Here is a 114,925-nt window from a genome sequence, read left to right on the forward strand (position 1 = left end):
AAGTGTATTTTTTACACTCTTTTAAAAAATGTAAACATTAACATTTTGGTAATAATGTTTTATTCCTTAAATTTTAATCAGAATAGCGCATTATTTTAATAAGAATTTAAAAATAATGAGGCTTAGGATGCGACGAGTTATTATTACACAAAGGACAAAAATTGTTTGTCGACTTTTACACTAATACGGTAAATGTCAATAATTTTGGATTGTTTTACATGTTATAGCTATCCATTCTGCATTTATTATTATGACACTAGATGTCACGTCATACAAATACCTTGATTCACAACTTCTGTGTTGATCCTCTAACAACAGACCCAGAGCTGGAAGTATTCCTGACCTAAATAATATGATATAAATTAGTCTAATTACCTAAGTATTAATATAAACCATCACTTAAAAAGCTGATTATAATTTTCTTTGTTCTTTAACGAAAATCTATGTAACGGACTACCTCACTATCTATTGTGTTTTGCCCATCGTGGTTAACGAAACCCAATTTTCAAAATTAAAAGTCCGCGCTGGGTATAATAATTACCTAGTTGTTATAAATTTATTTTTCTAAGGCTATTCTAGTGAAAGAAAGCAAACAATCCTAAGAATATTATTCAATGACCTAACTATTACAAACATTCGGTCCGGGTTACCCTACTTATAAATCTAAACGTTACCAACTGTCTCCTAAAAGATACTGAAAGATCAAGCTTTCCAATAGCAATCGCACAATACTTAACTAAAAGTAAAAACAACTGACAATATATGTTTACTCAATTAAAACTTTTTGTTCGAATAATTTATATCGGTTGGAGCGCCGATTTGGGATGCCTAAACTTACAGTTTTCGTTATAAAGCTTTCTCATATTAAAAACATTCAAAAAATATTTAGTTGAGAAGCAAAATCCTCAAAACAGGATTTACTATAGTTCTCAGCGCTCACATCTTCCAGTAATAGTTCTTTTTTATAAGGTTTTCCCCAAATTTAACTGTTTTGATATGTGCAAGTACTTTAATATGATATATGTTGTACCGTCACTCACTGCCCTAGCATGAAAGGCTTTTATTTTCACAAAAATCCATATAAACACACATATCTGAAGCTTTTGTCATCCCTAGCTTCAAGTAACTTGTATCAAGTTTGTTTTTTGTTTTTCATTTTTAAATCCCTTCGTGTATGGTTATTGGTGCTCGTGAATCTATTTAAATAATAATAAAAACAGTCTAATCCTAATTCATTATGTAGCAGGAAAGTCAGTGCTGTGGAAAAAACATTCATAAAAACTGACGATTATAATTCATATAAAGTTTATCTAGAGTTAATACTTGTAAACAAAGGAACGATATACGCTATAATCTATGCCTAATGCAAGATGTGAAAAAACCAATTTATAAAATCTGAGAAGCCCGACATGGCCAGGTTGGTTAAGGCGTTCGACTCCTAATTTGAGAACCGCGAGTTCAAATCCCCGTCGCACCAAATATGCTTGCTTTTTCAGCCGTGGTAACATTATAATGTGACAGTCAATCCCACTATTCGTTGGTAAAAGAATAGTCCAAGAGTTGGCGGTAGGTGGTGATGACTAACTGCCTTCTCTCTAGTCTTACATTGCTAAATAAGAGATGGCTAGCGCAGATAGCCCTTGTGTAGCTTTGTGCGAAATTCAAAAAACAAAACTGAGGATAACAATATCTAAAAGCTCCATCTAGTGTTAATACCTGTAAACAAAGTAACGATATAAGCGCTCTATTATCCAACTGGGTGAGTATTTATCCTAATGCTTCTAGAATGGTTTGCTACTATAATTAGCTAGCGTCTTTTAAACACTATATTTATCGTTTGAAACATGAGTGACAAGCGTCTCCTATTTTCTTTTTATACAAACAGTAACACGAGCTGCAGTTCCTTTGTTTCCTAAACGTGTTTGTATACTACCGCCTTTATTTTGATTATATCTTTAGTTTATATATCAACATAATCTCTTTCTGAAATTAAAATATCTATTTTTTATGATTCGCTAAAAACCATCTGCATTTTTTCTACAAATATTTAAAGTTTGTTTGTTTTTTATCTAAAAGGTATGATTATAAATAAAACATTTTGGTTTTTTTATTTAATCGTATTAAAGTCAACATAATTTGCAGCTTTGTAATTGGTATTTATTAAAATAAAGTGTATTTTTTAAATAAAGAAATAAACGGATTAAGGAAATCAAACAACTGAAAATATCCTATAAACCTTCGTGACGTACTTAAAAACAGAATCTCATTGTCAGTTATTTATAACACTTGAAACACAAAACATTATTATATGAGTATTTGAAACAAGGTAACAAATGTATTGTGGTACAGATGGCAGCACAATAAAAGTTTTATCCATTAACAGACTAGACACAAAGGCTCTGAAAACGTCAAGAAGCTGTTATACTAGAGCCATCAATGATCTACATAAGGAATGTTATATCACTTTATCTTTTGTTTTACAGTCAGCTCTGATTGGCCACAAAAACTCTCTTCTGTTTTGATTCCCTTGCTTTCTATTTTTTTACTGTAAATTTTGTTATTATTCCACAAACTAAGTATGTTATTCACAATTATCAATGAGATGGTGTTAGCCCTCTGATGCTTTGTTTGTTTGTTTTTCTGAATTTATTAAATTTCGTGCTTTACATAAATTACTTGAAAATTATTAATAGAATAAAATCTAAGAAAACTTAAGAATGAACGTCTACTTATTTAATATGTATCACGTTATACTTTTATCTAAGGCTGGATTTCCTAATAGTTTCAATATTTTACCTTTTTTCTATCTTTTTTTGTTTGTCTTTTCCTACTCATTGTTAAGATGTTTATATATCCTGCACACCAGTTTAGCATTGTATTGTTGTTGTTGTTTGTACTGCTACAATAAAAAACATTAAAAGAAAAAAGCTTTTCAAACTGTTAGCTGTTTTAGTCTGATGTTTCTATTGGTCTATTGCTTCCTCTAACCTGTACCCTTAATTAACTTTATTTTGTTCTAATGTTGTTTCCAGTACTAGACGAAATTTTGTGGAGTATATTGTCTGCTACTTTGTATAACTATTTTATATAAATATAGTAATGCACTGCATTGCTTTTATTTTTAACGAACTAGACTAAATGGACACTTGCTTTGTTGCAATTCACGTTAAAATACAATGAATTATTTATTTCACACAAAATATGTCCTTTCTATGGTAATACTCCAGATTTAGTGTGTTATATTCATGCTAGATCTTTCATAGGAGACTACAGAACTGACTAGACCCTGTGTAGGGCTATAATAATATATATCTTGTAGGATGTATTGAATTTTGGGCAGCCTAAAACAATCACTGAATCTTAATAGCATGTTGTGTAAGATCATGTTGTCATTATACAGTATCCTTTAAAAAATCTTATTCAAAGTCTGAATCAGGAAAGAAACGCAACATGTAACATATAGAACATTACACAAAGTAGTAATACATATATCACAGTAAAAGTCACACACAACAAGGAATGACATTAGAACAAAGTACAATTAATTACACCAATGAGTCATGCTGCACTGTTTTTTACTGTCCTTCACTATACTTTACTGTACTATACAACATTACAATATACTATACGATATTGTACATTACAATATATTGTTACATAAACCTACATAATACGAGTATCAGTCAACTTTAAATACAAAACCAAAAACACCAGTGAAACAAATTCCTCAAAACTCTTACAAGTTATAATTCTTGTGCCAAAATTTTAAACTGTTGCCTTAGTATGGATCTACATATAACATTTCTACCAAATTAAATGACTTCGTACATATATCAAATGTTTATCATGTTCATAAAATTAAACTTTCAGAACGTAAACCAGAAAACGACACAGAGATATATCAACAACATTAAACTCATTAGATACAGTAAAGCGTAAAAAAATTTGTTACCTTAAATGTACTCTGCTTATTTGTAAAGTGATATTACAATGCCCGTGCCAATGTCTAAAATTCTAAAATACGGTAGTTTTTCTTAACAAACATTTTCTTTATATACGGTATATTGTATGGCCTACATTTTGTATGATTGGCAGGGTAAGAGTAGAATGGATAATATTAACTTAGTTTTTCTTTTGCCTTAAATCCTTTTACAATTAGAAAACGTGCATATCATATCCCTTGTAATGTTTTGTGTTCATAGTTCAAGCCTATCTAAGTTTTTGAAGTTTAATTCGGTCTAAACATTGTCTTTTTGTATACATACTGTCATATTGGTCAAAGTGGCGCCCTATTAACACACATCGGCCAATATAGTGTTTGTTTGTTTGTTTTGAATTTCGCGCAAAGCTACTCAAGGGCTATCTGCGCTAGCCGTCCCTAATTTAGCAGTGTAAGACTAGTCATTACCACCCACCGCCAACTCTTGGGCTACTCTTTTACTGATGAATAGTGGGACTGACCGTAACATTATAACGCCCCCATGACTGAAAGGACAAGCATGTTTGGTGCGATGGGGATTCGAACCCTTGACCCTTATAGTACGAGTCGAACGCCTTAACCCACCTGGCCGTGCCGGGCCGTCAATATAGTGAGATTGATACACAGTAAAAGCGTATGACAATGCAAGCTAAAAATGAAAAGTTAATTAGTGCAAGAGTACTAATGGCGTTCGATACATACATGTTATACACACTTACATGTGCATATAGAAACCAAATAGGCCTAACTGTATTTCTTTGGTTTGCGGACTCAAGTTGTGTTGATGACCCTTGAATAAGCAAAGCTGCAGTCTACAGAAATGTGGGTTGGACGATCAACAAATGCATTTATACATAATGCTAAAGTATTTCACACATCTAAGTTAATTTAGATTACTATATATGGCTTAGAAAGGACCCAAAAACCCATAAATATTTTATAGTATATATCTAAACCTTTTCTCACAACCTAACTCTGCGTCTATTTCTCTTGTTTTTATCTATTTTAACATTAAGAAACTATTGGAGCTTTGTTATTTGTTTATTAAGAACTTTATAACCATGACAGTCAATCCCGCTATGTGGTAAGCGAGTTCCAGGTAGGCTAAGCTTGATCCTCGTGTCTTTTATCTGGGCCCTTCAGTGGCACAACAGTATGTTCCCGGACTTACAACGCTAGAAACCTAGTTTCGATATCCGTGGTAGGCAGAACACAGATAGTCCATTATGCTTAACTTCAAATAAACAGGCTTTGGGCTTGACGTTTAGGGTTAAGCGTAAAAATAAATAACATGATATCTTCAAGAATAAAAGCACAAACCCAGTGATCTCAAATTCTGACTGTGATCTACATCAGTGATCGGTTCTTGTAAAACAGATGTTACTAATGCTGATGCTGAATGTTGTACTTCAATAGTCAGTTCTGTTGGTGCTTGTGGTTCTTACGATTCACATTAGTTTGACAGTACGACGAACCCTGAATTTTAGAGTTATAAGTCCTCAAGCTTACTGCTGAGCCTTTTTTTGTATTGTTTACACATTGTGATAAACAAACAAAATTACGTAGTTCAAAAATGACTTCTAATACAGCAGTAGAAAGATGCAGTAATTTAGTATCCCCATAATTTCAACTTCTACTTTATCTATCACACCTAATGTTCACCATACAACACATTCCTTCAACTTTGCCACTAACGCACTAGTCACTTAAATTGTTTGTTAATTTTCCAGTACTTCTGCACCCCCTTCAGAAAACAAACATTTGAATAACCCTCTTCATTTCATTTGTAATATTAGTAATCCTGCCTTTCTGAATTCTTACTACTAGATTTATCAAATTTTGGTCTTTTACTTTTATTGAATGTATAGTTCATATCAAAGTTTCGGACGTCTGTGGTAATATTTAGAAGTATCGTATTCTTGGAACTGAAAATTATACCTCATAACAGTTTCTGAGATCGATATGTCGTTAGCTGTGTCTCATGTTGTTGGAATACACATCTGTTCTGGTACTTTTCTTAGGTGTTACTCTCAGATAAAATGCTATTTTATTTCCCTTAAAAAGTTATCATTTGCTTATTTACTATACAGCGTGCTGTTTTCACATAGCTATTCCAACCACGGAAAAATACAGACAAGCGGGAAGGCTTTGGACTCATCATTAGTCGAATGATATGTATAATAGAAAACTTCGAGGTTAAATACGCTATCTTCACAACACATCAACTGAAACTACCACCTACTGTTCATAAACTCAACGTGAGTCACTTGAACTGATATATCAGTGACCAAATGGTAAGAAAAAGAACAGTTGGAGTTATTATCAATGACTACATGATAAGGAACAGAAGAACAGTTGGAGTTATTATCAATAATCACATGGTAAGGAACAGAAGAACAGTTGGAGTAATTATCAATGATCACATGGTAAGGAACAGAAGAACAGTTGGAGTAATTATCAATGATAACATGGTAAGGAATAGAAGAACAGTTGGAGTTATTTTCAATGACTACATGATAAGGAACAGAAGAACAGTTGGAGTAATTATCAATAATCACATGGAAGGAACAGAAGAACAGTTGGAGTGATTATCAATAATCACATGATAAGGAACAGAAGAACAGTTGGAGTAATTATCAATGATCACATGGTAAGGAACAGAAGAGCAGTTGGAGTGATTATCAATAACCACATGATAAGGAGCAGAAGAACAATTGGAGTTATTATCAATGACCACGTGGTTAATGCATCTGATTAAGTCGGGAATAGCTGCTCTACTCCAATTTCTGAAACCGAAAAAAAATTACTTTAACCTTTGTCAAATTCACCAGAATTTTCGGCAAGGTTGCTGGGTGTCTGCGTTCTTCCCAGATAGGACAGTAGTTAATGTCTCTAACGACAATTGCAGAGCCGCGTCTGAAAAAAGAAGAGATGAGTGATATATCCATCTGAACATTGTTAGGTATCACAGTTTCGATGAAGATTCAGTTATGGTGTGAAGAAGACACCATATTAATTGGAATGGTCTCACAGAACTCCCAAGGGAAGAATTCACTTCTCAACGATGTATATTGTTGAGGTTTACTAGACACAGTTGCACGACATTTCCCAGGTTTGTTGAGAAAATACTTTGTTTGTTTGCTTTTTTGTTTTTTGAATTTCGCACAAAGCTAGCCATCCCTAATTTAGCAGTGTAAGACTAGAGGGAAGGCAGCTAGTCATCACTACCCACCGCCAACTCTTGGGCTACTCTTTTACCAACGAATAGTGGGATTGACCGTCAAATTATAACACAAAGGGCGAGCATTGTTTGGTGCGACTGAGATTCGAACCCGCGACCCCCAGATTACGAGTCGCACGCCTTAACACGCTTGGCCATGCCGGGCCCAATACTTTGTCATAAGATGATATGGTGTTCGAAGCTATGTTACCAGTGCACTATTACTTTAACTAATAAACAATAGAGGTCATATATTGGATAACACGAAAGTCTCTTATAAATCCTATGTATCATATCTGAGACCCCTCTGGACGCTATTCGAGTCAATGTCTTAATCCGCCTACTGAATAATGGGATAGAAGCCCCATATAGTAATCCTCACAGAAAAAAAAAAAAAACAGTTTAGCTTTATTAGATGTCACACTCACTTCTTACTGGGTATGTAATGTTGATCCAAGACCATTCATTCCCATATTAAACACTTGATATTGAATCGCATTCCGGTAAGTTGTAAAATGAATATCTGTTATCAACGGTTCTATTTTTATTAACCGTATTAATTTAAAACATGGTGTTTCCTAGATATTCTATGATTTAAAATAAATTGTTCATTTAGTTAAAAAAAAAAATTTAAGAGTAAAAGTTTCTCCCTCTAATTTTGGGCTACTTTATATTTTTTTGGGTAAAAACATTCTACAGTAGAGTTTACATATTTAAACATGGAAAAAGCATTCCAATAGTTTACAGTGGTTACTGATGTACGATAGATGGTTTAAGTAGTAATTTCGTACCCTATCATTAAAATCATACATCTACTAATTACTGGTATTTGTTGGAGTGTGGTTGTTAGATGGTTTCACTGTGCACGTTGTGACTGGAATATATGATGGTAAATATCTACTTATCATTGAAGAATGTTTGATAAATGGTTTAACTATGTATATTGTGACTGTAAGTATGGCAAATGAAAATCAACGTTCCCTAATTTCTGGTGCTTGTCTGTTTAACGTTGGATATTCAGATTGCTTTAAATTCTGTTTTGTATCTTGTAGAAATATTTAATTGTTTTAAAGACATAGTGTTAATATTACAATAACAACGCCCTCTACTGATATGTTCAAGCAGGGAACGTACTTTAAAAAAACGAAAATACAAAAGATAATACAAATTATTCCTAATTCGTTCTCCTCGTCGTCTGTCTACAGTTCTTTATATTAGGATCCTAAGTCGATTGCTGAAAATTCCATATCTCGTGAATACTATTCACAGCTTTAACCCTGGCCACAACAGGACGCTCATCAACCGTTGCTAGGCAACTAGTAAACAAAGCGTGACGTCAGGAAGTCGTATTCGCCGAGTGTTGAGTGAACTGTATTGTGCAAGAAATGTCGCCTTTGTTTACGAACCAAAACGAGTTGAGGAAATGCTTCAACGCCCGAACAAATATTACTACGTTTAGGAGCAGTTCATCCGCGCTTTTAATTTTAATGACTATAAGAGAAAAATTGGAAGGAACTCGTGCTCTCGTGAACTTTCGCTGGCAATGTGGAAGCATTCACTGTAGATGTCGTCACAGCATTACATTTATTGTTGGTCACCTGATCCTGTTGTACGTATGAGGTTTTACAGAATCGGGACAGAGAGAAAACGTACAACTCGTTTCAGAAACTCATAATACAATAAATACATTATATGTATATGTAGGGTAAAATCGCACGGATATACGGTAGGTTCTATTCAAGCATCGTGAGAGGTGATGGTGATATACCAGAGAGATGAGTGCATACGTTCAGCGTGTTGTGGATACCAAGCTTCGTGGAGTATCTGCTTCGATGATTCTTGTATGTCTCCTTCACTGTGTAACATGTGAACTAGAAGGCAAGTTTATAGCGTCGATAGATAGCCGTAGTTTTGGATACATTCGTAGAATTAGATTAATTTCAAAATCAAATGAAATTATTATCAAAATTAACAAAAGTAGTTTTAGAGCTGAAGTGTAATACAGTATCAGATGTTTTATTGGGATAAATTAACATTTTTGATGAATGTTCAACATGTACATTATCCTTAATTTCCGAATGAAACAAACGCGTTTTATAGCCAATTACAGCTTTTTGTTGTTGTTGTTTTTTGTTGTTTTTTTTATCTCTAACAGGTAATTATCTTTTAGTACTTCTAATTTTGATCAAGATTATTAGAACACGGACTAAACGTTAGAACCAATGATTTAAAACGATGTTTGTTTTGGTTATTCGCTTAAAGATATACACTGGCTGTCTGACTAATCGCACTTAATGTCGGACCAACAGGCTAGATACCAACACCCACCGCCAACTCTTGCACAACTGTAATCGAATATTACGACTTGGCCGTCACTCTTATAACGCACACACCACTCCAAAATGAGGAGCGTAATTTTAGGACAACGGTATGCGAACCATGAATCAACAGGTTCTCATCCGGGACGTTAACCACTAAGCCAAACCCGGCCTTTAGAATTATATACACCCTTGATCTAATTGTATTTTCTAGCAGTATTTTAACACAGAAGGAAGCTACTCTGTGACAGTTCAGGTGTTTGTGACGTACCGATATTTGGAAGGTCAGAAACTACTAATCTGTATGAAGCTTACAGTTAGCACTATCACCATCATTGCTATACTTATTAGAAACTATTTGCAAGTTATATTTATTTCATGATGAAGGATTCATTCATTTCATATGTACATGTTTCTGTTAACTAAGGTATGAAATACTTGTATACGTAGAGAACTGTTTGGGTTCTTCGAATATCAAAGTAAATGGTTTTTTCCTAACATAGGTATGGACTTTTCACTTGAAGGTTAAGTAGTATCCCCTTATTTTGGCTCGTTGTACCTGCCACAAAAATTATATTTCATAAGGGTCTAACCCTGGAGAGAGAAGAAGAAACACTTTCACTGTTTTCAATAAAACATTTTCTCGTTTGGTTCGCTCACTAGTTCTTCCCCATACCCCACACGTTTTTAATAAAGTGAAGTGAGTCACTTTGTGAGGTGATAAAGTAAAACCTCCAAAGTTGAATACTTAATTAAAGAGAATACATTTCTCATAATGAATTTCACAATACGTGTAAAAGTTAAGGCCTGAGTGACATTACATAAGAAATATGACACCGTTCTTGTCAACTAAAAGATAAGCTTGCATTAAGAAGCTAACCCTAATCCAAGAAATGAGGAATTCGAGCTCTAACAAGCCTTGTCTCCCTCTGTTGCTTGATACAGCTATGTGCTGAAGATAGCTGGGTGAAATTCTTTGATATACATTGTGTAGATCTCAGATACACTGTGAATGTTTTAGATACATAATATGAATGCTTTAGACATACACTGTGAATGTCTTAGGCACATAATGTGAACCCAGGTTAGTTGTATTGTAAAATCACACATTCAACCCTAACACAAGTTAGTTGTAATATGAAACCACACATCGAACCCTTACCCAAATTAGTTGTAATGTGAAACTACATATCCAACCCTTGCCCAAGTTAGTTGTAATGTGAAACCATACGCCAAATCTTAACCAAAGTTAGTTGTAATATGAAACCATACATCAAACCAAGCTTGGTGTAATGTGAATGCCACCCGCTAGTACAGCGGCATGTCTCCGGATTTACAACGCTAAAATTAGAGGTTTGATTCCCCTCGGTGGGCTCAACAGATAGCCTGATGTGGCTTTGCTATAAGAAAAAACACAAAACCTTGTAATGTGAAACCACACATCCAACCCTAACCTATGTTAGTTATAATATGAAACCATACATCAATCCCTAAAACTAGTGAGCTGCAATATGAAACCATACATTAAACCCTAAGCCAGGAAGCCACATAGAAAGCCCTAAATAATGTGAGTTTTGATACGAAACCATGAAGAAACTCGAACAAAAATGATTTGTAATTTGAATATAAACACATGCAATAAGCCTTAAACTTCTGACCAGTTACACTATCAGTTCTCATTATTTCAATTAGGTTAATGGTACCGATTATCATAACAAGTGTTAGTTAAAAAGTATGTGTTAAAAGATGGCATCATACTTATATGATAAAGTTTTAATGCAAAATCTGTTCATTTAATAGAAACCTTTGTATTTTTCCGGCAGTTCATACTTTTGTTTTTAAAGTTTGGTCATGGGTAATTGCTAAATATCTATGACAACGTTAAAGATAACACTCCTATACACAATGACTTGACAAATAATATGTCAGACTTAAGTTTATTTGTAAATCCACTTATTTTTAATTGTGTTAAAGAACTTTTCGGCAAATCTTATGTTGTAAACGAAGCAGTCTGGGTTCAGTTATTTTACAGAAAAATTGAACCTCCGACCGTTTTTATGATTCAAAGAGTTATTTACCTCAGTACTTTATTTAGCCGTATCATTGTTCTGGAATTTAATATTCCTGTTGGAGGTTTAAATACACAAGTAAGTAGTAAGACAAGTACAGCAATGAATATGGTTCACAAAACATCCATTTAGACTGATTTTTTCAGACAATGGTCAAATTGAAATTATGAAGGAGGGAGCATTCCTACCTGTAACCCAGTTCGTACTGCAAACAGACTTGGACAGTTTTGTGTGTGTGTGTTGGATCTACATTTTCATTTCACTATATGACTACAGATCCAAGCGCTAGTGTTGCCAAGACTCGTGACAAAAACAAACAGCACTTTCCTTCAGAACAAGCAACACTGTCCTTCAAAACAAGTAACACTTCTCTTCAAAACAAGCAACACTGCCCTTCAAAACAAACAGCACTGGCCTTCAAAACAAACAACACTGGTTTTCAAAACAAACAGCACCGCCCTTCAAAATTGTCTTACAAAATGGCGATCTACACAACATAACTGAATAAGGGTGAAGATAAGATTACTTTAAAATTATAACTGTTAACTGATCCAATCAACCCCCGAAACCACACTTATAAACATTTTATTGTATATTGAAGTCAGCTATTACGATAACAATAAATAAGCCCAAAAATTCGCAATCCCCGAATCTCACAAAAAAAAACGACTTGTACAAAAAACAACAACACAGTTTCCCTTATTGGTCTGTGCCCGTATGTAGCATTAAGAAGTTGATTTGCTGTAAATCTACTGTTGTTCTTTGCTCTCAGATTACACTAGTACTTTTATCTTCCAATCGGAGGAGTATGACTGATAATGGCCTGAATCAATATCGCTGATGTCCTGGATCACGACCACAAATGTCTTGGATCATTACCACTGATGGTCTGGATCAATATCACTAAGGTCCTGGATAACGACTACAGATGTTTTGAATCATTACCACTGATGGTCTGGATCAATATCACTAAGGTCCTTGATTACGACTACAGATGTCTTGGATCATTACCACTGATGGTCTGGATCAATATCACTAAGGTCCTGGATCTCGACCACAGATGTTTTGGGTCATTACCACTAATAGTCTAGATCGATATCACTAATGTCCTGAATCACGACCATAGATGTCTTAGATCAATATCACTGATTGCCTAAATCACAACCACTATTTTAGTTACTGGTTTAATTTCAAGGATTTCTTGTGTAGGAGACATGTTACCCTTTAAATTAACATTAAATTCCGACAGAGACAAAACTAAATATAAAGCCAGCGATGAGGATAGCTAGTTAAGTACAGCTAATTAAGTATACTGCTCTTATACTTATAGGATTCTAACGATGCATTGTTTCATCACTTGAGTACCCTTGGTATCAGTGATGTTTTCGTATAGCTGCCAACTATTCTACTTCAATTACGAGTATAAGTAAACCATGTTGAGTGCCCAAACAATTAACATTAGATAATAACACACCTTTACAATGGATATCCGACTTCATTACTGTTAGCAGCAACAGTGGGTATTACACAACATTCAACGTATACTGCAGGGTCATATCGTATTCAACTGACGCACCTCTATTCATTAACTTATCATACACAACTAACACTTACTCGCTTTAGGTTGAACAAAACATAGTTTCACAGTGTCACTCATGCATTGACCTTTACTTATGCACTTATTAATGTGTAGTTATTAAAAAACAGTAAAAATAAAGTTCACGAAACTTTCGTATCCCAGTCATCATCGCACAAAATGCCAACAACTTTACAACTGATTGAGTTGTTAAACTAGAAGCTTTTGTAGCCAAACCATGTTACTCTGAATATTGTGCTTATATTTAATAAATATGGTAGTTCATGTATAAATGGCTGTGAAGAAGGCACGTGAAGTGTCCCGTTTTGTTGTTGCTGTTGTTATCATGCAGGATTTCCTCTGTAGTGGAGTCCAATTTTTGAACTTTCAGAACAGGACTCACCAAGGTAGTTTGTTCAAAGAATTATCTGAATATATAATAAAAGTTGTAGAAAGCTTGTGTGCATGTGTGTGTATGTGATTAAAAAGATTAATCTGAAACAGACTTTAAATTTTTAGACAGCCAGTAAGTACCGATTTTTATTACCCTTTATTATTTTTCTATTTTCACCTCCTGTATTTAATTACAATTAATTTGTTACAAAAACATGAAACTTTGCGAGGAATGACATTTAATTGAAAAAATATTGCACTTAGGCCTAAAAATGACGATTAAATGTATTATTTTACGGTGCTGACATATCGATGAAGTCAGACGTTAGGCTTAACGAATATTGGAATTATTTCTAACTACGTAATAATTTTCACTAGTGTTTCAATAATCTTTTACCTTCTTGGGCGCAAGTAACGTATCACACAATATAAAAGTAAAACTAATAACTCGACCACACGTAAAGAATGACCTAACAGTAATTTTCCGAAGTACATAGTCATGTAATTCTTGTTCCTTTTGTGGGTACAATTTAAATTACTAACTTGGCACGTGTCATGCCCTCACGCTTCCATTCTACGAAATATATTTATATGATGGATTAAATCGATATACATTTTATCAAATATTTAATAATTTATTAACGCCTTTATGACTTTGGTCTAACAAGCATGGAAAAAACAACATAATTTTATCCAATCAACATTTACGCGCAGTAAAACTTAAGTAAAATTTGTTATTTCATTTATAAATTCTTATAAAACTATATATTTGCGATACAACTTTGATTTTAGTCATTAATATTACCAACCTTAAGCGTAAGTAGATCGAACGGTAAGGTCAGACACTCATAGGGCTCAAATATACCGTCCCTAATTGTGAGCTATCAGCCAAAAAGAATGCAGCTAGATAGCAACACCCGCCGCCGTCCCCTGCTGCTACAGCGGTAAGTCTACGGATTTACAACGCTAAAATCAAGGGTTCAGTTTCCCTCGGTGTACACAGAAGATAACCCGATGTGGCTTTGCTAAAAAAATTACACACACACACACACACACCTGCCGCCATATATGTTGTGAGCCGAACGACAGTATTGCCTTTACTATTATAACGTACGTAAAACTGAAAATGAGGGAACTTTTGCTCGAATCCTGAGCTTCCTATCTCACATCTAACTTTTAAGTTTGGTTTGGCTTGTTTTGAATTTTGCACAAAGCTACACGAGGGCTATCTGCGCTAGCCGTCCCTAATTTAGCAGTGTAAGACTAGAGGGAAGGCAGCTAGTCATCACCACCCACCGTCAACTCTTGAGCTACTCTTTTACCAACGAGTAGTGGGATTGACCGTTACATTATAACTCCTTCACGACTGAAAAGGCGAGCCTGAGATAAGCAGAGAAAAAGAAGTATTATTTAATATTTATATTTAAGCAACCATTTCATTTTTAGAATGATACACACGGGTCTCATTAAATAAAAAATAATGTAACTTTTTTGTTGATTTTACTCAAACACGGCGCTCATCAGAGAGAAGTGTATAGATATTCAAAAATAAATAATTCTCATTAGTGTTTGTTTATTTGTTTAGAATTTCAGGCAAACCTACACGAAGCTATTTGCGCTAGCCATCCTTCATTTAGCAATGTAAGACTAGAGGGAAGGTAGTTAGACATCACCACCCACCGTCAACTCTTCGGCTACTCTTTTACCAACGAATAGTGGGATTGACCATCACATAATAATGCCTCCACGGCTGAAAGGGAGACCATGTTTGTTGCAACAGGGATTCGAACCCGCAACCCTCAGATTACGAGTCGAGTGTTTTAACCACCTGGCCATGCTAGGCCTCTCATTGGTGAACAAGTGACCTTAATTTGTGTTCAAAAACAATAGATCTGTGGATTCATAACGGAAAAACCAAAGTTTGATAATTGAGATGAAAATGGGGGATAAAACATAAAACGTTTTACTTGCAAAGTTTGAAAGTTTTGGAATAAGTTATTCCGTTTTCAGCGAAATCAGAAAATTGCGTTACAAAGATGATTACAAATATTGTAATAAAATAACATAATCATTGGTGTATTTAGTGATTAAGAAAAGCGGTAAATGGATGGACAAAACAATGTTTATAAATTGCTTAATAACAACGTGTGAAAGTTCAGAACAATTTAAGATCTAAAGAGGTTTACGAGTCGTTAAGGGTCGGTTCTTTGACTCTGAGTAGACTTTCTTTAGTGTAAAGTTCAAGGTTTAAAGATCCAGTGGTAATGATAAAGAAATCATTAAATGGATTATTGTGACCTGTGGATTTAGTATGTGCACGAATGGATGAGTGGCTAGGTTTAAGTAGTTAATGGTTGGTTCTGTTATGTACTCCTGAATGTTCACAGACTCTTAGTTTTTAATTGTAATTTTATTTTACCAAAATACGTGATAATCACTGCACGTGTATTTATTTATACAAGAGCCATATACGTAAAATTAGTTCAGTTACTTGATCTTTGTACTGATGTAGGTGTTTAATGTGGAGGCTAGACCTGTATATTATTCTAAATTGAATATAAGGGTAGAAGTTTTTATTAGAGAAAATGGTTGGTTTTTAATTGGTAGGGATTGCGAACTAATAAAAGAAAGGAAGATAATGAGGGGAAGTATGGGGACAATGTGTACATTGGCTGGTGGTTGGAATTTATTGTTAGAAAATTAGTCGAATAGTCATTACTTAGCATGCGGTTACGTAGAAGGGTAAATTATTCGTGTAAGATAAAATAATTAGAACAAAGATTAAAAGTTATATTTAACAATGATATAATCAAATTACGTTTCAAGAAGTTGGGGAAAAACGATTGAAATTAATGTATAAGCCAGTAAAAGTTACTTTATGTAAAACAACAACTATCTACCCTAATAAAACACTTACACCCTCAAATAATTTTACACGGTGTAGACTGTTATTGTATTATCATCAGGTTTTGTAAAACAAAAAAAAAATTACCAGTCTTTAGTGTTAGTATTATATTAAAACACTACTCAGTTCTAGAAAATCTAGTAGTGCATTTTGACACATGGAGCTTACTAGTTTCAATGTACGATCTTGTTCAGTGACAGGTACGTAATCAATGTCAACATAAGATAACCAGTACAGCAAGTTCCCGGTTGGTGTTTATTTAAACAAATATTTAGAATGATAGAGGCTATCCCTAACAGGATTACAACTGGTGTTTATTTAAACTATTATTTAGTATGATAGATGCAACCTTAACTAGAAACCGACTGGTATTTTAGTTCTTTTATTACAATTAACATGGCATTTCAGGTTAGTTAACGTTAAACTGTTTACTATTATTTAATAAAAATTTAGAAAACCTTTCATTTATAAGTGAAGTCTTCGTGTTATCTCAGTAATATACCATAACGGCTATGGCATAACGAGCGGAAAAACAATTAGTTAGTGAAATTACACCACCAAAATCCTGGATACCAATTCCTTGTGGCATACACGTACAAAATAACAACTTGAAGCAGTAAAAAATACGTTAGGTCTAATTTATTTTCCATAACCGTTGGGGACGTTTTCAAGATCATAATGAATATATATAAATATATATATATATCAAATATCAGATTAAAGTTGTGATAAAAAGTACAACTGTAAAGCAATGTCAAAAGTGAAATTTAATTTTAGCAGTTGGATTAATTAATCTAGTTTCATTTTGTTATCTCATGAGTTATACACGTGTTGTTTATCGTATCAAAATGGCATCTGAGTTAATATCGTTACAATTTTATTAATATGTGATAAAACTTATTCTAAAGGTATAACATTGTGTTCTTTGTCATATATTCTTGTCAATAAAAATTATTATTGATTGTTTATCCCAAACAAAGATTTGGAAAATTTTTGAGATGCTAAACTATTGGTAACCCGTGTCTCCCTCTTTTGTTTTTAAATGTTGAACTACCGACAGGTGGGTAAGGTACTCGACTCGTAATCCGAAGGTCGCGGGTTCGGATCCCCGCTACACCAAACATCCTCGCCCCTTCAGCCGTGGGGGTGTTATAATGTTACGGTCAATCTCACTATTCGTTGGTAAAAGAGAAGCCCAAAAGTTGGCGGTGGGTGGTGATGACTAGCTGCCTTCCCTCTAGCCTTACACTGCTAAACTAGGGACGGCCTGCGCAGATAACCTTTATGCAGCTTTGCTCGAAATTAAAAACAAATCAAAATTTTATCTAATAAAAACGAGTGTATGTTACTTTAAAAAAAATTAATGTTCGCTGCCTACTTTAACCTATGATTTGCTTTTAGGTGGTTCTATTGAGACCAGTGATTCCAGCCTTGCCGATCCAGGTGAGGATAATCAACGAGAAAAAATAGTCTTGGACCAACTTCGTCGTAACTGGATGGCAGAGGATGACAAACTTTTCACTGATGATGAATTCTCTGGCGATGGAAATATAGAACGAAAAATTTTCAGTTCCCTCATTCATACACTACCAACATCTCGAGTAGTTTCTCTGACAAACAGCGGTTACAAATCATATAGTCCAGTTTTTATACAACCCACACAAGTTTTCAGCTCAGACATTGTTAGCATCAGTACATCTGAAGACTTTACCATTTTCTCCGATATTGATGATGGCGCACAACATGAGAGCATCAAAACCAGTGGCTTGTATCGGTCTTCCATTCCATATCGTGGTCCATCATCTCTGCTCAATATCCTTATCTTCAAACCATCTCCAACGTACAAAGAATTACCCATGACTCCATCATGGACATTCACCCCCAGTGTAAGTCAAAAAATAAGTTCCAAAAAACACTTTTACCCTTCATTCCGTTACAGCACTACTTCTTCTTTTACAACTGGACCTACGTCATCATCTTTGTTAAACGTCAGACCCTCATTTGTAACCCCAACAGAAGCATTTCTTCTTCTTCGTTCTTCCACAAAAGCCTGTACACCACCACCAATTGAATCATCTTTCAAATGTAACTCAGACCTCGATATTGAGGAAGATATCGAGACCAGTTTGATCGAGACAAACACTAATACACAATTAACATCTGAACATACAGCATTTCCTATTGTTCGACAACTATCATATAATTTGGAGCGAAATGCAATGATTTCGACCGATTCAGGACACGGGATCGTTTCTGTCACAGTAGCGACCACAATACCAATATTCGAAGGGTACAATAAGAATTTTGTAAGAAATCCCACAAAAGAAGTAAATACTAGTTCAGTAAAAGTTTACACTTCGGCTCCTTTGAGTTCAGAGCCCTCACAACAAACAGCAGCAACAGAGAATCCAACAGAATCAGAGCAAGGTCAACATGATTCAGAAAATGAACTGAAAGATACAAATGATCTTATTTCCAGTATAAGTAACCTGCCAGAGTATACCCATAAAGCTTTGCCTCTCAGTTTGTATTCGAGCTTCAGTGAAACATCCAAAGTTTTAGAAAATCAATCTGTGTTTGAGATTTCACCGACAGTTTCCACCAGACAATCGCAACAATCATCTTTCAGCGTTTCAAAACCAAATATGAATTCGACCGTCGAAGAAGCTGAAACTAACAGTACATTACAAGCGTCTTCATATCATTCGAATATTTCTATAACAGAAGCGCCTTCTGCAGGCCAGTTCAATTTTCATTCTTGGCCAGAATATTCACTGCAGAGCTTGTCGCCAACTTCCAGTACACGTGCGCCGACAGTTTCACAAACTGTTACCAACAGAGAGCGTGACCAAACAATAGTGTCATCATCAGCTGTGGAATATCCCATTTTGCTCTCTCCTACATTTTTAGATTATGGAAGCTTTTACAACGCAAATAGAGAAATAAGCACTTTTCATAAAACCATAAATTCACAGTTGTTCATTCAACCACCAGTATCAGATGGGTCAGTAACCGAATTTAACATTCCCACTTCAAAATCCATACAAGTTCTTTCATATTTTGTGGACTCAACAAATGATCTCTCTTCCATTAACATATCTCCAACTAGTGCAAGAAATAAAGGAATTAATGAAGAAAGCATAGCTCGTTCTGCGCGTGACGGTTCCACAATGGATAATAATAATAAACCACAATTCAAGAGGCCTGGTTCTCCGGTCAGAAGTTCCAGCAACCAGCTTCTGTCTTCAGTAACTTTGAAATTACAGCGATTTAAGACGATTGAGCCCACAGCAACCTCAAAGCAGAGTAAAACAGAAACGTCCAGAAAACCGACAGAGAGATCCAACCGTGTAACTGGATTTCCGTTTGAACTACCTTTAAATACAAGAAAAGAACTGTTAGAATCAACGTCAAACAAATATGATTACACTGAAGAAGTTCCATTTATTTATACAACAGATAGGGTTAATAAAATATCCAGCCAGTCGAACGCGCTTAAACTAACATCTATATCCAGTAGCTCTAAAAGATCTCTTCTTTCATCGACAATGCCAGATCTATATACATCAACAATACCAGATCTATATACATCAACAATACCAGATCTATATACATCAACAATACCAGATCTATATACATCAACAATGCCAGATCTATATACATCAACAATACCAGATCTATGTACGTCGACAGTACCAGATCTTCTATATACATCTATGATAGCAACACCACAAAATATACCAGTGGATATAAGCAGTACGAAAACTACGGATATTTCACACATTATAACGATTACAACAAACAGTGGTTTCTCTTCCACAGAGGGTCCCTCATTTATGAATAAAACTAAAAAGTCCATACAAACCGTCCTAACTACATCAAATGTGATATGGACAACAACAGATAATTATTCAAATTCGGCTGGTATGCAGGAGATGATAACACCCACCACCACCATCTCATCACAAATCCACCCTAATACAAACAGACAGACAAGCACGCCCACAGAAGTCTCCACAACGAAGGTTGTGATGGGAAGTCAAGAAAACTCCAAGCAACCCGATAAAAAGTTCTGGATACGTACCGGTTAGTTACTGTATAGGTATCTAGATTGGTGTGTGTATGTGTGTGTCATATCACCACTAATTACTACACCAGTATGCTTCTAAATGTACAGTTATGAAAAGTAAAAACAGTCAGTATTTGTTATTACCACATATCTCTGTACTCTAAACACAGTCGTACTAGATTAGACGTAAGTGATTTTACGGTCTTCCTTTTACTCAGTAAGTGTGTATTTGTGTGTTTTCTTAGAGCAAAGCCACATGGAGCTATGTGCTGTGCTCACCGAGGGGAATCGAACCCCTAATTTTAGCGTTATAAATCCGAAGACTTACTGCTGTCCTAGCGGAGGACATTTACTCAGTAAAAATAATAATAACAAAAGGCATAGCATGAAATACTCTTTAATACTTTTTATATGTTTATAAAATGTTCACTGTTTGTTTGTATCCGTAACAAATGGATATATTTTTATATACACATATATTGTATCGTAGACACTTTCTTCAGTGGATCCTCTTCAGAAGGTAATTTCTTCATCTTTCACTTACTGATCACCTGATGTTAGCACGTGCACGCAATTTCAAATGTATTTTTCCCCCTATCATTTAAATATGATATTACAGAGAAACTACTTACAAGAACATCATGTAAACATCATTTTCCAACCTAAACTTTTCATGTAAACCCTAGAATTACTAAGGGGTTTATACAAGTCCCACTGAATCGATAAACACATTTTTTCTAAACTGTTAATGCACCAAATTGGTTATTGGTTATTACAAGGCCCCTAGTAACAGGAGTCACACAGGAGTCTAAATAACAATACTGTTAAGTTTGCACTTAATCGCACTCTAAAATTCCCCCTTACACCAAACATGCTCGCCCTTTCAACCATGGGGCGTGATGAGTAACAGTCAATCCCACTATTCGTTGGTAAAAGAGTAGCTCAAGAGTTGGCGGTGGGTGGTGATGACTTACCTTACCTCTAGTCTTACATTGTTAAATTAGGGACGGCTAGCACAGATAGCCCTCGTGTAGCTTTGCACGAAATTCAAAACAAACAAACACTCTAAAAACATGAAGAAAACGAATTATTTTGTGGTTAGTGTTGTAACAGACAAAACATAAAAATACTCAACATGAAGTAACAAAGAAAAACAAAAATACTCAATATGGTGTAACAAGTAAAAGTACCCGTTCCCAGTGACAGGAAATGTTCAAGTAAATATATTAATTTAAATTATTTCATGGACTTTAAAAAGGTTATTATGTTGCATTATTGGTTTCAGTCAGAGCCAAAATTCTGAGCTACTTAGAACGCCCACCCCAAAATTAATTGTTGAGTATTTCAGTCATGCTAAGAGCAACCCAACAATAATGTACAGTAAATTTAAATTACGTCGCGTTTTAAAATGTGAATGATAGTGATTCATTCCTAAGAATTTACAGTAGAATATCCTGTTTGTGAAATATAATTTAACACCAACATTATTCATGTATGTTCTCCAGTCATTTCAAAAGTGAATGTTGAGGTTTGTATGCGTGCACAGCTTTTTAAACTGGAGACAGACGAACGCTATGACAGACAATATACGTTTATATCAAACACGTTAACATCATCTGTAGTGAACAGTATGTAAACAAGTCGGTAATTTAAACATGTCGGTAATTTAATGGATAATCTAACATCTGATTTATACATGTATCTAACATCAGATTTACACATGTATCTAACATCTGATTTACACATGTATCTAACATCAGATTTACACATGTATCTAACATCTGATTTACACATGTATCTAACATCAGATTTACACATGTATCTAACATCTGATTTACACATGTATCTAACATCAGATTTACACATGTACCGACTCATGTTTAATTGCCTCTTTTTCTTGCGCTATAATTTGAAGGCTTACAACGGTAAAAACCGGATTTCGACACCCATGATGGACACAGTACATGTAACCGGTTGTTTGTGATAAACAAAGAAACTTACAGAAAAGAAGCCGATAACAGAAAACATTAAACAAAGTTTCTAATAGAAGAACTTAATTCTGTCTAGTAAAAACGTCTGCTGTTAACTCGTCTTAATGAAACGAAGCCAGCAGCAAAATATGTTTCTTTATTTAAGTAAAAAAATTAAACTGTTTAACCACAACCCGTTGGAAGTGAGCACACTTTAAAGTAAACTATTACATTCTATTAACACCACCAGCAGGTGTGTCAGTCTTTTAACACCATAAGAACAGAGTGTTTCCACGCCCACAGTTCCCCCATCCTTGTGAGTCCGTACTTTTATTGATACGAAGTATTTAATTTCTTCCACTGAATACACGTTAACTGTAATCAAATTGTTTTTTTTTTTCACCTTTGTTTGTATGCGTGTGTTTCCTACCCGTTAGCTTATAAACATATTCTTAAAATTTGTCTGAATTACCTTCTTAGGCCCGGCATGACCAGGTGGTTAACGCACTCGACTCATAATCTGAGGGTCGCGGGTTCGAATCCCCGTCACACTAAACATGTTCGCCATTTCAGCCGTAGGGGCGTTATAATGTGACGGTCAATCCCACTATTCATTGGTAAAAGAGTAGCCCAAGTGTTGGCGGTGAGTGGTGATGACTAGCTACTTTCCTAGAGTCTTACACTGCTAAATTAGTGACAGTTAGCAATATAGCCCTCGTGTAGCTTTGCGCGAAATTCAAAATCAAACAAAAACAATTAGTTGGCCTCTTTCGGAAAAATTATTGCTTTAATGGAAAATATTCAGATATTATCTTAACAAAAATATAACCAGTAAGTGGTTACATAGGCAACTCGAGTGTGTTTTTTTATGTAGACCAGTCCGCCAGTATCAAAAACACAAACAAAAAATCTTTCTTTAAAAAGTGTTTTATCCGAACACCAACTTAACCCTTTCGTCACACATTTCAAATACTCAGAATTATTTTTTAATAAGTGTCGCCCAGTTCTTTATGGTACAAATGATGCCTTAGTAAACTGTCAGTTTTACATTTCTAGTTATAGAGGCGGATCCCTTACGGCTACCATCCAACTTTTTGACAATCATGAAAGAAAGACTGAAGCTTTTATACGAGCAAGCGTTCGAAAAACGAGAAGATATCCATTTTGGTATTCACAAGAAGAAAAGGGAAGCAGTATGGAAAGGACGAATAAACATTCAAGTGAGTAAAACAAACTATTATTAACACCGAGTACAAAACATTTTTACACCACAGTTTCTAAGTTTCGCTTTCTTTCACTGGAACCCTGAATACACCCGATGCGTTAATATTTAGTTTCGTAATAACTTTCTATTGCTTTGATAAGAATGCTGAACAAACCTGATTAATTACTACTTATTCACAACATTGTTTTAACAATTGTTACTTGTACTAGGATGCTTAATACACATTACAAGTTACTACTCAGTTTCGTGATAATACTTGTTACTGGAATGGTCGATTACTAAACACCAGGTTCTTCGTTTCTGGTTGGCCCGGCATGGCCAGGTGGGTTAACGCATTCGACTCGTAATCTAAGGGCCGCGGGTTGCACTAATTATGCTCGCCCTTTCAGCCGTGGGGGCGTTATAATGTTATGGTTAATCCCACTATTCGTTGGTAAAAGAGTAGCCTAAGCGTTGGCGGTGGGTGGTGATGACTATCTGCCTTCCCTCTAGTCTTACACTGCTAAATTAGGGACGGCTAGCGCAGATAGTCCTCGTGTAGCTTTGCGTGAAATTCAAAAACAAACAAATATTTCGGGTCACTTTTTCAATAATATGTTTTCTCTCTAGTGTACGATATGGGGGCTAGTTTGATACGTCTACTGTGTTTTATTTCCTGTGCCCCTATGGGCGTATTTTGGTACTATGTTTTTAAACTAAATCCTGTGATACGTTTTGTTGTATCTTTCTTCAACAATATATATATATATATTTTTACATGTCTCCAAAGTTCCGTGGGAGTACAAAATGCGTGGTAACAGAAAAGCCTCTTTACTTTTACATTTATTAATTCTCCTAACACATATATTATTTTTAGTTTACCAAACGTTTAAAACGGTTTCATAAACAGTAGCTCAATCTATAGCAACATTTTCGTACATTCACTCGACTTAAACTCCACATGTTCTGTTACAAGTCCAGAGAGAAAACGGTAATTTGTAAGACTTCTTCTATTAGACATTTCAATCACGGAGGAAACGAAGAAAATTATATATTTCAGACACGATTTGATTTTAATAAAGTCAATTAATACACATAATTTGAGGGAAAGCAGCTAGTCAACGCTACTCACCGCCAACTTTTGGGTTTCTCTTTTACTAATGACTAGTGGGATTAACAGTGATATTATAACTCTCCCCACGGTTGAAAGGGTTAGGGTTTACTAATTCGCGACCTTCAAATTGAGAGCTAGTGTTCTAACAACTAGACCATTCCAGACTCCACATTTCATGAAGAAAGATTTAAAACTTCCGAAGATATATGCAATCTTTAATCGTCTCGTAGAGAACGAGTTTCAAAAATAACCTCCAGCCTTTTGTATGTACTTACAATAACATAACACCCTCACTCTCTTACACATCACGTGGTCTAAAGTGTGAGATCAAGAACTAAGGCTAGGCATGGCCAGCGCTCATGTGGTTACTATTAACCGCGAAGTAGCGCTGTCGTTTAAGTGTGAAGTCATACAGCTACTTACCTATACTCTGTTATGTGTTTAGAAACAAATTTGCCCGATTCTTTCTTATTTGTTATTTTCCTTTAGAATCCACTGTTTTTTCACCCATAAATTTTTGGTTGTCTTTAAATTTATAATAAGAAAAGTATATAATCTTGTCATTTTAATGCCCTTAGTAACATGATAATGTTGTGCTGACACGTTCACACAAAAAACTCGTTTCTTTTCTTTGTTTTTGTGTATTGAACCTATCAGTTAAGCTTTCGCTCTATTCAAGAAATCAATGGTGTAAAATGTGAATTCACAATTTACTCTCTTTCACCTCCTATTTCTCGTTATTAATTGTACGAGTTCTGAGGTATTCATATTTTGAATAGTACTAACTGACACTTTTAAACACGATATATTCAGTTTTTTTAGTACAAAATAAATACAAAACCTCAAAAGAAGTGAATAACCACGTGTTTTGTTTTCAGCTATGGAACTGCACTGTGGACAGTGATTTAAATCACGTGATGCTTGTATATACAGTGTCACGTGACGAAAAACCAATACTGGCCGAGATAGCAGTGACAGACGTGGAGCTTCTCAGAAGTGATGACGTCACACTGATCTTAGGCTACGTTGTTGTAACGAGAGCAGAAGGTAAATATTAATAACATTCGTTACCAACCATCTTTACCGCCTAACATGACCTTTCGTGTAATACACGTTAACGTGCGAAAACAGTCAAGTGTAAGAACAGGCATAACATTTGAAATATACTTCTTGGAAATATTTCGCTGCAAACAAACATTATTCTGAGTTTATTAACCTTTACAACCTATTTCTTAACATATCATGACTTTAACTAATGTAAAAACCTTAACTATTACACCCTGTTTAAAGTATCATGAAGTGTAATTCCTTAGTTTACTTCACGTCATATTACAGCTTATCTTGAACCTCCAGAGAAGCAATCAGATAAAACTCCAGAATGGGTGACATATGCTGTCCTCGGGGGATTAGCCGGGTTTGTGGTGTTCGTCATCACTTGTCTGATTATTTACTGTCAGTGTTGTCGGCCTAGAGGGCCTCCCCCGACTCAGGTTGAACAACCAGATATTCCTCATTCTTATGGTCAACAGAATCTGCAGCAGGTAAGTTAATCCTGAGTTTCTTCCATGTTACTGACAAATCTTTTAACTACCAACAGAAGCTAGCTCACTTTAAAGTAAAAGGAGAAACAGCTAATCTCATATTAAATTATTAAATTATTGTGTTGCAAATGTACAGTAAATACAGTTTTAACTGGTCAAAATATCGCTGATCGTTGTTAAGCTCTTAGACAAATGTAAGGTAAATACAGTTTTAATTAGTCAAAACATCATTGATCGTTGTTTAACGTTTAGACAAATGTACGATAAATACAGCTTTAATTGGTCATAATATAACTGATCGTTGTTAAACTCTTAGACAAATGTACAGTAAATACAGTTTTAATAGGTTAAAATATCGCTGATCGTTGTTAAGCTCTTAAACAAATGTACGGTACATACAGTTTTAATTTGTCAAAACATCATTGATCGTTGTTAAACTCTTAGCAAATGTACGGTAAATACAATTTTAATTGGTCATAATATCGCTGATTGTTGTTAAACTTTCGTTTCGCTTATTTTATATTTTAGTTTATATTGTTACAACAATGGATTAATTTCTTAGTGTTGCATGTTTAATTTTGATCATTTAACCCGACTAAAAATTAACAGGTATTTGAACAAGAGACAGTACGGTTGGATCTAAGAGGAGAAACCGAAGCTAAAGACGGGACAGAATCTAAAGTGAGAGACGAAAACATTCGTAAAGAATGTGAAAACTATCGACCTCTTCCAGTACCACCGGAAAAGCAACCAGACGAACCGATTAAATGTGGCGAAGGGCGTAGCAGTTCATACAAAAAGGCGTTAAAGACAAGATCCGATCAAAAGTGAGTGTTCCTTAATTTACTTGTTTATTCATTTGAGAAACTGTGCAACAGAGTGATGCTACCCAAAACCTGGTTCGGCATGACCAGGTGGTTAGGGCGCTCGACTAACCCGAGGGTCGCGGGCTCGAATCTCCGTCACACCAAACATGCTCGCCCTTTTAGCCGTGGGTCGTAATAAAATGACTATCAAAATTACTATTAGTTGGTAAAAGGGTAGTCCAAGAGTTGGCGGTGGGTGGTGATGACGAGCTGCCTTCCCTGTAGTCTTACACTGCTAAATTAGGGACGGCTAGCGCAGATAAGCCCTCGTGTAGCTTCACACGAAATTAAAAGAAACAAAAACCTATAAACTTCAGTTTCAATACCTGAGTTCGTTAACGTAAGGCAGCATGCATGTCGGTAAGAAAAGAAATAATAATAATATGACACTGCTACAAAATACCCAGACCGTATTGTCATGCTTTCGCCTGAAAATTCGTTTCGATTAGATGCTTCTACAAATACAGTTCGAGTATGTTTCCCTCAGAACATTGCCTCTATTCTCTGAAAACATCTAATTGCCACCACCCATTCCCAAACAGGCGCAAAGCAGCACCGTTTCCTTTCAACCCACTTTAAACACAATATTTGTGTTTATATGCTATTGCTAAAAAAGTTTATTGTTTAACATAGAAACTTTGATTTTATGTTACAAAACGTTCACCAAGGAATGATGTTACGTCACGAGTTTCACTTGGTAAATAACAATATAAATATGAAATATTCAAATATCCGAACTACACGAATATTAATTATAGTACAATAGTGGTCTACGTTAAGAAACTTTTCACTTATACACCGGAACAATGAACACAATGTTATTATCACTTATCAATTATGTTAACATTTGACTCTGTTAAGAACTATAACCACCTACTGGATCTTCTAACAAGATGAGTTTAACTTAAAAATTAATATAACATTGGCTTAATTAAGTACTATAAACATCCACCAAGTTTGCTAAAAAGGAAGGTTTAACTCAGTAATTAATATAACATTAACTCAGTTAATGACTCCTAACACCCACCGAGTCTGATAATAGTGTATATTATACTCAAGAAATTAGAATAAATAAATGCACTACACCAACAAGTAAATGCACTACACAAATACTGTTGTTTTGAGTTTTAGAATATGATAATTTAAATGTTAATGAAATTAATATTCAAGATGGAGACGGAATATAGTAAGACGTCAAATGTCATCAGACGGAATCAGTCCGGAATGCAGAGCAGTTTAATCACAGTTCGTCAATCTTTAGAGAGAAAGAAAAGAATGAAAATAGCAGATGTCTGATCGCAGATCTGGCAGATATTAAACATTTGTTACTTTTTTATCTTAGCAAGCTGGAGGAAGGAATTCGTGTATTTGTTTAGATGCTTTATGATTGTCTTGCTTGTGTATATATATCATAAGTTCGTACACAGGTCTCGTACACTTGTTAAAGAGAAGACAGAGACAGAAGGAATTGTTAACGTGGGTTTCGAAGAAGACAGAGACTCTCCAGTCGCAGTAGCTTCTACCTCAAGTACTAAGAACAGAAGTTCATCTGAGGAACAACTCCAAAACAGAGGCGTATTCCTCTCGCGAAATGAAGGTATGTCCAGAACCACGTCATATCTGTCATATTATCAGTCGAATTGTCGCAAAAATGCTGTGTTAGAGCTATAATATCAATGCTATATAAAAACGTACATATAAGCACACACACACACTCACACACATATATGCATATATTACTTATTATAAGCAAAGCGCTTTTCGATATAAGAATTCGTGAAACTTTAAACTTACAAGTCAGGAAACCGCTTGGTTATCCGGCATGTTCGCATCCGGAAAGCTGTAACCGAAAATTTAAATATCTACAAATACAGATGATTTTGCGGAATGTCTCGGAACAATGGCGGTAGTTCGCGACTGTAGGTAACCGACACTGCTGTGGTTTTCTTAACCTTTTTTTTTCCGCTGGCATCTTTCGTTACTTTGTCGTCAGTATACTGTATTACTATATTTAAAATATTGTACTTATGTTTTTATATACATTTTAAAGTTTTTAGGCGCTGTCTGGGGTGTTTTATGTTGTGTTGTGTTTTCTTATAGCAAAGCCACATCGGGCTATCTGCTGAGCCCACCGAGGAGAATCGAACCCCTGATTTTAGCGTTGTAAATCCGAAGACATACCGCTGCACTAGCGGGGGACGCCGGGGTGTTTTATAATCTCATTAAATTAACTCCACTGAAATGATCTTTGTTCTTAACTACACACTTATGATTTAGAACGACTAGTCTAGTGAGCTACCGAAGAAACGTGATTATTCCTTCTGTTTGAGCACTAAAATGAGTTTTGTGGACGCCCTGTCCAGAAATGTTAGAAAAAGAATGACATTGTACAGGCTGACGTGAATGTTTGGTAATTATGTGCGTTTTATTTTATTTCTGGTATAGTTGACTTGGGAGAAGACCAAACAGAATTATTCGACTATTTGCCTACTCCTACTGTCCCCTGTCCCAACAGAGAGTTAAAGAAAAACAGCGAGATCAACAGACCACTTTCTTCCACTTCATCATTAGCTGCCCAACATCCAATCAAACCAACATCACCCCTTGGGACAATGTATGTCTATTGTTTTTTCTTTAAAGTTTTTTGATGTTGTTATTTGGCGTCACCGACAGGAATTTAATTCTCCTGTCCCACAATAAGCAGTTTTATTTGAAGTTCCTTTCTTAGTTTGTATTTATTCATTGTGTATGGAAATGTTCATTTTGACCATGAAGTGAATACAAAGTCACATCAGAAGACAAGTAAGTACTCCGTGTTAGTCTTAGCAAATTAGGCTACTACCTCTGAGTCTGAGTCTTGAAGCGTTTAATCGGTTACTGTCAAGAGATTTCACACTAACACTTCTTTCAACGAGACACAAAATACGTCTTACTTAATCAATATAAACAGCATACGGTATTATTAATATATGTAGCCTATAGTCTACCTTGTGTAACAAGGCCTAACACTTTTTTCAACATGACACAAAATAATAATAATAACAAAATATGTCTTACTTGATAAAACAACGTACAAAATTATTCATTTCTTTATAATGTAACCTACGTTCTGTGACAAGGTCTAACGAAAGAAATATTATTTTGTCATTTTCAGTAAGGTTACTGTGGGTTCGCTGAGCAGTTTGAATATCTTACTGCGTTGTTCACTAGTTACATTGTTACATTACTCTATTCGCTGGTTACTCCACTACTTTGTTCACTTTCGGTATGTTCGTATAGGTTAAATGGATAACAGGTTATTTGGCAGTGATAAAATAACAAGATATTTTGTTATTCTCTTTTAAAACGTGTGGTGTTCATTTTGCCCCGATTATAACTATTTGTTAGCTTATTTTGTAAATAAATACGTCGAACATTGAGCCACTAGATAATTTATTGTACTGTTTTTTATCCCATTGGCCTAAGATTAGGTCAAGGTATTTCAAAGACTAAGAACCTCATTAGCTGTAACAGAAATATTAGAGATACATGGGTTACAATGTTTTGAGTATATTAACATAGTTTTGCTTTTTTAAGCACAGAACTATGCCGCTTCGGGGATTGATGCTATTATTCATCAAGTTCACTGTTAACCACTAGAGGGTGCCGTTAGAATGACACAATAATTACGATATCAAAGACTGATATTTAATAGAGATTTTTTAACAAAACGGAATATCTCGTGTTGTCCTTAAAATTGAAAACAAAACAAACTACACTAAAAGATAAGCACTTGGACGCTTCATGTTAGTCTTAGTGGGTTAGGTACTACGTACATTTGATTATAGTAGAAATTATGAAGTTTGTTTGTTTGTTGTTAAACACAAAACTACACCATGTATGCTGTGCACACCACCAGTGTCGAAACCATATTTACAGTTACGACAGAAAGTGTTCGTACCCCTGCGTCGCGAGTAGTTTTTCCTCATAACTTAAAAGTATCACGATTAGGATAATGAAAGTATAGTATATTATAAATATTATTCTAACACACATCTGCATAAGTTGTTATGTAAATTGAACAACAAATAAACGGTTTATAAACAAATAACCAAACATAGGAGGGGCAGAAAGTCTTCGTGCGTCTACTTTAATGGTCACTTGTATAGCCTTTCAGGTGAATTACTTGACGCAGTCTCTCCTCATAGCCCTCCATGATCGTTTGACAGTACTCGACTGGTATTTTCTGCCATTTTTCTTTACAGTAGGCCTCCAACTCTTGCAAGTTTTTCGGATGACGCTGATGAACCCTGGTCTTCAACTCTTGCCAAATGTTTTCAATTGGGTTGAGATCGGGTGACTGCGATGGCCACTCCAGAACGCTTATGTAGTTCCTCTGCAACCAGGATTACACATATTTCGATGTGTGCTTAGGGTCATTATCGTGCTGGAAGATCCAACGACACCCAAGCCACAAGTTCCGAGCATCATTCTTGATATAAGTGCCTGATATATCAACGTACTCTTCTTTTATCATGATTCCGTTGACGCGGTGAAGACTGCCTACACCAGAAGAGCTGAAGGAACCCCATAGCATGATCGAGCTACCTCCGTGTTTAACTGTAGGGACGGTGTTCTTTGGAAGATTTCGTTCCCCCCTTCTTACGGAAAATATAGCAAACATCATTGTGGCCGAAAAGCTCGATTTGAGTCTCATCTGACCAAAGAATACTCTTTCAATAGTTAAAGGGTTTATCTACATGATTTCTTGCATACCTCAATTGTGCTTCTAAATGAACAGGCTTTAAATATGGAGTTTTACAAGGATGGCATGTTTTGAACCCAGAATAGCGTAACATGTTCATAACTGTAAAGATGCTTACTTCAACCCCAATTTCCTTACAAGTTTCTGTATGTCATTACGTGTTAAACGAGGGTTTCTACTAACTTCTCTGAGAACCTTCCTCTTGGTTCTCTCTGGAATTTTGGTGGGGCGTCCGGAACGAGGGAGGTTAGCAGTTGATCCTGTAAGCTTAAACTTGGCAATTATGCTTTGAACAGTAGATTTCGGCACATTAAATTGTGTATCAATACTGGAAAGAGACATACGAGACTTGTATTTTACAATAATTCGGTTTTTTAAATCACAGGAGAGTTGTTTCCTGTTTGCTATGATGACCAAGCAGATAATGACTGAGATGGAGCTAAATTGCCGGAAGTACATTTTTTGCTGGCTAAATTCCAATAACTATCAACCAAGTGTCTAGTTCTGGAATGGTATAATGTAGTTTATTTGCCAAACTAAACACAAATTTTACGGGAATATCAGTTTTTTTACACGTTCTGAACTGTACGAACACTTTCTGCTCCTTCTATTTTTGGCTATTTGTTTATAAAGAGTTTATATGCCGTTTAATTTACATAAAAATTTACGTAGATGTGTGTTATTATAATATTTATAATATATTATACTTCTATTAGCCTAATCATGATACTTTTTAAGTTATGAGCAAAAAACCACTCGGGACGCATGGGTACGAAACTTTCTGTTGTAACTGTATATTGTGGATAGGCATGGTAGAGTGGTTGGATGTCGGGCTGTTAATCCCATTGTCCATTATGTACATCTTGTCTCCGCGTAAAAAGAAAAATATACATATAAATCGGGACTGCACTTTGGTACCGTTGTTGCGTTGTAAGAGTAACAGTCAAAGAGTTGGCTAACTGCCTTCTCTATAGTAAAAAAAAAAAGGCGATTTCTAACTGTCGTCCTGATCCATAAGGGTCACTCTAGATCAGAGATGGTTATTTAAACGGCCCTTGTGTAACTTTGGGAGAATTTTCGCAAAAAGCACTCAAAACTACTTTATCTTCATAATAATTTCAAATATTATAAGTTAACTACAAAAACGTTCTGTAAACTGTTTGTTGTTTTTTTCTCGTTAGCTGGTCAGTTTCTCCCAGGTCTGACCGTGATGATTCGGACATCGTGGAAAATCGCAAGGCAGCCCTCTTGGAGCAGCGAAGTATAGAGTACGAAGTAAGTTCATTATCTTACGAATTTTAGTAACTCGTGACTTGATTTGTACCAAAAATAAATAGATTAAAAACTTGTTTCGTAATGTCCAAGACACTTTGAGTTTGATATAATCTCAATTAGCCCAATCTTCTAAATTAAAATATACTAATTGTTTTGTTAAGACTAATCTGTCTTTGAGAGCACAAGTTTTAAATTCTTATCAATTGAACTGACCATGCGGGGTAAACAGCAAGGTCAGGAACCCCACGACTGAAGTATAGTTGTCTCTAATTTTAAACTACTGATCAGTAAGGAGACAACCAGCCAGATACCATGCGGACCGAATAACTGGACTGACTTCAATTTTTATAACGCGCTAACGGTTGAAAGTGTAGATTATATCCACAAGCCTCACATCTCGAACTCCAAACCCTTCGATCCACAGCTTGATACGATTAACACTTGTCGAACTGTTAATTATTTCAATCATGTCAACCAGTAATTTTGCCCCTCAATTACACTCCCATTCCTTACTCCTGTGAATGTGGCGCATATCAGAAATATGTAATTGTTGAGAAAATTATAATTTCTGTGGAGTTTACTAATCAGAGTTCCTCTGATCAAAATCGTTAGGGTTTATGACATATACATTAGCAGGCCAACACTTTTTCATGAGCCACAAATTTATCGGTGGTAAAATATCACTCAGACGCTGCGAAACGTGAAGGGAGTGATCAAGGAAAATGACTTGATTTATTGGAAAGAACCAACAAATGTTTTCGAACATAAAACCCACACATTCTATCTGACACTCTTTTCCAAAATATTTCAAAGCAAATGTTTTTGTTTTGGAATTTCGCGCAAAGCTACTCGAAGGCGATCTGCGCTAGCCGTGCCTAATTTAGCAGTGTAAGACTAGAAAGACTAGTCATTACCACTCACCGCCAACTCTTGGGCTACTCTTTTACCAACGAATAGTAGGATTGACCGTCGCATTATAACGCCCCCACGGCTGAAAAGGCGAGCATGTTTGGCGCGACGGGATGCGAACCCGCGACCCTCAGATTACAAGTCGCATGCTTTAACCCACCAGGCCATGCTGAGCCGTTCAAAGCAAATGATTTAGCGCTGAAACCTTGGAAAACAAGAGACTTCCATTTTTGCAGAACACAGTTTTGTGTACATGTGAATACAGTGAAGTGGAAGTCACTTAGGTCATCTAAGAGAACCGAAGGTATATCAGCTGTCACGTGCTTCTCGACGTTATTGAAAATTTGCAGGACCGGAGGGTCACTCGATATTCAGTGTGACACATACCTCCACCACGCAGCATTTGGCTCTCAAAAAAATACAGAAATTATCAACGTGGGAAAGCGGCTAGAGCAAATGTTTGAATGCATTACATATATAATATTTAAATTAAATACTTAAAAGTCTGTTGACATGAATGTTTCTCTTATTATTTTCGGGGTCTGGCATGGCTAGGTGGTCAGTGGACTCGACTCGCACTCTCAGTGTTGCGTGTTCTAATCTCCGTCCCGCCAACTATGCTCGTGGGAGTGAACAGTGAATAATGTGACGGTCAATCCCACTATTCGTCAGTAAAAGAGTAACTCAAGAGTTGGCGGTGGGTATTGACGACTAGCTGCATTCCCTTTACTCGTACACTGCTAAATTAGGGACGGTTAGCGTAGACAGCTCTTGTGTAGCTTTGCGCAAATAAAAAACAAACAAACATTATTTTAGGCTTAGCTTCACAGTGTCTAAGATCTTATTAAGAAATGAGATATCAGTATGTTTAGTATGCTAAATTAGTATGCGCGAGGATTGAGGGGGATTTATATTTGATTTGTTATTAGATCTTGAATTCTCCATTGCATAGTTACCATACCAAAACTGTACGACATTTATTTATAATATCAAAACAATTTAAGAGCAGAGATGTTATATTACTATACTATTAGTGAGTTGAATGTCACATACTATTAACACTTACCTTGTCTTCAAAATATTTATGAAGATCAGTCATTCTATTGCTGTGCACACTGTCCCAAACACAAACACTGCTAGCCAAAATCTTAAGGCCAATGAACATAAAAAAATATTCATTTTGCGTTGTTAAACTCAACCACTTATTTTAATAGAGCTTCGAAAGATGAAAATAAGAAAAGGGAAAATAAAAATAAAAAACTTTTTAGCATTTAATAGGGAAAATATGAACATTATGAAATTAGCCTAAATACTAGCTGGTCAAAAGTTTAACACCATACTGAAACGAAGCGTTAATCGGTAAACACGTAACGAAATTTAGTCATTTGTGTTCAAGAATTAGCGTTGCCAACATCTCCTGTGTTACATTGGGTAAAAACATGACAAAGGCCAAAAAATTGACACAGTTTGAATGTGGCAGAATTGTCGAGCTGCCAAAGCAAGGTCTCTCTCAACGTGCCATCGAGATTGGGCGTAGTAAAACTGCTGTTGCAAATTTCTTAAAAGACCCTGAGGGATACAGAACGAGAATTTCAAGTGGTCGGCTCAAGAAAATTTCGCCGGCGTTGAGCAGGAGGATTCGACGGGTTGTCCGGCAAGACACCAGCCGATTGTCGAACTAGATTAAGGCCCCTACGGACGCAGAATGCAGCTCAAGAATAATAAAATGGAATCTACGAGAGAAAGGCTTTAAAAACCGTAAGCGCTTTCAAAGGCCACGCCTCCTTCCACACCACGAAACAGCTCGGTTAAACTTTGCTGAGAAGCATCAAACATGGGACGTAGAAAAGTGGAAGAAGGTTTTGTTCTATGATTAGAAAAAAATTAACCTGGATGGTCCAGATGGCTTCCAACGTTACTGGCACGATAAGGATATCCCACCGGAGACATTTTTTACAGGACACAGTGGAGGAGGTTCCATCATGATCTGGGGTACTTTCTCCTTCCATGGAACAATGGAGCTTCAGGTTATACAGGAGCTTTAAACAGCAGCTGGCATGTTGGAGAGAGCATCCTTATTGACTGAAGGCCCTCGCTTGTGTGGAAATGACTGGATCTTTCAGCAGAACAACGCTGCAATCCACAATGCCCACAAAATAAAGGACTTTTTCATGACAAATAACGTGATTCTTTTGGACCATCCAGCGCGTTTGCCTGAACTGAACCCCATTGAAAATATTTGGGGATGGATGGCAAGGGAAGTCTGTAGAAATGGACGTCAATTACAAACAGTGCATGACCTTCATGAAGCCATCTTCACCACGTGGAATAACATTCCAGCCAGCCTTCTGCAAACGCTTATATCGACCATGCCAAAGCGAATGTTTGAACTTATTCGCAATGACGGCCGTGCAACTCACTACTGAAACCTCTTGTTGGGCATTTCCTACCCTGTTTAGGATTTCTTTTTGGTATGGTCTTAAACTTTTGACCAGCTAGTATTTAGGCTAATTTCACAGTGTTCGCATTTTCCCTATTAAATGCTAAAAAGGTTTTTTTTCCCCCTTTTCTTATTTTCATCTTTTGAAGCTCTACTCAAATAACTGGTTGAGTCTAACAACTTAAAATATATATATTTTTTCTTTATGTTCATTGGCCTTAAGATTTTGGCCAGCAGTGTATAACTAATGACGAAATTAAGGTGAAACATAAATAATTTCAATGAGCCACGAGTTTATTAGTCCGAACACATTATGAACTGCCACATGGTAAGTCTGTCTGACGCCTGATATTACCTTTCCTTAACACATTGTTATTTTACATTTATTAGTCTGACAATTGTAAACCTTCAGTTTATATTCTTCTCTCTTTTCAGAGGTAACTTTGCGATGTGTCAAGAAAACTTACGGTGTTTGTTAAAAATATTTATGCAAAAGAATAATTATTCAATTTGATGCCTACATATAATTCACAAGTTTCAGTATACATCATTTTGGAAATTTGTACTTCCAATGCGATAAAATATGTGGTTATAATCAGTGATGGATTAAGGCTTAGGAGGTTTAAGCAACCGTTAGGGGTCCATGGTCTAAGGGGAAGCCCATACATAAATGAAACAAAATTATGAATTAAATGAAATTCTCTCGGTACCGACCACGTGGTCATTTTCTACAAATGCATTGTTTTCATAGTATAACTTTTAGTAACGTATGTGTATGTTCACAAATTTTTGCAGAGGTTTGACCAAGATTACTAGTCGGTTGTACACAGATATCCAGTGTTTTTTAATAATGAAGTTATTTACTAAAGATTTGTCCATGAATATATATAGTATTTTTTTACTAATACGAATAAAACTTCATATTTTTTTTCTGTTGTTTCCTCTACCCTAGTTCTGTATCAGGCTGTTCAATTTAACTGACCTCATAACCATCACACACAAACATCAAAATGAGTTTAAATTACCCCTTTTTTCTTTCTAGAATGACTTCACATTATAACATTAAACTGCATTTGTTTATTCTAAATAGCTTTAATTTGTAACAGTATACATCTAGTTACACTTAAATTGTATTGTTTTATTACCCTTTGAAACGCGTCTAATCACTATTGGGGATATTATAGGTCACAAATCACAGGCGAACGTGTAGCTCATATTACGCGTTCGAATTACACTATGTATGAGCTACTTGCCGGCGCACCTCGTGAAATATTTCTATTGTATTATTATTATCTGTTTTACCTAATCTAACCTTAAATAATTTTAAACGTTTCTTATTTTAACATTTTAGTTTTTTTTTAATAATAAATGAAAAATACACACAAAAAACATAAATATCATGGACTGTCGACAGCAAAAATTACATAAACTATTCACCAGGGTCTTCTTTTTTAATTATACTTTTTTATACTAATGGTACTACTCCACTAAATAATTTTTATTTAATTAAATGAATGTTTGTTTTTGAATTTCGCACAAAGCTACTCGAGAACTATCTGTGCTAGTCGTCCCTAATTTAGCAGTGTATTGTGTTTGTGTTTATCTTTTAGCAAAGCCACAAAGGCTATCTGCTCAGCCCACCGAGGGGAATCGAACCCCTGATTTTAGCGTTGTAAATCCGGAGACATACCGCTGTACTAGCGGGGGGGCGTTAGCAGTGTAAGACAAGAGGAAAGGCAGCTACTCATCACCACCCACCGCCGACTCTTGGGCTACTCTTTTACCAACGAATAGTGGGATTAACCGTCACATTATAACGCCCCCACGGCTGGGAGGGTGAGCATGTTTGGTGCGATTGGGATACGAACCCGCGACCCTCAAATTACGAGTCGCACGCCTTAACACGCATGGCCATGCCGGGCTAATTAAGTGAAGTTCAAAAGAACAAAAATAATAACATGCAAAAAGCAGAGTGTATCCCATAACTATCACACATTTTTTGGCTTTCTAACTATGTGACAAGAATTGTTAGAAGTTCAGCTAAATTCGTCGATATACTTACCCTGGGAAAAAAAGTTGAGATTAAAGATTCTATATAGAGAAAATAATGTAATTTGATAAAGAAATCCCTTTGGTTTTTATTGGTTGTAAATAATGTGGTATTAAAACGTCAAAGAGAACTTTTAGCAAGTTCTGAAAGAGAGGATGTTACAGGATGTCGCAAGAGGAGTCTGATTTTCTATTTGATAGATCTGTAACCAAATAAGATTGAAGGCAATAAATATTTTGGTTTGTCTGAACAATTTTAATCAGTAATTTACGTTAAATTTTGTACTTCTTGGAGGGGTGGTAATAAAATTAAAGAAGGGACACCTATACAGAAAAATGTGACAGTTTTCAAACTAAGGGAAATTCAGGACTCTTTTAAAATGTTGCGTTATAAATTTAAGAACATAAAATTTATATACTGTTAAAGTGTGGATAAGTATACCATGATAAGAATGCAGTTTAATTAATTCTTCAATATTAAATCACTAAAACGTCGTGACATGCGCACAAAAGGAAGCTCATCCTGTTAAATGTCTAAGTTGTTATAAAAAAAAAAGTTCATATTGTTATTGCTTACCTGCCAGTGCTTTTAGATAGCCAATTCTAAAGTCGTTATAATTTTTTTATTGAATTATTTACACAAAATTAGGAGCCCAGAATTTTTTTTTTTAATTTCGCGTAAAGCTACACGCGGGGTAATTGCTCTAGTCGTCCCTAATTTAGCAGTATAAGACTAGAGGGAAGGCAGCTAGCCATCACTACCCACCGCCAACTCTTTTACCAACGAATAATGGGATTGACTATCACATTATAGTTCCTTGATGGCTGAAAGGGCAAGCATGTTTGGTGTGACGGGGATTCGAACCCATCACTCTCAGATTACGACTCGACTGCCTTAACCATATGGCCATATCGGGCCAATCAGCTGTTCAGCGACTGTCCTGAATACATATAAAGCTTACCTGCTTATCTTGCTTGTGCATAAGATAATTTAGCTTTATGTTCCCAATTCTAAAAATAACTTGAAAAGAAACACTGAGAGTGAAAGATCAAACGAAAAAAAAAAAGAAATATTTAAAGTGAAGGAAGAGAAGAACATTTTATGTTAGAAAATATTAGCGACCTCAAACACTTTCTCTACACAAAGTTGATAATACAGCGCCATCTCCCGAACATTCAAGACAAATTAGAAAAATCTAGTGTGAACTCTGATGATAATAATAGTGTTTCTAAATTTTTCTCGTTACGAACACAACCCCTCTCTGTCTGTTCCAATTTTACTTCTTAATAAATTGTATTTATATTAAATAATTTTTACTAAAGAATAAATGTTTTTTCGAAATCACAAACATGATCAATTTTTCTTTTTTGTATAAATTCTATCTTTTACTTCCACAAGTAACGACCTCTCGTTTCAGATTCTGAAAACTGATTTTTTGCTTCCCGCTGTCACCAATAACACAACATAAAGTTCGTTAATTCATTTTCTAGAGCGCTGCTTAAGATACGCGTTACATTTCTAAATATGCCCACTAATATACCCCTAACAAAATAAAAATACAACTCTAAACCTTTTGTGAATAAAGACAAGCAGAATTGAAAAATATTATATCATTATTTCTTAATCAGTTATTAATAGTATCTTGCAAAGTTTACTCACAAAATACTGAAATTTCTGAAGAAAAAAAATTATAGCTGCGTTTGAGAAATAATGTCTTTCAAGTGATTACAAAACTAGCCGTTACTTTCAATGCTTTTATTTTATAAGTTGTCTCGGTGTTTTTGTTCCTTCATAACTCTGCCACAATGTCTAGACGTGATATAAATATCTGATACGGTACATCCAGGATACATTTCACTACAGATATGTAGATTAGTGCTTTTAAATGTATACAAGATACAACAGTCTTGTGAATATATAAAGTTGCCAGAAGAAACATTTTTAAGCTTTTATTTTTAAATGTTGAAAGACGTGACTCAGTACTGTAAATGTTGAAAGTGTTGAAATATGAGTCAGTGTTGAAGTGTTGAACTGTGTGTCAGTACTGTAAATGTTGAAAGTGTTGAAATATGAGTCAGTGTTGAAGTGTTGAACTGTGTGTCAGTATTGTAAGTGTTGAAATATATGAGTCAGTACTGTAAGTGTTGAACGACATGACTCAGTACTGTAAGTGCTGAACAACATAACTTAGTACTTTAAGTATTGAACAACATGAATCAGTACTGCAAGTGTTGAACGACATGACTCAGTACTGTAAGTGCTGAACGACATGGCTCAGTACCGTAAGTGCTGAACGACATGAATTAGTGTTGTAAGTGTTGAACGACATGAATCAGTACTGTAAGTGTTGAACCACATGAATTAGTGTTGTAAGTGTTGAACCACATGAATTAGTGTTGTAAGTGTTGAACGACATGACTCAGTACCGTAAGTGTTGAACGACATGAATCAGTACTATAAGCGTTGATACACATGACTCAGTACTATAAGTGTTGAACGACATGAATCAGTACTGTAAGTGTTGAACAACATGAATCAGAACTGTAAATGTTGAACGACATGAATCAGTAATTTAAATGTCGAACAATAAAAATCAGTACTATAAGTGTTGAACGGCATAAGTACCATAATTGTTGATACACATGCCTCAGTACTGTAAGTGTTAAACGACATGAAACAGTATTGTAAGTGTTGAACAACATGAATCAGAACTGTAAATGTTGAACGACATGAATCAGTAATTTAAATGTCGAACAATAAAAATCAGTACTATAAGTGTTGAACGGCATGAAGTACCATAATTGTTGATACACATGCCTCAGTACTGTAAGTGTTAAACGACATGAAACAGTATTGTAAGTGTTGAAAGCCACGAGTCAGTATTGTATATGGTGTTAAGAACTTGGGGCTAAACATTTAAAAACAAGACAAATTTACACAAATTTAAATGAATACACGTTTTTGATCAAGATATCCATATATTCTAACAGTAATGTTATCTTCTACAGCAGACATGAGTAACCCAGGTTTAATATCAAAACAATGGAATCAACGTTTTCAGCTATTAAGATGATGGGTGATGGTTTACCATATTAGGACATTGATCATCTGGTCATCCATTCTTCTTCCCATATTTACACACCCTGATACGTTTGGCAAAAATAAAACATGCCTTAAAGTTTCTTACCCTCATTTGATTATAATGTACCACTTAGCTCTGGTTATATTTTACCGTTCAGTTATTAGTTGATATTTTATTTCATACGATCAGCCAGCAGACACCTTATCAGATACAGATGTGGATACAGTTAACAAAGAACTCCAATTGAACACCGTCAGGAGAAAAGTCTCTCAGTTACTGGATGACGCTTTCTTTCTCGCTGCCCCCAAACGTCTGTACAGCAGGTAAGTTGTTACCATGCGCATTTAAAATGAATCATTTCTATTGAAAATAAAAGTATTGTTTTGTGCAATCTTATCTACAACTTAAATACATATTATAATGTTATATAAGTTGTTCTATTAATAATGTTTTGGATGTCATTATACGTACTATTCGAATTTAAATAATTCTTGTTGATTACACTGTACAACAAAGAATTTGCTTCTCGATAAAAATCAAATGATTCGGGTAACTCTGTGGCACTAAATTTGTTCATCACCTCCATGTTGTTAGATATTGTTTGTTTGTTTGTTTTTGAATTTCGCACAAAGCTACTCGAGGGCTATCTGTGCTAGCCGTCCCTAATTTAGTAGTGTAAGACTAGAGGGAAGGCAGCTATTCATCACCACCCACCCCAAACTCTTGGGCTACTCTTCTACCAACAAATAGTGGGATTGACCATCACAACATAACGCCCCCACGGCTGAAAGGGCGAGCATGTTTGGTGCGACTGGGATGCGAACCCGCGACCCTCAGATTACGAGACGCACGCCTTAACACGCTTGGCCATGCTGGGCCGTTAGATATTGTAATATCTCAGTATTTTATCAGTACTGTGAAATACCATGCAACCAACCGAGTGCAATAGGTTTATGCTGTGAAGTTACGTTTACTTTGAGAGATTAATGGGCAAAAGACATACATTTTTGATAACTTCAAGCATTGACTGTATTGTATTGGTGTTAAATTCCAAATATATTGTTTATATATATTATTTCTTCTCAATATAATTGTAGCGAAATGCACCACTTTTGCTTCATTCCCACGCTCATGAAATCCTCACATGCTCAGTTTGCTAGAACATTAGAAAAGTCCCTCGACTAAGCATAGAAATGGTGGAGTGAGACGCCTCTGTCTCTCACTCAGTTGATCACTTCGTCTTGCTCCACGCCAAGTTAGAACAAAGTCCGATCTTCTTCCTCACCTCATACCCACGATATCATCAACTTTTTCAAAGCTTTGTTGTTGTTGTTTTAATCTTTTAAACTCTAGTTCTGTAAACATAAATTATTTTGCATTTGTTAGAAAATCATTTGAAATGTTGGCTGCCTCCAATTTGAGTAAAATTCAAAAATACAAAAATCACCCAAACAGTTTCTGGTACATTTGTGGAAAATATATTACAGTTTCACGAGGGAAAGACATCACACACACAAGGTAATGGTAACTTACTATCACTCTTTTGAGTGTAAAACCAGTGACCAACAAAAACATTGGGCTCCACATGGGTTTTGTACAGTTTGTAAATCTGGCATGACACAGTGGCTGAATAAGAAGAAAACAATTATGCCATTTGCAATTCTCATGATATAACATAAGCCCAAAGACTATTTAACTGACTGTTATTTTTGCACAACTAATGTTTCTGGATATTCCATCTACAACGAAACCAGTACCTCTTGAGAATGGTCTTCCAGTGCCACATCCATCAATGTATTTGAAAAAGAAGAATTATCCTGTTAAGAAGACAATGTACCATCATGATCCCCTTCATCTAGTAATTCTATTCTTGTGGCACTTTAACATCAGCTGCCTCATCTGATCACACAAGAAGAGCTGAATGATCTGATTCATGATTTGTGTCTGTCAAAGCTGTATGAGGAACTTCTTTGCTCTTGTTTAGAGGAACAGAATTTATTAGTTTCAGAAACAAGAGTTTTAGTTTACTGAAGTTTCCATCAGCCTTGCTTCTTACTACACCATACAACATGCTTTGTATTTTTGCACAGTTATTGAAGTATTAATGGAAGAATTAGGTAACGAACATCATCCTTAAGAATGGAGACTTTTTATAGATTTGACTAAAAGTAGTCTAAAAACTGTCCGTTTGTACAATGGAAATAGCCATCAATTCCTGTTACTCATATTGTGAACATGAAAGAAACTTGTTAAAGCATTAATTCTATATGTGAATATTGTATCCTGCTCTCCATATTAACTTCGACCCGATATGGCCAAGTGGGTTAAGGCGTTCGACTCGTAATCTGAGGGTCGCGGGTTCGAATCCCCGTCGCACCAAACATGCTCGCCCTTTCAGCCTGGAGGGCGTTATAATGTGACGGTCAATCCCACTATTCGTTGTTAAAAGAGTAGCCCAAGAGTTGACGGTGTGTGGTGATGACTAGTTGCCTTCCCTCTAGTCCTACACTGCTAAAGTAGGGACGGCTAGCGCAGATAGCCCTTGGGTAGCTTTGCACGAAATTCAAAACAAACAAACCATATTAATTCTATGTGTGAAGATTGTATCCTTCTCTCCATATTAATTGTATGTGTAAATATTGTATCCTTCACTCCCCATTAATTCTATGTGTGAATATTGTATCTTTTACTCTCCATTAATTCTATGTGTGAATATTGTATCTTTCACTCCCCATTAATTCTATGTGTGAATATTGTATCTTTCACTCTCCATTAATTTTGTGTGTAAATATTACATCCTTCACTCCATATTAATTCTATGTGTGAATATTGTATCCTTCACTCCTATTGATTCTATATCTAAGCTTTTCCTATGTGATTCTTTGAAGTTCTGCAAAAAGGAATGCGTTCTATACTTTCATTTGAAAATTCATTTCTTGTTCATTTTAAAGTTGTTTCCTGCAGCCCTACAATATACGTTATATATTTCTTTTCACATTTCTTTCTCTTCGTTTTGAAACCAAGTACCCGTTGAAAATATTCCACTTACAATTGTTTAAAATTTGCTTATTTCTGTGTGTAGTGTTTAGTTATAGTAATGTATGTGTTATCTTCTGTAGGGGCCATATCAATTTTATTATAACTGGATACTGAATTGGTTTACTGATGAAATTATCGCATCAGAATAAAAATGTGATTCCTATTTTTGTTGCAATATACGTTTATATAAAAGTTGTCTACCCCGTCGTAAAGTTTACATACTTGAGTTTGAAATAAAATCTCAAAATGTTTCTCTAGCCTACGCTGCAAGAAAATTTCACCGACTGTTCACGGAACCTCACGATCCACTAGTATACGATCTCGATCAGCCACATCTCAGCTCGAAAATGACACCAGGTGGAGTTCTTAATATTCTATTAATTTGTACACTAGAAAAATGGGACCAAGCATCTCACCTATTGAAATATTTTAGAGTACTATATAATATATAGAGATAATAATTTACCAATCCATGCCAGATTCGAGCCGTTCGTTGAATATATATTTTCTGACCAATACAGAATTCTTACAATGAGTTAAGACTAAATTGTCCTTGAAATACATCATCCATGAAAATACATTCCTGTAATAAATTTTAAAAATATAACAGATTAATGGTTCAAAAGTGCAATAACTGATAAGGTGTTTAAACTTCACATGGGTGAGTGTGCCTACACACTTATCGCTTCGCTTATCTTGTTACAATAACTGATAAGGTGTTTAAACTTCACATGGGTGACTGTGCCTACACACTTATCGCTTCGCTTATCTTGTTACAATAACTGATAAGGTGTTTAAACTTCACATGGGTGAATGTATCTACACACTTATCGCTTCGCTTATCTTATTTTGCTTCATTCAAAATGTTTCACGATAGTTTAGTTTCCGTGTGGAGTGCACATTAGACTGTTAGTTTCCGTGTCATGTGTATTATCTTCTAATCTTAACATAAGCTGTTGAAACATTAAAACTGTTTCTTAATTCCACTCTAATTTATCTTAAATTATTATGTAAGAAAAGAGAATGAAATACAACAAACGTAAAACAGTTAATTTGTGAAACTGTGAAGACCAAACAAATCGTTCAAACTCAACTTTGATTATTATAAGCGATTTACAGTTGACTTTAAGAGTATTGTAACTGATTTACAGTTGTCGTTAAGAGTATAATTCAATATCCTGTGTAATTCAGGTGACATTTTCTTCTTCCGAATGATTAATACTTACTTTGTTGAATGCTTAATGTTTCAGTACTGGGGTTTTTCTACCTGATCAAGTGTCTTCTCGACCAATGTCCGCACCACCTACTTCTGACATACACCAAGAACCAGAAACGGTTTCCGTACCGCCACATAAACAACCACCTGCCAAACCAAAGGTAGTGTGGTCGATATACAAAGCTGGAGATGAAGTAACAGAGCTGAAGAACACGCTGAAAAAGGTATGTCAGTCTTCTCTTTTATCATGTTCAACACAACATGATGAAGGTAGATGATCAACCAAAGAAAGAGCTAGAGGGCACTGAAACTGTTTTGAATTTCGCTCAAAGCTGCACGATACCATTCCTAATTTAGCAGTGGTAGACTAAAGGGAAGGCAGCTAGCCAACATTACCCATCGCCAATTCTCAGGCTAACTTTCATCGATGAATAGTGGGATTTAATGTAAGATAATAATGCCCTCACGGCTGAAAAGTTAAGTATGTCGGGTAACGGATATTTGAACCAGAAATATGTATATATATATATATATATATATATATTTTGCCTTTTTGTTTGTTTGTTGTTTCAGAATGTTAGGCAAAGCTACGAAAGGATTAGCTGCGCATGCCCATTCCGGATGTTGACCTGATAAATAAAAGTGTAAGGCAACTTATCGATAACACTATACGATTGAATAATGAAATTGACAATCCTTTTATAACATCATAACGAATTGCGACAGGAAATCACAGAGAAGAAAAAATTCAGTTACAGTTTTTAAAAAGTGCATCTAACACCAATACTTAATATTCCAATATGAGTTTCTTGCACCTATTATAACCAAAAACAAAACTTCTTTGTCAACCTTTTTTTTTTGGAAACCTAGGGTTAATGTCATTAATTTTATTTCTCAAAGTACCGTCCGCCACTAGTACAGCGATAAAGTTTACGGATTTACAACGCTAGAATCAGGGGTTCGATTTCTCTCGGTGAACATAACACATTGTCCAATGTGGCTTTGGTAAAATAAACACACACTTTAAGTATCAAACATTAAATTTCTATTGTCTTGATAGTATTATTCTTTAAAAATAAGTTGCTAGAGATTATAAAAAATTTAAACCACAAGTTCATCAGAGTACTATTAGATGTCATTAATAAGGCCAATGAAACAAAGGGATTCGCCTCTAAAAATGGTCCTGCTTCTCCACATGGACTCAGCTTCCAGACAAACACTAATGTTAATTAAATTGATTTGGATTTTTTTTTCAGGTTATACCGTAAATTAATGTTTGTTTGTTGTTGTTTTTTGTCAGATCGTATTGTAAAAATAAGGAGTAAAATTATTTACAATAATTTTTACAGAAACATTTTTGTCACCAGAACAATCTTCCACCTATAACATGCAAGTTAAAGGGTTAGTAGACCCTGTTGTTGGTCACAGCCTTCAAGAACGCATCTACGACAAATAAAAAGTGCTTGTTGTACTTATTTTACTAACCACACCTTTATTTTCCAAGGATTATTTATATTGATAAGGTTTTAGTGCAACTTACGACGTCACTCACTGTTTCGGAACTTTTGGTTAAATTTCAATCTAATCTTTTAAATATTACTTTTAATATCTTTTATTTTCCAGGAATATAATTTAAAGAGAAGCAAAGCATCTGAAAACTTAACAAAGGTATCGGATGATGAACGTTTCCATGGAAGACCAGTTTCTGCCATGACGGTAAGCGAGCTGAGGAGATCAATCCACTTACGTAATGGAATATAAAAACAATACTAATACCAAAATGAAATAAGGAATCCAGTCTACTGGGTCTTTTTCTCCTGTTTTTATACATCTGGATACGCTTCGCGTTCATAATTTGGTTCCTACCAGACTCGGGAAACTTCTTGAACATTATGTTCCGATTCATTCTAATTCAAAATATCTGCGGAAATACACGAGACCAGTTCCCCCCCTCACTAGTACAGCGATAAGTCTACGGACTTACAACGCTAAAATCAGGGATTCGATTCCCCTTGGTTGGCTCAGCAGATAGCCCGATGTGGCTTTGCTCTAAGAAAAACACACACACACACATAGACGAGACTTTTTAGAAGCAGACCTGACCGTCTACCTATAATGGTATTTGATGAGCTCTGAATTGAGCGAAAAGTTACACGAGGGCAATCTGCGCTAGCCATCCCTAATTTAGCAGTGTAAGACTATAGGAAAGACAGCTAGTTATCACCACCCACCGCCAACTCTTGGGCTACTCTTTAACCAACGAATAGTGGGATTGAAATCACATTATAACGCCTCCACGGCTGAAAGGGCGAGCATGTTTGGTGCGATAGGAATTTGAAACCGTGACCCTTAGATTACGAGTGGAACGCCTTAACCATCTGGCCATGCCAGGCCGTACAAGTATATGACGAATATGGTGTGGTTGAAATTATCATACGCTCCTAATTCTTAAAACTCTCCAAAGAACTAGATAAGGAATATAGTGCTAAAAATACAATAAGCTTATTATCTTATGACAATTATGAAAAGATACACTTCTCGATAATTTATTACGAGTTTCACTCTAAGTAGGTAGCTTGTTGTGACCAGATGTCAATATTAATCAATAACTTCATAGTATGGAGAAGGTGATTTCTCCAATTAGTGTTCAAAAGTGGGTTCGTGAGAATATTAGCATCATAATATTTAGCTGCTTGAAGCTTAAATATGTCATAAGTCCTTAAATATATTTGATTTTGGAGGGAACTAACGATTGTATTTATTTTACTTACTACATTAAACACAACCACTTAATTCAAAAATAAAATGACGACTTTCCATGATAGTTATACGCTATGCGTTATACTACATCTAAAGGGACACTTCGCTACCGGGTCAAAGAAGGGAGGTACCACACTCCTCCCGTTCCGCTGCTTGTGTTTATATCATTTGATATCACGTCATAATGGCAAGCTTGACATACACCAACAAGTACGCAGCTTTCTACTTCAGTTTTCCTTCTAGATATGCGCTAACCTACTGCCTCTTTACTCGATATCCACCATAAGGCACCTGTTTGCAACGTTTTAAACCTTCCAAGAGAAAGACTTGATGTTTCGCATCATAAATTCACGCTTGTTTCAATCTTTATAAGAAAAATGTTACACTCTGAACAGTTGATAAATACTTATGAGCAATTGCATAATTGTAAAAAATAATTACATTAACTGTAATGACAACAAGTATAGAAGCGACACATGTTGTGTCCAGTACCCTTGATAGCGACATCTACAACACAGGAAGGAAAAAAGAAACATCGATAACTTGTGAACCGTCTTCTCATTAACCCTTAAACAACCGGTTTGTTTTTATGCCCTTCATTACCGGTTGGGCCCTCAAATTAATCTAGTTTCATGTCTTTGCTCTCTGTAGCACTCACTACAAAGAACTGCCTAACAAAAATTGGATATGTTCAACGCGTAAAAAGCCATGGCTGTAATTAGTGGTACCGACCACGATATTGATGGTTTCTTTAATTCACATGTTACTAGGGGGCCTCGTAACCAACAAATTCATGGACAAATAGACAATTCACTGCATAAACAATTTAGGAAAATCGTGTTGAAAATGCTACTGGCCCTAATTCTAGGGTTAATAGCCGATATATTCATAGCGGTATGTTCAAGCAAGAGACGTAAAAAAAATGAAGTCGGATCTTTATCTTTTTCGTGTAATTTGTTCTGTAAATACGCACAAACTGTCACTTGTTTAATACGATGTTTTAGAAGTATTCAGCTTAATTATTTATAAAATCTGTCTTTTCTCAGAATTGTTCACTCATATATAAACTTACAATTTGTTTTATAAGAATACACAGAGTTTTTCCAAGTTTGGACCGATATCAGCACCCTCTACCAGTTACGGCGCGTTTGAAAGTTCTGCCAGCTCGCTGCACGATAGTTTCAACTCTTTTCCGTGTAATCAAAGGCCAAGGTTGTTTCAGCAGAGAACGCATGCACCAAAAGCATCCACTTCCTGCCCAGTTCTCGACATTCTCCACGAAGATCCCGAATACACGACAATTGGGAGGTTTCGGTCGACAGTCGAGTTGCACACGCAGCAACGCGGGACAACTCCAGATGATGATTACGATGAAATCGATACAGTAAACGCAATCAGAATTCGCGAGCCTGCATTGTCAGTTATCCAAGCTATTAAAGACGAATTAAGAAAGTTCAACAGCTCGCTCACTGGGAACAGCACCGAAAGCTTTGCATAAATGGGAGTTTTTACATTATTGGATATCAGAAACGAGACAATTTTGTTTTTATCCCGAGATTCTATAATCATATATTTAATAACAGTCACAATGCAAATAACTTTGTTGTTGTTTGCGTCCATGTACTTTGTAAACCATGGTGGGAAACGTATGTGATGGAACTAAACTGTTCAGAATTCTGTGCATTCGCCGATATACTTTCTGTAAACTGTGTTAAAAAGTGTCAAAATACAACGTTCCAAAAATCCAGATTTTGTTAACTGAAAATATTACATAAAGTATCTTTACAAAGTTTGATCCTAATTTTGTTGGCTAAAAGTGTTACGTAAGAAGTAACTTCGTGATCATTTATATGAAAAGAATTCTGAACCAATTTGGAAAAATAAAATTCATTAAAATCTACGACTCAAATTATTTTATGGAATAGTTTATACGAATAACGTGACTTATTAACCACGTCTCGGAATAGCACAAGATGGATAACTTATTGAACACAGACTTATGTATGCTCTTCTACGGGTATCGAGTTTGTTTTTGCATTGCACGCCGAGTCAAAATATTCGAGGAATAGCTCATTAATAAAGCTAATGTCATCGTCACAAGATCTATGTCATAGTAAACGTAATGAGCTAGCTTAACCTTTTAGTGCACGCAATATGAAAATACGATGGGAAAAATAGTTGAATTTCTTATTGAAATATGTCTAAACTGCACGAAAATACTTGAAGATATTTTGTTCACTTGAGGTACCAACAAAAGCCATTCCACGTTTTTCTCAAGAACGAAACTAAAGTATTTGTATGTGCGTCAATTAAGACCAGATATACATCCGTCACCTCTAAGGTTTAAATGTGCCTCTAGGTTTAAGGTTTTTTTCGTTATATCTTGTCTGCCCTCAAAGGAATAGGTGTGAACATAGTTTTAATGGCCATACACATCAAGTAACACATTTGGTTACTTTGTTTAGAATTAGACACAAAACTACACAATGGACTGTCTATACTCTACTTATCACGGGTATGGAAACCCGGTTTCTAACGATACAAGTCTGCAGACATACCGCTGTGTCACTAGTTACTAATACTAACGATATAATCCCTTTTTATAGACAAATTTACTTAATGAACGTTTCTCTAGCTATAATCACAGAAAAAATACTATTGCACAATTATGTTTTGTATATGTAAGTAGAATTACTCATACCGGCATGTCACAACATTTGTGCATGAAAACATTTACTGTACACCAAACAATTCGTAGCAGCTGTAAGAACCATGTTTATAACTTGCATTATTTCAAATGTTCATTTGAGTTTAACACTGAAAATTTTCGTTCATGTTGCAAACATTTGCCTACAATACTGGACATCAAACAAACGACCTCACCTATTATTATAAAATATCTGACAAGCGTATTATTGACCCATAAACCCTTTTTCAGTCTCATTATCTGGAAAACTTAAGATAAACAACACTAGAGGGCAACAGTTGATAAATGATCCGATTTAGTAACATTGAAAAATAATGTATCTATTACAAGCATCACCTTCCCGTACATTTCAGTTATTATAGAGAAAAATTGTTAAAGCTCCCTTCACACTATCGTTGCTTTGTAAAGTTTTAACATTACACCAACAACGATAATTTGCAAAAATCTTAATTTTAAAAATTATTTTTTTTTAGGTGAGTTAACGCCTATACACTCAGTTTTGATTTCTAAGATGTATCTACATATTAACCAAGAGTTTTCTGCAGTCTTTCTAAATGCGCATTCACAATTATTTTAATTAAAAACTAAAAATTTTTGCTAGGGTCCTCACTTGGAAGGAGTTCCAAAATGGATTTCTGTGAGATGTTCTAAGTCGGCCCTATTAACACACAAATTCTGCCATATCCTAAGCCCCCAGTTGAATTGGAGTGGAGGACACATACAAGGCCAGTTTTCTTTGCTCCCCCCCTGTTGTTTTGCTTAATTGTAAGACTAACGCCTTTCATCGAACACAACGCCTAGAAATACACGACAGTGTTATGAGAAAGAGCAAGAAATATACTGTTAGCCATGTTTATTAAAATCAGGCATGTATATAACAAAAAACCTGTCTGCATTCTTTTTACGTGCTTTTAATTACCCACCCACCTTTGACTATTTTTAATGATTCTGTGAACGCCCCCAAGTGTTTGATACTGTTACCAAAGAATTCGTTACCACCTTATATTCGTTACCACTCGATAGATAAATTATTCAATGTACTTTATTATTTCAAATGTCAACTTTTAAACTAAATTAGCTGAATAATATCCACAACTTGTAACTCATAACTGACACCAGTAAACTTTAATATACAAGCAATTGTTGTTTTTAAATCAATTTAAGGGGGTTTTAAAAATGTTTTCAGTATGAATAATACTAAAAAAAACATGGCGGACATATATTACATGGTGATTTTGATTCACTATTTATTGGAAACATTCCATATTGTTGGCCTAAGTAACGTTTGTTATCCCACAAACTGGATCTTTAAAACAAGCACATTTTCCTAACACTTAACAGAACCACGCTCTTTAAATACAAGACACGAAATACTCATCTAAACCAATATATCAAAAGGCTACGATATGAAAGGGAACACCTCACAATGACGCTTAACATGAGGACATACAGAAAATATTGTAACGTGCTAATCCTTAGAGAATTTTAAGATCTATTTTCTACATCGATCAATTAATAAAAATTACTGAATCCACCAAAGTTCACGTCTCATTTCATGATTAGTCACACTTTGTTCATGTTGTGTAATAGTACGGCTACTCAAACGTTCACGTTAATGCACTTAAAAAATACAAATTAACTAAGCCTAAAACCACCTAAATATTAATTTTCATACAGACATAAAAGACACAGAATTAGTTACTCCCACACAATTCAATGCAGAATTAGATCTAAAAACAAAATATTAATTATAAAGATCTGAGAAGATAACACTATTCTTCAAACTGGTTTACAAATTTATGTCAAACAAAATCCTTGAAATCTATCCAATCACATTTTTTGACCATGAACACTGTGCTATCACTTGATCCTTGACCAACGTACTTCTTTTAACTTAAAAACCACCTTTTACTGCAGTTTACAATTGAAAGGAAATTGTTTTTAAAATATTTCCAATTAAACAAATTTACTAATTTAATATCCTTTTATCTGCAATGCACAATTCAACACATATATTAACTATAACATACAATTTTAAAATAATTTTATGAAGCTAGCACTACAAAAATGAAAAAGTTTCATACAGACCTAAGTTTCAACGAAAACAGAAAAAACTTCAAGAAAAAAACACTTGAGATAATTTATCCATAATCAACGTATCTTTATTAAAGATTAGATGTTTTAACACTTCATTTAACTATACCAACTTTTAGAAAAAAAATATGGAAGATTTTTTTGCAGGAGATTACTTTCTAAGATTATCTTTTTTTAAACTGAAACCCTTCACGTACAAAGGACCATTATAAACATTTTGATCTATTCAAGATCATGGTTTGATACGTTAAGAATCTTATTCTATATTGAAGAAACAATGACATTCATTACAGGAGTTTGGTATTTTCTCCAGCAGTCACACATTCTGTATGTGCGAGAAACATCCCACAAAACACCCAGAAAGGCATGTTACAGAAATCAACCTTATGTCTATGGTAACTTTAAGAGAAAACTTTCCAACATAATATGATCACAGTCCAGTCAACATCACCAAAACCCCCTATTATGGATGTACTCAGATTTCATTTAAAAAAAATAAAATAAAAAGCATAATTTGGTAAAACTTTCTCTCTTAGATCTGGGGAAGAGTGGGGGCAGTGTGTTTATCCCAAATAGAAGCACACTATAATGCACTAAGAGAATATTTGAGTACTGTATAATGAAATTCAAAATGGTTCCCATAATGCAGCACAACACTTAATACATTAGAAGTAAATTTTAAGACTTCTCGCTTAACTCATTCCATGATACTTAATTCAAATTCAATAAACACAAAAATCGGCACCTAAACTTGTTACCTATCAGATCTTTTAGGTTTCCAAACTCTTCATAACCGTTAGCATATTCTTAGTGATTACGTCAAATGTTTTCTATTTATGGGTAAGAAAAAACTAAAACAACTGTACAAGACGCCCTGGAATTTGTATGTTCTGAACCATACTGAGGTTAGTTCAATACTTCCTCTGGAAAATATCACCACTAAAAAAAAACCACATGCCGTCCTGACAGTGTATCTGGAATCTGTGTTGAAGACATTAGCTACAAAATAAAAACCTGACACCAGACCTGGAAACAGCAAAATTCATGCATTCAAGACGGCGACTCCAGAGGCGTAACCAGCATCGGTGATTTAAAGTAAATTATGTATAAAAGAGCAACTTATGGACTGTTTAGAAATCCACTCGGCGAGTGATTGCCAACCCAGCTTGACAGACAGACACAATCTTTTCGTGATTCCTGAAATGCTACTAAATGGCCTCACAGGGTCATGATTATAGGTAGAGTAAGCCATACTTTCATATGTTAAAACATCAGTCACCACACAAATTATTCACTTTCTCAACACATGATCCTCAGAGAAAGGTTAGTTTTCCCCTTCATCAGAACCATCTTCTTCCTCTGCTTCTTCCAGCCAGGTCAGCCATTGGTTCACCTAAAATACACAAGGCTTTGAAACAGCTGATACAAAAAATATGGAAGAGTTGGGGATCACTTCATAACTTACCATCTAAGAAATAAGCTAGAAGTTTTTTTTTGTTTTTTTCCCCCACTTATTCTAAGAACTCATGAATGAAAGCAAATGATAATATAAATGTATATCAGTACAGCTGTTATGGGTATTAACACTTTTATTGATAAGGAAAGAACAACATTTTGACCTTTCTAGGTCATCTTCAGGTTACAAAAGACGACCTCGAAGGTCGAAACATTGTTCTCTCCTTATGAATAAAAGTGTTAATATCGGTAGCAGCAGTTCTGAAATACATTTTTATTTGAAAGTGGTTTCTCTTCATCAAGAAATGAGAATATAATACACTAATTACACTACACCTTCTATATTGCACAGATGAGACTTTTTGATAAATACTGGGGCTCATCCAACTGAGTAGGACATAACAGACACAGCAGTGCTGGTCTAAGCGATCTATACATAAACTTCCATGAACAACCCTTACGTTCTCAATCACATTAAGCAATTAATTTCTAACCATCAACTTTTATAAGTAATTTACCAACCAGATTCAAGTGGTGCAAATTAACAACTCAATATTATTTTCTTTATTATATTTTATTACTGTTGCTTGAATTAACTTGACTATCATCCATAAGGACTGGAAAAACCAGTAAGCTAGTCCAACAACTTTAGCTGTATCATTTTCTACACCTTTACCACAGGCTAATGATAACCAGTGTTCACAAATTTAAATGTCATGCTTAAACTATAAAAACTGCAGGTTACAAATTAAAACTAAGTTACATTAACTTAAAGTATTTTGAGCACTAATAATTCAACTAATTATATTTTAACACTGGGAAGATACCTAGAGTGTGTAACTCAAGTAAAAGAATTCTTTCACTAAAAACCTCAAATCAGCAAATCATTTCAACATTGAAACCACTCAGGATGTTGAACATTTTATCTTAAATATTAATGCATTTCAACAATCAAAATAAATGTTAAAGCAAGTAGTGGATGAGGTTAAGAAATGAAAGGGCAAACTTTTATGAATATGATGAATTACGTCTACAATACAGCCTTAATATTATGCAACACTCTTACACATCACGTGTTCTTAGGAATCAGAAAACACTTCTATAAACATTCTACTTTAATCAATAATGAAAGATAAAGCACATATTTGTTAATAAGAAATATTTACATTTTTGTTCTGCAACATGTAATACTTCATATCACAAACTACAAACATGTACAGGGTTAAGTTTTAAAATACAATTCTCAACACACAGCATATAGAATCTTATATCTAAAGATACAGTATTTAGTACCTCAGCATATCAAGAACAATGGTATCAAATACCTTATATCTAGTAGCAATATACCTAGAGTATAATAGATTCATTAACTCAATTTGTTTTCTTACCAACAAGCACTGATTACATCATGTAGTTTCCCTTAAAATAACTGGTGTTAGATAAACAGTCTAACAACACAAGTGATTTCCACTTCAGTCATTCACAGTAAAATAAACACTGAAAATAAGTGTTCAAATTCTGAAGACAAGTATCTGAAACTTTGTGACCACTAACAAAATAAAATAAAAAGTCACAGTTAATCCACCCAAGGCCTTCTGTTGAAAATACTTCAAGTTGTGACAAGTTAAGAACAGCCATGCCCTGCATATACCAGACAAAATTTAGGATGGTTAACATGGAATCCAACTTTGCATGGCTTATTTTTTTGTTAAAAACACCTTGCTATAGAGGGCACTTGGATGCAGAAGTGTCTCCTTAAAGTGAATGTTCTACTCTTCTCATAAAGTTTGAAGCATTGAACCCCATGGGGTATAGGTCAAAGTATGCACAGCATGTAATTTTACAAAGTGCCATTCAACACTGTATAAATTATATTATATAAGAATCAGACAATTTACGTTAAACAACACTGATGATCTGTGGTAAGAGAAGTAAATTCTGAATACGTGAACTTAATCTTGCACTTAAAACTTCTCAGTCTCAATCAGACTCCTGATGTCAGATCAGACACATCTTGAGTACAAATACCTTTGTAATATCTGATTTTTTAGTGTACAATGGACATGTACATTTTACTTAAAGCTTGTCACATCATGTAGATGCACACAGTGAGTTATAGTCAACATTCCTTTTCCAGCAGAGAATAGAACACCTGACTCCTTGAAAATATACTGTCCATTTCTTAGTTATCAGCTTGTTCTCTCCCATCTTCTTACCTTTTTATGATGTTATATCAAGTAGTTTGATCATTTATTAATGATATGTACCTCTAAAAACAGTTTCAAACAAAGTTTAACCATGACTAGATAGGACAAAAACTGAACCTTTCACATCACAGTGGATTAAATATAGTGTTTTAACAGTATTATTACTTCGTGGGACAGTGTCCAAGTCAAAATACAATTGTGTGTTAAACTATATCTGTTTGGAAACTATAATCATTTCCATTGAAGAGAAGACATTAGAGAAATTTGGGTTTAGTACATAGGGTAAGTCAGTAAAATCCTTACTTACTGTATATTGTTTGTACATTTATGATAAACAATGTAAATTAATAAATTGGTCAACTGACTGCTTAGATTTCTAATTACCACTGTAATATATTTTTTTCATTACTGTATTTAAACAATGAACAGGAGATTACTGCACATCTCAAACACAACAGTGACTGTGTGTTTGTTTTGACACTAGCAATTCACCAAATGGTAACTGTTCAGTTCATATTTACAATAAGAAACAGTCAAAGATTTTTCATATTTTTTCCAGCTAATTAGTTTTCTGAGAATAACTGCTTTATGTATATGTAAAAACAGCTGGTTTAAATTGAGAAAATTGTTTATGTAGAGGAGCGAACAATGTTTTGACCTTCTTCGATCATAGTCAGGTTCACAAAGAAAGAAAGAATTAACAGACCGATAGCTGACCACGTTTGAATTGGGGTTGTGTAACTGAGTGTAGGAATATAGAGGGCATGCTTAGTTGTTGGATTATATCTATTAATATTGGTATAAAGGAATTCCTTTGTATTGGCTTATTTTGGGTTGAGTTGTTGTATACGTAAGGCTTCTTTAATTTTGCGTTGTTTATGTTTGTTTCTTTGTTTACTATTTGAGTGTTTTCTATGGTTATGTTGTTTATTTGATTTGCAGTGTTCGATAACATGTGAAGGTGACTTTTTGTGTTCTTTGAATCTGGTTTCCATTTTTCTACTTGTTTCTCCAATATAGAAGTCGTGGCAGTTATCACATTGTATTTTATAAATAACGGTGGTGTGGTGTTTGTCAGTATAGTTTTTACATAGTATAGACCTTAATTTTGTGCCTTTTTGAATAAATTTGGTATTAACTGGAATGTCATATTTTGTTACTAGTTTTTGCCAAATGTTGGTTATTTTTCTGTTGATGTTGGGAATATATGGTTTTGTTATTTTTTAATTTGTGGGACATATTTACTTTTGTTGGTTGATTTTGCTTTCTGTCTAGGTGTGTGCGTATAATGTTTTCTACGGTTTGTGGAAGAAACTTATTGATGTTGATGAACTATTGTTTTATTTTGTCTAATTCATCATTAGTTTTATCTGGTGAGCATAGTTTTATGGCTGTATTTATTTGGTTTCTTAGTATCTTGAGTTTTTGTTTTGTTTCATGTGCTGAGTCCCAAGGAATGTATAGTCCAGTATGGGTGATTTTTTGGTGAATTTCTGTTTTAAATTGTGTATCAGTTCTTGTAATTTTGAGGTTAAGAAATGATATTTGATTGCTTCCTTCCTGTTCACATGTGAAGTTAATGTTGGGATGTATAGAGTTAATGTGACTGAAAAAAATTGTGTGTTCTGTACGTGTGAATCCGCAATCGTGTCATCTACATATCTGTACCAGTATAGTGGTGGATGTAAAGCTGTGTTAATTGCTTGTGTTTCAACTTGTGTCATAAAAATATTGGCTAGAACTGGTGATTATTGGTTGCCCATACTTAGGCCATTTGTTTGTATATAGTTGTGGTTGTTGAACATGAAGTTTGTCTTCATCGTGGTGAATTCCGAGGGTTGCTGGGAATGTCTATTGATGTGTTAGGGTCTCAGATAATAGAGTTCTAAGGCTATGTTGCAGACTTCAGCAGTTGGAACTTCTGTAAAGAGGGATATAACATTGAAACTGGTCATTAAGGCTTTATGATTAAGTTGATTAAGATTAGACATGAAATTAAAAGTCTTTGATGAATGAACTGACTGATGTTACATATTTGGAAAATACCCATGCTATGTATTTACCAAGATTGTAATTAAATGATATTGGTCGTAATGGATAATCTGGTTTATGAGGTTTGGGGATACCGTATATTTATGGTGTGTGTGAGTTGGTCTTATGTCGGTAGGAATAAAGTGTTTTTGAAAGTAGAAAAATGGAAACCAGATTCAAAAAACACAAAAAGTCACCTTCACACATTTTCAAACACTTCAAAACAAATAAACACAACAACCATAGAAAACCCCAAATACTAAATTAAGAAACAAACATAAACAAACACAAAATTAAAGAAGCCAAAGTAAATTAAAACAAAGAAACACCTTTATACCTATATTAATAAATATAATCAAACACACTGCAAGATGTTGTATTTAGGATATGATGTCCAAAATATACCACTCCTGCCTGCTGTTTTCCATAATGCAAACAATGTAGTGTTAATTTCAAGTTTCATTATACATAAATCCACAAGCATTGCATCAAGCTACGAGGTACATTACAGTTGAGTGGGTATGTTATGGAACCAACTCAAATACAAGACTTCTGTTGCACTTTCAAATGGAAATCCTTCTTAATTGCACTGCATACTGTTGTCTTAGGCACTTTGATGGCTTGCATACTGATCTATGTTTTGGATTCTCACCTGTTACAAAATTCTGCACTTTGCTGACCACAAAAGGGATATGGCTTATTGCAGGTATCTTCATGGTGCCCAACAATGAACCATATTCAATTTGTTTTACAATCTCGTTAAGAACAAATGAATATCCCCATGTTCAAATTTTAAATCCCGAATCTGAACACATCTTTATAACCTAAGTGTACAAACATTTTGTATAAGAATGGACTGTTACACAACCCTTCCTAAATTTAATCAGTTTTCAGTGCCATCACACTAACTTATGACATTAAATGTCAAACAATATCAACTGTAGTTTTGATACTTTCCACTTCATCTCACTTCAACACAGATTGTAGTTATTACAATGTACGTATCTGAATATCCATGGTCATTTTAACATAATATACTCAACCCTGTTTGTGTGTGTGTGTGTGTGTGTGTATTAATTGTATATTATTTTTAATCTCTATAAACATAAACAATAATGCATCTTGAAAAAATAAAACACCTTATGCTCAATATCCAGATATGAGCTATACTTGTGTCATACAAGCTACAAAATGTACATATATCATACAGTATAGACTTTACCTGAAACAGGGCTTTTCCTTTCCCTGGATATTCATCATTGACATCCTCTTTCCAAGTCAAAAATGCATCTTCTTCAATTATTTCCAAATCATAGAGGTTCATAAACCATCGCAACAACATTCCTTTAAGAAAGGAAGAAAGCTGGTATCTTACAGTGTAAACTAAGCCAGAAGAAATATAATATAGTTTTTGTTTCTTAATCAACACTTGTGCAATTTGGAAAAAGAAAATCACAGTATTATCTGTCATTCAAGTACCAGACAAAACAGCTTTAATTTCTTAAACCCTTTTCAAAAAGAAGGGTGTCAGTAGCATATCGTATTATCCCACCCTCTTACAGTGAAAATACTTAATCCAACTGCTTGACACTTACTAAATAGCATCTAATAATCCTCTTTTATAAGGTATGAAATTTTAAAAAATTTACTGTGTTTTGAGACAGTTTAAAAAACTATTAAAATACTTTTTTCTCTACTAAAATTAATTATTATCTTTTTGGTCAGAAAGTGCCAATTTACATATCAACTTGACTGATATTCACAAGCATGTGAATAGGCCACCTGACAAGTCTGGGAAAATTTAGCCTGGTGTTAAGGGGCTGCCATACATTTCCCTTAACATAACTCCACATTTACTCCTCAAATATGAATTAATCTGACTGTTTAAAACTATTTTGGTTATAAACATGTTAATAACAACATAAAAGTTGATTAACAAACTATCTGAAAAATCAAAGAAATAGAAAATATTTCTATGGTGAGTTTGAAAAATGTGTCTGGGGGTTCAAATTTGAGATTGTCACTTTTAATTACATAGTTTGTGTTTCTTAACTGTCAGACAGTAATAACCTACTTCTGATTCTAGAATGAAGTCAGACAGTAATAACCTACTTCTGATTTTAGAATGAAGAAAAATGAGCTTGGATGCATCATAGCAAAAGAATAACGACTGTGTACACGTGGTCCTCGTAATTAAGTTAAAAGTGAGATGATTTAAAAATATGAACTACATTTTCTAGTTATGTTCACTGACACAGACTGATAATTAAATACTGCTTACTTAAACTGTGAATTTACAGTCTAGACAGGACACAAAGGGTTAAGGAACATGTTTGTTATCTGTATTTGACTGTTGTTATTGTACAAGATCGTATACTTTTTTATTACACAAATATTCTTGCATTCATATCTAAAACCTGAATAGCATTTCCTATTCAAAATAGCTAGGATGTAAGATAATCATCGATACTAATAAGAAACAATAATTTATCCTAATGAAATTATTCATCAGTTATTGCAGTTTACACCTTTCTTTCAGTACCCACATACTACCCACATATTTACTGAAATGCAATGGTGCAACTTAAAATGTTATATATATATATATCATACATGTTAGCATCAATCCCTCTAAACTCTTTATAGAGTTCATCTCCTCGAGAGATTTTTGAAAATTACTTTTCACACGGACTATTGAAAACAAATAATCAATATATTTATGGGCAAATCTTTATTTCATCAGAAATACTTCACTAAAAAAATATGATTTTCTGTATGTTAAAGACTTCTAATGTTAAGTGAAATCATTTTGTTAGTGAAGATAATACATATTATATTGAAAGTTAGAAGCATTAAATCTACAAAAACATTAAACATGGGTCATACAGAACGACCACATATTAAAAAGAGTTAAAATATGAAATATTAGCTAAAGGTTTATGCTATACTAATTGATCTAACACAAACAAAATGTAGATTAATAAAACTTTCAATGTAAGTCACTAAAACCTCATGACATGCAGTAAAGGATGTCAATGATTATTAGTACTTTTCAGACAAAAACTGTAATATCATAAAAGAACGTGATTACAGTAATAATCATTAAAAAAGAATGAAAATCACCAAAGAAGGAAAAAAAGACAAGTATATTCTCAAAGGATGATATTTTATTATCAACTATATGTCACTCACACTTTGGGATAAGCAGAATTTTAAATTTTAAAGCACCATGCTGAAACAAAATTTGGAATATTTCTTTTTAACTTATCTTTGTCAGACTAAAACAATACTATAAAATGCCAAAATAAATTACAGTTATTATTATTATTATTAAACTTTTGAAAGTCTAAGATATGCTTTCCAGTGCAGATAAGATTAAAAACGGAAAATAATTATTCTCTTAAAATTTTCTTTAGAAGAAAACCTCAAAATCTTAAAGTATTGTGTTTTGTACCATATGACAACCTTAAATCTCATTTAAACAGGAAACAGCATGGAAAACTGACAAACCTTTTGTACACTTTTTGTTATGAACATTTACAAGTCTAATTAAAGTTAATATCAAATCCTTACCTTTTGGAAAACCTTGGTTAAAGCAGTACACCTGCAGGGCATACAAAACCACCAACTGCAGGGAGGTATTTTCAGTCAAGAAAGCATCAAAAACAGGCTAAGAGAAGAAAGTAAAGAATATTAACCTAAAATACATTCCTAATCTTCACAATTCATAAACGAGAAGAAAGTAAAGAATATTAACCTAAAATACATTCCTAATCTTCACAATTCATAAACGCAATATAATCCACAAAGCAACACATCAGTTTTGTAGTTAATTATCAAATGTATACATTGCTCTAAGTAACATAAAAGATGAATTATGAGGTTAAACAATTAACACGTTATAGTCTTAAGTTTTAAAAAAGCCTTAACTATGAAGTTAATTACTAAATAAAGTGCTTATCAAATACTACATGCTCACATAATTTAACATCAGAAAATGGTTATTAGCGATATTTTTAAACATCAATAGTACCTTACTTGGCAAAGAGAGTAAATGACAATATCAGACTGTCATGAACTTTGAATTTATGGCTAAGAGGGCAATAGTAACAGAACTTTCTGCCTAAGAAACTACTCTGAACTAAAATGGGGCAACTGACTGTTACATACTCTCTCACAGCTAAAGACATGGAACACCACATAGTGGAAAAGCCCTTGGACTCAATAGCAACCTAGATAACCACTAGACCCAGCAATTTGATTTGGTGTTTAAGTTTTATGTTACAGTGATAAATAAATCTTTCAAGAGTAAATGAAAATTATCCAACCTTAAATTTTTCAAGCAATTCTTTTTCTTGTTCAACTGTCACCTTCTCAGGTGGGGAGTTATTATCAGTATTGTCACTTAACGTTGTTTCCATGGTGATGAACTTGATTAAACTGAAAAGGTCATAGAATGCGTCAAACTACAGTATGTTCAGGGCTAACTATAAACTTTCATATATTGTAATTTATTTATATTCTGTTATAACAATTGATAAACTTTCATCAGTCTATCAACAACAAAAGTACACCAAATGACACCATGTACTTAGTTTTTACAAGTGTGAGGAGCTGAAATATATATATATATATACACACTTAGGCAAGCTTGTTAATAAAAAACAAATTGAGAAAATTTAGTTTCAAAAAAACAGTAAATAAAATTTACATAAATTTGCTAAGAACAAAATTTTCTAACATTTTCACTGAGCTATACATAAAATGTATTCACGTGATATTGCTGTTAATTTCAAAAGTTATCTTTAATAATTCCCAATACAACAATGCTATGCTCAATTACCACAACAGAATCTTTAAAAGCATGCCTAATTCTTTTAATAAAAACATACATGCAATTTACTTTGCATAATAACCTAGCCAAGTTTGTTTTTTTAAAACTTAAGTTTCAAATGAACAAATAGCTTAAATTAATAACCACCTTCCTTCTTGGGCTAAGAGTAATTTTGGTTCAACCATACTTAAAGTATCAATTGTGTTGCTTGTAAGAAACAGCTTAATTCAGTAATGGGCAACCAATATGAACCAATTCTGACTCTGAGGTCTTGATCCAATTCCAAAGAATCTACATAAACACTACACACTATTTGTAAGAACATGGAAATCAATCTAGTATTGATAGATTTTGTCAGAAAAAAAAAGGCATATTCCTTAATTACCTGTCATCTTCTTTGTTCTTTACCTACAATACTGCAGAATTCAATAACCAAAGGAGTTATATTTTTACATATATCTGCCAATTTATTTATTCCAACACCTAATTTTCAAACACACACATTTAGGTATGAAATTATAAAAAGTTGCTACAGGTATAGTGTGTATAAATACAAGTCAATTAAACATTTTCTGCCAGAAAGATCACTAAGAATATTGGTGATTGGTTACAAAATGTCATTTGAAGTCAGAGAGAGAAGAATAGATAACTCACAAAAATATACAACTCAATTTCATCATACAAAATGGTTTTTATAATAAAATAAACATTTCAGCAAGTGCACACACACATACAGGTATATCCCTTCCTTCTGTTTCAAATCACTATACTATTATCCATAAATGTGCAGTATGTCCTCACCAAGATGCTAACGCATATATAAAACCAGAAGCAGTGAACTGGGATGAATCTACGTTATCCTTTATCCACTTGTAAAAAGTTGTTGGACTGGGATCAGCTTGTATCTGTTTCCACAAGTCAGACTGTATTCTGAGTAGAGGCAGCAAGAAACTCAATCCTCGATCTTCTAGAATATCAGCAAGTCGCTCTTTGGTTCTATCACTTTCTACAAAATTTAAGGGAATTATACCAAGTAAAGTAGCAGTGTAAAATTATAAACATGTTCACTTCAATGTTCCATCAGTCAATAAAACCACAATCTTTTAATAGTGTCAAAAACAAAAAATTATAAATGCAGGATATAATCATATAAATTACTTGCATATATACCCAGTTAATGTTTAGCTCAAAAATGACTTAACTTTTTATAATTAACCATACCATATGACAACAGAAATCTGTTCTTCAATAGCAGTGTACAAATATTCTTAAAAAAGAATACAAAACTGTGTTTTTTTTTAAAAGAAAACTACTCATAAAGTTTCAAAGCTTTAAAATAAGTTTCAAACAATTAGATGCAAAGCTATATTTTCACATCATGTTGCAGTAAAAGTACATGGTGCACAAAAGTGAACTCTAATCAATAACACAAGTTTAGAAAACCTAAGTAAAACTTAACAGATTTTCACATTTTGCCTTTCTACTTTCAAAATCTTAGTTTATATCAAACCTACCTCGCAGCATTGAGAGAAGATGAATTTTACTCTCATTAAAGACCTGTGTGAGCCATCTTCTTCCCATCACTTTGTGAAGATGCTGAAGACAAAGCAGAAACATCGGATAGTGTGCCCGGCCCTCTAAAGGCTCGGCTACTTCACCCAAGGTTGCCAGGTTATCCGAAATGCCACGTGCTGCAAATGCTGCAACGTAAGATTTGACACGAGGCACATCAGCCTCCAATTCTGAAATCTGTTCTGACACCAACTTCAGAGCCTGTTAAAAGTTTAAATACAATTACTAAACAGATATCAATCACATAATGCAGCTGCACTAGTGTTAATTTTGTATTGAATTTTGCCATACCTACTTGTGATGTTTAGAAGCAGAAATAAACATTTATGGCATATTAATGTTTCTAACACATTAGGAGTTAAAACTTTTTTTCTAATTCCAATATTTATTTCTCTTATAAGTTTTTATAACACTACAATTAGGTTTCAGGGCTTCGTCTAACATTCTAACATTTTAACACAAAAGCTATCTTATAATGTCTTAGTTACAAAATTAATATACTGAGGAAAAATCATTAGTCTTATTTGGGTACAACCAAGACCAAATAAAAATACTAATGGCTCTGAAATCAGTGCTTTTACTTATTTTCTATTCCATAACACAAACCAAACTAAGGACATATACAAGATTCTCTTAATTTATATTAATTCCAAAACAATTACAAAATTAAAGTACATGTATAGGTCCCCTAATTTAGTGTATATCAATAAACAAATTATTTCTCCAAGTGTACAAAAAGAATGTTTAATATACGCAGTGACCTATATCCACACACTATGTTTGTTATAATTCATTTCCTTGTTATGAAAAGAAATCTCAGTTGGATCCATATTGTAAAATTTTATGTTTCATGGAAGAAAAAAAGGTACTTTCCATGCACAGCCTGTGACAAACTGAAAACGTATCATTGCAAGTGAATATTAGATTATAGATGAACTAGCCACTAATTTAAGTGAAAATATTTTCAGTATTAAATGTATACAAAAAATATAAAAAATAAACTAGAAACAAGCAAACTAATGAAAAGGAGATTCTTAAATTTCTTTAAAACATGGCCTAAGCTGTCAATTTTAACTATGAAAATGAAATGAAAACTCCCAAAGAAATACTCCGTGGTAAATGTTCACTGGTGAAATATATGCTGTAAAGAGAAAATCTGCTGAAAAACCTTCAAACTAGTGACATTCCCATAAACATGTACAATTTGCACAGTTTATAAAAACAATGTATACTAATGTGAAGATAAAATTACACAAACTTTGAACAAAACAATGATTAATGAAGAGGTTATTCCAAATGATACAATTTCAATAAAACAATGAATTATTAAATTATATGAATGAAATGTTCAACTTTAAAGAAAGCAATAATGATTTCAGTTATTCAATAATGGCTATACTTGTCATAAACAAACACTATGAAAGGTGGACACATTAAAAAAAAAAAGAAGAGCAAAACAACATCAATACAAGAAAAGAATATTTTACCCTTTCGCTACAGGCTCTGTGGATTACACTAACTTTGTGATCCCAAAGTGAACATCAGTTTCCATACTACAACTTCAACTCTCTCAATATGGGATGGTCTTTAGTTAATAACACAAGTCTTTCATGTACAAGAAATTATTTTGGGACAAAGAATTTTAATAAACTAAATTAACAATCTGTCCATGAATATACTGAGCATGTTTTGAATACTCCATGTGGAAAGTAATTTTCAGGGTCAGATTAAAAGTACTTTTCCTCATCTGTCAAATTTCCTTTCTGTAATACCTAAAATCTACTAAATGTTTTTCAAACATTTTTTCAGTAAAAATTTATTTTATTTTTGCTACACTAGCTCTATACAAAGTTGGTCAATATGATTGACCTTGTAACCATAAAAAAACATGCTGCTTGCATCCACGCCTCAAAATATTATTGTTATTTTATGTAATCCAACCTTATCTAGCCTAAAAAGATCCCTATTTTTTATATTTTAGTTACTTTTTATAATTATACATAAAGAATAAACATGAAAAATAAATTAAACAACTAATTTTTTCTTGCTCTCGATTGTTGAAGAAAGCCCTCACTTTTTATTCTGATTATAGTATTGCACTCAATTCTTATTGAATTAAATAATGCATCAAACAATGCATATTAACAACATGCAAAAAGCAGACAAATTTCATTACATCTCAAATTTTCTGGCTTTCCAACTATGCTACAAGAGTCACTACAAATTCATCTGAGCTAGTCATTAACTTTTTCAGAGGAACGATGTTGGTACTCTGAGTGAAACTGATGTTTAACAGTTAACATAACACCATACATCATTTGATAGATGAAGACCTTGAAGGAGAAAATATGGTGGTAGGGGTCTGATGTTCTATTTGATAGCTTTGTAACCAAAGTTGAAAACTTTTAATAAATGTGGTTTATCTGAGGAAATTTTTAGACAGTAACTTATATTTAATCTCTTCCTTTTTCAAGGGGTGGTGGTTAAAATAGGGATGATTACATGCTGAGAGGAAATGAGTCATGTGTTGCACTAGGGGAAATTAAGGATTTTTTAAAACTATTGCCTTGTATAATTAAGAACTTAAACTCATACTATTAAAATATGGATTATTGGCTGTGATTTTATGTTATTTTAATTGATATAACAAACAAAGCAGTTTAATAAAAATTTGAATGTAAAACAAACTTTGTGGCATACACACTAAAAGATACTCAGGATGATAGGGTTAATTATATTTTGAATACAAGTCACTAAAACCTTGAGCCATGTGCAGAAAAGAATGCCTATTACAGTAGGGTTAAAATGTGATTTTATAAATGCAAAAGAGCAGACAAGTTAATCCATCAATCCTTTCTCAAAGTGTGGTGGATAAAATACAGAAAAGATGCCTAGAGAAAATATGCCACATATGCACGTGTGCCACACTATAGGAAAATCTGTAATTTTTAATTATTTATTATTTAATTTAATTTTAATACTGCCTTGTAGCATTAGGAATTTAAACTTGTATACTACCTAAGTATGGATTATTAGCTAATATTGTTTGCTACACTAACTGGTATAACATTAAAATGTAGTTTAATAGAATTTTGAATTTAAGACAATCTTTCTCATAATCTTTCTTAATAATAATTCTCTACTAACTTCCTGTTTACAATTTTTAAAATTACATCCACACAGGAATAAAAAGCAGCAATTTTTGAGAATTAGGAATAATTATCAAGTACATTTTTTCTTATTTTCCAATATTTTTCATACACAAAAACATTCATAAACAGTTATTTTCCTCAATTTTGTATGTAAATTTAAGATTTTAAATGTTATTAATGTAATTAACAAAACCAACTAAATTCTTTTTACCATAACACCATACAAAAGTGTGTCACCAAAGTACCTAAACCAAATTTCTAGTTTCTTTACCACTCTAGTTTCAAAATTTTCCATGAACAAATCACATAATGAAGGAGAAACCAATGATAAACCTTCATTCTGTTTATTAACTTCAGTCTACAACTGATAACAATTTTTAACATACTTCAACAAGGTTCATCATACCAACTATTTACAAAACTGAATTACTGTTGTTTATTTTTAAATCCTCAAAATATTCAGTAGCTTCTTCCACATATATTTTAGCAAACAATGAAACAATATCAAAACACTAGAATATCACTCTGATCCAACTTGATGGGAAAAGTGAATAAACGTCGAGCTGCATCATCTTTCATCACACAGAACACTAAATATAAAAACTGAGATCTACCACTGCTGACAAAATATAATAAAGCTTTAAAAACATTTTTAACATTGTCATTTTTCTTTAACTATGAACTCTTTCATATTCAAAGAAATTTTTAAAACATATACCTCTAAGAAGGCTGAACTCTTAAGTTGTCCAGTCTTCTTAAGTTCAACAAAGAAACCACACAGTAGCTCCCGATCATTTTCCGATTTCTCCAAAGTTTTAACCATCAGCTGATACAAAACTTCAGCTATAAACCTTATAAAACAAAAAATCAAGAATCAGGTATTAATATTCATTTGAATGAATTTACCACAAATACACGTAGTTATCAGAATTCAACTGTCTCTTATTTCACTGAACTCTGTACAACAAGTACACTATGCTTTACAAGTAACTAATTTTTCACTTCTAAAACAAAACTGAAAACTTGTGTTTAACAATTTTGCATATGATGAAAATACATATCTATACATACATTTCATGTAGCTTTCAGTAACACTATAAAACAGCTCATGAGAGAGAAATAAACAAAAACTACATGTATTTTCTGAATGATTCTCCTGCATTTTTTCAATGGTATTAAATACTACAAAAACATTGTTAACACTAAAACTTGTACTATAAGTGCTCTCATTTTTCTTTTAAACCCAAAAATTCTAATTAAGATTTTGAAACATTATCTGAAAAAGCACTAAGCATTAATTAAAAAACTGAAGAAACATGAATAAGTAATTATACTAATTTCAGTGACTGAACAGACCTTTCAACTAGGTAATTATAATTACTTTTAAGAATAACAAGTGTACTTTAAGATCAACACAAGTGTTTTGAAAAATCATTTCCAATAAGTGTTTACCGAGTACGAGACCAACCATATTAGTTTTAAGGTAAACACCATGTGAAACCAGTCAAAAATAAAGGTTGTACATTATGCTGCATGTATAATTATAATGTTCAAATACAGTAAATTTAGATTAGCTCATGGTTAACCTAATATGAATATATAAAGTCATTAACTTAAAAATCACAAAGTACTCCTACATGCACATATGTAAAGTTTCACAAGCTTACAGTCCCAGTTATGATGTGTTCCAGAATACTCCATATAATTATTAAAAGACTGATGGCATCTTTGCCACTTATTAAAATGTGACACATTAGATGTTACCACAATAATTAAATTCAATGTAAACTTACTTTTTGGGAACTTTGATGTCTTTAAATGCAATACTTGCTTCTTCTGTATTTTGATGTTTAAACAGCTCACTTATCATTTGATCCTAAACAATTGTATACCAATGTTAGAGTATTCCAAAAAGTTCTCAAATATATAAGTGTAGAAAAATGTAACTAAAACAATCAGAATAATTAAAAATTAAAACTTAGTACATAATGTTTATCCTTTACCACACATTTACCAAATTCTGGTTATTTCTTTTTTGCATTTAAAATGCTCTGAAACACATTCACAGTGCTGGTACAAACATTTGTACAGTAAAACTATTTCCTGAACATCCTAGTGACAAAGCAGCATCTTCCAGAGTTCATACATCAACTGCAATAACTAGATGTCAAGTCAAAATTATACAAGAATTTCAACTTTATATACACTAATGTAAGCAATTTCCCATAAACACAGTTCATTAACCAAATGGTATACATTTATCAAAACAAAACTACAAAAAAAAATATTTAAGGTTTGAGTGGAGTGGCTGCACATGTCAACCGTTCTTCAAAATTTAAACAACTTTATCATGAATGTATGTTCACAAACTTGGCACCATCATGTATTTTTATAATTTAATTTTTGAACACATTTTTTTTAGTTTTGAAAATATAATCTTAAGCATTATTCCTCTGTATCATAACTATTTTGCTCCAAACTACTCATTGTAGATTTTTCCTATCTCTTTTTGACTTTTAATGTTTTAACACTGATATTGTGAAGTCAAAACGCAATCTTATAACTTCTAATCTCCTTGTTTCAATGAAAACCAAACACACATACCACATCATCCTGTATTTCAAAATTGTCATTGATTCTCTCTGAGATTTGTTATTGGATTACTTATTACAAACAGAAAGAAAAATTTTTAAGTTAGTGAATTTTCTATTAGGATACCTCATTTGACACCACTTTAATTATTTGGTGACAGTTTCACTGTGTGCTATCCTAAGATAACCTCAACCCATTTATAGCTCAGTTAGAAAGCCAGCAAAATAATAACTGTTTGGGGATATTTTTTCTGCACTTTAATATTCTATTCTGTGTGATTACTTCCAAATACTACCAGAAACAATATTAGCAAATAGGGTTATGTTGAAACTTGAGAGCAAAATTACACACAAGCAAATCTCATATTCCTTATGTACATTTTTATTCACTGAACTGAAAGTACCTAAAGTATAAATACTCAAACCTTAATGAGTTTGAGGAAAATTTAAATGAAAAGAAAAGAAATAAAATTACTCATTACAGGACAGTCACCCAAAAATGATCAGGGCATGGTTTCACATTTGAGTAAGTGTTACTAACTCAATCCTTTGTTTACACAAAGCTATTCCACAGTGATTAACTGCTTTAGGCATATTCTAAGTGCATCTTAAAGTGACAAACCAGAAAGACTTTAAGATCTGAAAGTTATTAGCTTTGATTGAAACAATAAATAGTATGGAATTGTATGTTACAATATGTAGACATTTAGATTTTGTATTTTAAAACTTAATTTTGCCCTATATTAGCAACTCCTCTTATTGTTAGAATAGAGAAGATAACAGATAAAATACAAGGTTTTACTTAAAACACACTTTTAATATTCATTCATTCAGGATGTCTTATAAGTTATGCAAAGGAAATGAGAAATGCTAGTTGAAATAGTTTATTCTTCTTAAAATGAAAATCACAATACATTCAGACTAGTCAAACTGACTCCACAGACCAATATTTAGTAAAAATACTTTATCAAATAAACTAATTTTTTTCTGAACCAGACTTGTAATGTTTACTAAAAGCTTGCTAGATGTCAGGAAGGTAACAGAATTGTAATGTTTACTGAAAGTTTACCAGATGTCATGAAGGTATACTTTACTTAAAGCAAACTGGTATGTAGCAATCATGCACTTAGCTGCTAATTTTTTTAACTTACTTATTTACACGTAAGGTAACCCCATATATAGCCCCAACCCATTGATATACATCCCCAACAACCAATTAGCAAAGACTTTCTCTGGGTACTACTTTAAAGCCACTTGCCATAATTACTAACAGTAATCTTTGTAACCCAAAACAATCACGTTTTTGGATCATAAAAATACCATTGTAATTTCTAACTGAACTTTCAGGATAGCTGTCTACTGATTATCTTATCAGCTTGTTAATTTAATATCACCCTTGAACAGTGTTTCAACAATAAAGATGAGGCTTAATTTAGTCTTAAACAATATTTGGTGTTTTAATATAAAATGAGCAGCAACGATAACTACAGTTAACTAGTTAGTATGTTACTTACACTACTTCAGTAACCCAAATCTACGTTTCTTTGAAAGTACAGTTTAAAGTACAGGAACTTTGAAGAATAGTGAATAGGTTTCTAAAAATGTTAAATACTTACACTTTTCTTTAAAACTTCCTCTTTTCCTGGTCCTTGTTTGTTTGTTTTGTTCTTCTCTTGAAAAGTTTGTTTTATCACAATTGGACCCTGCCATAAATAATGCTTTAAATACAAATTCACCTGTTCTTCAGATATACACTTTAGGTAAAATGTATGTGTAAAATAAACTTACTCTAAATCTCCATATCAGAATTATATATATTAGTTAATCATGTATAAGATACATTTTTAGACTAATGTCAGAGTGGATTCATTGTGCACCACAGAACGAACACACACACACACACACATATATATTTTTTTATTAGTCATATATTGTTTTAAATACTTCAGTGTTCAAACTTACTGAATACAAAAAATAATTTATTTCTTTAATTTTATAATACCAAATTCCTTCAAATCAAGTTTTCATTTCAGGTTGATTTCAGTATGTTCCAAATGAAAATTGTTTGTGAAATTAATTTTCTTTCAAAGGATAATATTACACTTATAACCTCTTCTCACTGGTAGTATATAGAAATACTTTCAAATAAAACATCAATCTAAACCTTCTACTTTCAGTACAAGTGTATTTTATTCAACTTCAGCTGATAACTCTTTCTCTACATTAGTTCACATAGAATGATGTAACTGCCTACATCTCAACTTTGAGAAGTTATAAGGCCAGTGACTTTAAGGCATGACAAAAACCCTTGTTCTTTTTATATTCTTACCAAATTTATAAACAAATATGGTTCTAGTTCATCAAAAACATATACAGTGATAAAAATAAGGTGATAAAAGGTTAGACAAGTTACATATTAGCACAAAAGATGTTTGTAAACAATTTATGCCCTAAATAGTCATGAGTTGTTTAAAAATTAAAAATTGGATTTTCACAGTTCATACTTCATTTGATAAGAAGTATTTTCAGTGAACAGGAATGAGGAGTTAACTGTGAAGTATGATCATTTTATACTCAGATGTTTCAAGTTTTAACCAACACGACCATTTATCAACCCAAGTAACCTCTTCAAATGGTAAAGAAAATCATAAGGAAATGTAAACAAATACATAAATGATTACAAAATACAACTAAAATTTCTTATGCATGTTAACCTCACAACGAACATCTTTTCATGCACATCTCCACATTCTAAATTTTATTAAACCACTTTACTTTTACATTACACAAATAAACTTTGCATAAAAACACAGCCAATAACCCAATTTTTAATATCTACATTTTACATTCTTGATTTTACAAGAAAATACTGACAAGTGCAGGGGTTCTTAACCAGTGATTTTTCAGGGGATCTATGAACTAAGGGCCAAAAACTGATTTTTTCATTTATTATTTTGTGCATTTCTGGGGTCCATAGCAGGGGCGTAGATTTTTTACACCCAATGGAGGAGATGATTTTTGCAACCACTAATGTGGACTGTTCAATTTGTAAGTTGGAAATCTCTGATTACGTGAACCTGAAAACTGTAAACATGCAGTCACAGAGTAATCTTGTTGCCACGATACTTCAAGGATTCCATGTAGGTTTGTATAAGTGAGGTGTTGTGAACATTTTTCAAAATCTTAATAGAATAAAGACAAATGTGTCACAAATTAACTGCCACATGAATTTATTCCTGCACACTGAACAGTATACAAAATGGCCATTATACTTGACAAGGTTACTAATAACTTTCACTGCATGAATTACATTTTCAAATACAAATAAAATTAGTAATTATCCTTGATAAGTTTATATCTACTGAAAAACTGTTCATGTTGTTTGATAAAAATGATTAAAATGTTTTTTCGAACTCTTGAAAATTACACAACAATACAATGTAGAACATAATTATTCATACTTTTCATTGAAGTAAGATTCATTTAATCCTCTAGTCTACATGTTCCCAAATGTAGACCTCCTTTATGATGATCTATTTGTGAATTCTTTCATAAGCTCTTCTATATTTATCTTGTCGACCTCATCTTTATGAGTGTGACAAACTGCCACATGGTTGAGGCAGCACTGAAACATTGATCTTAAGCACATCTTCAAATGTCCTAATGCAGAAAAGCCCCATTCACATGTTTCTGTGACCTCTTGAAAATTACACATCAATACAATGTAGCACATAATTATTCATACTTTTCATTGAAGTAAGATTCATTTAATCCTCTAGTCTACATGTTCCCAAATGTAGACCTCCTTTGTGATGATCTGTTTATGAATTCTTTCATAAGCTCTTCCATATTTATCTTTTCGACCTCATCTTTGTGAGTGTGACAAATTGCCACATGGTTGAGGCGGCACTGAGACATAGCTGACCTTAACCACGTCTTCAAATGTCTTAATGCAGAAAAGCTGCGTTCACATTCGCAGCTGGATACTGGACATACAAGCAAAATTTTTATGAGAAGAAACTTCACCAAACATCTGTTGGCTTGTTTCATGCATTTTACAGTAAGCATCCTTTGCACCCTTCAGAGATACTGCTTTTGTTGTTCCTTTGAACAAAGGCAACTGAAACTTGAGCCATTGTGCAGAGATTTCTGGATAGAAGTTTATAACCGAGTTGTCAATCTTGCCAGATGTGATCATGTTCTCAACTGCAAGATATTGCCTCAAATCATTGTTGTCTACATTGAATCTAGTGATCACAAATTTGTGTGTTCACAAATTCAAAATATTGCCTTCTGTAGTAATCTCTAGCTGTTGCAGAATGGTGTGCTGAGTCATCACCTGTGATCCTTCTGAGGGGTCTGCGAATGCAGAGTAGTTCAATAGGCACCAGATCTAGGGAAGTTATCTTTTCCTCAGCTTCATCAAATATCTTGTAATTTTCTTTTGTTTGCAGTACCCGCAATTGATCAACTGTCATTATAGATGCTTCAATCATTTCAGATACTGTCACTGATTTTGCTTGGAATGCACGATTTAGTTCCTCTAATGCAGCTAATGGATGCTGAGCCATCAACAATCATAAAACTGTCTTTCCTTCATCAAATCTGTCCAGCAGACCTCGTGCTTTTACTGCTACATCCGATTTTTCATTTGTTAATTCAGACAAAGAATCAACAATGTCACTGTAGTGATCATTAGCACATGTAACTGCAGATAGGCAGCACAACCAGCATGTTGGACACAGTGGGCAGATGTATTTAACTGGACCATTGTGGCTGTCTAGCGATACAATATTTTCAAAGATTCATACACCCACTAGATAAAATCTCACACATTCACAAGCTTCAACTGCATGTTGCATTATTAAATTAGCCTTGTGTGCTCCGCAGTGAAAAAACAAAGCTGACGGTTCAGTGATGACGAAACCCACTTGTTGAGAAATTTATATGCAAAACAAAAACTTTTACATAGAAGCTGACGGTTGCTTCTCTTTATTTTTTTCAGCCTTGCATCCAACTGTATTTTTGCCTTGCATCCAACTGTACACACCACTCATCTTAGCAACTCCATCATAAGTTTGTGCTCTTAATCCTGACAGTGGTAAATTGAGTCTAGCCAGTACATCAAGTATAGTAGAGATTACGGTTTCACCAGTTGTATTGGAAACACTTTACAAACCAAGAAATGTCTCATGGACGTCAAGGTTCTCATCTACGTATCATACACATATTGCTTCCTGTTCGGCACATGTAACATCTTGAGTGCCATTAACCATTCATGCAAAGATTTTACTTTGCTGCACTTTGTGTGCTATGTTCCTCAGTATTTGATGGCTTAACATCTGCATTATTTCATTCTGAGGCTGGGGTGATGTGAATGTGGTTTTCTTTGACAAGTAGGCCATCAACTCAGGATCTTCCTCTTCCAGGAGCTTCATCAACTACAGGAAGTTCCCCTCCGTATCAGTATGTCCACGTAATGCAAAGCCTTGATGCAGTAAGAAACATAAACTTCTGAATATTTTGGCTAGACTTCTTTTGCATTCTCCCTGCTGCTTCTTTTATGCATCATGTAGCTGGACAGTCACTGGAGTTACATTAAGTGAACCTTCTGGAGATATAGCAAATCTGTGCTGAGAGGAGGACTGGTGTTTGTCGAATTTCTGTTTTGCCTTTTTCCAGTTGCAAAAACCAGTGGACATAAAGGTATACTCCACTGGTGTCTCCAATTTCCCTGTAAAGGCCTCTATTTTCCACCTTGGCACAATGAAAGCATACAACATTTTGAGTCTGATTGTTGAAGTGCAGCCATGGGAACTCATCAAACCACTTGCCCTGGAAGTTGATATTTTGAGATTTTGCTTTCTGTCATAGTATTAGTTTTGTGTCTGGATGATATGGCTTTCCACACTGTATCTGGGGTGTCAGATTTTTCATTACTGCACAAACTTGTTTTACAACTATCTGGTGGTTCATGATGTGCAATAGTTGCACAAGCATTTTCAGACTCGTCCTCTGATGAACATGGTATTTCCTCTGTATGGCAAGTTTCTATTCCTTTGCTTGAGGTTGTTGGACTATCTGCATCTGCATTGTCACTTGTAACACTAGTAACTGGCTTGCAGAACTGTCTAATATCGGAAAGTTTCAGACGCTTGCTTGTCATAATTGGAATCTGTTTCCCAGATGACTCAACAGGCTAAAATACAGTCTTTATTGAAAAACTCTAACGTACAACGAACAAAGATAGAACAGAATGGAAGTAGGACTGAACTGTACAATTTATTTAAGTCGAACATGCGAACCTCACAGTGACTACCGAGCCAACTGACCGCCTGGGCATTGCTGGGACAATAACCTGTGCTAGTTACAACACAAGTAATTGCAAGTTTCTCGAAAAATACTTAAACAATCACAAATATATTATATTTCTGTTAAAGCTCATCAAAAGGCAAACACGTTGTGATATAATGTGTATAAGCACGTCTATTAAATAAAAACACTTAAACAAAAACTAACAATACAATTCGAGTAGATGCTTCAGGCTGTTGAAATCGCTCCTTTTGTGTTATAATTATACAAGAAAATACAATATCTTTACTATCTATGATAAGAGAATATATTGTTCTTTTACCATAAAGCACCAGCATAATAAAGATTAGAGGGCGATGATATGAAATTTCATGGATTAATGAGGGCCACAAACACAGGTCTAATGAGCCCTGTTGTAAAATTGAGGCTCAGACTGAAGGGAGTGGAGGTGGGTGATGTAGGGCACGTCTGGATCCAAGCACCCTGAACCTGTCGTTAATTGTACACTAAACACACACTATGGTCAGCGGCTTCAGCACTTAAGGAGAGTTAGGCATTCAACAATAAAACCAGCTAGACATGCATAAGAACAAATTATGTAGGAAAACTGCACAATATACACATAAGATTGATGCAGCTACAAGCTACAAATGGCCTGCCAGATCTAGATCACAGGAGTTTACACTTGGGAGTAATATTTTCAAATTTCATGCTCTGTTCAATCTGTTGTGATGAAAATTTTACTTAATCTTACACTACGTACAAGACGTAGGTAGATTCTGTGACAGTGCTTGCAAGCCTTGCATGTATACTTAGGCCTACTGACTGATACTTACGAACTATCGCTTAGATCAAAAAGCTTAGAAGCATGCCTATATTAAAGATGTACATTTTGGTTACTGAAAAAGCCTACATGTTGGCCAAATGATGTAATTTGATTGGTAAGAATCACAAGAACAAATACACAATTTGTAGGCCTGTGATGCAATAAAACAATTCAACAGACCAAACTGTAGGAGGGGATGAATGTATGCACCATACCCTTACCTAAAATAAAGGAGGGTATATCCCCCATCCCCCCAGGATCTATGCCCCTGGTCCATAGTTTTCCATTTAGATGCTCAAAGGGGTTCATAATCCAAAACAGGTTAAGAAACACTGCCCCTAGTGTAAGAATTGTGACATTTGCTCTCTAGCTATCACCTATTATCTGATGTATTTATCATTGCTCCAAAAAAGTATGAAATTCAACATAAATTATTTATTATAATGACATTTTTGCTCAAAAAAATTTTACTGTCTTCAATCTTATTTGGTTAGAAAGCCATAAAAGACAACCAGACTCCATTTGCTACTACCACAACATTTTGTCTCACAAATTACTAATAATTATCTCTGACATTTAATACTATTATTTATAACCTCTATAAAGCCAAGGTTTTAATCTACAAAATGACATATTATATTTTGTTGTGTTCTATATAGAGAATTGTCTATTTTGCTTCTAGTTCAAACCTTTTCCATAAGAAACACATCAATTAACTTAGCTAAGGTTTTAACGGCTCTTGTTACATATTTAGAAAGCCAGAAAATCTGTTTTTTTTACAAATGATTTATTTTACAAAAATTTCATGTGATACCAGCAGTATAAAAAAGTAGGGTTGAGTTTCACTGACAGTTAACAGCAATTAAAAGATCCAGGTATTACTTGTTTTTCACATGTAACTAAAATGTGAAAAGTTGACACTTTCTAGGTTAAACAAGGTTAGATTAGGCAAAATAAAGAATCATAACTTCTCAGGAGGTACACTTGGAAGTAACCTGTGCATTAATTCAATAGGGTAACATGAGCTACACATTTATCAAGTGATTTACAAACTTGTGTGGAGGAATAGACAAAATTTAAAGGGCAAAACAATTGATGAAAAAATTAGGTTATGTTTTGTCTTTTTTTTTTTATGATGGTTACAACACTGGTCAGATTAACTAACCTTGTATATAGTTAGGGTAGAGAAAATAAAATACAAGTTTTACTGAAAAACACAAACCTTAAGAAGGTTTTAGAGATTATAAAATGAAATTTGTGAATATTTAGATAATTTATTTTTTTAACCTTAACAAAAATTAATCTGAAACTAGAGTAGTCAATACTTTGACCACATATACATTCATGGAAAAAAACATTTGATGATAATGCTTCATTTTAAAATATTGATTTTCTTCCTTACAAATGACTCTTAATGCTTACTTGTAAAACTTATTACAAATTATAGCAAGGATATTACATAAATGTCAATTTAGGGAAAATGTTTAAGTCAAATTGACCAAGCCCATCATGAGTTAAGCGAAACCTTCAAATTAACAGTTAAAAAACAGCAACTTGTTTATAATTTTGCTAGGAAAGTTCTCATTGTATGCAAGTGATCAAAACATGGTGAAATTATATGCAGTTTTTGACTACGATCAAAGTAAAATTTGGTTTTATAAAATAAAATCAATATTTTTTTTTAAATGTGGGAAGACATAAAAAATCAGTAATTGAAAACCACAACAAACATAAGCACTTTTGTTTCTTAAAGCATATTGTAATGAAATTTGTTTTTCATTTCAAAGCTCAGAATTCATGCAAATATCAGAAATAAATTAATTTGTCTATTATCTACCACAAAATTAGAGAATGGACTATCTACGGGCATACAAACAAAAATAAATTTATTTTTTCAGTAGCTACATCATCTATAGTAAATTCATCTTAAGTTTTAAATACTGTATATAGATATTACAGTGCAAAAAATAAAATTAATTGTATGTCAGGTTCTAAGCTACATCTCTAAAGAACATTTAATAATTCTCACCTCTTTAGGATGCAATGGGTTTGTAGTAATTGGTTTCTGCACAAGTCCAGAATTTGGAGAAAGTTCTCGCACAAGAGGACTTGAGGGCCCATTTCCTGGTTGAGGTGCCGACGATGAACGGCTCTGTCCTTTCATAAGATTATTTGTTGGTGATGCTTTAGGTTTCAAAACCATTGAGTTTTGTGCTGGTCGTAAACTTATCTATAATAAAATACAATTTTAGCACACCTGTCAATGGACTGTAAGCTAATTTTTGTGAAATGTTTAGCTAAACACTACATATAAATGTAAACAATAATAGGCATAACTTATCAACACTGATCTTGTACAGCCTGTGACTAATTCCTGTTGAAAGGTGTTATCTTACAAGGATAGTCACAGCTTGCACCCAATATTTTCAATCATGGTGAGGTTGTTAAAAGTAATAAATAAATAAAAAAGCACATTAAAACATTTTTCCTGTATGTTAAATTTCTTTTTGCAATAAAAACAAATTCACACACACACAAATTATAAAAGAATGAATTTATGTTAGATGCACAACTAAATTTCTTCCTCTTTCCAACCAAAATATATATATTTTTCTCTCTCTCTCTCCAAGGGAAATCAATTACCCATTTTCAGTACTGTAAACTTGCCAATGATCCAACTGAAGATCAAACATTTTGACAATAAAATTTATCACATACACACACATTAATTTAAGGTTGTTGCAGTATATCTTTTTGTACATCTGCATGAACCTTTACTTTTCTAAGACATTTCTTTAAGAATTTGCTTAGAAAGCTAATCATTAAAAAAAAAAACCTTTAAAAGAAGAAAAAAATAATATAGATTTCTAAATAATCTTGTTGCCAGAAATGTACTACAACAGCAAAAACTCTACAAAGTTGTTTTCATTAGTATAAATAATCAGGAATATTTCACATCATAGCACCAACAGCAGCAAAAACATCTACAAAGTTCACAGAACAACAAACGAATCTTTGAGCAAAATGCCCACAAAATGTTACAACATATTTAAGAGATCTATCAACCTCATCAGCACTTCCTGGCTGTTGCTGAAGAGCTTTCTTTAAGAAACGAGGTGGCAGCTCCCTGTTGCTTCCAGACCCACTAAAGCCACCTGGAGTCTGGTTTTGATTCTGCTGTCGCTGTTGAAAGGCAGGGAATAAGTCTTGATCTCGATCTCTGTTTTGTGGTGGTTGATTAGCCCGGTTCTGGCCAAAAAATGGAGGAGAGGACCCCACAACACCTAGAAAACCTGCTGAATTAGGCAAACAAAGCATATTCCATAAAACCTACCAAACAGAATCAGGGTCCCTAAAAATGTTTAAGCATTATTATTATTATTTTTTTATTTTTTTTTTAATCTAAAATGTACTTTGAAAGTGATAAACTTCAATCCTCAGGTAAGAAGTATCAAACAAAAATTAGTAGTTTTAGTGATGAATTTTATTATACCAAATATAAATAACAGGGATTCTGTTAAGAAATAAAATTCCTATTATCATTTAAGAACTAGAGCAAGACCTTACACTCGAAAAGGAATGAATTCAGAAGTAAATAATTTTTTATTCAACTCTTCAACAATAATGCCCACTGCATTAAAAAAAAAAGACATTTAATCAACAAAACACATTACAACATTCTGAAACCAAAGGATTTAAATATTTTTTAAAAGGATTCTTCTACATTCTACAGGATTAAAATTGTGAAGACCATTTCAATCCCTTTCCAGGCTGCATTCATATACACAACACTTTGAACATATGCCAAAAGTGTACTATTTTGGTGACATTACAATTCCCACTGAAATAAAAGCTGGTTATGTTAGACAACCACTGACCTGAAGGGTAGGTTAAACAAATACCTATTAACAATAATTCAGCCACAAGCCTGAAGATGTTGCATTCTAGCCCATTTTGTTAAAAAAAAAAGAAAATTGCAATAATACATTACCATGATGAAAACTAATAAAGATAAACAATAGTTACTGCAATATAGCCAATTTACAAGTTAATATCCTTCATTAAGCCTTTAAAAATTTTACACACTTTAAGAAACACAGCCATGTGTTAAATCTCTAAGCTCACACTGATCCAAAGTTAACTGAAAACTATAGTTTCATAAAACTTAAAACAGCCAAATTAATTATTTCAGGAAAGTAAAGGATACATTTATTACCTTTACACTGTATACACGATACAGTTAGATTATTTGAACATTTCTAACTTAACAAACTTTAAAAACGTATTACTCATGTAAGAAAGAAAGGAAGTTCATAGTAAATAGATAGTAAGATAGAAATAATCTCAAGACTTCTGACAGTACGATTACAATAGCTAAAGAAGTTGAGTAGTTTATCATGTTTGACGGAACCAACTTCAAAAATTCATTGTTTACAGACAATGAAGTTCATCATTAGGAGAAGCCTATAAAAATACTGCATATTTTTCAGCCTTACTTATGTTGTGAAGTTTATGAATGTAGACTGGAAGTTTAAATATTTGCACAACCAAAATAAAAATTACACTTGGGAGGAAGAGCATTGAAATTACAGTTAAAAGACTTATTTGTTTATCCAAAACAAATATTAGTGAAATGTACAATCAGAATAGAATCAGAATATTTCATTTATAGTCTTATATTTTTGGTAACATGAGATTAGATAGCATTTTTTAAAACTTGTGTAATGGTGGGGCAGAAAAGAGTTTATGTTTTGTAACTTCCAAAATTTTATTATTTGAATTTAATAATGAAATCAAATTGTTATTAATTCACTTTCAATCAGAAATGTGATGGCAAAAGTCTGAATAAAGAAAAAAAAAAAATGCAGATACATCCCACCAAGTAATGTAGGCTAGTTCTTTTGAATTTAAAATTAGATGCACAACTCCACCAACTGTGCACCAGAAGCAGTCCATAAACTCAATCAAGAGACAGCTATTTATCACCATCTCTTGGCTTGTTACAAACACTTCAAACTTACAAACATAACATCCTGTTGGCTCTGTTAGCTGTTACACCACCAAGTTCGACAAACTGTGATAACCCGTGACAGTGTTACTTAGCAGTGAAATATTTACTGAAACAGATATTTAGCTTCTGCATCTAGCCATCTATTCTTGTTTATTATATAGCTCAAATACATTTACAGAAATATGTTCTCATTAAATTTTTTAACTGCTAGAGGTTGAATAAAATAAACTTTCGAATAAAAACCTACTGAAGTCTTACTCATGAATTTTATAAGCGTGCAGAAAGCAACACAAAGGCAATCTACACTAGCTGTCCCTAATTTTGAACAAACAGATTAGAAAGAAGACAGCTAGTCAGGAGAAGTCATTCCTTTGGCTACTCTCATCAAACAGTGGGTTCCAACAGTCTTGATCCCAAAGTGTAAAGTAAGATTTTAGAGCAACATGACACAAACACACATCTCTGGATTCATGGAAATTATTTTCAATGGATGCAACTTTCTACATAAAACTTATTCACTTACCAGAATTATTCATATTAGCACGATTAGGACGTCCCATGTTTCCTGAGTAGGAGTGAAATCCGTCAGCTGGGATGACTCCTGGTCCTGTACCCAAATTCCCAACACCTACATAAATAATTAAATTTATTTTTCACAACTAACCATCTTTCAGTCCAAATTTATGGTGTTACTTGTATCTCTGCAATCTAGTTCCTGATTGATATAGCTTACATTCAACACCAACAAGACACCTGTTCTTTAAAATGAGAAATTCCATATAAAAAAGGTTTTGATAAAAAGTTAAAAAGTAACAGAATCAATCACAATTTAGTAATTAATTTTGTCTCACATATTTGATGAACTTAACAGTTGTCCTGGGATCATATTAGAACTGAAGTTAAGCCTTACTTTTCCAAGGAAATGATTCCAAACAAAATACTTCCACTTTCTTCACAAATAAAATAGCAGTAATTCACTACTAAAAAGTTTGAATTCCATCATTTGGTTGGTATTTAATATCAAGAAAAGATATTAAAATTTGTAAAAACTTAATGCAAAAAAAATTACCAAATTTTAAAGCCAGTTATTACACATCTACTCTTTAAAAAATAAACTTTTGTTATGAAAAATGCTTGAAAAAAAAAAATTTTTTTTTACAATGATAATCAAAATGTTATTTTAAATATCTCTTCAACAGGTCATCACAGCTCTGCAATACTACACAGTGTTCTCTTTTATAACAATATTTACAGACTGAGACACAAGTTCTGGGAATTTCTATGAATATCAAAGCAAAATATTTGAATTTCTTGTTTTTTTTTTATTATTATTACATGAAAATCCAAAACAATGGCATCAACCAATTTCACTGAGGTAGCATAGTGTCAGAGTATCTTCTTTATAATTAATAATTAGTAGTAATTAAAAAATAATAATTAGTGTTAACAATGTTACCATTACCCTTTGAAATTAGCTTTCTTTCAGTAATTTGGTATTGTTTTCAAAAGCTTAAGTACAGGATTAAAAAGGAATTACCAGCCAATAACAGTTATATATTACAGTTTGAATCTCACTGTTTACAACTTGTTTACAAATATTACCTTCCTATGTCTATAGAAATGCTGTATTAAACAAAAAGCAAACAAGAAAAAAACTTTTTAAAAAGTGAATGTGGGGATGGCTAATATCAATCATTCATAAACAATACAAACAAAATATGGATGGCATTTGCATCATCTCTACATAACAGAACAGGCAAAAATTAACATACAGCAATATATATATATATATATATAACTATTCAATCACATCAAAGTATAATTTATCCTATTTTATCTGTTAACGTTCATCTATGCTGTGTGTTTGTGCTATAATGTATGGATAATGCAAAGGTCACCCCCACTATCATGTTTTACATATTTAAACCACAACATGTATATTTTTGCTACCAAATCCTAGTTTTTTTAATTACATTTTTACCAAAATATTTTTCACTTGTTGGAAAAAATTCCAAGACTAATTACATAAAATATTTGTTGAATGCAAGCAGAGCTTTCAAATGAAGCCTGCATTCAGCAAATACATTATGGAATTAGCCCCAATGTATTATGGGGAAGGAACATGTTTAAACCACAACAATAAAGTTTTCTACCTAATGGTAAAGGTCCAAACACATCATCCATTCCACCACGACCTTTGACTCCCATCACTAAGGGAGGAGTGGGAACCTGCATGTTTCTTCCTCCTATTACACAAGAATTAGGTGTGTACACACCATAATCTTTAGCTGCTTCTTCTCGAATCTGATGAATAGTTCGAGGGCCTTGTTCTGCAAGAACCCTACGTGGAACCCACTGGAACACACAATTTTAAAATTATTATTTGTCTAGATGGATTAAACATAAGCATGAAGTTAAAATAAAATATAACCTATGACTATACCCAAAAACTAAACACATTAAAGTAAATTATTTCATGTATTCCCTAGTTAATTTACATAACTTAAACTACAGATATAGAATTAAAAAGGTTGAACATTAAGAGTTTCAAATACCCCAGGTTGGATACAATATTTCAAAATCTTGATTCTTTCTTTAAAATTTTCATGAATAACATGTGACATTTGTGAATAGCTATCTTTAACTTTGAACACAAAAGACTAGAGAAGGTAGTTAGCCAACTTCTGGACAACTATAGTTGGACTGAACTGGCAGTTTTTACCATGTTTTAACTGCACAACAATGGAATAAAAGTTGCAGAACATATTTTTGTGGCAAAAGAATGCAAACCACAAACTCTTGAATTCACAGTCCACTAGTGATGCACAGCCTAGAAGCTAGAGATGTAAGAAGACTGCAATAGATATCTGATGGAACAGTGATAAAATATAAACTCTAAAACCATAGTTTGTAACTACTTAAATGTATTAACCCTATACACAAAGATAAATACTGAACCACTTTGTTATCACAATTCACGTTATTAATATAGCACCAAAATGTAGTTTTAAATTAACATTATCATCTTATCCAAGTTTTAATTTCTCATATTCAAAAGAAAACATTTAAATATTTTATTCTGCACCTCTCTGAGTAAAACATGGTTACACCATCTTCTTATCTACAGATTTACTCTCTTTTCCCTGCAGATACTTCAATCAATTAAAAACATGCATCATATGTATTAATAACCTACAATATAAAAGGTCAACCTCTTCTTACTAAGGTATATCAGTTCAACCCTTGACATTCCTCTACCATACACTCAGAATTTTAAACAAATGTCAATACTTCTCTAACATGGATTCTGAGCATGTACAAGTATACAAGTAACCAAAAAAAAGCCAAGATTTTTATCAATTAACACTACTGCTAGGGGTATCCTATACTGCAAAACACAAGATTATTGTGTCTTACATTAAAAATTTCATTAAACTACTTTCTGTTCATGTTATACCAGATAAAATCACTTAAAATCTTTGCTAATAATCCATATTCTAATAGTATACAAGTTTTAAAGTCTTAATTCTACAATATTTAAAATATCCTGAACATTCAACGGTGTGACACACAACACTTTTTCTTCATACATCATATATAATTATCACATGCAACCATGTCAAGGTTTTCATCTATTAAATGATGTATTGTATATGTTCCGGACAATTAAATGTCAAATTTTCATACTTAACTGTGGAAATTTCATAACTAGAAGGCCCATATAGAGATTTAGGCAAGGTAGAAGCCATCTTCAGCTAAGACAACGCTATTTTTCAAGTAGGGTAGTTGGCCTTTGGATGTTGTGGAGGCAGAAAATTAGAAAAGTTTAAATAAAACTTGATAGATATATGAATAATAAGGGCTGGCTTTATTTTTATTTATTTTGGAATTTAATAGTTTTAATTTGGCTTAGAGGATGGGGCAGCCAAGATGAAACAATTGATCCCTTGTTGTCCTTAAACATTATGTCATCTCATGACAGCTGGAAAAACCTAGTGAAAAAATCTTACTATTCTCAAACTATGGGATATTTAGGATTTATTTAAGTTTTAGTGTAAAACAATAAAACTTGTATCAAAATTTGATTTATTAACTACATTTTCATAAAGTTTAGTCATATACATAAATAACAGTTTCATTTTGAATGTATTTCTGTAAAAAGTTATAACTTTAACATACGCTTTTTACCTACTTGTAATGAGAGAGTTAATCATGTTTCATCATACAGATAATTCTTATACTATCCTCGTTAAAACACTTAACCAGTAACCTAACTTACATTAGTTTTTAAATAGATCTCAAATTTTACCTTTTTCCTTCTCAGCTCCAAGACATCTTGAAGCATAAAGCGTATACGAGATGGCAGATCATTGTTTTCAGCAAACGTCTGCATTCGATCAAAGTATTGGTTCATCAAGGACTACAGAGATGCAAAAGTAATAATAGTGTATGTCACTAAAATTAATTCAACTATGATTATTTATTTTTGTACTCAAGTTTTAAGTTGTTTATCAGATATTTAACATATATGTCTGCAAGGATTCAAAATAGAATGACTTTAAAAAAAATGAAAAGAAATATCACACTGGTCACAGATAAATCAGTCAATTTATTTAAACTACTTTTTGTTTATGTTATTCATAAATACTACAGCAAAAAATTGTAACTACTAACAATATTTTAATGGTATACAAGTTCTATATTCTCAGTCTGACATGCAATATTTGAAAATATTCCAAAGTCACTCCTGGTCTTAGAAATTGACAATTTGTCTCCAGGCATCCCCTCTACTCTAATTTATTCATTACCCCTCCAATAAGTACAACATAATGTAAATTACTCACTACAAAGCTATTGCTCAGAAAAAGTAAAATAATTCATATTTTAATGGTAAGTAAGTTTTAAGTTCTTAATTCCATAAAGCAATATTTTATGAAATCTTGAATTTCCCCTAGTATAACATTTTCTCTTCTCTATCCACCATCCTTAAAATAAGAACGAAATTCAATGTAAACTACTCATAATAAAAGTACCATTGCTGAAACGAACCATAATTTTTATGGCCAAGTTTATTTGATGAGAGAGCCTTCAAACTGAAAATCAGACCACCACTCTTGCCACACCCATCCAATCACATCCTCTCTTTCAGGATTCGTTAACCATTCTTTCTCACATTCAATTTATATTTTTTACGACCAACAGAACACCTAAGTTTTTATCTATTAAGTGGTGTGCTACATCAAATCATTTTCTGCAAGCTTAATTTGCAGGGTAAACATGTTGGTTAGTTTGGAAGAATTTGTAACATCTTACCACATAATTAGAAAGCCAGAAAAATTGTGATTATTATGAGACATTGTCTGCTTTGTGAATGTTATTATTCTATGTTCTTTAATGCAGTATTTAATTTTTTTTTTAATTTAGTGTACTACCATTAGCATAACAAAGGGGGTTAGGTTAAGTGTCACTGATAGTTAACAGAAAAAAGTGGAGATAAGAATTTTTTCTTTTTTTTACATGCATTCTTTATTTATTATAAAAGTAACGAATGTAAAAATAAGAATTTATTGAGGTAAGTTAAAGTTAACTCAGGTAAAATAAATAATATAATAATAACATACTGTGAGGTGCACACACAAGTTGCTTGCAGGTAATGCAATTTGACAGCATAATGTGAGCTCCATGTTCCCAAAGTGATTGATTACTTATAATGGCATGAACAGTTTTTAAACACTGTTCAAAGAGCAACAAAACAATACGTATACATAAATATTTTACTAGAAATTGAAAGCTACTTGGGATAAACAAATATCACTGTGTTAAAATTTTAAAGTCATTCTAGAATGAAAAAAAAAGTAAATTAGATTTATTTCAATATATTTGGTGGTTAAGAGATAGGTCAAGCCGAGAGTTGTGGATAGAGAAAATATAAAGTTTTACTCAAAACAAACATTTGAAATTTACTTTGAAGGTTTTTTGTTTTAGAAAATTACACAAGTCAAATCTGAGATTATTGAGATGGAGAAAAGCAACATGAAAATTACTTTGCATTTTGACTTGATATATTCGAACAATTACTTTTAGTTTACTAAAAATACCTACCTAAAAAATAGTTTTTGTATGTGAAAGGCTTGTAATGTTTACTGAAAGACTGCCAAATTTTATGAAGATATACATACTATAAAGAAAGTTAGTATTATAAAAACTATAACTTTAAATGAGTGCAAAGTGGTCATGTGGTCAGTCAATTCAACAGAGCCTGTATAGAGGTAATACTATCTAATAAACATAAAAATTGTTACAGCACTATCATTATTTACAAACAAGCTTTCATAAATTTAGCCTCTGTACAAAGGATTGTCTTTAGGACAATTTTCACAATAATACATTATCTTTGCCCCTTCAAAACACATCCAATAATGCTTTTAAACTCTTCTTTCTTAGCATGGGCTTTGGAAGAACACTATTTCTGTTTCATAAATGCCAACCAGAAAATACACACAAATACAATAAAATTTAGGACCATGCAAAATTTATTCGAGAGAAGACCCTCACTTGAGTGCTGTCACAACAGAACTGACTCCAATCAAATGCATTTGTCTCAATGGCCTCCAGAATATGTGTTGGCAGCACTAGCAAACATACTCTTGGACATACATACATCCAGTGGAATTGAATGAGTTAAAATACTTTCTTGGTAAACATAATCCACAAATGTATCTTTAAAACTGTATTAATTACAACATACCATAGTGTATTAATTTCACATTTATTACCATCAATAACTCTCTCTAAACACATCACTATAACAGTTAATCTCTTTAACTGATTAGAATGGCTAAACTCACCCTCGCCTTGTCAATGTCAAGACGACGGCCCACAGTTTTCATTATCTGACAGAGACATTCCAGATCTTCAGCTGTGTCCTTAACACCCTGCCTCTTCTTCTTTGCAAGCAGTTGCTGGATACACTGGTGCAAAATGGCCTCATGTAAAAGGCCTTGCTTCCCAAGTTCACCAATAAACTTAATGTTTCCAAGCATCTTGTGCTTGGCAATACCTCGCTGCTCTTCTTCTTCTGGAGTAAGTGGTCCATCTCTTTTGTCAAAGGCTTACCAAAAATAACAAAACTGTCTGCATTAAATTCAAGTAGTAGGGAAAAGATCAAATAGTTTCCATTCATGAAACTGCTCACTTTTAGTAATATTTCCAACTGATTAGAATTTTTTTTGTAAATCTCAGCACAACGAACAACCTTTTAATTTTATATCAGCTAAATTCCTTACACTACAGATTTTGTATAAACTATGTAGATTAAAATATGTTAATTAGAAATTTAGATACATAATTTCCTTACCTAAATACAAGAGTACATTCAATTCTTTAAGTTTATTAACCCTCTCTCATCCTGGGTAGCCTTTACTGTATATCACACAAAGTTTTGTGTCTCAGATTCAAAATTTCATTAACTACTTTATGTTCATGTTATACCAGGTAAAACAGCATAAACTCTTAGCTAATAATCCATATTTTAATAGTATATATATTTTAACTTCATAATTTTATAAAAGTAATATTTTTAAAAATCCTGAATTTCCCCTATTGTGACATCATCCCTATTTTATCCACCATTCCTCAAAAATGTATGAAATTAAGTGTAAATTACTCTAAGATTTTCACTGTTCAGACAAATCAATTTTTATATCCATGAATTCTACTGGATCAGAGATGTTGAAGAGAAAATCAGAACTCTCCTGCTATAGCTGTTTCACATTTTCTCTTTTAGATATTATTAAAAGTTCTTTAATGTTTTAAATTCTATATTTTCTATAATTATAGAAATCAAGGTTTTCATATCATATGATGTGTTGTATTATGTCAATTTCAGTAATAATACAACTTTGGTTCCCAAAGTAATAACAATGGTTAACTTGGATGAATTTATAACTGCTCTTCTTTGCACAGTTAAAAACCCAGAAAATTTACTTTTAGTAAATCTTGTCCTTGCTTTTCATGTTATTAATCCATGTTCTTTGGTACATTAGTTAACTGATCAAAAAGTATTTAGTGCATTACTACTATTAGTAAAAGATAGGCTTAAGTCTCACTGATAATCAACAGCAAGAAATGTTTGGGTAAGGATTCTTTATGTTTATTCTTTATTATTATTATTATTATAATAAAAGTAAAATATAAAAAGAGGAATCCGATTAGTTTAGTTAAGATTAGATTGAATAAAATAATGTAATAAAAATATTTCACAATGCATAAACATAAACAGCTTATAGCTGCTTGTGTGTATTGTTAACTTGACAGTTTAAGTTGCACGTGCTCCGAGTGACTTGTAACAGCACAGATTAGTTAAACTCAGTACAAAGGACAATGAAAATGATAATAAAATTTAATTATAAATGAATGTAGTTTCATGTTACAATCTGAAGTCATTGTAGAAAATAAAAAGGGTAATTTAGATTTATTTCATTTGTTTGGTGGTTACAAGATTGGTCAAATTAACCAGATCCCATTTTGAGATAAGGTAGAGAAAATAACAGAAAAAATATATTATACTGAAAAAACGTTTGAATATATTTAGGAGGTTTTAGGGATTACAAAAAGGAAATTTGAGATTTTTGAGATGAGAAAAAATATTTATAAACTTAACATGAATATTAACTTGAGTATTGACTCATTCAAAAGAAATACTCAAAACACTGATTGAAAAAAACCTTTTAGTTTATTAAAAATATTTCACCAAAACAATTTTTGTATGTGAAAGACTTGTAATGTAACTGTAAGACTGCCAAATATATATATATATATATATACACACACACACTTCACCCACAAGTCTAGACAAGGCTTAGCATAGTGTGCATGCATGAGCATAGAATATCGTCACATAGATACGTATTCAAAATCAATGTTTTTCCATGTATTTCTCATTTACTTTCTAAATTTAAAGAAATATACATATTCCTATTTAAGTAAATAGTAATATGTATATATAGATACACATGTAACATACAGTAGCCAAAATAATATACTTTTGTAGGCCAACACATAGTTGCTTATTGAATTTGTGTTACTCTAATTGCCTAAAACAGAGGTAAATTTAAAGCCACATTATATCACATTCTAAACTTGACAACTTTAAAAAACTTTAAAAAAAGAGGGTAGGAAATTTTAAGTATGTGCTTAAATGACACTATACACATATACTGCAAAATATGACAGACATCAAATAGATAAGCAGTAGTACTGAAACCCCTGTAATGTAAATAGATCATTCCAATGTTTATTGGACCAGCAACTTTAAACCATGTAATAAATGTTTCACACATTCTATGAGCAATTTTATTACACTTGAAAGCTTCTTTTGTAAGTACTGTAGAAAACATGAGCCACTTAGTCCAATGTTGTGTTCTTGGAGCAAGTGCATGTATGAATAACACTTTTCTGCTCTGCACGTGGGTTCCTGCTCTCAAGTGTGTCATTTATCATGGTATGCTGCACTCACACAGTCAGTGATTTGAACTTTATTTATGGTGGTATTAACTTTAGATTTTGAAAGTAAAATGAACAGAAAATTTATGGGATATGTTTGACAGTTGAAACTCTCATGGTACGTACTTTGAAACCTCGTAATTAAAAGATTCTAGAGATTATATATAATTGAAATATGAGATTCTTGAGACAAATGAAAGTAATTTTAATCTCAAAATCAAAAATCACTTTGCTCTCATACTAGTTTAAAACAACTGACAATTTCATGAGCAAGTATTAATAAAAAAAATACTTTGTTAAAAAAAAGTCTGACTTTTCGCATGAAAAAGCCCAATAATGTTTACTAAAAGTTACCAACTTTTGTAAAGGTACATTTAATATATTACAGGTTACTGGTATGTAAACTCTAACAAATACAAATGGTTATGAGATTGGTCCGATGGATCTAGGCAGCATCAGTAAAGTTATAAAGGGAAGGGGGAGACAGGGGGCGTGATTATTTAGTACGTAAAACCCAATAAAGAGCTCAGTTGGTGCTATTGAGTCAAATTATTGGGTGCTAACAGTAAATATAGGAATTGTAGTGAACATCAAAGCTTTAAGAAAATCTAGTTCTACTGAATTACAAACACAATTAAAATTTTTAAGTACCTGATGAAAACGTATAAAAATAGTAAACATTGTAGAAAACAACCAATGTCAAGTAATTTCAAACTGAAAATAAGTGGAGAAAGGAAAGTTTACAATACCCATACAGACAAAAAGACTGCTTTTTCAAGTGGAACACAGAATACAGATGTCAATTTTATATAATGCAAAGCAAGACATATCTCATTTTAAGAGATAACAAATAAACCACACTTGAGATGATGGTTGAACTTCCATCCTCAAATGCAGTCATGCCAAATGTTACAAGTAACAAAGGAAAAGTAAAAGTACTTTTTGAATCAACAAACTTCAGGAAAAACAAAATCAGCACCAGCACCACAAATATGGATGTAAAGAAATGTGAAAATTCAAAACACTGAAAAAATAACCATTTCTGGTAGCAGCTAGAACCTTCCACTATCAGAATAAATGGATGAATAAACCAAACAAACTGAAAAACAAAAATGTTTCCAAAATCCACAACTGTAAAAAACACAAAAGAAAGACCTCCATTATAAAACCCTGAACAATACACTTTACAGGTGTAACTCAGTGAAAATTCTGATTTCTTCATTTTTTTAATTACTGGGAGCTGTATTCTCTATTAAAATTTTATCCATTCTGGTACCATTTGCATTTCTTTCTTGAAAATTAAAAGTTTACCTCAGCCACTTTACACTATCAATGTGAATACAATAAAAATCATATCAATGACCAGAAAAGTGTAGTGGGCTCTAGACAAAATACAAAAGTACACCAGAAACAGATATATTAAATAAACTTAGGATTTTTTACTGATTCTACCAAACTTTTACTTTCCAGAAATAATAGCTATACAACTCAAAACAAGTTATTCATGTTTGTTAAAAATTTATAATCATAAGAAATACTAATATTTAATATTGTGTGTTAACCATAACATATTTACAAGTATCAAATTACAGCACTTAAATGAATCATCTCTCAATGCAATTAATGTGGTTTCATCAGTATTAAAAAATCTTAGAAATTGTAAAATATAGTCATGTGGCTGATATTACTCATAATACAAGAGACTATGTATAAAAAAAAAAATTTATAAGCTATGTATCAATAATTATACCTCACAGAATCTATGTGAAAAAGATAAAAATGCATTTCAGTACAATATCGAATTACCTTCAGAAGCCTTCCTACGATTCTCAAATTCATCTTGACACTTGGCTAGGAGTAGTCGTCGAAAAGTCTGAAATGCAAAGTTCTACATGAAATTTTTAGTTTTTTCTTTAATATCTATAAAAGCAACTCCACACACTCATTAACATGCTGCTTTTCAAAAGATTTGAACAGCAAATGCTTCTTTTCACTAAAGATTTCATTTAAATCCAAAAATACTTGCTGTACACTATAATACCACTGTTATAAAATTAATTTTCAAAAATAAATTATAGTTGTATTTCAACTGTTTCTTCCAAAATGCTGTAAAACCAACATTTTTTTGTTAATGGAATGATTATCTAAGTTTTTTCATAGCATTTGCAATGACAGCAACATACTGGTCTGTTAATAAAAACATTTACCTGGAACCAAACAACAAGATTTTGTTTGTTTTTTAAATTTTTCCCAAAGCTATACGAGGGCTATCTGTGCTAGTTGTCCATAATTTAGCAGTGTAAACCTAGAAAAAAAGCAACTAGTCACCACCACCCACTGCCAACCCTTAGACTGCTCTTTTACCAACAAATAGTGGGATTGATTCTCATGTTATAATGCCTCCACAGCTGAAAAAACGAGCATGTTTTTGGTGTGATAGGGATTCAAACCTGTGACCCTCAAATTATGAGACAAGTCCCCTAACCACCAGGCAATGCCAAGCTGAAACAATGAAATCCCAAGCCTGATTTCCTCCAGAACAAAAGACTGGGGCTCTCATATAAAGTAAGCCAAGTGTGGTTGGAACTGAAGACAAGTGTAGTAGATTCACCCAAAATATGTACTTGCTTAGTTCAAATTCTAATTACAGAAAAGGAAAAGTATGATCAGTGAACTTTGAAAAGACAACATGAGTCATGAAGAGAGAATTCAAAGTTAACTGTAAGGAAAAAGAACTACAGAAGAGCTTTTGCATGCTCAAGAGGGCTACAAGTCATTTCTTTATCCAGTGACACTTCCAACTGTCAATGTATAATATCAAATTTGTAATGCAATTTGGTTACCAAAATATTTTCACTGAGAAAATAAGAAGTATTCAAACAAAACTTTAAGTAAAAGCAGCAAATATACATACATGTTTCAGTATCCCATAGCATTCTCATATAGTTTTGTTTTATTTAGTTGAATTATTACAAACTGAATTTATCGAATATGATTACTGTACACTATACACAACTACATTTAAATGTACTCAAAAATGTACAAATAACAGTTCATTATAAAGAAATATAAATGAACAAGTTACACAATGATGTCACATGGAATACTTACATTTCCAGAAAAGCTAGAATTACTTGGAGGATCAAAATTTGGGGCTTCTTCACATAATTTACGACATAGGAGAGCATACATAGAACTATACTTCGGCTCATCTAATGCTTTGTCAAAGATCTAAATCAAATATTTATATTCACAGTTAAACACACATTGTGCAAGAAAAGAAAATAATTTAATTTTGTTTTTCTTTCATCACTGCCTCTACACCATACAATTATACAGTTACCAGGAACTTGAAAATATTTAATTTTATTCATCTTCTATACATAAATAACCTAAAGTTCATTGTATACATTAAAGAACACGTTGAAGAAATAAACTAACGCATGACCGTATCTTGCTTTTAAACATATCACTAAAAAAAACTTCTAAAGATTATTATATATAAGCACATTAAAAGTATATTTATTAACTTTGCCGTGATGGGTCACAAGTCAAAAACCTTGCCACTGCACTTTTGTCTTGCATTCAAAATTTTATTGAACTACTATTTTATTACTTTGTGAATAAGTTTGGATTCAAATTTTAGATTATAATTCAAATTTTAGTATTATAAATTAGTTATTTTTTTAATTTAAAAGTAGATATTAAAGAAACACCTAAAAATTGATTGATATTGTGGTATGTTGAATGCATCACTGGTTGAAATTAGATGTTTGTAATGTCAAAATACAAAATCTATAGTTTCACACAAATTAGCAACTTAAGTTACCAATATTTGCAAGCTAGAATATAAAATAAGAGCCTCATATATTTCCTATATGCCCAGTTGTTACTTGTTTAGCCCCACTCGCCTCTTTCTATTTTTGGAATTAGTCCCTTAAATGCACTTGCTTCAATATATTATGTAAATAACCAATTGAAAGCTCAGAACATCCCCAGTCACTTACTCAGCCATTTTTCTGAAAGATTATAGAAATAATATTTGAGATTTGGGGGACAAAGAATAGTTGTTAATCATAACATGAAAATCACTTTGCACTCAGACTAGTAATGAAACAGACTTTATACTTTGACAAATAAATCTTTAATTAAAGTACTTCATTCAAAATTTGAATTTTTGAGTGGAAGAAACTTGCAACCTTTGCTAAACATCTACCAAATTTTGTGAAAGTACACATACTGTATCAAAAGTTATAATAAATATTTAACTTGTATATATTTTTTCAAGCCCATGCCGTGAAAGGGTTATGTCATATGTCTAATTAGTTTTAAAACTTGTTTTACAGGATTTCAAGCACTCCATGGCCAAACAATTGAGGGCTTAGTTCTAACTGGTTTAAGAAAAACCTGGGAAATTTAAAAACATTTATTTTAGAGGGTTTTTTTGCACCAGACAACCATTATCATAAACTTACCAATTTTTAAAAAAATATATAGCAAGAAAAAAAAACGTTTTTCTGCAAAACCAAGTCCTCAGAACTGGTTATCATTGCTTACTTCATATACAATAATCCTTAAAACATAGTTAATGAATTTTATAATAAACATATGTCAAGAGGAAATACTTAAATTCTGAACCTTCACTTTTTTGTATCATGTTATTCTTCTTTGCTCCGAACTGTCCTAATTACATTGTATCTCTACCCAATACAATATGGATTTGTCACCAATTACACAATTATATTACAGTTAGTACTAAGACATATTATAAATCTCCAACCCTAAAGCTTTTTGCTTTACTTAGACAAACTAGAAAATCAAAGTCAAAAACAGTAGTTCAATAAAATTTTAAATGCAGGTCAACAAATGATATGACATTGTAAGAAAATGTATGAATAAAAACAAACTTTTCAGATATTTCATTCTCACTTTTCAAAATCTGATTATTAATATTCCAAACTGAAAATTTTGAATGCACAAAAAGACAGAAAATGGACAGAAGATACAAAGAATACGTTTATACATATTTCAGCTAAATATACATATTTTCTCACCAGAAGAATAATTCCTTTCAGTATCTGAGTAGTGTCGAGGCCAATGCTGAGCAGCTCCTCACTCAGCTTAAAGAACTTCTCTGGGGTAAGCTTGTTAAGGATCCTGATCAGAAGAAGGAAGTTTCGGTAACTATTATGTTTTTTGTTTTTTTATGATAAAGTGTTACCAAACTACAATTACGTTTAAAATAAAAGACTGTAGGATGAAGCATCAAACAGCACTTTAATTTTACAGTGTAAAAAGTTAACTCTTAACTTGTCAATTTTAATATTTTGTGCATGTTTTTTTCAAAACTATTTTATATGAAGCAGCAGCAATGCAAAAAAGGAATCCTAAGCATGTTGACACTTTATTTTAACACTATGAATTCACTGCCCATCAGCATTTCAAGGCAATTTTAATACTGATAAATTGTCAGCTACCTTAGTTATATTAGGGAAGCTGTTAAATGAGTTTTCAGTGGTCAGCAATGCTTCTAGAGAAAACTTTTATAAAATGTTTGCTTACACTCAAGATTAACAGATGTTCACTATTCAACACATATTAAAATGGTGTCAGAACTTGAAGCTAACAGATTGTGTGTGCATCCCGTAGGTAAGATTTAATCTCTTTTCCGGATGTGTCAATGTTTTTGGGAGTTACATAAAAAATTTAAATAAACTTACTATATATGAATAAACTTGACAAAGTACATAGTTAGTAATCTATTTTAATATTATACAAGTTTTAAGCCATTAAATTTAAAATACAATTAAAAAAAAACAACTAAATTTTCCCTAATGTAAGAATTGACAATTGCTCTCTAGGTATCCCCTCTTATTTCCAAAAACTATGAAATTCAACATACATTACTCATTATAACGTTACCACTCAGGTAAAAAAAAAAAAACTATTATAGCCTTCAAATTGATCAGCTTGCAGAGCTTCACAGTACACTCATGTGAAGTGGCAAGGCATTGTTGTCATTTTCCATCAGCTCATCAGAGCACAAATATGGTTCGGACTAGCCTTACAATGTATTAGAATTAGGCATCATTATAATATTTTCAGAGGAGAAAAGAACAATTTATAAAATAAGTAAGCTGTTTGTCAGTAACAATCTATAAAAAGGTTCGTGTCTGAAGAAACAAATTAGTAAATAAGAGATGTTACAAATAAATTTAACAGCTTCTAAAAGTTTGATTTAATGTTCAGAACAATCAAAATTCAGAAGTTGGAAATGAAGGTGATTTACACCTCATGAGCATAAAAAAACTGCTATTATTCTTAAATAGCTAGAATTAATCTAGGGCTAATATATTGATATTAATGTTTTATGAAAAATCTACGCAATCTAAAAATTATCAAACCATTGAGTAACGAAATATCAGTGTACAGTAACATGAACATCATAAATAAAAAAATTCTACTTGAATAATTGTTTTAAAACAAGTAATTAAGGTACTGACTGCTACATACCTTGACTTAAAACAAGTTTAACACGCAAATACATTTTTCATCACACCTGATAAAACATGGTAAAATATAACAATTACCCACGAACTCTGCGGAAAACGAGGTCATTTCTTTCTTCAGGGGTGATTGCATCTCGTTTAATGCTGCTTGGAGGTACCCATCGGCGAATGGCACTGGCGCCTACGCTTGTGGTTGATGGACGGGGGGGTTCGTCCCTGTGAATTATAAAACTTTTTAAGAACCCTTTTCTGCACAGTTCAATTTTCACAAATTTCAAGTAAGAGAGACATTGAATGGTTTTACATTTTTCTGGCCAATAGACTCAACTTGTTTTAAAACCTAGCAATGGATAACCTGAAGACTGCCACTATGAAACAAGGGAACAACAGTTTGTAATAACAGTAAAATTGATTTACTGCTGCAAGTTATTGATGATCTTTGAAGAAATTACACATACAGACAGCTTAAGTTCACCTTCTTGAAAGAAAACCAAATGTACATCTTTTAATATTTTCACAGTTTAGATGTAATTAACCAAATAAAATTATGTTGGCCTTTTATATCAATCTAATATCTTCTTAAACAAGTGATCAAGTAGCATTCAAACAAAAACTTCAACTGACCCTTTAGCTATGGTGTAAAAGTTGTTCACCTGCATTCAAAATTTTACCGAAATACTATTTAATGAATGTCTGTCAATAAGTATGTTATCAAAGTTTAAAGTTTAGATTATAATTTAAACTTTAGTATTAGATACAAGTTAATTTCTTAATGTAAAAATATATATTAAAAGAACACATCTTAATATCTATTTTTGTAAGTCACTTGGTATGTTGAATGCAGCACTGGCTAAAAATTAGATGTTTGTGATTTCAAAATACCAAGTTATAGTTTTGTACAAATTAGGAACTCAAATTACCAATATTGACTAGGTATAACATAAGAACATCATATCTTTTTATTTTGCTGAGATATGGCTTGTGTTCTGAATCAAGCAGTGGCCCTGTTCACTTCTTTCCATTTTTTTTAGAAATAGTCCCTTCCATACACTCATTTCAATAATATTCCAAATTCAATACTATTAAAAACATAATATGAAACCTAGAACATGGTAGATTTTGAAATCTTTCACAAGCACTCTACAACAAAATTTTAGAACCAGGTTTATTGCAGGCTTCAACCAAAACATTTAGTACATTTACCAAAGGGTCAATTTATAATACTTATTTATGGGTAAGTCTATATTCATTAATCATGGTATAGAGATAAATTTTCCAGTCAATATTTTAAAAATAAATAACCACTTTTAACAAAAAAGCACAGCTCTTTCAAAGATGAACTATCTTACCTTCCTCCCGAGCACTGAGATGCACCCCCTGGCCCTCTATGGCTGTCCGTTGTTACGCTTGTAATCACCTTCAAAAGTAACAAACTGTAAAAACCTGTATTTTGTGTCCAAATGTACCAGCCAATCTTCTTATAACATTCCTAAAAACAGAAAGGTCAAATTTCAAAAATTTACTTAAATAATAGCAGTGCAAGTCTGAGAAAATCTTACTGTTTTTCACTACATTACTTGCACTGCTGTCTCCTGACAAGATATTTCAAGTGCTGATTTTGACAAAATCTAAAAATTAAAATAGGTTTTAAAAGGTGTTTTCTTGACCACATTTCAGTTCTCCTATACCCATGCCTAGTGGTTTAGAATGTTACATTTTACATGTTACAGTTTGACATTAATGACAAAAAATTATACCAACCTGCATTTAGTGAAAATCAATAACAAAATAACTAGAATATTATACTAGAAAACCTTTCAACAGAAGTTTAGGTTCAATGCTACTACAATTCCTATTTTTGCAAAGAAAGAGTAAGGAAGTATACAGAAATCCTAGGTTTATTACTCAGACTTTCACTGTTATGAAGGAGTTATAATCTAACGTTCAAAGTTTAGAAATATTTAGTATGTTGATGTTAGTTTACTGAATATTAGCTTGGTTTGTGACTTGTTACATTATTCAAGTGTACTGCTATGACTTACAGTTTACTGAATAAAGACAGCCAGCATGAGTTATATTTTGTTTGTTTTTTCTTGGCAGAGGGACAAAGTTTAATTGTTGGTTCATTACAGGTTCAACCAGTAAAAATTAAATTTCTTCAGCATTTACTTTTATAGCAAAACTATTTAAACATAATATTGTTGAACATGTGCAGCAGTAATTCTGCTTTTAGAAAAACAAATAATTAAATTTTAAAATAATGAAATAAGCTTAAGGGTAACGAAGTTTTATATTAGTGTATGTAAAGGTAAATTACTTGGTACACAATCATACATCTGAGAGACCAGTGCTCTTCCTACAAAGTAAGAGAACCCAGTCCCAAGCAAGTAAGTTACACTTTAACAATCTTTTCCATTTAATAATAACTTCAAACCTACATGGCATAATAAAATCCAACATATCTGGCTGTCAATTAATAAAATATTCTGGCTGATAAAACAAGTACAATACAATAAGCACAACCAGTAACTGAACAAAGATGGCCCATGGATGACAAAATGACCACTAATGGCTGGTCACCAATTTAATGAATCAAAGTATTAAAAACTACATCTTGCTTGGGTTTCAAAACCCAGGTTACTGGGATCACACTAGAAGTCAGGGTGTTATCTAAACAGCTAATTCTTCTCCTGACTATTATAGAAATACATCTTAATTCAGTCTTTCCAGTGCACCAATTGCAAAACTTAAGTTACAAGTCTAAAGAATTATCAGCAAAAGGAATCTCCTCAATCACTGCTAAAATTGGCTACAAAAAAAAAATTTCAAATTCAAGAATACTACTTAAATGTAATCAATCAATCCTTCAAAAACTTCAGATGTAGTAATATTTTTAATTGATGAATGAATCAGAAATTTAACTTAAGTATGTAAAAAATCAGTTCCATAAAACATGGCTTTTGTTCATTTAACTGTCAAAACAATTATTTCTGGAAAAATAGCTTATGTTCAATGCCACTATAATGCATTATGAATAAAAATAAAAACAGTTTATGTTACTTATTTTATAAACTGATATGTAACAAAATATGTTTTAGGCAGAATTATTTTTATCTTTCATTTTAACAATTACTAACTTAAAACATCAACTTTTAAAAATTGTCAAAAGTGTTAACTTATATCAAACTCTCTTAACCTGAAGATGACCTAGGAAGGTTAAAATACTGTTCCCTGCTTACCAATAAAAGTTACAATAACCATACCAACCATTCTGAGATACATTTTTAAACAGTAATTTTCTAACTTTGTAATTTACAACAAATATAAAAGGTACCATCTAACTTTTCAAATACTTCTTGCACATTCACCCTTAAAACCCATTCTTTATCAATAATGAAGTCAGGAAATGCTTTCATGAATTCTACAAAAGCACTGGCCTCCAACACTACTGACAACAACTCACTCCTTATGTCAATCACCTTGTTAGTTTCATTAGTGGAGCCTGGTATATCTTTCTAGAATTCAAAATTTGTGTTCTCTCATCCTGCTATCGTCAGAACACAACATGAAGAAATAAGAGGCCTTTAACCACCACTCTCTAGGATACCCTTGTAAACTTCACTATGATAATTTCTTTCCTCTCTCAAGCTAAATGAAGTTAGGAGACCTTAATCGACCTCTACAGTCATTACAGTAATATCCCTCCAAACCTTTTCTGACAAGTCAATATCTGCTCTTAGGTAAAACAAAAACTATACATAGTATTCCAAGTGAGTCCTAAGTAGTGATTTATATAGATAATTACCTTTCCCAACTTGTAAACAGTAAGTCCATAAGCACTCCCTACAACTGTTAAATTTACTACTTCTAGCAAAGTACTTCATAAGTAGCTTGAAATGATTTGTCTGCCACTACACAAAATCCCCTTTCCTTCATCACACTGTTATATAAATTTTCATCCACAAACATATGATCCAACTGAATACATACAGCATTAATACCTCTTAATAATAAATTCCTAAAAACATATAAATTTTCGCTTACTATAATTAAAAGTAACTTGCCAAACTTACACCAAGTATTCCAAGTTATTCTGAAATATCTCAATATCCTCAATACAGTTTGAATACCTGTTTAATTCTACAAATAAGCTAGCTTTGCAATTATCAATATTATTACTGTAAGTAAAAAAAGCAACAGCTCAGATGCTAAACTGGAAATGTTAACTGATCACCTATATACGATCAGTGATTAGTGTTCAGTAAACCAATTAGTCAACTAATCACAATTAATTTCAATTATTAATTATTTTGGTTATTCCAACAATCTACTAATCATTTCACTACAGTTGCGTCCTGTATCTACACAGCACAGGGATATATATGTCCCAGCAGCAGTGAATGAATTAACTAAAATTTGGATAAAAAACAAAAGTTGTGAAAATAGTTAAACTAACAAAATATTTCTGATTATTTACTGTTTGCAATTATTCCAATAAAGCCTAGAAAAAAAATGCTTTGTTTCCTTTTACATGTTACAAAAATAGATTAGGTGAGTGAAGTACTGGGCTGACTGGATTTTGTCTTTCTATCTTTCACTTTACTTGTACTTTCAACTTTCAATACCTGGTAGCAATGGATATAGTACTTCTAGTCTGCAATAGGAGGAGGATACCTAACTGTGTACAAGCAGAAAAATGTACTACATCCAGCTATAACCAACACCAGATCTGCTGGGACCTGACCTTCAGCAGATGGTAAAAACTGCAAACTCTGTGGCAGTGGGCATTTGCCATCCAGTCTACAATAGGAAGAGGGGCATCAGCCACCCCACATAAGGACTTAGTTAAACTGAATCATCTTCAACTAATACTGGACCCAGTGGAAAAGTACATCTAAAGGATGGTAAGTAGGAAAAACATCTCAGTCTGAGGGGCAAACTGTAATTATAGATACATATTCAACCAAAACCTCACAGCATTCGGAACTGTACAAGAGGCCTACAGTAGAAAGCATACCATACCATCACTAACAATTATAATCATGACTGGTGCATTTCAAAGAAAAGAAAAACAACTAGACCCACTAGAAATGTACTCTGGAAGATGGTAGGAAGGAGGAATATCAAGTTAAAAAAGTGGTTTGTCAGATACACAGACAGGAATACAGCAGTGCTACAACCAAAACCCAGTGGCATCTGGAATGGAACATCAGGGTCATAGTTGGAATTGCTACATTATTTTGATACCTGCAGAACATCATCACTGTATTCTTAACTATGTAGTACAATTCACCACTCAGGAGGACAGATGTAGATGTACCCTACTGACAAGGTATACTGATTAGGACTCCCATTTTCCACAACAGGGAAAAACATACTGGATAGACTAGAGGACTACAACAAAGAGAGTGCTTCTCATCTCGGCTCTGTGGCATTCAGTCGTCCTACTGTAGACCTGATATACAGATCCAGATACTTCCAGGCTTTGACTGAATGACTGTTGACTTGGTGGTTCTACTTCTCAAAATAGGATGTCATGGTCACCTATTGCACTCTTTCCCACGTTAACCCATGAGTGTACAGTCCATGATAAACATATTTATAAAACAAAAACAACTAGAGAAAATTACTAACATCCCACCACTGGTATGCATAACCCAAACCTGCAATGTAATAGTTTAGGGACAGATAACAATAGAATGAAGACACATACCTAATACCTTGTAGCATCTGGAATTACACATCAGTTCGGTGGTAAGAAGGACTGTCACGTATATGACTTCGAGCATAATCACATGATGGACAGAGTAGATTCTCAAAAAAAAAAAAAATCCTAGCCAGGCACTACTTGCCACAAAGTGGGATCCACAATATACTAGCCAAAACAATTCCAAAACATAAAAATTTAAATAAATAGCAGAGAAAAGCTAAGTCTGTAGTAATAAAGAAAGACATTAACAAAGCTGCAAGCACATAACACATCTGTACAGTACTAATGCAAATCAAGAAGAGGCTGAATGCAAATGACAAGAGTTTGCTGATTGCTAGGGGGATTGTGTCATGCTCCTACTAGTGGAAGGCTGCTGCATGGTCATTTGCCATAAGCTGAAGATGGAAGGCTTGTGGCACAGGTTGATAATATGCACCAATAGAGAGCAGTACCAATCACAAAAAGCTATTTTGTATCAGTATATTGCAATTATGTTTGTTTGGCATTATGCATGAAACTACATAATTTGGAGATTGGGTTCAATTTACACTGCTATTAAACCTGCTCACCCCATCTTTGATATTTTAAAGCTGTCTGTCACTATCACTAGTTTGAACTCCTGACAAGAGAGAAGGCAACTGTCTGACACTACCATCTCCAACACCAGGTTTATAGAAAGGTAGGACAACAATCTGGCACCAGGCATCAGGAAAAATATTCTCCTGCCAGATCCAGTTAAAAGAGAAGCAGGAGATAGATGGTGCACATTTTGTAGTGTACATCATCAGGTCTGACCAATGTACTACCAGACCAATGAAGGGCCAGTTTGAGTTCCACCAGTGTAAAAAGACAATAAGCTTGAAAAGAAAGAGGTGATCGCTCTGCCGAAGTCTTGATGGTTAGGAAGGTGGAGGATGAAGCAGAAGTGCTAGATACCTAGCAAAAGCTTTCACCTAGAGTATCAGCTACTTCCTGGCCATCAGAGAGCAAGATCGAGGGGGAGGTCAGAATTATATTGCCCAATGACCTTTCAAATCTTGTCCCATGTGACTTTGGAACTGGTGGTAGAAGATAAGCTGGTTGTGAACTTAATCCAAGAATCCTTCCGGCTTTGACGTCTTACCCACCAAACATGTGCACAGGCCTACTGTAAAGCGATGAGATGCGAGAGTGTGGAATACCTATGAAAAGTATCTCGGGCCCATTTTTGAGCCTTCCATGCCATGTGGCAGGCAGGATTCCATCAAGGATGAGGATATCGTGAAAAACATGTCGAGGCTTTAGGAATACATTGAGCAGCTGCCTATATAATACAATCAACTACTGCTGCCACACAGTCATCTATTGATAGCAGGATAAAGTTCTGCGAGAGCAGTACTTGAAGGCCAGTTGGCTTGACCCAACTTCCACAGGGGTATGTAGGTGGGGCATCATTGACCACGGCCAGTCTCTCCAAAAATTATAAGAAAATGATCAGTGCATCATGGATTATTGTCAATCCTCCATGAAAAGTGAGAGAATAGCAAAGGGGAGCAAACTGAGAGATCGATAGCTGTAAAGAACTGACTAGGTGCGTAAAAATAAGTATATGAACCAGTACTGAAAGGAGAAAGGTAGTGATCAGAGAGCATTTGCTCTATAGAGTAACCCCTCCCATCAGTATCAGCACTGCCCCCGAGGAGATGATGTCCATTAAAGTCCCCCAGGATTAAAAAGGGAGACAACAACTGTTTTATGAGAGCATCAAGGGCTGATTGATCGTAGGTCTCTCCAGGCAACAGGTAGAAAGAAAAACAGTGATGGTATGACCCAAGGAAACATGGACGGCTATAGCCTCCAAGGGTGTGTCGAGTGGCAAAGACAAGGTGTCACCCCTCCATGCATTCATCCATCACACAGTCTGTCATTTCTGTACAAAGAAAACTGCCAAAAGATGACTGTATTGGCAGGTTTCAGAAATGTTTCCTGCAAGGAAAGACATACAGGATGGAAGGAAACAATCAATGCTTTGATGCTATCCAGATTATAACAAACCTCAACAGTTCCATTGTATCAAGGTAGCCATTTTTATTAATGTGTAGGCAAATTGGGTGGACAGCCCTTCTGTTTATGACATCTTTTTTCTTTATTGTCTTTATTCATGGGAAGTCTGTCAACCTCCAAGGATCCTGTCCTGGGTCAATTGGGCAGGTCTTTGTTGTTGGAAGAGGATTCCAGTGACTGAGGATGTAAATGAATGATCATTTTGCATCTTGGGGTGGGAGAAGATGTATCTGAAGAAATGCCCATACCCAGAACCAAAGGAAGAGGATCTTGAGGTTTGCTGGAATGTATGTAAGGGACAGAGTTGGGTGTTAACTTTGATTCACCAACTTTTTTAACCATGGAGGTCAAAAGTTTTCATCTGGTTTGAGAACAATTCTTTTGGAGGCACAGAGAGATCTGTCTGCTCTCCCACTGTAGTGGTGAAACAAAGTACAGCAGCATACATCTGAGATGAAGTGGTGGACAGCAACTTTCAAGCTTCAGGGGTAAGTAATGTTTTGAATTCTCTTCAAATGCTGCACCTTTTTTTTTTCTTCCAACCATTTAGGACAAGAATGAAAGTAGGATGGGCAAGAGCCATTGCAATTAACGCAATGAGGGTCTGTTTCAAACTCACTGGCATCATGGTCCTTGCCACTGCAACGAGCACACATCAAGGAACCACAACAAGATGTCTTCTAGTGACCGAATCGATGGCACTGAAAACATCTCAAAGGGTTTGGAATGTATGGCTACACCCTGCAATTATGATAGCCTGCCTTGATGGTGGCAGGTGGACATGGTGATGTAAATGTCAAAATGTGGGCACTGGTCTGTATCATAATTCTATCTTTGCAAGTGGAGATATGCTTCACTGCAGACACTCCTTGTAGAGAAACCAGCAAGAATCTCTGACTTGGGGATGTTCTAAAAAAACCCTTTTAACAATAACTCTTCATGACGAATTCAACATAGCTCAAAGCATAACCTCAATAGATATGTCTCCAATTGCCTTTGAATGCAAGAGGAGTTCACTGTGTTGAGATGTGAATGTTTCCACCAACATGTCACCAGAGCAAGGCTTCTTTACTGACTTTGGAGAGCCAGCATGTCTCTCTTGTCCCTTCTGAATGAAAAAGAGAGACATCTGCTCTAAAGGTTTGTCTGAAAGAGAATGTAATATAGGAAAATGAGGTACAGGTGTTAGAGATGTTGAAGATTGCTGCTCAGAATCTTCAAGATGTGGTAGCTTACCTATGGACTGTTTTTCACTATTTTATTTAAGTTTTATATTTGGAGGATCCATAATGAAAAAAGAATATTTCAGTGCCAACTGACCCCACCCACCATGGAGCCTGATGAGAAGATGCACTATAATGCCAACAAGGACACTGCAGCAATGCCAGGGTTTCACGAGCACTTTACCCAAACACCAGCATCAAGTAAAATGTTCACAACACCTGTTGAGAACATCCGACACTGGTACTTGGTTGACCCAAGCCCAAGTGAACCAGCCAACTGACCCTAGGGGATCCACACCCTAAGGCTGCCCATCTACAGGAATTTAAGGCCAAAGTGGTATGTTGGGGTTGGACCCCTCAACCACCAGGATCCTCTCCTCACTTTTCACGGGTCATCACACACAGCAAACACATGGGTGGATGTTTAAATACCAGAGGAGGTAAACTGAAAGAACAGAACCTTCCCTGGGAGGTCCCCTCACCATGTACAAGAATCCACACCAAAGAGGATATTTGTTTATCAGAGTTAGTGTTGCTTAAGACGTCTGCAAGTCTCATACCACACTCATTATAAAACTGATTTTTCATTACACAGAAGTCAGAATTCTCCTGAGAAATGTTCTCAAACCACTGAAGTCTCAAATAAATGAAAATGCAATCAATATAACTATGTTATGACTTTTTACAAATATTTTCAAAACAGGAATCCTGTTTTTTCCACATTATAGATTATTGTAACTAATTTTAAAATATGAAATGCATGATATTAACTTTATTTTGATAGCAATCAAATTTGTAAAATAAAAATACAAGCTTATAAAAACCTCTGGATAGCAAGCTGACTGATCTCATAATTTACGAAAGATAATGTTAAATTATGTATTTAGTGTAGAATTAATCCAAAATATCATTATAGTGGTAATTGTTTTTTTTCAGGTAAAATATACTAAAAATGTAGTTACATCATTATTTATAATTATGACCCTGTATACAGCTAACTTTTAAAAAGTTAACTAGTCCCATACCATTTTAAAAATGAAACACTACTGTAACTAGTGTGGAAAAATCAAATACTGTTGCTACTTAACACAGTAATATTATATGAATACACTTTATGGTTTTATTCTTATTTATTCCCTTGTGGTTTTCAAACTTTCTAAGATAAAGTTATAGCCATCAAAAATTTAGTTTTACAAAATAAGATATTCTAATTTCTATGTTGTTTGATTTCAAATTTAGGGTACTTAAAGAATATATAAAAAAAATTAGGTTTTCACTCATTCGTCTAGTATAGAAAAACGAGTCATATTTATTCGTGTTCCTTCACTGGCTAGTTGTAACACTTAAGGCCCCAACGATGTAAACTACGAGTGGGTGGTACATTCTGTTCAATGTATTAAATATTTAAACAGCTTTTATTTATCAAGTTTTAAAAACAATGAGAAAGTGATAATTATATATATATAAAATACCACATATTACTGTAAATTATACAGATGTACAAACAGAGTGCATCAGGGCTACAATAATAACTTATTTTTATTAGAGAGACCAGTATTAAGTCACGTTATTAAAGAAATATCCTAGAACCAGTTAGATGCTTTGATATGGGTTTAACAATATTACCATACTGCACCTGTAACTATATTATGCAATGTACAACCATTTTACTTTTTGGTCTCTCTAACCCTTTCCACACAAGTTGCAGGTCAAAGGGCACATTATCTCCTTTTCAAAGTTTTATGCAACTACTATTTTATTAATCTATGTCACTAAGTTTAGTATCAAACTGTAAATAATACAAATTTTAGTATTATACATTAGTTAATTTCTTAATTCAAATAATAAAAAACCACCTAAATGATTTTTGTGCATCACATATGTTGAATTCAACACTGGTTGAAATTAGACATTTGTGATGTCCAAATACAAAATCTAGTTTCCTAAAAATTAAGAATTCAAATTACCAACATTGACAAGCTAGAATATAAAATAAAAAACATTTTCTATTTGCAGAGATATCACTCATGTTCTGGATCAAACACAGTAGCTCTGCCTAACTCTTCCCATTTTGGGAAACACTTCCTCTTAAATAATTACTGCTGTCTAAAATACGTGAATAACCAATTGAAATTTCGGAATGTTCTTCTAGTGGCTTTCTTAACCATTTTCAAGAAACTTGTTTTTTGATATGACTTCAAGTTGATAAGTTGAGTATTTAGATATTTACACATTGTTTTAGGCTCATTTATGCTTGATAACTTATAATGGAAATCTACAGTATCAATATTGTAGTTTGATTTTTTTTGGTTATTCCAAATGTACATATAAAATCTAAACAATTTTGTTTCACATCTTCCAAGTACAAAAATTAATAAAGCTTAGCAACCTATGTGAAGCAGCAAACTAGTATAAAGATCATAAATAGGAGATGGGATTGATATATTTATTATTTTATGTTTTAATAAAAATATGTCATTTACAAATATTAATAACTTGTATACATGTGTAATATATTACAACTCAAATCCAACTGTATTATAAACTGGTAACCCACTAAAACACAACCAAGACAGGTCAACTTGAAACTATTGGATAGAGTAATATGAGGGCATTGTAACCTCTAATCTAAGCTAACCATGCCTGAAAGATCAATATAACAATGTTATGGCATTTAAGCTATTTACATTAAACACTTACATTTAAGTTATAATTTGTAGTCATCTTAAAAAGAAAAAAAGCATAATTTATATTTATTTCCTAATTTTTTGGGGCAGTTTAGAAATTGGTCAAATCTACCCAACCCTTACCCTGACAGTAAAAATAACAGAAAATATTTTCTTCTTTAAATCATCTGAAAGGTTATACATGTGAGAATTTATAATTTTCTGATACATAAAACTAATTTTAATCTTGAATGAAAATTATTTTCTATGTTAGATAAGAAACGTCAAAAGAAAAAAGACAAGAAAAACTACTTAAAAAACCTTAAGAGACATTTTTAAAAACCTGAATTTTTATGCACAAAAGCACTGTCACATTTACTGATAATCTGTCACATTCAAGTCATGGCATGAAAACTATAACAAACACAAATAGTTATGAGGTTTCAGCATGGACTGAGCCCATGCTAACAGAATTATTATTAAAATATACCTAAATGGCACACTACTCATTTCAAGCTTCCAAAGACAAGCTACTATAACCTCTTCTGTTCCACACCTGCTTTAACTACACAGTGACAGATTATGTTAGCTATATATAACAAAGGTAGGTCCAATTAAACTTGATTATAAACTATAATTTTTGATATTAACAACTATATTTGAAGAAGCAATTACTTAGATATATTTTGTTTTACTTAAATTTATACACGTATAATAATTCCACATATTTTCTTCTCTGCTACAGTCTTATATTTGATTTAATGTTTTTTAAATATATAAATAATAATTACAACAACAGAGGGAACTTGTTCAAAACTGAATGGCAACAATGTTTTTACATATGCACAGTTAAGGGGAAATGTGAATTCCATTATTTTAATCCTTCACCTTTGATGGTTGCCATCACAATAAAACTCAGTAATGCCCAGATAACCAGTTTTGTAAAGGTTTGTTAAAGATCATGTTAGGTCTGTTATGAAACCCATTATTTTGAGCCCACTAATGATCCTTTTGGCAAGCTCACACAACTGGTGGATACTAATAACCGATACTTTAGTTTCAACTGGCCTAGACTAGTAATGTACAAAAACAGTAACATGTAATTTTTCAATTGTAATGTTCTACATAGATATCAAACAGATATCAGGCAGTGATTTATATGAGCCCGTGTTCCACTAATACTTAAAAATATAGCTGAACTTAAAGTCTAAACTTATACTGAGTTTTTTTTTAATCAAATATGCAAAATAGTCTACATGAGAAGACTTAAGTCTAAATTTTTTATAGCAATTAAAAAATAAAAACTACATTACTCAATTTTTTAAATGTAGGAGTGTTCAGATAAAAATAATTATTAAAAAATCCATTCATTACCAATAACCCTTCCTCTAAACACAGTTCTACAATGTATAGTTATCCTTTGCCTGAACCCAGTTCTACTAGATATGTCAGAATACACACCCTATTCAAATTTCTTTCTATAATCATCCCTCCTCTGAAACTAGTTCAACTTGGTACACCAGCCCCATTCAGATTTGTCTCTATGATCAACATTCCTCTGAAACCAGCTCTAATAGGTACATCAGTCCTATTCAGATTTGTCTCTGTAATCACCCTTCCACTGAAACCACCTCTACTACGACATCAGTCCTATTCAGATTTGTCTTAGTTAAGTACATTAGTCCTAATCAGATTTATCTTTATAATCACCCTTCCTCTGAAGCTAGCTCTACTACATACATCAGTCCTATTCAGAGTTGTCTCTATAATCAACCTTCCTCTGAAACTAGTTCTACTAGGTACATCAATCCTATTCAGATTTATCTGTCTACAATAGGCCATTACAATTTCCTTTCAAGAAATACTAAAATAATACTTGATTTGGTTGTTTTCACAACAAAACAAGATGTGTGAAGTACTTGAAGCTCCATGTTAAATAATACACTGAGATATTAATCTTTATAGGCATCTACAAAAACATTTCAATATTTGTACCAGTTAGTAATGCTGGATGTGTGCACAAACAAACCACCAACTCTACATGAAATTGGTTATAAATTGAAATAATTTATATATGATGAAACTCATGGCATTCTATAAGACATTCTGAAAGGAAATAAAAAGGAATTTATGAATGACTTATACAAGGCAACAGAAGGGTAGTGGAAATCACTACATACTTTTGTCATTTCACACCCATTTATAGTATATAAAGTATTGTATTTAGTAAGCCAGTTACTAATTACTAACAATATAGCAACATAACTCCTTCCACAACGTGTTAGCATATTCACAAAAACATGTTGTATAATAAGAGAGAGAAGAAGCAATTAAAACTATATTACCCTGAAAGTCATGCCTAATTTACTTATCACTTCTAGAACAGCTTCTTGCATCATTACAATCTAATTTATTATAAAATAAAAATGGTGTGTTCTATGTTTACAATTAGACCACTCTCGTGAGTCATTTCATGTACATTTTTTTAGTGCATGTACAGTAGTCTAGTAATACGTATCATTTAAATTATTTTGGTTTTTGAAATACTTTACGAGTCATTGCACACATTTGAATAGGATAAGTACAGGGCATATATACTTAACCATTTACTACTAATTACTACAGCTACACTGAACCTACTCCATAAAGCCAATGTTTTTTGTTTTTTTCAGGTAACTGATCAAAACTCTACCTAATATTTGAAATAAATCAAACTGAGGCCTAGTAACCTGTACGAATTAACTCTCTCATTAGTATGTCTAAAAAATGTATAAATAAAATTTGTTTTACTACAAAAAAGGAACAGAACACTGTTCCAATGGTTTGACTTCGAGAAAAATGTCTCTATACTGTTACTCATTAAAATAACTTATTTTTCATCCGTTTTTAAGCATTGCCATTTACTTTCTCAAATTTTTTTGCCAGTAAACACCTCGTTTGAAATGAAAGTCCATACAGACTCTGTAGAATTAGAAATAGTGAAAGATGTTTTATAAGCATACAATTCCGCAATAAACAATTACTTATACTATATTTCTAAGATTTTAAACGTAAATATGTCTTAAATTGGTAAGTGTAGTTTAAGATGTGAAGCTCATTCCAAAATGGCTACGAACGGCGTAACTAACGAGTAACGTTGCTTAAGCCTAAATACAGTAAGTGATATAATTGTACATAAAAACTATTCACTACGTTTTCCTTTACATTATTTAATCCAATCGTATTATTAATTTACGAAAAATAGTAATTATTATATTTTGCCAAAAATAAAACAGAAAGCTTGACCAAATATTATCAATTGACATCAAGATACATAAAGCACCTCACATTCATACCTCTCTTACCTTCTTACCAATAAGCTCCCTCAACCACGGCTTTGTTTCGGGAAGCTAGACGTAAAATGTACACGACCGACCCACAATTCCATTTGACAGCAATAGAATCGCAATCAAATACACTCTCTTTCATAAAACTTGGAAAGAAAAAAGTTTTTATTGTATTTTATTCTATAGAAAACAAATCCATTCAAACTAAATCATACTTTCATCTTATTTGAAATATTTATATGATATTTAAAAGCGTATGTTTGTAAGGTATTTATTGCAACTGTTTGTTTGTTTTTTATTTGAGAGCTAGCTCATTAAATTGCCTGAAAAATATAGCTTAAAGTAGGCAAAGGTTTCGTGTCAGCTGATTCATGAAAGATTATTTTTGTTTAAAGAAAGTAAAAAAAAATTAT

At 33.3% G+C, this 114,925-nt stretch overlaps 2 protein-coding genes across 8 annotated transcripts; one reads left to right on the top strand and one right to left on the bottom strand.

Annotated features, from left to right (window-relative positions):
- The first annotated feature begins 8,538 nt into the window (after positions 1 to 8,538).
- Positions 8,539 to 50,942, top strand: LOC143238900 (uncharacterized). The gene is made up of 14 exons (XM_076479533.1): positions 8,539 to 9,077; positions 17,862 to 20,546; positions 23,556 to 23,719; positions 25,696 to 25,864; positions 26,153 to 26,358; positions 26,968 to 27,185; positions 28,652 to 28,821; positions 29,670 to 29,838; positions 33,150 to 33,243; positions 41,914 to 42,047; positions 45,022 to 45,120; positions 46,014 to 46,203; positions 47,603 to 47,695; positions 49,827 to 50,942. Exons 1-14 carry the CDS (start codon positions 8,975 to 8,977, stop codon positions 50,235 to 50,237), a joined length of 4,905 nt encoding a protein of 1,634 aa, XP_076335648.1. The 5' UTR covers positions 8,539 to 8,974; the 3' UTR covers positions 50,238 to 50,942.
- Positions 50,943 to 52,556: 1,614 nt separating this feature from the next.
- Positions 52,557 to 114,669, bottom strand: NAT1 (N-acetyltransferase 1). Of its 7 annotated transcripts, none has more exons than XM_076479540.1 (21): positions 114,531 to 114,669; positions 100,894 to 101,033; positions 99,626 to 99,760; positions 98,090 to 98,192; positions 96,147 to 96,266; positions 94,842 to 94,908; positions 90,380 to 90,642; positions 87,841 to 87,951; positions 85,685 to 85,886; positions 84,055 to 84,159; positions 81,587 to 81,804; positions 80,550 to 80,750; positions 72,999 to 73,085; positions 70,585 to 70,667; positions 69,510 to 69,642; positions 65,582 to 65,840; positions 64,869 to 65,073; positions 63,562 to 63,673; positions 62,807 to 62,903; positions 60,456 to 60,577; positions 52,557 to 54,933 (listed from the first exon to the last, which is right to left on the bottom strand). In XM_076479540.1, exons 5-21 carry the CDS (start codon positions 96,225 to 96,227, stop codon positions 54,865 to 54,867), a joined length of 2,415 nt encoding a protein of 804 aa, XP_076335655.1. In that variant the 5' UTR covers positions 96,228 to 96,266; positions 98,090 to 98,192; positions 99,626 to 99,760; positions 100,894 to 101,033; positions 114,531 to 114,669; the 3' UTR covers positions 52,557 to 54,864. The 7 variants fall into 7 exon arrangements, with proteins under 7 accessions (XP_076335655.1, XP_076335652.1, XP_076335649.1 ...); XM_076479537.1 differs by having other exon boundaries at positions 81,587 to 81,813; XM_076479534.1 differs by having other exon boundaries at positions 81,587 to 81,816; positions 114,531 to 114,668.
- Between the last annotated feature and the right edge of the window lie 256 nt (positions 114,670 to 114,925).

Source organism: Tachypleus tridentatus, chromosome 13, assembly GCF_004210375.1.
Source record: "Tachypleus tridentatus isolate NWPU-2018 chromosome 13, ASM421037v1, whole genome shotgun sequence".
In the NCBI taxonomy this organism is placed as follows: domain Eukaryota; kingdom Metazoa; phylum Arthropoda; class Merostomata; order Xiphosura; family Limulidae; genus Tachypleus; species Tachypleus tridentatus.

What these genes read in the sequence shown, in the direction of transcription:
- LOC143238900 (XM_076479533.1), top strand. Translation starts at nt 8,975, where the DNA reads ATGAGTGCATACGTTCAGCGTGTTGTGGATACCAAGCTTCGTGGAGTA. An exon ending in ATTCCTCTCGCGAAATGAAG is followed by an intron (nt 28,822 to 29,669) that starts GTATGTCCAGAA and finishes TTTCTGGTATAG; the next exon opens with TTGACTTGGGAGAAGACCAA. An exon ending in AGCGAAGTATAGAGTACGAA is followed by an intron (nt 33,244 to 41,913) that starts GTAAGTTCATTA and finishes TCATACGATCAG; the next exon opens with CCAGCAGACACCTTATCAGA.
- NAT1 (XM_076479534.1), bottom strand. Translation starts at nt 96,227, where the DNA reads ATGTATGCTCTCCTATGTCGTAAATTATGTGAAGAAGCCCCAAATTTT. An exon ending in GTTTGGACCTTTACCATTAG is followed by an intron (nt 84,160 to 85,684) that starts GTAGAAAACTTT and finishes TTATTTATGTAG; the next exon opens with GTGTTGGGAATTTGGGTACA. An exon ending in ATATATGCGTTAGCATCTTG is followed by an intron (nt 63,674 to 64,868) that starts GTGAGGACATAC and finishes TGACCTTTTCAG; the next exon opens with TTTAATCAAGTTCATCACCA.